The sequence below is a fragment of the Hypomesus transpacificus genome, chromosome 8 (assembly GCF_021917145.1).
Source record: "Hypomesus transpacificus isolate Combined female chromosome 8, fHypTra1, whole genome shotgun sequence".
Taxonomy (NCBI): Eukaryota; Metazoa; Chordata; class Actinopteri; order Osmeriformes; family Osmeridae; genus Hypomesus; species Hypomesus transpacificus.
In genome coordinates this window covers 10,141,681-10,285,859 of record NC_061067.1, presented here as the reverse complement: position 1 = coordinate 10,285,859, position 144,179 = coordinate 10,141,681, and positions in this window count along the sequence as shown.

Sequence of the window (144,179 nt, the reverse complement as noted above, 5' to 3'; positions counted from 1 at the left end):
AAGCGAGCGCGCAAGCCGAACATTTTTTGGCCTTTATTTGAGCGCAAAATAGTTGAGCTTCATGTAAAATAAACAGCCGTTTTTCAATTGGTAAAACCTTGTCTAGTGAAGGTGATTTCTTTGTCTCTTAATTTTTCAGCCCCACCCTACGTTTCTTACCCTGGTTTTCCATAGTTATTCTTTTCCCGGTGCTCCCGAATGCCAGTCCGCTACTGCGGAGCTGTGCCATGGTGATGGATTTTTAAGTCATATCATTTTAAATTCTCGTGCTGTCAGGGGGTGCTGCAGCACCCTCGAGCACCCCTAGTTCCCGCGGCCATGCACGGCTGTTTGCGCGTCAATGTTGCTTCACTCGGTTAACCTGCGGGTCGTCCGTTAATGTTTACAATGTTAGTGTGGCTACTTGTTTGGCGTTGCCTTTTCAGCGTGAGATATACAAGGTGTGGCGTGAGAGCGTGAGAAATGGGTGAAATGCGTGTGTTACACGGCGAAACCGTGAGAGTTGGCAGCTCTGCACTCAAACATACCTCATATACTTAAGCAACCACAGATTGACCTTAATATTGAACTTCAGTTTCTAGCTTGTTGAACCCAGTCAGCTGCTCGCTTTTTTTGCGAGTGTTGTTATTATCAGTGACCTATGCACTTTGTAAAGCTCTCTCTTGGAAGTCGCTTTGGATAAAAGCGTCTGCTAAATGAATAAATGTAAATGTAAACAGTTCATTAATGAGAGACGTTCCTGACACATCCTTCCAAACTCTGTGGTGATTGAACTTGGCTTTGGATTGCTCAGGGTTTCATGAGCACAGGTTAAGATGTACTGACAACCACTGCTACGTCCTCGCATACAGATCTAAACATCCATTTCTCATGTTGAGCATCTATAAATATATTTTATATATATACATGTGCATGTTCACACAGATACAAAATACATTTTATATAAATCTATGTTGGTGAGATACCAGCTCAGCCTCCTCAGCCTCCATAGTTACTCATTACTTTTCACCCCAGTCCAATTTTGTATCATGCCATACCGTTTTAAACAATTAAATTGTTCAATCAATCCATCCATATGGTGGAGCCAGTCTTACTGACTTCTGGATAAATTGCACGACCATAATCATAATTTTGCCTGGAGAGTTAGACAATACCCCAGTTTGTCAATGGTTCCTGATGGTCAACTGATCGTGAAGTGTTTCAGATCCGACAGTCAAATCACACATGGAAATGCACATGTGGATGCTCACACAGATAAAAACACATGCAGTGTGCAGACAGACCCCCCTCCCACACTGCTAACGCAATATTTAGCTCACCAATTACAATTATCTATGAAGAGAAACTAGGGCAGGAGAGTAATTAGATGGATGCATTTCTTTCCCAGAGGGCAAACAATTCCAAGTGGGAAAGGAGCTCCAATCCCGGGAGTATCCAGTTTATGGTCAGTTCTAGAGTCCGTGGCATGGGAATATTCTGTTCACCCCCATCCACCGCAGTCCAACCTGGACCTCATGCCATCGAAAATCTTCTCCGTGTGCGTGTCCTCCCAGTGGGATGAGATAATTGCACGCTTTCAGTAGCGTGGCTCTTGTAGGATTTGTACTTAGCACTTCTTCGATTTCCATTGCATGCATAAAGCAGGAGGCCCTAGGCGGACATGTTGGCATGTATATTTGGGGCTGCTGCGTGTCAACCTGCTACCCTCTTTTAGCCTGTGAGAGAAACCAGCATGGATCAAATGGCGGCCCGCAGCAACCCAAGACAAAGCCTGTCGTGGTATTTTCAGTGGTCACCTCCTAATCCCTTATACAACATACACTCTGGCTGAAGATTAAAGACTTGCCCACAGGGGAGTGTTGTTTTTGTCTCCTTGAGGCCTCTGTTTGCGTGTCTATCGAGAATATTGCCATTATGGAAGCTGGACACACTAACTGAGGTCATGTGTTGTCGCACTCTTTCTTTAACATCTGGGTGCATCCTCAGTAAACATTACAATCTGGGCAACATGTAAATTGTCATGCTATGTTAACATTACATTTAATGATGAAGACAATAACCGCACATACTGTATTAGGAAAAACATTTATTCAATGACTGTTGCCATATTTTAACCCAGCCATTGGAGACAGTCTTGGGTAACACACATGCCACATCAGATAGCAAATTAACAAAAAATAGAAAGCTGACTAATGTTGCATGTCAGATGAAGTTTTCATTGCACCGATGTCTGTCAAGGCAAGATATGGCCAGGGATACAGACAGCACACTGACACAGAAACATTTTCTAAAATATTTTCGAACAAAAGCGCCCCTCTGCCAAATCCAGCCAGTACAAAGGTGTTGGTGTCTGCCAAGATACTGTCTGCCAACATACTGGCTAACCATGACCTTGTGTTAATTTAGCAGACAGGACGTATTTATGAGTCATACTGTAGACATAAAGAGCAAAGGATTCCTGGCAGCCATATCCGTGCATTACTTTATCAGTAGGCAAATGTTTTACATTCATTTACACACACATTTGCTACACAGCTTATCTAATAAGTCAATCAGCTGTTGCTTCAGTAAAATTGTTTCATAAAAGCTTGTTTTTATTTTTAGCTATACATTTATGTCAGTTAACTTGAAATAGCATATAATTTGTTGCCAGGAAATTCATTTTCATGACGTTATTGCTGGCAGGTAGTATGGTGGACTGGTTTCTGAGAGGAAACACTGTGTTCAAAGCAGATTGTTTGGAGAAAAAGACATGAGGCAGAAGTTAGTCATTGCTAGTCTACTATTCACAGGGTAAAATTAGACATTGAAGGTCTGAATTTGGTTTAAAAGAACACAGGGTAAAGCTATAAAGTAAAATGGTGGTCATTCTGGAAGCCAGAACACACACACACTCAGTGAATAAGAAGGGGAATTGAAAAGTTAAATATCTAAAAAAGGCAAGGCTCTCTTAGGAATGACCAGCCCCGCGGGAATGTAAAGCCACAGTCTGGTTCACAAGGTCAACAGTGTACACACACGTACACACGGGCTGCAAGAGTCAGGCTCAAGATAAATCACAAGAATCTGTTCAATATAATCCTAAAGTTAACGCTGTGGTTCAAACAATCATTGACTCGGCAGATAATCCACTTACCGTAACCTGCTGTTGATGTTTCAAGTCAAAACAATATTAACCTAGCGCTAATTCTATCCAAATAAATAAGATACAAAAATAATAATAAAAATTAAGATGGAAAATGTTCCCATTGTGTAAGGCAGATTTTCTGTGTACATGTATAGCCTAAGTATCTGTAAGGTCAAGAGGTCCTGCAGCGAGGCCTCTCTCTGAGCAGGATATAGCACACCACCCAGACAGGGTGTTAGGAGACTGTGAGGCAAATCATGTACGAACTGGAACTTGAACGTAATTGACGACAACCTCAGCTGCTGAATGCTCTAGTGTATCAGTGTACTGACCACTGAAGACCCGTTAAGGAAGCAATTCTGTGCATTCTATATCTGTACTGTCCAACTCATGTATTAAAGCATGGGTGAGAGACAAGAGTTTGGACTCTTGCCATCAGTTTGTCTTGAACTGATTGTTTTATCCGAGCACTCGACTAATACACCAAAGAATCAAACTCCTTTACTTTGTTGTGACTCTTTCCGGCCTGCCTTCTTCAGATAACCTCGCTATCACATTGATATGTTTCATAGCAGTGAGATAATTATATTATTTTCCCTAAAGCTCATTTTCCTCGTTGTCCAATGCGGAATGTGATGGAAATGTTATTTGAAGTGCACAGATATGCCTTTACCCTTCTTTACTGTGGGTTTAATGGATCTCAGTGGCATCTCTCAGTGAACCACAGTTCTATACAGTATAATGTATCTTTTTCTTTACTGAATATTGTGAACATAAAACCGTGCCATAGAATGCAGCTGACAATTGTAAAAGATACAAACCCCAAAGTATAGCCATGGGTTCTTTACAAGACCATTTATATGTTTGGCTTTCTTAATGTAATGTAAGAGTCTAGAGTAAGGACATTGTAGCTCGTTTGCACTCTCTGCTTTGGTCAGCAGTGACCCTATCCAAAAATCACAGGCATATTTGTTGCATGAAATAGAAATGGGTGTGAGAACAAAATCTTCTTCCCATAGAACCACTTCAGTAGTGCCAAAGAAATGTCAACTGCCAACGTTTCAAAAGAAGGGCAGAGCCTTCATAGGGAACAAAACCGCAGGCTGATGGGAAGACCTGAATGAAAGTTCTTAAAACGTTTGAGTCATGGCGCCTGGTTGGTGACATAATTTCCTCTTTGCCTCAGTCGGTCTGGAATACCCCCTACAGTCGAGACTACTTGGTTTGGCTCGTTGAAAAATAAACCGATGATAAAAAGAAGCTGAGAAACAATGGAGTCGTTGTTACAGTGCATTTGTCATTCAGGCAGATCAATTACATAAATATTGCTATTGGTATTGCCCACAACTACAATCTCCCAATGCAAATCATGCCATTTTAAATAGGAATTGATTATTGGCAGATGAATGCAGTGACTAACACCCCTAAATTAATGATAGCCAGATCCACCAACTTCCTGTAAGTTGGTATGTGTCACGGATCCTCCTCTTGCACCCCTCAGACGGTCTAGTTCCCCAGAGTACTGAGGACGGCGGAGGAACACGGACCGACTCACACCTAATTATTGCACACACCTGCACATCATCATTAATTACACACAGTATATAAACCCTGTTCAGACCAGGCACTGTGGTGGGTAATTGTCTTCACACTAAACTATTCAATGCAACTAATCTATGCAACTTCACCTGCCTTTGTCTCCTCGTTCCTAACTGCCCCGGATCAAAGTGTCTTGTGACTGTATGATGCAAAGCAACCATTACTGAAACTGTAATGACATCCTACACATTTTGATATTTTATATTATTTCAACTTGTATTGGTAGGTTACATCTGGCCAGGACCATCAGAGTCCACAGGAAGCCTGTAAGGTGAATTAGAGTATTTCTAACGTGATATGAAACAATGTTCCATAAAAATACAAGAGATCTTGTCTGATGAAAAGCCTTTCTTTACATAGAGCATTGAAGGTAGCCTTAGGTATGGGTATGGATCTTAAATCTCAGCCAACAGAAATTCTTCTGGCCAGGTTAAATCCAGGTTTTAAAAGGAAGGTTGTTTGTTTCATTCGAGAGACCATGCCACAGTCACTGTATGGTAACGGTAAAAAGACGTTTCAATAACTCCCATCCATTCTCAGACATTACATGAAATTAAGCAGGCAAACATAAAATGGGAAGACAATTAAAAAATGTATATCTAATCAGAGGACATTGCCACAACAATCAAATGCGTACACTGTACATTGCAACCAATACAAATCTAGCAAAACAAAACTTCAATAATGTTACATCCCTGACGTCCACAACACCGTTGGAGCCTGGTCCTAAAACTCAACAAGAACCAGCGCAGTCAGAAGAACCCTAAAACAGCAGCTCTGAGCCCACTGACACTGTCATTAAAGTGGATGTGAGACACTGTGGCTTGTAGGCCTTTCTAGGTCTCAGTCTAACCATCATCCCTCTGGCAGTAAAGCCAGAATTGAACTCACTCTAACTTTTCTTTTACAGTTTTTTACAATCGCTATGACCGTTTTTTTCAATACCTTTAACAAGTTTCCTAAACTCTTCTTACTGTAACACAGTTAGCACAACATCTGTCTGTGTAGGCTGTTCAATTAACACATTCTTGTTGCTTTGACACAAAATGCATAGAGTAGACACAAATGGTAAATGCTTGAACTTCTTTTAAACACAAGCTCAACCAAAACAATCGGTTTTTACTGCCCAATTTACAAATTCTTTCACACTGTCAGCAAAACAGATAACATCATGTTCAAAAACGAGCGAAGTTGGTTCATGCAGAGGACGCGAGACCTAGTGTAACAGACGTGACCTTGTAAGTTCCATCAGAGGTATACGGCCACTATCCGCTCCGAACGGGAGTCGAACTCACCACCTCTGACTTCCCAAGCGCCACCACTTCCAACTACGCCAACGAAAAGCTAGCTATTCGTTGACACGGGTGGCCTGTTACATACTTGAGGAGTGAGTTTCACCACACACCGGCTACATTCACCCCTCAAACTCACTCCGGCCGGCTAGCTGATGCTAACCTAGTGATCCGGGTCACGGCACCAGTGTAACAGACGTGGTCTTGCAAGTTCCGTCAGAGGTATACGGGCCACTGTCGCTCCAAACGGGAGTCGAACTCACCACCACTGCCTTCCCAAGCGCCACCACTACCAACTACGCCAATGAAAAGTTAGCAATTCTTTGATGCGGGTGGCCTGTTACATACTTGAGGAGTGAGTTTCACCACACACCGGCTACACTAGCGCGACTAGCAAATCGTCATCACGCGTTAGGCACACCCTTCTAATAGGGCGGGGTATATAGCAGGGATTCCAGGTCCCGTATTGCTAGTACGACTCAAACTCTCTTGGCCTCCTGCGGGTTCTCGTGTCAAACGTTGTGTACGATCGATCCGGTTCCTAGGTGCCGTGAGCATACTGTGTCTGGTAAGAACGTTGGCCTACTTGGTGGATTCGGCAGTGTGGGATAGTGTTTGTCTGGGTTAGCGCGGCGTTGCCGCTGAGCTTCTGTACGTGGCTAAGGTGGACAAACCTGTTTGTCGTTTTCCTGGAATACGTTTTCATCGTTATTCTGGGGACTCATGTAAATAAATTCCATATTACCGATTCTAACGTGTGTGCAAAATAATATAAACGGTAGGCCTATTGCTACATGTAGCCGTTTTAGGGGTTTTTACTTTACTCGATTGAGCTGCTATATTTGGTCTTCGAGGGCTGGTCTGTGTTGGAGTCCCTTGGCGTGTTCTGCTGCGGTTGTTTCTCCCTTCCACAGGCTGTGCCTTCGAATTATGTCTTCAAGTGGGTGGTCCTCCGCACAATATGCACTGGTCTGGTGTATTGGAGCATCGCTCGTCAACGCTGGTGTCTACCGCGAGTCCACCAATATCGCATGGTATGTATTCTTTGGGGGGCGGGATGCGTGAATACACGTTCCTGTTTGTAGATTCAGTCACGTTTGCCGTTGGCGCTGCGTTGCATCATCCACGGTCGGCCTGCCCGCGTCGGGCAACCGGGGGGCGGGCCATGAATGTGTGCATGCTTCAACCCTTTGCGTTGGTCATCTTTAACCCGCGCTGACATCCCGAACGTGTTTAACCCGTTAAGGAGTGGCTTCGCACATGTGCGATAGTTCGGAAGCGGGCCCCACAGAGTAACGTCGCGTATGTGTGATTCTGAAGATTCCAACCGACTATTTTCCGATGGACAAACACTATATGACTATAGTGAGAAACTATATGAGACACGCTATAGTATGGCTTCGAAATGTACAATTAGGAGGCTCACACGTAACACTAGCAGGTACATTTACATTTAGTCATTTAGCAGACGCTCTTATCCAGAGCGACTAACAGTAAGTACAGGGACATTTCCCCCGAGGCAAGTAGGGTGAAGTGCCTTGCCCAAGGACACAACGTCATTTGGCACGGCCGGAAATCGATCCGGCAAACCTTCTGATTACTAGCCCGACTTCCTCACCGCGCAGCCATCTGACTCCCTAGGTAGTAGCATTGCTAAGAGTATTATGCTAGGTTGCTAGGTGACGGAAGCTAACTAAAGCTAGCTGCTTCCGTTTTGGAAAAATACATCCCTCTGGTGGAAGCGTTGGTAATATTTAGACCTCGCGCATCTAAAGGTTAACCTTAAGCATTAAGCCCCTAGAGGCCGTGTTTTGCGCGGATTTTAGAACAGGTAAGGGGAGTTGTTAGGCACGACTCGAAGTGGGGCTTGTTGCTTTTCTAAAACTGTTGCTACACATGTTTGATATGTTTTCCTAAATACATACAACACCAACACAACCAAGGTGGTTTGGTAATAAGCCGTTGTTCTTCCGCCACTACAAAGTGTGGTTCCTACATAAATCGTTGCCACGCAACAGCTAGATGGACACCTTGCCGTGTTTTTGTCTGAAATGTTCGATGCGCAGTGGCATGGAACGTTAAAGAGTGTTGTGAGGCCGACCTGTGGGGTTGTGCTAAATTTTACAGCGGCATGGAGCGCGATATGGCCAATCACATTCAAGGATGGGAACAACCCGTTTTAGACAACGTGATCTACCTCAATGAACGAGTGAGGTTAACCTGTTGTATTTGCTGTGACACGTTATTGTTCTTGCTTTCTTCTGGTAGGCATACGCCCTTGCACTTTGAGGCTCATGTTGTTCTATTGCTATTTGTGCAACATGCTGGGTCTCCCTTTGGACCTTCTTTGCTTTCACGATGAATGCTATGTGTCGGGGCTGTCTCGTGGTTATGGTTATTGATCACGCCTTGACATCTCTTGTAAGTCGCTTAGGTGGAGGCGTCTGCTGTATGGCTGAATGTCCATATAGCCCATGGATTCATGGCTGAGGTAGAATGCATGCTCAGTGTCACTCGTGTGTGTGCTGACTGCAATGTGCTCTCAGGGGCCCTACGTGTCGCTAGGCGGTAGCGGGTGTTTTGCTCTTGGCTTCGACGTTGTAGCTGGCGCGTATTTCGCATTCTGTCCGAGTTCCTGTGCGGATCGGCAGGTCGGGTGCTTTGTGCAATTTGTGATTTAATGGTCGATTCCGTCCTCATTGGTCAATTCCACCTTGCCCAATCTTGCATTGCGACTTGACCATAGCACATACGCATGTACACGGGTACTTAATCTTAGCAATGGCGGGAAAGCTGGTGTGGTACTCTTGTTACATGGCACATTAAATCCGCTTCTCTCCTCTCTTTTACATGGTGCACTAATTTCGCTGCATGCATTCATCGAACACAATGAGCGAGCCCCTGTTCGTCACCGATGCCGGGGAAGCGTGACTTCATATCGGTCACTGGGAGGCTTGGAATCCTGTGCCGGCGCTGTGGACCCTAAACAAAATTGGCGTCTTGGTTTTACCACTCAAGAATTGGGTCGTTGGTCATCTGCAGCGGTGCAATGTTACATTAGACGGAATGCAGTGATGTTCTGGAAGGCAGAGGAGGATGGCGCCTACCCTCCCTACCGCTTAACAACGTAGCGTTCAATTTTTCACGTGTTGGGTTTGCATGCTGATATTCTCTAATGTTCGTCAGGTCGTCGTGCAGCGCCAGGCGACTCAGTCTCCGTCACATAGGATGTCGAGGCCGTGCCTCAGTTGGGATGTTGAGGAAACGCCTCAGTTGGGAATCAGAGTAACGTCTCAGTGGGAATCAGAGCAACGCCTCAGTTGAGATGTCGAGGCTGTGCCTCAGATGGGAATCGAGGGCCTCAGTTGGTTAAGTAGAGGCAGTGCCTCAGTTGAGAATCAAAGTAACGCTTCAGTTGAGACGTCGAGGCCGTGCCTCAGATGGGAATCGAGGGCCTCAGTTGGTTAAGTAGAGGTAGTGCCTCAGTTGAGAATCGAAGTAATGCCTCAGTTGAGATGTCGAGGCCGTGCCTGAGTTGGAAATCGAGGGCCTCAGTTGGTTAAGTAGAGATAGTGCCTCAGTCGGGAGACGCAGTGCCTCATGTAACCCAGGTGAATTACATGAATAAAAATAGCGTACTTGAATAAGTAAAATAAAAATTAAGTAATAGGTTTAACAATAGGCTTGATAGTCTATATGTGTGATGTCTCTTTAAGAGTAGCCTATTGACGATCAGCCAATCAGGAAAAGTTGAGCGAAAACAGTTGAGACGTTGCTACTGCCAGAACGAGAGAGAAAAACGCTCAAGAGTTCTAGCAAGAAAAGAGAATACTGCATATAAAAAAGAACGAAAACAGAGTTAAAATTTTGTAATACTTTCCAACAAACATAGCTAAAGTTTGTAAAAACCGATTTACTGAAGAGAGAAATAAATAATCAAGATCAAACAAGAAAAAAGTACGCTAACCAGGGTGTTGGTTGTCCTAGTGAAACTTTTTGTTTTGGGAAATTCGTTGAACGGAATTGGTATGCTAAGTTTCTTTTGATAATAATGTTTGGTCAAAGCCAAACTACAATATAAAGAAAGTCAATGTATTGGTTGTATTATTTAATTGTTTTTGAAGACTATTTGGTCTCATGTTGTAAAGACCCTACGATGTAGTAGCTACGAGCTAGCATCCATTTTGTTTGATTCATTCTGAAATGCATGTCATTGTAAATGTATGCAGTGTCGGTTAAATTGTTTTCTTTGATAAATTACACTAATTTCATGTTTGTATGTATGACGCTGTTTTATAAACAGGTCAGGTTTTTTGGTTCTTTGAAATTGAATGGTCCACTGCACGTGGGAAAACCAAGATGGCGAGCCACCCATAGAATCCTCCCTAGTAAGAAGACGGCACAAGAAAGACCTGCAACGTTGGTATCAAAAGACTCTGCACAGTGAAGGGTTGCAAAACAGCGACTGGCTGGTTTTGAACTGATTTGAATTGATTTTACATTGTAGGTATTGATTTCATAATAGTTTTTTGTTGTGACTGAAATACAATTGAAAAGTGTTTTCAATTTATTAGCTAAACGGTTTCTGTTTAAAGCTAATTAGGAGAATACTTAAAATAACAAATATAATTTAGATCCAGCCCATGGGAAAAATAGAATTTAGAAGATATATTTCAAAAAAGATCAAAATGTTATATGGATTAATATAAATCCAGGTCAAAGTAAAAGGTTTACAGGATCCACCTTAATGATCACAAGTGAAAATCTAAGTTTCTTTTGAAGAGTACATGTCTGTTTTTATTTTGGTTTAAAGGATATCCATTGGTTAAATACAAGATAAAGCACGCCGGCAAATTTAAATCTATTCTATGGTCTGTGGTCTGTTTTATTTCTAAACCAAATCTTACTACTGCTCCCATCGAATCTAGAACTGGTCCACTGTTCAACCATCATAGGTGCTACACTCAGTTGGGAATCGGAGTAACGCCTCAGTTGAATGTCAAGGCAATGCCTCAGTCGGGAATCTGAGTAACGCCTCGGTTGGTAAAGCCTCATTCGAGATGTCGAGGCCGTGCCTCAGTCGGGAGAGGCAGTGCCTCAGTTGGTAAAGTAGAGGCTGTGCCTCAGTTGGGAATCGAGGGCCTCAGTTGAAACTCGAGGGCCTCAGTGAAGTAGAGGCAGTGCCTCAGTGGGGACGGCGAAAAGTGCCTCTGTGGTAAACACGACCCACGTACCATATCAATCGATAAAGCTTAGGGGCACTGTCTGCGCCGAGCTACACTCGTCTAGATATGCATGGCTGCAGACTCTATTTACATACAGGATTGCACCTCCATGCGGTGCGGTGGCACGGGGACACAGTGCAATGCAGCTCATGGTCACTCATTCACGATAGATAAGGCTTAGGAGCACTGTCTGCTCTGAGCTACACTTGTGAAGGTACTCATGGCTAGATAAAGCTTAGGGGCACTGTCTGCTCTGAGCCACACTTGAGTAGGTCAAGCATGAAGCTTAGGAGCACTGTTTGCTCTGAGCTACACTCGTAGATTAAGCATGGCTAGATAGAGCTTAGGGGCACTGTCTGCTCTTGAGCTACACTTTATTAGGTCAAACATGTTTAACACAAGCTCGTTCACAAGATAAAGTTTAGGAGCACTGTCTGCTCTGAGCTACACTTGTGCAGGATAAACATGGCTAGATAAAACTTTTGGGTACTGTCTGCTCTGAGCCACATTTACTTAGTTAGCATAGCACTCTCACTCACTCGCGTCTCACACACACACAGCTACGGCTTGGGACGCGTCTGCAGAGCACACCTGTGAGGGTAAGTATGGCGAACATCAGTCACTTCTTAGCACTTTCAGGGGTTTCACATACACGCAGCAGTCTCGTACGTTCATCTCGTCTGGCGTGTGGATGGTGTTGGGGAATGCTGTTGCTGCTCTCTGCCCGGATGTCGAGACGGTGTCTCCGTTTGGTGCGGCAGGGAGCCGCTGTGAGCACAACCATACGCCAAATCAAATATTACAATGATGTATTGTACTACCAGGTCCTCCTGCCTGAAACAAGCGAAGCTGGTTCATGCAGAGGACGCGAGACCTAGCGCGACTAGCAAATCGTCATCACGCTTCAGGCACACCCTTCTAATAGGGCGGGGTATATAGCAGGGATTCCAGGTCCCGTATTGCTAGTACGACTCAAACTCTCTCGGCCTCCTGCGGCCTCCACCTCCCGGGCCTCCACCCCTTTATCTGGTCTTTTTCTTCTTTCTCAGGGGGAATGCTGTTGCTGCTCTCTGCCCGGATGTCGAGACGGTGTCTCAGGAGACGGTGTCTCCGTTGGGTGCGGCAGGGAGCCGCTGCGAGCACAACCATACGCCAAATCAAATATTACAATGATGTATTGTATCATGTGGAATAAAGTATCTGTAACAAAACTACCCAGTCCTCCTGCCTGAACCCAAATTATTGGCTAGAGTTTAAGTGCGTCTGCTATTCGTAGTTACTATATATAGTTAAAGAGCGTCTGCTAAATGACTAAAAAAAATGACTAAATGTAAGTGAACAGCTGTTCATATTGTGAATTGAAACAAATGTATCCGCTGTATTTTATTCCATTGCTACTGAGAAACAGCTGAAGTTATGCAAATACTGTAAATCACAGCTGATTCCCAACCAGGAAACACTCTATGTTGAAGTTCTTTCAACTGCATGACCATATGGTATAGACAGTAAAGAGGACCTCTTTGGGCTGATCTTGTGTGGAAAAATAACAATATAGAGCAACACAAAGACAGTAAGAATACAGTAATGCCTGCACAAGGGAGAGGGAGACAAGTACCAGGACAAGGGAGAGGAGTGGGACAAGGGCAAGGGAGAGGAAGACACGTACCAGGACAAGGGAGAGGAAGACAAGTACCAGAACAAGAGAGAGGAGTGGGACACGGGAGAGGGAGAGAAGTTAGAATGTGTGGTGGCGCTCAGAGAAGGGCCAGAGCTAGGGTAATACTGTAAATGGAAGCTATATTGCATATTTCTTGCAGTAATGTTCTGTTGCAAATGAAGCCTTTACTGCAGCAATTATGTTTATGTCTTCTTTTGTTCAATAAAGTAACCGTACATTCTATAAAGCTACTCTGAGATGGGTCATTCATTTTTTGTTCTGAATTTATGCAGCAAAAAAAACTAAATGCATGCGTATTGGTTCGTTTGAATGCTCTAAACTAAGGATCCGGCATGGGGCTTCAGTGAACAACCGTTCATTTCACAAGTTATCAAAAAAGAGTAGTCAATGTATTATGACAATAAAACATACGGCAGGTATTCAAGGGCTAGTGCCACTGATAAATAGGATGCCTAGATAGCCCAGCTAACCACACTAACAGGCACTGCAAATATACACAAACCATCAACTAGATGCAATGAGTGAGCACATGTTACAGGTCCCAGGCAGAGGGCCCATAGACAGATAAGATTATCCTGAAAACAGGAAAATAATTGAGAATCTGGCGACAGTGCTTCTTCTTGCTTTCGCGCCGCTCAGCAAATTCTTTATTTGTCAATATGACAATGCAATACATACATACCTATTCATATGAAGTATCAACAATAAAACTAAATACATGTGTTTGAATATACTCCAACAAAACATTAACTTCCATTCCTCTAGCCAATTGGATTTTGGAGTTCAATACTTTAACCTCAATTGTGGTAGTACCAACAAAAGACGAACACACAATGGCTAGCTAGCTTACACTTGGTAGAAAGAACATGCTAGCAAAATCTACTTTAACTTCTGACAACATTGATACATCAAACCACCATACCAAAAACACATCTCCTCGATACAGATATCATAAAAGAGACAGTATCTTCCTAACCTGAAATGTAATTGAGCCAAAAGTAAAACAGGTTTCGGTCTTACTAAAAAAACAAGTTGCCCGCGCCATATTCGGCCGCATCCAACACAACCCAACGATTTCCGATAATACATATCAAACACACAAATTATTCTTGCCATACAACTGTAACATTTAACTTAATGCTAAACAACATGTCACCAATATTTAATCGATTTATTTAAAAGTTCAAAACTGAAAAAAGGAGAAGAATTGAGAATCTGGCGACAATGATTCTTCTTGCTTTCGCGCCGCTCCGCATATTGAGGAAGCATCGACACCTGCTTGCCAATAGAGTCCCCGATGGAAACACAGCGCCACATTGATTCCTACTGGCAACAACACTGAAATGTTCTGGTTCTTTTTTCCTTATAATTGGCCCCTATGTAGCCTGGCTGCCAGCCCAACTTCTCCCCGCCCCCAAAAAAATTTGGTCGGGAAGTTGGGTCTGGAGGGTCTCGTATTGTAGCCTGGCTGCCAGCCCAACTTCTCCCCGCCCAAAAGAAATTTGTTCGGGAAATTGGGTCTGGAGGGTCTCGTATTGGGGACCAACTACAGAAAACCAGAATCTGGGCGAACCAATGAAATTGCCAGGGCGGGCTTTATACGATGATGGACAGATGATCAACAGTAACGTAATCACCCACGTCACAAAAGAGCGCTTAAGTTGAATTCGTTTTGAACAAACATGGCTACCGCTGGAGATCTGGGATGTTGTGATTCTGCCATCCAGTCTGTTTTAGAAGACATCGACAGCGCATTAATTTTGAAAGAGGAACAGAGAGACGCAATCAAGGCATTTGTCGATGGAAAATATGTTTTTGCCGTCCTTCCTACGGGATTCGGTAAAAGTTTAATTTATCAGCTGGCCCCGATGGAGTTGTAATCCTAAACGGAGAACTTCATATATGTATTGCCCTTTATTGTTTCGCTCAAAAAGGTTGACCGTGTGAACAAGTACTCTCCCTACCCTTAAATTAATTTTACAACACCGGCAAAAATCGTTTGTATTCATTCTTCAAGCATACTTCAAGTCTGCTTGCAGTTTAGTTCTGTTGACAATAACTATGCGGTGCTTAACATATGTCACATACTCTGTTGCTCTGATTGGTTGTAGATCTATCCAATTGAGCGAAGAGGCATTTGTTTTCCAGGCTCGTTTGAAACACGCCCTGTAGTCAAAGCCCAACGGAAAGTTCTCAGACTCATATTCTGACTAGAATTATGAGTGTGACAACGTCAGGCTAGCCCCTATGACCCGTATTTCAAAACATTGCTCAAACATAAAACTAACAAAAATGTGATCACACATCTTGGGTGTCACACACGCACACAATATGGCAACATGATGCACAAGCAAGCACACGCACACTAATCAAAACAGCAGTGAGGTTTCACGGCAATCAATACTTATAGCCTAAACATAGCTGGGCATACATAAAACCATCTAGTCAGGGCCCTCACCGTACACCCGCAATTAGACCAAACAAATAATACATAGGTTAAAAAGATAAAATAAAACAGGGGATCGCAGTATAATCAGTTCGTATTACCCTACGTCACGCAGTTCGCACAGCTTTATGATACCACCAATGTTCCTCCCCTGCTGTGCCAACATGCCCCTTTTAAGGGGTTTGCCCTTCATTGGCGTCGATTGTCCATTGGAGAAGCAGTTCAGAAAGGCTGGTCACCCATTGGAAGGGCCGGGGGCTTGGCCGTAGGCGTGCGCGATGCTAGGTAGGTCGCGGTCCACCCACCTCCCCTGCCGGCAGCGACACTCCGAAGGAAGGACATCACACTATTACAGTTACATGTATTACATCCCTCCAGACTTTTTCAATGCCACGTCCTCGTGGCATGTATGGACCAGAATAGTTCACCTTAAATTAGGGCATGTAGCGGGCAGGCCTTTGCCCTTGTGTGGTGCGTTGCGAGCGTAGGAATGTGACCACTGGATTGGCTGCCTCCTGCTGGCCAGGATTGTAGAGCTCATGGTGTTGCGGTGGTCGGTTCTCCGGGACCCTGGGCACATTCGGGTTTCCTGGACCTGGAAAACACAGCATTCCCCACCAAGGCAACCCCCCACTTCCCACAACAGGTATGGTTCGGCCTCAACTATGGGTGTCTTATAGTTCATTGGACATGATCGCAAAAGATTACGATGCAACACCCTTTCTGTCCCCGTTTCTGGTTTAACTACATAAACCGGTATGTCTACAATAGGCTGTCGAACAACAATGTAAGGTGTCTTTTCCCAATTGTCTGCAAGCTTACCCCAGTCCCTCATTCCCCACTGTTTCAGCAGGACCCTTTCCCAAGGAAGGAGGGGGCAACTAAGAGGGGCTTGGTCATTCTTCCGCTTCTGCCGTTGTCGTGTGCTGTCCAGAGTTTTGTTTGCTGTCTGGTGAGCCTGGCACAGTCTCTCATGGCGTTGTACCCAGCTAGAAAGGGTCTCAGGAAGGTTTGCCACCGGTGTACCCAGTACCAGATCTAGGGGAAGACGGGGGTGCCAGCCAAACAGCAAATAGGAAGGGGTTTGGCCTGTGGAGCAGTGGACTGTGTGGACAGTGGACATCAGCAAAAGTTCTTGAATATAATGTGGCCAATGGAGCTTACGATCTTCTTCCAGGTAGCCTAAGAGCTGGAGTAGAGTGCAGTTAAAACGTTCTGAGCTTCCATTCCCCTGGGGATGGTATGGGGTGGTGTGGCTCTTTTTTAACCTATAAAGTTCACACAGCTCCTTGACAACAGCTGACTCGAAATTTGCACCTTGATCAGCATGAAACCTAGCCTGGCTGCCAGCCCAACTTCTCCCCGCCCACAAAAAAATTTGGTCGGGAAGTTGGGTCTGGAGGGTCTCGTATTGGGAACAACTACATAAAACCAGGATCTGGGCGGACCAATGAAATTGCCAGGGCGGGCTTTATACGATGATGGACAGATAATCAACAGTAACGTAATCAACAACGTCTCAAAAGAGCCCTTGGGTTGAATTAGTTTTCAACAAACAACATATTACGATGCTCTGATTGGTTGTAGTTCTATCCAATTGAGCGAAGAGGCATTTGTTTTACGAGTTCGGTTGAAACACGCCCCATAGTCACAGCCCAACAGAGAGTTTTCAGACTCATATTCTGACTAGAATTATGAGTATGACAACGTCAGGCTACATGAAACCTAGATGGACTTCCAAAGAACTGAATGATATTACTCCACATGGCTCGAGCTGTGGTGACTGCAGTTTGGTCTTTCGTGGGTACTGCCCATGAATACTTTGTAAAGTGGTCGGTCATCACTAAGACGTATTGGTGGCCATCTGTGGAGGGGTGCAGTTTCAGGAAATCTATAGTAACTACATTTACATTTAGTTATTTAGCAGACGCTCTTATCCAGAGCGACTTACAGTAAGTACAGGGACATTCCCCCGAGGCAAGTAGGGTGAAGTGCCTTGCCCAAGGACACAACGTCATTTGGCACGGCGGGGAATCGATCCGGCGCCCGTCTGACTTCTGATTACTAGCCCGACTCTTTCACCGCTCAGCCATCTGACTCCCTAGCTCAAATGGATAAGTAGTTTCAATGGACACAAGGGGTGCTTTGGTGTTGGTGGGGGGCATTTTAAGCAAGATGCAGCGTGGGCAGGCAGCACACCAGTTCAGAATGTCCTTAGTTTGGTAAGCCCAGAAAAATATTTTCCGTATGAAAGACAGTGTCTTGTCTCTGCCAAAGTGCCCCGCTTGTTCGTGGCATGTCCTCCATACCTGTTGCTTGTGGGCGTCTGGGAGCACCGGCTGGTGGCATACTTCTAGGGTTCTTGGATCTCTGCGGTGCCGAAAGAGGACACCATCCTGGAGGAACAATCTCCCTCTTTCCTTCAGAATGCGCAACGCTTCTGGTGGAGCGGCAGCCCGGTCACTGGTGGAGAGCTTAGACTTCTGTAAAAACAACAACACTTTACCAATAGCACCATCTTGTTGTCCAGGCTTCGGGTGTCATACCTGACCACTGATCCTGTTCTGGGGTATAGTGAGGGGGTTGTTTGGCTGCAGTAACACTACCAACAGTTCCAGAGCAGAAGGCAACCACTACCTCGACACCCACCTCTGTGTAAGGGGCTACTTCGATGTCATCCTCCTGCAACGGGCCTGATTCTCCCACTGGGACCCGGGAGAGAGCATACGCATTGAGTTTGTTCGGCCGGTCGGAACTGGATCTTAAAGTTGTAGCTGGACAGGCGGGCACACCAGCGTTGTTCCACACTTCCTAGATTTGCAGTTGGTAAATGTGCTAGGGGGTTGTTGTCTGTAAAGAAAGTGAATGTCGCCCCAAACAGATATTCCTTAAATATTTCTGTGATGGCCCATTTTAGGGCCAAAAACTCCAGCTTAAAGGAACTGTAGTTAGCGTCATTTTTCTCAGCGGGCTGCAGGCTACGGCTTGCATAAGCAATAACTTTGTCCATGCCTCCCTGAACTTGGCCGAGAACAGCACCCAAGCCTCGCTTACTAGCATCCGTATACAACACAAAAAGATAGTGAAAAGTCAGCGAATGCTAAAATTGGGGCCCTTACCAGAGTGTGCTTGAGCTGCTGAAAAGCCTCCTCACAGTCTGTTGTCCAGCTCTGAAGGGGAGGGCTTGTCCGGCGGGGGGACTTCTTTGGTTGCCCCACTAGTTGAGCATGGAGTGGCATAGCAATCTTGGAGAAATCCTTAATGAAACGTCGGTAATAACTGATAAGGCCAAGGAATGCCCGCAGCTCCCTTACTGTCTGGGGGCGTGGCCACTCCGTTATGGCCTGCACCCGCTCGCTGCTTGGGGTCACTCCATCTTCCTTTACCACATGTCCCAGGTACTGCACCTCAGCTTTAAAGAGATGACATTTGGAGGGCTTTAGCTTCAGGCCATGTTGGACCAGGCGCTGGAACACCCGCTCTAGGTTTTTCAGATGAGATGGAAAATCATGTGAAAAGACAATAATGTCATCAAGGTAGATCAAAAAGGACTGGAAATTCTGATCACCCAGACTTGACTCCATCAGCCTCTGGAACGTGGCCGGGGCATTGCACAACCCTAAGGGCATCCTACTGAACTCGTAGAGTCCCATGGGCGTAGTAAATGCAGTATTTTCTTGATCACTGGGGTGAACTGTTACCTGCCAGTATCCATTGGCAAGGTCGAGAGTGGAAAATAACTTTGCCTTTGAAAGCATTGTGAGAGACTCTTCCATGCAGGGCAGCGGGAAGGAGTCTTTCCGGGTTACACTATTAAGTTTGCGATAATCCTCACAAAACCTTAAAGTACCATCTTTCTTGCGCACCAGGACTACAGGTGATGCACAAGGGCTAATGCTCTTGCTGATCACTCCTGCCTCCAACATGCCCTGGATCAAAGTACACACCTCTTGATAGAGAGTCGGTGGAATTTGGCGGTGGCGCTCCCTCACAGGTGGTGCCTCTCCCGTAGGGATCTGATGGAACACTGCATCGGCCTTTCCATAGTCATGGTCAGACCTAGAGAATACATCTTTATGCTTGGCCAAGAAAAGATGTACCTGCTGGGTCTGTTCTGGGGTTAGAATTGCTCCACTTAGATCCACTGGAATACATGCATCACTGGGGGCTTCAGCTTCCGTCACCTGTTGTAGCTGGACCATCACGGTGTTAGGTGCTTCCAGGATCAGGTCCACCCCTTCTGAGAAAACATCAGCAGGCATAACTAGGGAAAAACAGGCAACTTTTTGGTTACGTTTCAGGTGGACTGGGACTGTACCCAGATTTTTCATCCTCACTGGCACCCTACCACAATCCGCATTGGCCACAGCCCTGGCCACCAGGCATTCCAAGTCGGCTTGATCAGACAATGGCTCCACCAAGCCTAGGTATGGGCATCCTCCAGGGCCCCCCGAACCCTGCCCATGAGTACCATTTCCTGTTTAGGTGGAACAGTAACATTGTACAGTGCATTGTCTCCTACAGACCTGGAGTCTGTAGGAGACAATAATCTTTCACTATAATAATGCCACATTTGGGAAGTACAGTGGTGCCAATACCAAGGCTTACTTCCATACAACCAACATAGGGAATCTGTTGCCCATTGGCTGCCTTCAGACTCAACCAGGCCGACGGGTCTTGGAGGCCAGCTCCTTCTTCCCCAAAAAGCTGATGGAAAGCGCTTTGCTTGAGCATGGTGACATGTGAGCCTGTATCGAGGATAAAGGGCACATCTTCTCCTGAGATCCTTACTGTGACAACGGGTGACTCTCCAATGAGGCCATCTCTACATATGGTTGCAGGAACCACACCACTCCCCCCCACTGCCTGGCCTCTGGCAGCAGGGCCTAGCAGTTTAAAGGCGGCTGGGTATGAGACTGATTCCTTTGTCTTGGACAAAAACGCTGGATGTGCCCAGAGGTTTGACGCATACAAAAGGGTCTTCCTTGCTCATCATATTGGAACATATTGCCTGAAGGGGGGAAGGAGTTTATAATACCCTGATTAGGCCCGCGATGGTGTGAAGATGGGGACCTGTGATTATACTGAGACTGGCCAACCACAGGAGGAGCACTTTGACATGTCAGAGGAGGGTATGGAGCTAGGGGCTGGCGCTGCCATGTGTTTTGACTATCTCTGGGGGCCTGTGGTCTAGGGGGTTGGCTTGCCAGGTTGTGTAACTCTGCCCTAAGCTCGCCGACAACATCCTTGGCTAGAGCAGCCATCTGAGATTTCAGTTCCTCTACCATCTCTGCTTTGAGCTCTTGGCGGAGCTGTTTCAAGTCCAGTGGTACAGGAGTTGGTACTTGGCTAGTCCCAAAGCAGCTTGATGACACTCCTCCTTGATCAGCAATGATCCGGAGCATGGCTTCTGTCTTAACCCTGGCAAAAGATAATTCTGGGTCTACCAGGACAAGTGTTCTAAGCTCCCGCCGAAGCATTCGGTCTCGGAGGCCCTCCAGGAACTGGTCTCTCATTAACTGATTAATGTTCCCATGATCATCCCGGTCTGAGTTCTTCAATTTCTGGAACAACTCTTGTAGCCGTAGGGTAAACTCAGAGACTGTTTCATTGGGCTCCTGCTTACAGTCGAAACAGAGGGGGCGAAGAACTGAGGCAGACATTTGATCACCATACAACTCTTTCAAGACAACAAATATTTGGTCAGGACTATTCCGTTCTCTGTCATCTAAAATCAATATTTGTCTCTTAGCTTCCCCCTCTAAGCAATTAATGATCAAGTCGAGCTGTACATTTTCGGGCACTCTACACATTTTAAACATGGCCTTCAAATGAGCTTGCCCCTCCCCCAACCCAAAATCTGAATTCCTACCGCGGAATTTCTGCCCCCACATGTTTGCCGAAAAGAACGGTGGTATAAAATAGGCATAAACCCCGGTTGTGCCTCATCTACAGAAATTTGTTTGGAGTACACAATTGTCACTGGAACCCAAACCAGATCCTGCCGACTACGCCAGTTGTAATGGTTCGTTTGAATGCTCTAAACTAAGGATCCGGCGTTGGACTTCAGTGAACAACCGGTAAACTTCACAAGTTATCAAAAAAGAGTAGTCAATTTATTATAACAATAAAACATACTGCAGCCCCTCCCTGAGTCACCACCTTACTGCGGTGGAGGGGTTTGCGTGTCCTAGTGATCCTGGAAGCTATGTTGGCTTTATGCCCCATGTAGGGTCACCCAAGGCAAACAGGTTCCAGGCGAAGGACCAGACAAAGCGTGGCTCAAAAACCTACCATGAATAAAAACAACATTGGTTCTCAGTTGCCCCTGCCCAGAAGCGGGTCACCGAAGCCCCCCCCTGGAGCCAGGGCCGGGGGTGGGGCTCGATGGCGAGCGCCTGGTGGCCGGGCCTTTTCCCATGGGGCCCGACCGGGCACAGCCCGAAGAGACTACCCTGGGACCCTCTTCCAGTGGGCTCACCATCCGCAGGAGGGGTCATGGGGGTCGGTTGCAGTGTGAGACGGGCGGCGGCCAAAGGCGGGGGCCTTGGCGGTCCGATCCTTGGCTGCAGAAGCTAGCTCTAGGGACGTGGAACGTCACCTCGCTGGCGGGAAATGAGCCTGAGTTGGTGCGCGAGGTAAAGAGATTCCGGCTAGATATAGTCGGCCTCGCCTTGACGCACAGCCTAGGCTCCGGAACCAGTCTCCTTGAGAGGGGCTGGACTCTCTTCCACTCTGGAGTTGCCCTTGGTGAGAGGCGTCGAGCTAGGGTGGGAATACTTGTTTCCCCTCGGTTCGGCGCCTGAACATTGGGGTTCACCCCGGTGGACGAGAGGGTAGCCTCCCTCCGCCTTCGGGTGGGGGGACGGGTCCTCACTGTTGTTTGTGCTTACGCACCAAATGGCAGCTCAGAGTACCCACCCTTTTTGGAGACTCTGGGGGGGGGTGCTGGAAAGCGCTCTTCCCGGGGATTCCCTCGTCCTCCTGGGGGATTTCATTGCTCATGTGGGCAATGACAGTGAGACCTGGAGGGGCGTGATTGGGAGGAATGGCCCCCCCGATTTGAACCCGAGCGGTGTTTTGTTGTTGGACTTCTGTGCTAGACACGGCTTGTCCATAACGAACACCATGTTCAAGCGTAAGGGTGTCCATATGTGCACCTGGCACCAGGACACTCGAGGTCTCAGTTCGATGATCAACTTTGTAGTCGTGTCGTCGGACTTGGGGCCGCATGTTTTGGACACGGGTGAGGAATGGGGCGGAGCTGTCAACTGATCACCACCTGGTGGTGAGTTGGCTTCGATGGTGGGGGAGGACGCCGGTCAGGCCTGGCAGGCCCAAACGTAATGTGAGGGTCTGCTGGGAACGGCTGGTAGAACCCTCTGTCAGAAGGAGCTTCAACTCCCACCTCCGGGAGAGCTTCGATCATGTCTCGGGTGGGGGGGGGGGGTGGGGGGGCGGGGACATTGAGTCCTAATGGGCCATGTTCCGGGCCTCCATTATTGAAGCGGCTGACCGGAGCTGTGGCCGCAAGGCGGTCGGTGCATGTCGAGGCAGCTGATGTGTACCAGCAGGCCAAGCGGAACGCGGCTTTGACGGTCGCGGAGGCAAAAACCCGGGCATGGGACGAGTTTGGCGAGGCCATGGAGAATGACTTCCGAACGGCTTCAAAAAGGTTCTGGACCACCATCCGGAGACTCAGGAGGGGGAAGCAGTGCTCTGTCAACACTATACGGTGGGGATGGTGCGCTGCTGACCTCGACGGGGGACGTCCTGGATCGGTGGAAGGAATACTTCGAAGACCTCCTTAATTCCACCAACACGCTTTCCGACGTGGGGGCAGAGTCTGGAGACATCGGGGGGGGGGGGGGGGGGGGGGGGGCCTTCTATCTCTGGGGCTGAGGTCGCCGAGGTGGTTGAAAAGCTCCGCGGTGGCAGGGCCCCTGGGGTGGATGAGGTCCGCCCGGAGTTCCTTAAGGCTCTGGATGTTGTAGGGCTGTCTTGGTTGACACGACTCTGCAACATCGCGTGGACATCAGGGACAGTGCCTCTGGACTGGCAGACCGGGGTGGCGGTTCCCCTCTTTAAAAAGGGGGACCGGAGGGTGTGCTCCAACTTTAGGGGGATCACACTCCTCAGCCTCCCTGGCTGCAGGGTTAGGGTTAGGGTTAGGGTCCTGGCTAATTACATACATTATTCAATCAATAAATACCACTGAATGTCTACACTCAGGTTCAGATTGGGTAAGATAGGTTTTGTCTATGCAGACTGTATTCAGAGGTGAAAACAACATGAAAACCAGAGCGCTGTCTTTGGGTGAAAAACAAGCAATTGTGAGTCTTAGAGAAGATGGAAAATCAATCAGAGCCATTGCAGAAACATTGGCCATAGCCAGTACAACCATTTGGAATGTCCTGAAGAAGAAGAAAACTACTGGTGTACTAAGTAACAGACGTCGAACAGGTAGACCAAGGAAAACATCAGCAGTTGATGACAGAAACATTGTGAGAGCTGTAAAGAAAGACCCTAAAACAACTGTTAGTGAGATCAGCAACAACCTCCAGATGGCAGGAGTGAAGGTATCACTATCTACTGTTCGCAGAAGACTTCATGAACAAAAGTACAAGGGCTACACCAGAAGATGCAAACCACTCATTAGCAAGAAGAATAGGAAGGCCAGGCTGGAATTTGCCAAAAAGTACAGAGATGAACCTCAAAAATTCTGGGACAAAGTTTTATGGACTGATGAGACAAAGATTAACTTTTACCAAAGTGATGGAAAGGCTAAAGTTTGGAGAAAGAAAGGAACTGCTCATGATCCCAAACACACAAGCTCATCTGTGAAACACGGTGGAGGTAATGTCATGGCTTGGGCTTGCATGGCTTCTTCTGGGACGGGCTCATTAATCTTCATTGAGGATGTAACACATGATGGCAGCAGCAAAATGAACTCGGAAGTCTACAGAAACATTTTGTCTGCCAATTTAAGGAAAGATGCAACCAAACTGATTGGCAGAGCCTTCATCATGCAGCAAGATAACGACCCAAAACACACTGCCAAAACAACAAAGGAGTTCATCAGGGGCAAGAAATGGAAGGTATTAGACTGGCCAAGTCAATCTCCAGACTTAAACCCTATAGAGCATGCATTTTACCTGCTTAAGAGGAGACTGAAGGGAGGAACCCCACAAAACAAACAACAACTGAAAGAGGCTGCAGTGAAAGCCTGGGAAAGCATCAAAAAGGAAGAATGCAAAAGTTTGGTGACGTCAATGGGTCACAGACTTGCTGCAGTTATTGAAAGCAAAGGATTTGCAACTAAATATTAAGTCTTATTCACTTAAATATGTTTTAAGTATATCTGTTCCAATACTTTTGATCACATGACAAATGGGTGGATTCAAACAAAATGTGATATTTTCTTAGTTGTGCATCAGATCCTGATGTAAATACCTGGAAATAAAAGCTGAAACGTTGATCTCTGGTCTCACGTTCATTATTTGATGTCAAGCCCAAATGTTTTCAGTCTACAGCAAAAATAAAGGAATTCGCCTCACTGTTCCAATACTTTTGGAGGGCACTGTATAAAAGTTTGTGAACAAACATGTAAAAGGACAAAGAACAGACACTCCAGTCACAATAGTTTTGTGTCCCAGCCTCAGTGTCCCAGTTAGTGGCATGACAGCACCAGATGCTAATGTACATATGATCCTCACAAAGGTATATAGACTTGGCTTTCCAGGCTACACATTTAAAAAGAAAGACAAGAAATTGAGCTGCCACCATTATGTTACCATATGCCACTATTATCATATGTTTCAGTTTGGCTCTTGATGAAACCATTTCATCCATCACAATGATGAAGATGGCAACTTTAAGCAACATTGTTTCAAGTGGGAGGCCTCGTACCTCTGATATCAAGTCAATCAATATCTGCCACAAACACCTACGACATGGAACATAATTTGTAAACCGAAACACACAGACACACAATGTTACTGACCAAGGGACTGATTTGCCTTAACCCCATGCCCAATTAGGGGCAAAATCGTCTCTTATGTCAGGATCAGACTACATTAATTCCAATATTTTGTAGTTACACATTTCCAGCTTTGAACGTCTTTGCCACTGTGACATAACCAAAGACCTGCAATGTTGCATCTGGGACACCCCATGACACCCTGAAGAAAAGTTTAGCATGTCAGAATTATGTTTTTCTAGTTTGACAACTTTCACACGTTTATTCAGCAAGATCAATCTACCCTCCAGGAAGAGGTGGGATGGGATAGCACAATGGTCCAAGGTGGTTAGTCTCTCTCTCTTACCTATGCTTGTCTGTGTTCAGTTCCTGGAGAACTTGGAACAGCAGGCTGAGTACTTCTCTGCTCCCTGGACTATGTTCAGCCTGTATAATAATAATAATACTTTGTTTATGTAGCAAATTTCATACGAGAATTGCAGCTCAATGTGCTTTACATAAAATCAATAGACAATAATAATAACAACTGTGCTTGGTCTTAAGAAAAGCCCAAAACAATAACTTAATACAGTATAATTCAAACCAAAATAAAGTCCCAATAAGATCTCTGTTCAAAAGAGAAAAACCCAAAACAAAACTTAAATACAGTTACAATTCAAACCAGTATAAGATCTCTGTTAAACTAAAGTTTTCAGCTGTAAACATGCATGTTTGGTTCAACCCTGGTCTGTATCTGTAAAACCATACACTCTCTTAACAGATCCTTTTCCACAGATCAAGAGTATGGGCCGTATTCTATGTTACAACAGATCCTTTGCCTCAGATCAAGAATACAGATTGTTTTACATACTCTGAGCTTTCATTCTCTCTAGTGTCCACATGGTGTCACTGTGAATTCCAATGTTCAATGTGCATGGGTTTGATAATCTCAGTTTCCACTAGTCGTCCACTATATAGAATCTGTCCATGATACAGTTTTTTACAATCGCTATGACAGTTTTTGAACACGTTTCATAAACTCTTGACACAGTTAGCACAACATCCGCCTGTGTTGGCTATACAATTAACACATTTCTTGTTGCTTTGAAACAAAATGCATAGAGTAAACAAATTTAAAATGCTTGAACTTCTTTTACACACAAGTTCAACCAAGACCAAAACAATCATTTTTAGGGACTAATTTACCAATGCTTTCACACTAAATGTCAGAACAGATAACATCATGTTCAAAACCTAACTTATTGGCTAAAGTCAAAGTGAACAGCTGTTCATATTGTGAATTGAAACACAAATATATCCCCTGTACTTTATTCTATTGCTACTGAGAACAAGTTGGTTGAAGTTATGCAAATACTGTAAATCACAGCTGATTCCCAACTTGGAAACACTCAGATGTTGAGGTTCTTTCAATCAAATGACCATATGGTACATACCATAAAGAGGACCTCTTTGGGCTGATCTTGTGTGGAAAAATTACAATATAGAGCAACACGAAGAAAGTAAGAATACAGTTATGCCTTAATGAGGAAGAGGAAGATAAGTACCAGGACAAGGTAGAGGAAGACAAGTACCAGGAAAAGGGAGGGGAGTGGGACATGGGAGAGGGAGAGGAAGAGAAGTACCAGGACAAGGGAGATGAAGACAAGTACCAGGAAAAGGGAGAGGAGTGGGACAAGGGCAAGGGAGAGGAAGACAAGTACCAGGACAAGGGAGAGGAGTCGGACAAGGGAGAGGGAGAAGAAGACAAGTACCAGGCCAAGGGAGAGGAGTGGGGCAAGGGAGAGGAGTTAGAATGTGTGGTGGCGCTCAGAGAAGGGCCAGAGCTAGGGTAATACTGTAAATGAAAGCTATATTACATATTTCTTGCAGTAATGTCCTGTTGCAAATGAAGCCTTTACTGCAGCAATTATGTTTGTCTTCTTTTTTTCAATAAAGTAACCGTACATTCTATAAAGCTACTCTGAGATGGGTCACAATTTTTTTTTTCTGAATTTATGCAGCAAAAGAAACAAAATGCATGCATTTACAAAACCCAACAAAACATAAATGTGAGAGGATTCAAAGGAAACTGCATTGCAAACACAATCTATAATCCATATACTGTGAGACCTGACACATACCTGCATAAATGAATGCAGTTTCTGTAATTCCATCTGATGTTTGTGTTTTTTATGACATTGTGCTATGGTTGATTAAATGTTCTTGTGAAAAGAGAACGTGTGTTAGTGTTTGGTAAACATGGTGTCATGTTTAGTGTATTTTTGCATTATGACAATTAGTGTTTGAGTTTAGTTTACAATGTTTGATTTTGAGCATGAATTTAACAGTTTTGCTAATTGTGTGTGGTAGATGTGTTGGTACGTTAAGAGTTTAGAAAACTTGTTTAAGGTATTGAAAAAACTGTCATAGTGATTGTAAAAAACTGTAATATGCAATAAAATTAGCCTATTTTTATTACAGTTTTTTACAATCGCTATGACACTTTTTTCAATACCTTTGACAAGTTTCCTAAACTCTTGACACAGTTAGCACAACATCCGCCTGTGTTGGCTATACAATTAACACATTTCTTGTTGCTTTGACACAAAATGCATTGAGTAAACACAAATTTTAAATGCTTGAAAAACGTAGAGGCTTCAAAAGAAAATACATTGCAAACACAATCTATACTCTATATAATGTGAGACCTGACATATATACGTAAAAGAATGTGTGTTAGTGTTTGGTAGACATGGTGTCATGTTTAGTGTATTTTTGTGTTATGACAATTCATGTTTGAGTTTAGTTTACAATGTGTGATTTTGAGCATGAAATTAACTGTTTTGCCAATTGTGTGTGGTAGGTGTGTTGGTGCGTTAAGAGTTTAGAAAACTTGTTTAAGGTATTGAAAAAACTGTCATAGCGATTGTAAAAAACTGTAACTTGAATTCAATATGCTGTAAAAGAGAACTTACAGTACAAAGAGTGTTCAACTTCCAAGCATAATCGCTGCTGTTTCTCTTCAAGCCACATGGTAGCGTCAGTGACCAGCAAATACATTTCTTTCTAAAAAGCAACCAGCCTTGAACACCCCAGTTAAACAACTCCACAACTATGGGTTGCTCTACTTGTAACTGTAATTGACTGTTTGGATTTAGTATTCCTGCGCCACTCATTGGGCCCCAAACTGGGTCATAATTCACAAACATCATTTAATAATAATGGCAATTCATTAGTGCAAGACCCAAGCAATTCCTTTCATCAGCTGGGTGGAAGAATGCCACTGGGGCTTCAAAGCGGGTCGAGCATGGGGGAAGATAAACATCGGAGCCCTCCCGAGCTTAATATGGCAGCATGCTGGATTTCCTGTGAATTTGTAATCACAAATGGGCTTCATCTGCAAAGTCAAAGGTTCTTCTCATCAGACATGATAAGAGATGCTGTCGTGATTGAAATCAAGGCTATAATTTCATGGAACTTCAAATAAAGAAAGTCCACATAAAATGATGATTAGTGTGGCCACTCTTTTTCAAGGCAAATTGACTGACCCACATCTCAGTTTGTTCTGAATCCCAATTGTGAATTCTCTTTTTTCCCCAAACTTTCAACAGCTTTGTGTCAATATATCCAGCGACAGCAGAAATAATTGAAGTTGATCCACAAAGAGAATTTTTAGCAAGTTTCTTCTGCTTTACCCAAGACAACAAGTGTTCACTAAAAGGAATAGATCAATGGTTACAGTGGATGCAAGGTTTACCTTCTTGTTGTTCTTGGAAAATGCTGTATCCTATGGTGTTTCAGTTAATGAAGGCCTCCTGTTAGTCCAATATTTTCCAGTAGCTTGCTTTTAAATGCTTATAAATACTTAGTGTGTTTTGTAATATATATCTTCCTAATAATTACATGAATCTGTCTGTGCGTGTACAAATTAGAATGGGTTTAGTTTCCCATGATCAGAAAAAGAACCAGGCACTCTGCAAAGTTCATATCTTGCAGGTGTCCTCTTTATAAGACAACAGAGTGCAGTGCCGCGATAGATGTTGTTTGGATAAGCATTATGCATTATTAGCATATGATGGATGTCAATGGAGAAAACAGTACCAGGTGTCCCCTGGTACAAGTATAATAGAACATGAAAAACTTCTCAAGGTAGGGACGGTATCACCCAAGAATATGTGGCCTAATCTCCCAATATAATAGCCCCCCAATATAATAGCATTCGTCTGTAAAGAGGTAAGGAATTGGTTCTCATCTCTGTGATTAATGTCACAGTGGCAAGCGTATCGTTCATAATGACTCAACGCTTGGAAACCTGGGGACCTCGTGTTGTCTGAGCTGTCCCTTATGCTGCCTGAGATCACTGATATGTGAATAGTCCATGACAGCCTAGGCCTTGAAACTGGAACTCCATACTTCCAGATAGTGTTTTTTCAATGCATCACAATATGTTTTTCTCCTCCCAGGCGCTTGGTAGTACAACCCTTTTACAGTAGCGTTATAATGACTGTAACACCAAGATAAAGTGAGAATATCACTGGTAAATAACACTTCAAACATTCACATACACTTCAACAAAGATAAATGAGGGACAAGAACTGTTTCTGTTTCTTGCAATATAGGTTACATTTACATTTAGTCATTTAGCAGACGCTCTTATCCAGAGCGACTTACAGTAAGTACAGGGACATTCCCCCCGAGGCAAGTAGGGTGAAGTGGACCCAAGGACACAACATAATTTGGCACAGCAGGGAATCAATCCGGCAACCTTCTGATTACAAGCCCGACGCCCTCACCGCTCAGCCATCTGACTCCCGTAGGTTGTCTCGATTGTGTATTATATTTTGTTTAGTTGCTTATTGGAATAGAGTGACTTTCCGATCAAAGCTAGACAACAACCATGTATGCATGACTATAAAATTTGAATAAAATATATCTACAGTATTATTACACATTTTCAAGTAACTAGAAGTTACTTTATTATCAAGTTGGCCAAATAAAATATGCCACACTAGGTGCATCAAGGGCCAAGGGCATACAATGACTTCAGAACTGTATGTTGAAGCCATTGTGTTGAGAACATCTTTATTGGTGTTGATAAATGTTATCAGGGTGTGCTGTTCCTTTTATGGTAACATGCACATACCCAACTAATATGGTGTTTTTTCTTACAACTCATGTTTTGAGTAAAACTATTTTTTTCACGGATTATGTTCCTTTATTTTTAGACAATAGAAAGAGATGCAGGCTGGTGCATTGAAACATGCTGTCAAGTCCTCATGCTGTCAATAAGGCCACAGAGTCTTGGCTTGTCTATTTTCAAGTCACCTGTTGACATATGGTTCAATACAAACACATTCAGTGGGGAGCTAACGCCAGTAGATTGACGTCAAAGCACATCACGTTGATTCCTCTTAGTCATTGGTTACTCTCCCACCTTTGTGTCTTTTGCTCATCCAGGTCTCTCCTTCTCTGACAATACCATGGGATGATTGATTACGTAGAGAAAGAAAAAAAACTATTCTCTTTGAAACATAGGTTTCATGTTAAGCTATGGACTGGAGTTGTTGAAGAAAGTAACAAATTATTAAACCATAAGTCTGAATCGGCTTATCTCTCATTGTGTCTATCAACCAAGGCCGTAGCCATGGAGTCAACATTGGGGGGGACAAATTCATTTTTGTCATGATAATTTCGGACAGCGTGCGTGGTTGACTTAGCCTGACGTTGTCATACTCATAATTCTAGTCAGAATATGATTCTGAGAACTCTCCGTAGGCTTTGACTACAGGGCGTGTTTCAAACGAGCCTTGAAAACAAATGCCTCTTCGCTCAATTGGATAGATCTACAACCAATCAGAGCAACAGAGTATGTGACGTATGTTAAGCACCGCATAGTTGTTGTCAACAGAACTAAACTACAAGCAGACTTGAAGTATGCTTGAAGAATGAATACAAACGATTTTTGCCGGTGTCAATTAATTTAAGGGTAGGGAGAGTACTTGTTCACACGGTCAACCTTTTTGAGCGAAACAATAAAGGGCAATGCATATACAAACAAGTTCTCCGTTTAGGATTACAACTCCATCGGGGCCAGCTGATAAATTAAACTTTTACCGAATCCCCAGAATCATAACATCCCAGATCTCCAGCGGTAGCCATGTTTGTTCAAAACGAATTCAACTTAAACGCTCTTTTGTGACGTGGGTGATTACGTTACTGTTGAGCATCTGTCCATCATCCTATAAAGCCCGCCCGGCAATTTAATTGGTTCGCCCAGATTCTGGTTTTCTGTAGTTGGTCCCCAATACGAGACCCTCCAGACTCAACTTCCCGACCAAATTTTTTTTTGGGCGGGGAGAAGTTGGGCTGGCAGCCAGGCTATGGTTGACTGTCATAGGGTAGCACATTTATATTTTTATATCAATATATTGGGGGGGACATTTTGACCAGATTTGAATATTGGGGAGGTGTCCCCCCCCTATATGCATTATGATTACGGCCTTGCTATCAACATTTGTATTCTGCCCAGACTGCACATGGGTTCAAGAGCAAAGTCAATGATGCATATCTACATCAGAGCTGCTAACTCTCACGGTTTTGCCGTGTGACACACGCATTTTAACCATTTCTCATGCTCTCGCGCCATACCTTGTGTATCTCACGCTGAAAAGGCAACGCCAAACAAGCAGCCAAGCTAATGTTGTAAACAGTTAAGGCCAATTTATACTTCTGCGTTTTTACGGACACGCACACAGGGAACGCCCTCTCCGATGAGTAATGCCCTCTCCGTGCTCTCTCCGAGCCCCTCGGAGAGCTCTACGGGCACCTACTGATTTTGCTGACTATCCGTCCGTCATTTTACAGAAACCCCTTGGCCATGATTGGTCCGTATTAAGAACCGCTTGCGTCAGGGGCGGGGGCGTTGTTGCCGTGACCAACAAAATAACAGAAGCCTTTGACCGCCATTGTTGTAAGTTTTTACCATTCATATTTCAGCTAAACAGTACAAGTAAATTGGCATCTGAATTAAAATGTGACGAGAAATGGGCAGTGTAGTTGCTGAAAATGTGCTTATTTTATAGATGAAACGTCTAATTTGTACATTTGCGCCGACTTTTTGATAACCTAGCTAGCATCGCAGTGCAGCGCTACCTACTGTTCTGGCAGTGAATTGCTTTAAGCACACAGAGCCGTCGGAGTAGTATTAATTCAACCAATCCATCCGACTCCGTGCGTGCGTCTGTCCGTAACGGAGTCGGAGAAGTATAAATTGGCCTTAAATCGGACTTAACGGACGACGCGCATTTTAGAACTTGAACAACATTGTTCAAGTTCAAGTCTTTTATTTGTCAGGTACACAGAACAATACAAGGTTAGACTGGGCACTGAAATTCTTAAGACAAGACAACGCAAGCACCTGGCATAACATAACATATAAGTACATGGAACATAATTGACATCTATGCTGAGCTTAAATAAGTGAAACTTCCTAAATATACAGATAGCAATAAATAATCGACTATACTAACCCTAATACTAAAACTTCCGAAATTACAGATAACAATAAATAGTACACTATACTAACCCTAAATGCACATAAAACCTGTTTCAACCCTATAACCTATTCTAACCTAAGTGGAGTACAGTACAATAGTGCAAATTTGCAGATCAGTGACTAAGTCAATGACATACAGGAGCCTGGTGGCGAGGTACAGTGAGGTAGAGTAGTGCAATGTTACTGAGTGCAACCAGTAGCTGAAAGTGACAGTGTATAAGTGACTAGTGTGCAGTAAATCAATGTCCATATCAGTGTCCATTCAGAAGCCTGATGGCCCTTGGGTAGAAACTGTTGTCCAGTCTGCATGTGCGCGACCGGATGCTGCGGTAACGCCTGACATAAGGCAACGGGGTAAAGAGACTGAAGGATGGGTGGGAACAGTCTCTTAGAAACCTGCCGGCTTTCCTTAGGCAGAGTGTGTGGTAGGTGTCCTGTAGGGCTGGGAGTTTCCTGCCAATGATGAACTCAGCAGAACGGACCACACTTCGTAGGGCCTTGCGGTCCCTGTCTGTGCAGCTCCCATACCACACTGTAATACAACCAGTCAGAATGCTCTCGATAGTGCATCTGTAAAAGTTAGTGAGGATGACTGAGTCCATACCAAACTTCTTCAGTCTCCTCAGGAAGAAGAGGCGCTTACGGGCCGCTTGACCACCTTGTCCGTGTGAACAGACCAGGTGAGGTCATTGCTGATGTTCACCCCGAGGAACTTGAAGCAGCTGACCTTCTCCACTTCCGACGCGAAATATTGAGGCGCAAACAGCCGTGTAAACTCGCCTTGTGGGGGGTTGAGTGAAGCTCGCGACACCTCGCCCTGGAGGTGGGGGGGGGGGGGGGGGGGGGGGTGAGTTACCAAATATCTCACGCAATGGTTTTTTGAAAAGTTGGCAGCCCTGCTATATGTAGGCTTCATAAGAGAAGAATATTCCCCCACACACCATTTCTATGAATGTTTCTACTTTTAAAAGGTACAATAGGTTAAAAAAAATCTGGAATACATATATATTTTTGTCCTCTAAACATTTTGTGTAAAGGCCCTGTTAGAGGAAACGTTGCTAATCGTCCGTGGTCGCTGGTATAGTGCTGGTATAGCACCAGAAGAGCGTTGTGTGGACGCTGGTGACGCTGGTAAACGTCGGTAAACGTTGTTGATCGTTGGAGAACTCTGGTCCAAAAAAAAAGTTTTGAACATGCACAAAAGTTTTCATGGAGACCAGCGTTTTTTTTACGCGCAATGTTAAACGCTGGACATGCTGAAGAACGTTTGTGGAACGTTTGACTAATGTTGCACGCGTTTGGCTATTGGTAGTCAGTCGTTACCCTAGCGTTACTTGGTTGTTATTCATCGTTTGCTTCGTTTTCATCGTTTGCTTTCGTCACACGTATTCGCGACCCAGTGACACGTCATCACAGTCATCACAGTCATAACACGCTAATAGTTTTCAGGGGTGTCTTACTTGGTCGCTGTTAAACGCTCCTCATAAGTCAGTCCCACGTTAGTCATGCGTTATAGTCACACGTTAGTCATACGCCAGATGTGTCCACCTCGCCCTAGACCGCTCTAAATTGACGATTAGAACTTTCAGAGAACGTTTACCAGAACGTTATGGTATGACGGGGCCTTAAGCTAATGACACCTTCTGAGCAGGGCCGGCTCTAGGACATTCGGCGCCCGGATTTCGTCCGGACAGTCCGGTTTTCCTAGCCTGGTCCTAACCAGACTCTCGTACATTTCATTTGTACAGAGAGTCTGGCCTCGCTCCATTTACAAGCGTTGACTTCCTTGTAGGCGGGTACTGTGTTGAAGTTTAAAACTATTGGATCTGCCCAGAGCCACTCTGATCTGCCATAACCAATCACTAACATTCGCCTTTACCAATTCCTTCACTACTACTGTAACAGAGCTAGCTGTCGTAGCTGGAAAATCAAACTGTTCCCGAACCCCGTGGGGAGGAGGGCCACAACATCATGGCCACCAACAAAACTCAGCAAAACTTGTTCTTGCTCCGGCTTTAGCTGTTGGATATTCGGCAGCATTGCCTTTCTCCGCCCCCATTACGGAACTACTACACAAACTAGCGCACAACATCAACGTCATTGTTCTCAGCCACTCCCTCTGTTCGCTGATTGGCCGGTTAAAAATTAACCTGCAAAATCTGACTTACATACTGAATGGCCAGACCGAGTACAGAAGCAAAATCAAAATTGAGCGGAAGTACGTAGGACGGCAGAGACAGGCTATTGAAGTATTGGATTTGTATTCAAATTACAAATGTTGACCTACTAAAATGACTAATGTTATTGTTTTAATTTCATCCTAATTTCACCCCCCCCCTCCTTTTTGATCCTTTGTCCTCCTTTTTGATCTTTTGTCCTCCTTGTTGGACCCAAGTGTCCTCCTTTTCAGGGTCATGCTTCTGGTCACCCTACTGATGCACTTTTTGCCACATTAACGTTGTAGCTCCTAAACCGTGCAATGGAACGTAAATAAAAATACAAGCAACAATCGCTAACAAGACAAACCTTTTGACACCGACGTTGTCTATGTAGTCCAAATATTAATAACAAACAAAAAATAGTAATAAATATGAGAGAACATATCTCTCAAGCTGAAGGCTTGAGCACAGCCAGTAATAATATAGAATACATATGAGAGAGAACAATGGTTGTGCTCGCTGAAGGCTTGAGCACACCCAATAACTTCACACTTGGCAATGCACATCTTTAGGTACTGAGCAATACAACTGCCAGACGTCAACTTCCTACAATGCCCACTTCACAGGATTATCAAGGCACAGACAGAAACACAGACCCACACAGAGGTTCCTGCCTTAACAGTTAATATATACTGTATAAAGGCTTATTTAGCTGGAGGTGAATTGGCCAAATTCTAATTGCATCTACAGTATTAATCGAAATTTGAAGTTATCATATTGAGATAATAAAGGACATTCTAATTTAATTTTTGGAATTTCATGAAGGGCGAGCAGGTGCAAATTATGTTCCTAGCGTATGGAAATCCATGGTTTTACCTCTTGCTGACTGTTGACTAGACTCAGGGGGAAAGGGCTGCATATTCTTTAGTTCAGACTTCGTCAACGCACCACTTCAGCATCCTGTATTTTGTTTTAGATGACAGATCTGGTATGTTTGAAAAGAAAAAAGAAATTGAATTTTCTGATCAGTGTAACACCTTTGTGTGTCATGGCAAAAAATGCATACTGTATGTGTCAATTTTCTGTTAAGGATTGTATACAGACGTGTAAATACAGAACCAAACAGCATGGTAGTAGATATTGGGTAACAGCCCACCAGTCTTTTATCATCTCAACACAACCTGATAGTGGTTTCATATCTGAAAAAAACACCCCCCTTCCCAGTAAACCAAGTCCCCCCTCACTGGCAGACAGCAGTGAAAGGGAAAATAAAAGAGGGAACAGAATACCTGTTAAAACGGCATTTCACTTCCCTATAGCCCTCCCACTCATAAACGCTGTTGTCAGCGGCAGGCACAGAAGCAATTAATCTCAGCCAGAAGATAGTGGAAAAAAGAGACGCGCAAGCACAAGCGCTATCAAGATGACACGATAGAGCAGTGCAATTGACTAGGTTTCCATAGCTCGTCAAGGATACAAAATGTTGTGATGAACTTGGTTGTTCAGCAAGAGCAGATTGCCAGGAAGACACTCGTATTTATTTAGCTGTAATTTTGCTTTTCAATCAAGCATCATGAGTCATACACACATTATTCAGGATATTTCTAGAATGTGCGTGAGTGCACATATAAACCATGATGCGCTTTCATCATTAGTAGCCTCTATAAATTATTTTTAAAAGGATGCATCCTTTGAGAGCAGCTGAGAGCAGCTGAATAATACAGAAGATATACCAGCACATTATGATTAATCTGTTAAATAAGAAAGCACACAGTGTGTTCTGTGGGACAGAAAACCAAGTAAATACAGCAATAGTGAAGTGCAAAGTATTGTCCGGTAGACCAATAAATGCCTCAAGTCAACTCTCGTTGTGTTTCTTTCATGAATTCCTTGATGAACTTGGGCCGTTCATCGTGATGCACATTAATAATTGTGTTATTGTGTTTTCATGGGTGTGTTGTGGTGTGTTTTGTGTTATGTATTATTGATATGTTATTTACGGTGGCCGACATGTGCAAACGCCCTGCAATTTAAGAAAACACATGCAAATTGACAAAACACAAGCAAATCAAGAAAACCTCTTCATTAATTTGACAACACATGCGCAGCATTCAGCAAACGCGCTGCAAATAAAGAAACACGTTGCAAATACACACAACACAACCAAATACATAAACGCGCCGCAAATATGGAAACGCGCTGCAAAAAGGAAAGCACGCAAATCCCGAAAACAAATGCAAACAGAAAAATGCTGCATCCAGATTACACAACGGAAGTGCTCCAGGCCTCTAGGGGGAGCGCTTTCCTTTTTGCAGCGTGCTTCTATATTTGCAGCGTGTTTGCTGAATGCTGCGCATATGTTGTCCTATTAAGATGTTTCTTCTTAATAGGGCATCTTCTTAATATCAGCATCGCAAGATACTGACATGGCGTGGACATCCTTTGCCTTCCATATTAACTTGATCTTTGAAGACAGCTTTAGAATAGACATTAAACAGGAAGTCTATTGGTCAGCGAGGAGTAGCCTGTGGTTTGGCTGAGCAGTAAAAACTGCCTATAATCAAAGCAGACAACTATAACCATGAACTATTACTTGGCACTTAATCATTGCGGTTTCTAGGAATCCTTATGTCAATAAGAGCATACTCTGCTGACTTGGATGCATTCACCGTATAAGATGCAAATGTCGGTCTCCTCAATTAGCAGTCATAGTTGTTTCAATATTCATAAAAAAAAATGAAGTTGACAATGTCAATATTTAATCTAACTCTGTTCTACAGAACCCTACGGCAGCAATTCCAGTTGCATAAAAAATGCAAAAGCATTCAAAGTGAGGGCAGACTTCTGTGCTCTGGGCAAGACAATCCCATGCTCTCTTCGCTCTATAGTAAGCTGCCTTATGCTGAGAACTATTAATATTTTAGAGTCTCGATGAGAGCCAGCCAGGTGTAGGCCTCTATGCTCTATTTTGAAGTTGCAAGACACATTTAAATTACCACCACCATTCGACAAGCCTGTGTTGAGACAATCTTAAAATTGTCCATAATCAGAGACATTAAAAGATGTGGTTCACTGTTCAAGCTACAACGAGAGTGAGGGAAGGGGAAAACAACGCAAATTATGATGGCGAATAGGATGTTTACTGTACACTGTGGCTGTTTGGAGTCCTAAATTCCTCAAAGGTGCTCAACTACTTTACATTACAAAGGAATTAAATGGTGAAAAGGAAATCTACTTATTCAACTGGTATATCCCACACTGCTAAACAGCCTAATGTAGCTGTTTTTCATATTTCCTGAAACTTTATTTGATAAGAAATCAAGTTCAGAACAGATATTTAATAAGGTACGAAAGCACAGCGCTTGCCTACCTAATAGGAAACCATTATTTCTGTCCTTCACAACTCAGAAAAGAAGGTGCTTGAGGCTTACTTTGGTAGCCGTAGAGTCGGAAAACATTGCATTTAAATTTAATCTTTCTCTCTTTTTGTTTGACTTAGAGGTTCTGTACAGTATACAATTGTACAGTTGCAGTCCCCCCCCCCCCCCCCTGTGTATTTTGGGAAATTAGATAGCACAGAAATGACCTCTGGAGGCAGTGAGGTCACCATGTTGTCAACCAAAATAAGAAAGAGTTGAGCTCCAGGTTAAAAACAAAACATGATCCTTTTGAAGTTAACACACAACAGTGAACTCTCATAATTATTTCATACTGTTTAATGCATATGTGGGCTTGCCTCCATATGGTGGTTGATTGTGACCAAATGTCGGTCTCTCATTGTTTTAGCCTTTAAGTGCCAAGATTCTACTCTCAGCTACCTGGATCTTGTGCAGAGAATAGGGAATCATGAGAGGGAGAGAGAGATGGAGGAGGATGGTGAGTGCGAGCAAGATATGCTGAGAGAGTAGAGATGTGGGGTGGTGAGGGAGAGAGAAAGGCCAGCAGGCAGAGTGACTGCAGTTGGAGGTCCGTCCTGGCAGGTCCTCTGATAATACCAGGGCTCACAAACAGATGGCCACTCTCTCAGACCTGGACTACAGGTCATCCCCATTTGCAAATCAAATCAGTCACCGAGCAAAATTATTCAGCACACGCCTTTCTCCATATGGAAATCTTTGAGATACTGTAGTGTGTGTGTTTGTGTGTGTGGATGTGCAATCTTGGAGAGGTTACACTATCATAGAATTAACAATGAACCAATTGTGTCTGGCATGGCATTTGTACAAGAACCAGTGGCCCAATTGGACTTTGCCTAGGCATACAACCCCCCCCATAGACTACTGCACCCTGGAAACTACATGTAAGACACAAATTATAAAGGGGCCCTGTCACATTACATCTATTCCCAAAGGTTATGGAAATTAAACTTGAGTAACAGATTTTGCTGAGAGCAAGAGCTTTTGGAACCATTTGTTATAGACTGTAAAATGCTTGTGGATGATTATAAATATTTCCACAGAAGTTAGGCCCTATACCCCACCCTGCTTCTATCAGCGCTTTCTGACAAGTTATTTCAATTACAAAAAAAGGAAGAGGCCATAATTTATCATGACTGCTTTTCAGTATGATGAAGGATACTTTCTCACAGGGGCCAGAGAGGGCAATCTATTTTCAGCATTTAAGGCTAACACTTCACTTCTGTCATGCTTGCAGACAATCAGGGTTGTTAGATACCCTTCCTGGTTATTATGAAGGATGCTATGCCAGAATCCTACCTCTTCTCCCTCGCAGTTCACTCCTTTCTGGTTGCTTTCATCCATTCGGTATACCCATTGCTTGTTTGAAGCTCACTCACCTTCATAAATTTAGTCAGCGGAAATGTGATTTAGCTATTTTCTCTGGTGGTACCTTTCAGCTGACTCTTTGAAATAACAGCAAACATAAATAGAAGGCATAAAAAGGCTCAGAGGAAGTGGATTAGGCCATGAATCAGCGCATTAACGGCTGGACTGCCATGCAACCATGTCTTCGCAGGCCGAATTTATTCATTCATAAAAGAGTGTTTACAGTGTTTATCTGTACCAAGGAGCAGGCCCCTAAAATGTAACAAAGCACCATGAAGTAAAGATACGGCATCAGGGACCTCCGTGGGCCCCCATGTCAAGGCCAATGGCTGCCATTTGACTTTGACAAACGGCTGGCATCTCCTAGGTGCTGGCTGTGCTCTCTGTGCTCTGGGTTCTCTGTGGTTCTGGGCTGCGTCTGTATGTTTTTAAGCTACATACAGAATCATCTCTGGTGTAAAACATCACATGCTTGAGGGTTTACTGTTTTACTTGCACAGCTGCCTTTGTTGTTGGTTCGCTAATTGGAATCACAGCTACTGCTGCATACCATAGATTCTACCATAGGGTGCCAGCCAATTCAACAGACATCAGTATAAAGAACAGAGGGAATACATAATGGCCTCAGGTGGGGTTTAAGCTGCATACTGTACCTATATCAAAACTCGTTATGAAGTAGCATCCAGAGGTGGAAATTAAAGATGCCTTCATGTACAGTTTGACAAGGCAGTGATATACTGTGCAGTACAAGTTAGTGGTTGCTAAAACTGAGACAGTATCATACAGGTTTGGAAGAAAGTTCCTGATAGACCTACACTAAGCACTCAGTGCACTCACACTCCAAAGTGTGCAAGCTCATAGCTATGATCAGAGTTCTAGTCCATATTTTCCTACGGCTTCTAAAGGACCTGTGATGTACATGAAACATCCTTTAACCACCATGACTGTTTGAACCAGACTTTGGTGGGCTACACCTTAATGAGTATGATACCCAAGGCTGCGGCTCCATGGATAAACACAATCATTAACTTTGATTCTGGGCCCAAAACCTGCTGCAGCACAACATAAAAAGTGATGTCTGTGCTATCATGCCCCCTTCCCCACAAAACACACCTCCACCCGATCTCCAAAAGGAAATAGTTAGCAGTTAACAGATGCCTTCTTTTAAGATAGCTTGATCGTTTTCTCAGTTTGTGATGGCTTTAATGGCAGAAACTCACTAGGGGGATGGGGGAGGGGGGGGGGGGGGTTGAAAGCAACAGCCCCAATCGTTTCAAAGGGGTAAATATGGTTAATGATAATAATACTAACAATAACAGATTTTATTTGTAACACACTTTACATTTGAAACAAATCTCAAAGTGCTACAGTTAGGATTGTAATCTTATATAGTGTCATGTGGCAAAAGTAACAAAATGAGAGACAAAGTCAAATATTTCCAAATATGGGGAGTTCATTATTTGTTGTTTACATGTTGTTTAGGGTGTGCTTGATAAGTGATTGATAAGTGCTTAAAGTCAGTTTACTCTTGGGGAAAATAAATGTTTACAACCTTATACAGTATGACCAATTTGGTGAAAACATTGATCATTAGAATATTTATAGTTTTAAATAATTTGTGTGCATAAGAGTGCATAGCAGTGAACATAACATGTACACTATTGTCATTTTACATATATACTAGCAGTCTATTCTTTCTTCTTATTATTATTACTAGTGCAGTGCCTGTGCCCGGGATATAGCCGTTGATTGAGATCTTAGCAACTTGATTCGATCACACACAGACACGCACACAGATTCCTGGAATTGTAGTATGACGATAGTGCAGTCCCGGTGTCTGTGATGCAGGTAGTGATTAAATCGTCAGTTAAAGTTGCTTCGGTGTTAGCTTCAATGGAGTTTGTGTGCGTTGACATAACGCAGGTAGAGTTTTTGCATCCATACACGCATTCATTCACAAACAGTCTTTACTTTATATTGTCTTGCTGTTTATTAGCAAGACAACATTTCATCCATAAGAAAACCCTTTGAAAGAAGCAGATTTAATATTGTGCATTGTTAGTCAGCACTTTTCATCAAGCCATATAATGTCAGCTTTTTTTAGGAACCTTATGAAACTGCAGAATTATAGCTACAGTTAGATATTCTAAGTATGGTTTGAGACAATTGTATCTTGTTTGTAGTGTGGAACATACACGATTTGTCCATCACAAATGTAGGTTGTCAATACAGTAGATGCACCTGATGAGCATAGTATGCCATCTCAAGACTATCCAAATTAAGTGCTGGTTTCCAACAACCATTACCTCCTCCTATCACAATACCTTGATGCCATAAAAAATATAAAAAAATCCATGAAAACCTTTGAGGTCCATATTTCAGCAGGCCAACTCTTATATCCCCTGGGGTGCTTATTTTCGCAGAAAATCCCCCAGAAGTCTCTACTGATCTGTCAGAGACAGCCAGGTTACTGTGAATTGAAATACACCACAGATGGTACACAGTAGGTGGCACTGGATATCTCTGTGATGGAGCTACCATGCTGGGTGAGACCCAGGCTAGGGCTGATTGCTGTCTATCTGACCCACTGGTAGGTTGATTACTGACACTCTGAACACCATTGGCAGGTCCACGTTTTTCTGATGGTGGTGACGAATTTTCTGTGTAGCAATTATAGTCACAAGCAGCAGAAGAAAAAATCTGTCAAAAACAGAACATTGAAATACTGTACCACATCCAAGTGAAATGTTTCATATATGTGCCATGTGTTCAGTATTTTAGTTCATTTCAATGAGGGAATCCCCCCCAAAAAGCTATTTGATCGCAACCAATAAAATATGAGGTTGTATACGGTTTAAAGCTGACAAACACTTACACTATCAAGAAAAATGTTAACTTTTCAACACCAAAGCAAAAATCTACAGAGCTATAATTTTTTAAAAGTATTTCATCCGTCAGACTGGCCCCCAAGCCCTGCCAATACTCCCTATGTCACATTACCAGATAAGCAAGTGGATATGATTGATTTCTATGGTCAAGAATGGAATTACATGTGAGAACAATCCCTGTGGATTTGATGACATTTTGATATGATTGTTCTCCTCTTGACAGTAATCACCCCTGGGTCAAATGATTCTGTTATATAAGCTTTCATCGATCACTGTGTCATGGTTCAGTGCCTGTTACAAGGATAACTATGCTTTGCTTTGCTCCACTCACCTCTATCCATGTTGATAAGACTAGCCTAGCCATTTTGCAACTCAAACAATTCAACTGACATTGAAACCTTTGGTGCAGGTTTAAATAAGGACTTGACAAAATTTGAATCCAGGTTTATCCAAGGCTTTCATTTTTGTTCTAGCCCACATCCCTGTTTCTGTAGCTTATTGGTACTGTATGTTGCCAGAGATTTAGTTGATGACAGAATTATAAAAATGTCCTAAATAGCATTCTGATTGAAGAGTCCTTCAGATTTGATGTGGTCTGGGTGGACTGATGACACATTTGCAGCCTATGTGTGTGATGCTCCCTGATGGAGTCGCAGTACCATTTTCCGTGTTCTCTTTTTATATCTGTTGATGAGATATCGAGGCGTTTAAGCCCAAACATTTAGCCCACCTCTCACATTGGTTTGTCAATGCTCCACAGAATAGCTTGAAGATAGACGTTATGGAGAAAGTATCCAGCAGGTTCTAAATCTCAAACTCTCTACCAATGTTTACCTCAGAACTGCAATACTGCTACCTTATTGATAAGATTGAGGAGGGACATTATCTGAACTATAAAAGGATCAGATCGGGTGTGAAGCAACGTGCCACCAACAATCCACTACATCCCCTGTACCCAATTGAGTATTTGCTCTCCTTTTTTAAAGTGGGAACTCTCTAAGCAGCTCATTCTTCCCCTTGGCCGAGAGCACTGCTCATTTCTGTGCTTCATTACCAGAGCGAGGAATATTGATGGGTGTCAGCATCTATTGCCATTCGTCAATATGAGGCGGCCAAGTGAGAAAATGAAACAGGAGGCACGCAGGAAATATCTCCTGACGCACCAATCTGGGGTAAGAGAGTGGTGAGCGGGAGAGAGAAACCACCAGTGCAGCAGCCAAATGCAAACAGTCAATTAATATCTCTTTGAGTAACTCACCTTTCGGTTGGCGCAACATGGATAATATCAACGTAGATATTCCGCCGGCCGTGCGGGTTAAATTATATATTTTGCCTGTCTTGTATGCTTGATTATGAGCAGAGCCAGTTTAATAAGAACTCAGTGGCAGGTGCTCTTTCCGTCTTCCACATCTGTCTGAACTGTTTCTGTAAAGAGGGCCGTGAAAGGGGCTGTTGACTATGATGAAAGCAGGAGGCTTCCAGCGTTTGCTAATAACTGCTAACCTTTTTGTTGGCTCTGAGGGCATTCATCAAAGGACCCAGCTGAGGCTGTCATTTAGATGAGGCTATAGAGAGGGAGCATCTGGAGAGAGATAGCATATATTTTTGTGTGTGAGTGAGAGAGAGAGAGTACAAGACAGGGTATTTCACGCATGGGCATCTTTGTGCACCTATGTGCATGGATTTGTGTGGTGTGTATGGCTACTTTACATTTGCGTATACATGCCATATGTATAAATGTCTGTGTTCCTGTTTATTAGTGTGTGTGTGTGTGTGTTTGTATGCATGCATTGGTGAACATCTGCACCTCTGTTGCTGTTTGTGTATGTGTGCAAGTGTTTGTGCGCATGAAGCACAGTTTTTAGGAGGCAACTGGGGCCAATAAGAGGGGAAAGATAGCTGTTGCTGGGAGACACACAAGACAGCTGCACAGAGTAGGGAGAAGGGTAGGCAGGTGATGAAGGAGGGAAGGAGTGTGGGCGTGGGCTGGAGCAAAACGGTGCCCGTCAGTGCCAAGGGGATGGGTATCTGGCAGTGGAGGTTTGGGGGAGAGGCAGGAAGGAAAGGCAGAGGGGGAAGACAGGGGATCCACCATGGGGAAAGATGGCTTGCTTGTGTGCTGTGACATGTGCAGACTTGAATCACAGTCCTGGGTCTGGCTATGGATGGAAGCCCTTTTGTCCAGGGCCTTGAGAAGAGTTCACAGCAATAGACACAATGGCGTGCTTGAATACCTCCTCAAAGACGGCCACAGAGAAATCCTCAGCAGTGTGTAATACACTTCCTAACAACCCTGACACACTGCACACACAAATGCAGAATTGAGTTCACATTTTTCTATAAACCAACAAATGCATGCACAAAAACACACACAGGCAGACAGTATTTTTTCTCCCTTATACATGTCTGTACAATACTGTACAATTTTCTCACTTTCTTTCATTGATTCATTCTTTCTTTCATGTTCTTTCTTTCTTTCATTTTCTTTCTTTTTATCACTCACATTCTCCTCTCACCCACTCGTTCCAACTCACACAGACACTTTCTCTCACATACAGTACACACACACTCCAACACACACAGTCACACACGTCTTAAAGACACACAAGTCCCAAAAAAGCACAACTGTGCAAGCAGCACACCGGCACACCAACGACTGGCACCGCCATGGCGCCGTCAGTGTAGGCCCTACAGCTCCACAGTGGACCTTATTAACGGCACAAGAAGTTATCCTACGCTCGGCCCCTATCCGCCAGGGAGCTGATTAGGCTAATAAAGCAGATCCGTGGTCTTGTACTGCACGTTCATTTGGCCAATTAGGAAGGTGACAAACCCGGAATGTGCCCTCGACACAACTCACACAAAGCCTGTGGTACAATAACGATGCTCAAAGGAACAGAGAGGGTCAGAGAAAGGAGCTGGTTGAGGACTGTCGTGCTGCGTGGCTAACGACACAACATGGACAATTACCTAAGTGGCACCTCAGTGCAAAACGGAAGAATTTGGATTAATTCGATCTGAGGTTTAAGGGACGGGTGACTATTTGAAAAGCATAAGTAGGATGACAGCAGAGGGATGACAGCACCACGTCTAAAGGCATGGGAGATGCTGAAGGTCTGTAGAAGGAGTGCTGGACATTTTGGATGGAAGTCTACGAATGCCTTTCCTGCAGGATTTGCACAGTGAAGCGCCATAGAGTGACTGATGTGGCCTGTTATCTGCCCCAGCATTCCTTGCTGGCGCTTACACCCATTCACACCGGTTTTCTGCAAATTCAAATCACCCCCCTCCCTCCCAACACACACATACTTTCGCACTTGAGTTCCCACTAAACCTACATTTGTAGACTTTTTATCCCAACAACCATCTGGCGGGAAAATTAAATTCCATTCAGTAAACATATACAAGTTTGATGTGTATGGTTACCAGTCAAAGCTAACCAGTCTGCTAGACTGCCTGCTGTAGGTGTACTTTGCTAAACTCCGACCGTGACACACAGGGCTGTTTGTATTTTTCTTCATCCACTAGGGGGCATTACTCCTCACAAATGACACAACAATCCTTCATATTCTGATAGGGCAAATAACACAAATTTCCTTATGCTCATAAACACAACGAGACTCACACCTGTTTTGATTTCCCTCCTTTGCCACGCAGAGATGGTATGTGTTTTTGTTTCATTGTACTGCAGCTGCATGTAAGGTAGGACTGTCACTAAAAGCTATTGTAGTTTATAGTTCAATTCTTGGAAAAAAAATGTTATAACATCATTGGCTGTAATATTTTTTAGTGACTACATTGGTCGTACTTGAAAGTAATGAATATAAAAATGGTCAGATACAATTAATGCAATTAGTGGACCCAAAACCACCTCTGCAACACCACCAGTCATTATAGACATCACAAGTGTCTTCCTGTAATGGGATATAGATGCACCCTTCAAGTCCAATACATACTTTATGAAGCATTGAATATGTGACACAGTATCTTTGCTGACACTTTCTATAGACTGAAACTTTATTATCAAATCCTTGATCAATATTTTTCTTTGGCTTCACCTTCCATGAAAAAGAGCACATGCTGGTGCAGTACATTCTATACATTCACTGAAACCTGTTCTTCTGCACTAGATTGATTAATAAAAAAACATATAATTGATTTAGTATTTAGTAGTCAACACAAGGAACAACTTAATGTTTGAATGCATTATTTTTGGTATTGCATTCTGAAGTGCTGGCTAGAGGGTGCTGGCCTCTCAAACTGATGATTCAGAGGGTGGGAGGGGTGTGTGAAATACAGTACAATACTGTACAATTCAGCTTAATCCGAGTGCCTATTGATGAATCCAAGTGACTGAATATTGAGTCTGGCTCTATCAGCCTGATAAATTACAAAGATATACTCTAGGACTGTAGATGTTTAGCTAAGCAACAGCTGCATTAAGTCATTTACATTTTGTCATTTTGGTCTTGGTCTTGATGGGCCGCAGCCTTCTGCCGGAGGGGAGTAGCTGGAACAGGGAGTGTCCAGGGTGGGAGGGGTCGGCCACAATCTTCCTTGCTCGCCTCAGGTACCTCGAGGTGTGCAGATCCTCGAGGGAAGGTAGATTGCAGCCGATCACCTTCTCAGCAGTGCGGATGATACGCTGCAGTCTGCTCTTGTCTTTGGCAGTGGCAGCAGTGTACCAGATGGTGATAGAAGAGGTGAGGATGGACTCAATGATGGCTGTGTAGAAGTCCACCATCATTGTCTTTGGCAGGTTGAATTTCTTCAGCTGCCGCAGGAAGTATATCCTCTGTTGTGCTTCTTTGGTGAGGGAGCTGATGTTCAGTTCCCACTTGAGGTCCTGGGAGAGGATGGTGCCCAGGAAGCGGAAGGACTCCACAGTGCTGACTGGGGAGTCACTCAGGGTGATGGGGGTGAGTGGGGCTGTGTTCTTCCTGAAGTATACAACCATCTTCACTGTCTTAAGAACATTGAGCTCTAAGTTGTTCTGGCTACACCAGATCGTCAGCTTCCCACCTGTAGTCAGACTCGTCAGAGATGAGCCCAATGAGGGTGGTGTCGTCCACAAACTTCAAGAGTTTGACAGACGGATGGCTTGAGGGAGAAGAGTAGAGGAGAAAGGCCGCAGCCCTGAGGAAATCCGGTGCTGAGGGACCGGGAGTCAGAGACTTGTGTTACATTTAGTCATTTAGCAGATGCTCTTATCCAGAGCGACTTACAGTAAGTACAGGGACATTCCCCCGAGGCAAGTAGGGTGAAGTGCCTTGCCCAAGGACACAACGTAATTTGGCACGGCGGGGAATCGATCCGGGAACCTTCTGATTACTAGCCCAACTCCATCACCGCTCAGCCATCTGACTCCCACTGTGTTCCCAGCTTAATGCACTGCTTCCTGTCAGACAAGAAATCTGTGATCCACCTGCAGGTGGAGTCGGGCACGTTCAGCTGGGAGAGCTTGTCCTGGAGCAGGAAGGGGATGATGGTGTTGAAGGCAGAGCTGAAGTCCACAAACAGGATCCTGGTGTAGGATGCTGGGGAGTCCAGATGATGTAAGTGGAGGGCCATGTTAACGGCATCATCTACCGACCTGTTGGCTCTGTAGGCAAACTGCAGTGGGTCCAGGAAGGGGTCTGTGATGGATTGGAGGTGGGCCAGCACAAGGCGATCAAAAGACTTCATTACCACAAAGGTCAGGGCGACGGGTCTGTAGTCATTAAGTCCTGTTGGCCTTGGCTTTTAGGGCACAGGGATGATGGTGGAGGACTTGAGAAAGGCTGGCACATGGCATGTCTCCAGGGAGGTGTTAAAGATGTTGGTAAACACAGGAGACAGCTAGTCAGCGCAGTGCTTGAGGGTGGCAGGAGAGACAGAGTCCGGCCCAGCTGCTTTGCGGGGGTTCTGCCTCTTGAAAAGTCTGTTAACTTCACCCTCCTGAATGGAGAGAGTCGTCACTGTAGAGGGGGGGAGGGGGGAGGCCTCATGGAAGGGAAGGGGTAGTTCAGGACTGTCCAATTGTCTTTCAAATCTGCAGTAGAACTTGTTCAGGTCGTTGGCCAGGCGGGAGTCGTTGGTGGAGTGGGGGGCTCTGGGCTTGTAGTTGGTGATCTGCCTGAGCCCTCTCCAGACAGAAGCTGAGACGTTAGAAGAGAACTGACGCTTCAGTTTCTCAAAGTACAGTCGTTTGGCCTCTCTCACCGCCTTGCTAAACCTGTTCTTCGACTCCTCAACCTTCTGAACTCTGTTAAGAACCAGGGCTTGTCGTTGTTGAAGCTCACCCTGGTGCGTGTTGGTATACAGCAGTCCTCACAGAAGCTGATGTATGATGTCACAGCCTCAGTGAGGTCATCCAGACTATTGGTAGCAGTCGGGAACATATCCCAGTCAGTACAGTCCAAGCACGCCCGTAGATCCTCCAAAGCCTCACTGGTCCACTGTTTTGATGTCTCACAACAGGTTTACAGAGCTTTAATTTCTGCCTGTATGCAGGATTCAGATGGACCATGGTATGGTCAGAGTGGCCCAGTGCTGCACGAGGGGCGGCGTGGTAGGCTCTACTGACTGTAGTGTAGCAGTGATCCAGAGTGTTCTCTTCTCTGGTAGGGCATTTGATGAATTGTCTGTATTTAGGGAGTTCGTGGCTGAGATTACCCTTGTCAAAGTCGCCGAGTACGACAAACAAGGGAATCCGGGTTTGTTCGCTCCACACTCAGAATCTGGTCGGCGAGCGTGCGTTGGGCCTCTTTAACCTGTGGACCCGGCGCCATGTAAACTCCGACCAAAATGAATTCTCGTGGTAAGTAAAAAGGTTTACAGATTATTAAAAAAAAATATATATACTGTAAGCAGCGGCAGGTTTGAAATCACCCTTCCTAAATTGTCAGAACCAGTGTTCATGAATGTATGATCATGTCATCAACACTGTGGGTTAGTGACCTCAGCATGGTTCAAAAAGTTGACATGGGTCAAAGTGGCAGCATTAGTTGTATGAAGACTGAAAGTTAATTTAGTCTTCAGTTAAACAGACATTTAGCTGACTCTCTGGTCCAAAGAAACTTATCTTCATCCAAACTCTGACAACCGTTAAAACAACTTGGAATAATATATCAGTCCTTTCGAAATTGTAATTGAAAAGATAGATCATGTTTGAAATGAGCAGTAGCATTTGGTAAATCGTGAATGGTTTTCTTCCTGGGATGTAGGCTGGTGCAGTGGATGGAACACTGGATGCTATAAAAGTTTCATCAAAGCTCTTTAGGAAAGCTAGTCGGAAATTGATCAGTCGGGAAACATTGTGGTCATACAACTGACAGCATTAAGATGCTAGCTTTGGAAACAAATTATAGACTCTTAAAAGGAAGGCTATATCGATGTGTGTGTGCATGCGTGTGTGAGGTGGGGTGTTGGTTATGCATGCGTTTGAGTGTGTGTGAAAATACTGTAGGTGCATTCACGTGTGTACCTGTGAGTGTGTGGTGAGTGCCATCTCTTTGAGCGTCCTAATAAATGTTTTTATTTAACCTCTGCTGAAGGTGACATCAATCATTTTCTTAGCAAGAACTCACATTCCACCTTGAGAGCACCTAGACCCTTTTTTTTTATCAATATTAATGGTTGTCCCCTTTACTTAGCCAAAGCTATTTCACACTTGGTTAGGTTGGGTATGAGAACGTCTCTAGGGCAGTATATTTAGCAATGGCTTCCTAAATATTTTCAAGCTCCCTAATCACTAAGCAAAAGCTGCCATGTGCGCTAACACACTATGAAATCACATAAAAGTCATTTCTTTTCTTTTCCCATATCGAGCATCACTCAACTAATGCGCCGCAAAGGCCTATATGAGGAGCTGGGAGAATTCTAATTGGTAAATGTTCAATAATATCCTCCGGTAATGCCTCTCTCTTTGAATCTCACGCACACAGCTGTCTCTGACAGATTTTTCACTTCATTCCCAGGGTAAACATTTTAACATTTTCCTTGTGCTTGTGAAGAAAACTGGGAGATATTGAACTGCAGTACACACTGAGTGATAAGGGAGTCAAATATTCTCTGGTGCTAAATGGATTTCAAAAGACCATGTTTTCTACTGGGCAGATATACATTGTTGACCTGACTACACATGGAACCTCTCAAAGCACTTTGCATACATGAATTGGAACTACAATCATTCAGAGACAGGAAATGACATGGTTCAGAGGTGCCATTTTGTGGAGAGCATCACCCCCTCCCCTCCCCCCCCCCCCCCATGTCCACAGTGCCTGTTTGATGTGAGTTAGCTAAAACGAAGATTTCACAGCAAAACCCTGAAAATGATACTTTTCAGACCAGAAGCTCAGCTGTGCTGTTAACGGCAGAGTTCCACAAAGCCAGTCTTTATCCCTCAACCCATGTGGCCCTAGCAGAGGCACTATTACAGTCTTACCCTTTCCCCTGTCTACTGCACACTTGTTGTGATGGGTCATTGTCCCCTCCCATCTTCCTACACAACACACACACCACACAAACACACAACACAGGCCCTGAGCCAGGACATGTACATTCTCTATTCCATCCCCATCTCTAAATTGGGTGTTCAGCCTGCCGTCTGGGTCTTAACCTTGAATGGGAAAGTCATATCAGTAAGAACATGAAAGCCATGGAATTTACATAGTATGTAAACTAAGGGCTGAAATGCTCCTTCCTCAGATAAAAACAGCAAAGCCACCAACCACTGATGGACAACAAAAATGGATGCTTGACACCATGGGACCAAACAAGGAAATAATAAAGAAATACTGAGCTGTGGCAGTGAGAAGTCTTCCTGAGAAGTCTTGAGGCCTTTGCACACTGAGTCCAAAATTTGTGTCAGAAATGTTTGCACGTAAAAAAATAAATATGACCTCACGTTATGTCCCCGGCACTTACACACTGCCTCCGAAACATTTGTCCTTCAACAAAAAGTTCGGATTGGGTTCGTTTTTCGCATCCATAGCCAGCATTTTGAGAGTTTTTTGGGCAATTCAGAGCCACCGAATTTTGAGGCTGATGATTGAGAAAAAACTCAGTGTGCAAGGGCTTTTACTGTTGAAGGTCATTTTTACTGCTCTGCAGTGCATCACAAAGTAACATCATCTAACCAGTGGACCAATGAGAGAGCCAGATAAGACCAGATAACTGCCATTATGACACCCCACTGTTTTGTGCAGCACAACCTGACCTCATTTACGTTCAAGATATATCATACAGGATTCCATGAATCCCCCTTTGGGTCCAACTGAGCATGAAATAGAGTTTGGTAGACTGCACACTGATACACGATTTGACCAAAAATTCAATTTGACTTCGACAATTTAAGGTGGTATGTATGCAGCATAAGGCTTGCGATTGCAGTGCAGCTATGTGTGAGAGAATAGTCTGTAGAGGAGGAGAAAAAGGGAAAGACGGCACATAATTACAAAGCCAAACCTACTTTGTGGCCATTTAAGCCTAAAGTATTTCTAATTTCACAGATGTGATCAACCTTGCCAAGCCTTCGCTTCTCTCTCTTTTTCACTGTCTTTCTCATACTCTCTCCATCTCTCTCACTCTCTCGCTCTGTCTCTCTCTCTTGCTTTCTTCCTATTCACCATCCATCTCGTCTATCTTCTCTCAACGCTCTAAATTTTCTCAGTCAGAGATGATGAGGTGTTAAACAGGTATAAGCTCCACATTCTCCTCTATATAATAATGAGGGCACTGCAGAACAGACAATGGACTAGTCACTCGCCAACCATGAACCACCAGGATTTGGCCTCAAAGCCAGCCCTACAGTGTGCATTTTCCACCATGTGGCTTCATCCCATGTAATCCATGCAACTAAATTCATGTAAATACAACATGTAACATAAAGATTGCAGGCTATCAGGTCTGAACAGATGCAGTGTTCTAACACAATATGTCTGTCACCTCTCTCGACTGAATTTTTATCACTGCTGGCGCAACAAGGTTAAATATAACCCTGGTCCTGGATCATTAGCTGTTCTTTTTTGCAATGGTTAAGTAGCTAGCGACATTACCTTTAAATGTGGCTGAAGGTGTAATATGTCAAACACGGGCTCCACATGGTGACTGGGGGGCAGTAAAAAAAAAAAAAAGAAGCCTGGACCCTTAAAAGGTCCATGATTAAATGGGAAGCACAACATAACTCCTGTTTAATGATGGAAAAACAGCGGCCAGTGCTCTGGCATACAGCCTGCCTCATGGAAGATAAATATTCTACCCCCCCACCCCTACAGATGCTGACTGTAAAAGGTCGCTGTGACTTTGAATAATTTTCACAACTGAAAATTAAAAAGGGAGGAATCCATTCTTTCTATTTGTTCACTTTCTCTCACATGGATAATTTATCTATCCTGCCCCTGGGTTGTCATAACATCGGAGTATAAAAAAACAAAACACAATCAATGGCTTCAGGGGGGTATTCCAGGTAGTGGGTTTAACAAAGTCTGAGCCTAACCCTCAACTCGGAGTAGAGTTACTCTAAAATGGGAATTTACAAAAACTTGGTTCCAGAAAAGTTGATTTGAATTTGTTAACTCAACTCGGAGTACGTTAACTCTTGAGTTAAGCGCGGGCATGGGAACTGTTAAAAGCCAACATCAATGGAGCTCCGAGATTTGGACCCACCATGGCACCCGGCGACACATTTTTTTGTCCTACTTCACCACACATCAGAAATAAGTTTTATTTTGTGTTTATGGTCAATCTGAGCACATATTCCGGAAAAAAGCAACACGCCTGTAGCAGCGTATACAATTGGCGTGGGAGACAAACTGCTCAATGCACACATTTGAAAGATTACAAAGTAAATATCAATTGGTGCCTATTTCAACTTGTAGTAGCGGTTTCCCCCAACAGAATACTTTCATCAAAGGATGATGATGATGATGATTAAGATGACGAAGAGACATTGACTGCTGCCGCAGAAATTGATTGTATGGTAGCTACTGGTAGTTCTCTCCCCATGGCTACTTTAATTTAGAGGCTTGTGCGGAATTGTCAGTTACATTGACATTATGAGAATAATGACTATAAAAAAAGATGTGCACATTCTGACAACAGAGCATGGATGCTGTATGTAGTAAGATGTTCATTTAATGGCAGGTGAATTATACATGTGGAACTGTGAAATGTAATGCAATCTCATGTATTCCCAGATACGAGTAAATGAGTTGTAAAAACTGCATCTCATGAAGAAAGTGTCAAAAACTGAACAAAAGATGGTGTAGGCCGATTTAGGGTAGAAGAATAAAGGCTAATCTTGAAAAAGATTTACTGGAACACCAGTTACAGGAGGATGCATGGTCACAGGTTATGTTAATAGTAGGAACAATAACCTAGGCCTATATTAATATTAATTGTAGAATTTTCTGAATTTCTATTTTGACCAAGAGATGGTGTACTTAGGGCAGAATAATAAAGTCTGATCTTGTAAGGCTATCAACCTGCCTCTACCTCTCACATGGTAAAATATGGAGTTACTGGATAGAGTCTCAACTTGATGGCTCTCACACATCATTGTGTAACTTACTGTAGCATAGATAGCTAGTCATGTTGATAAGTAAGGGTCAAGACTGTGGTGTGATTGTAGTTGTTCTTGGGTATAAAAGGAATTGTGAAGCATTGTTCTGGGGATTCTTGATCTCCTGAGACCTTTTCTTCAGCTCTGGCTTGTCCTACTCCTTCTTCCTCACCTGTTGCTTTCTATCTCTGGTTTACAATAATCATGGTAGAGTAGGAAGAGTTAACCTTCATTGATTTAATTCATTTGCAATATGATTAAATGATTATATTATTTAACCTTAATTTAATTTGAACATTCTTGCTATGATTTAACCCATAGAGTCAAATAACTGTAATTCCATTGGTATTGGCATTATTTGGTTAATGTTAATACAATGTTCAGTTTCCCATCTTCCTTCAAACCATAGGGGAAATAGTTTCAGTTGTTTGGCCAATATTGACCCCTATAATCTTGAAATAGATTTGCTGAAACACCAGTTACTATTTACATGGTGAATCATGTAAATTGTAGGAGGTTGGAACAATAGCCAATAAAATACTCATTAGATTTCTATTTGGAGCCAATGAAGATGACCAAATACAATTTCAATTATTTGTCTTTATTTCAATGCCAAAAATCATTTGGTCAGTTCTGAGTGTAACATTAGCGATGAAGGCCCATGGGCTTAGAATGTTGGTAAAATAAATTACAGATTGTGACAGGAAATGGTAACGTTAACTTAGGTATTCAATCAGGGAATTAAAGCACATCAAATCGCAGCCTTAAAATCGTCTCCCAGCGTATAACTAAGCAAATTAAATTTAGTTTGAGATCACTCGGCTGAACCAGGGAAGGATATCCCATGTCTGCCAACGCTAGCAAGCTCAGAAAGTGGGAGGGAATAGGTAGAAACGCATAATTTGGCATGGAAACCCTGCTAGCGAGCAGGTTAGTTTCACGGAGTAAGTTACCATGGAAACATTCCAAAAGGTTTCGTTACCTCTCTTTCTGGACCGGAAACCTTGGAGTTAGCCTCTTTGCAGGGTTAAACAACTCAAAGTTTTCACTAAACCCGCTACCTGGAATACCCCCCGATCTTCAGGGGAAGCCTCATTGTTTATCAATACGTTGCTTCACATATTCCAATGCATCATCACTTCACATTTGCTAATTAGTTATGTGCCCAAGGGAAGCACAGTTTTCATAAATGTGATGCAGTCATAATATGAAACCAGCACTACTATTTGAGGTACATGGGCTGGCAACACCCCGGCCCTCAATCCTGGTCCTTATGCCCACCTGTCCTTTATGTTTTAAATGTTTCCCTGCTACAACACACCTGATTCAAATGATCAGGCTTCTTCTTGATAATGACCCATTCATTTGAATTAGGTGTGTTGGGGCAGGGAAACGTCTAAAACATGCAGGGCAGGGAGGCCCGAGGACCAGGATTGAGAACCACTGCTCTGCACAAAGGGACAGAGCAAGCTCTTCTTCCTGAGATGGCTTCGGTCCTCGGGCGTGTGCCACTCACTACTGCACACATTCTACCAGTCTGTGGTCACAAGTGCCATCTTCTATGCTGTGGTGTTCTGAGGTGCTAGCATCAAGGCAAGTGATGCCAACAGAATGAATGAACTGATCAGGAAAGCAGCTCTGTTCTGCTGACTAATCTTGGCAGGATGTGGCAGAGCCAAGGACACTTTCCAAGTTGCAGGCCATTGTGGACAATGGCTCTCACCCTCTCCACAACATAGTAGCAGGGCTCTCAAGTCTCACTCATTCGCTGTGAGACTCAGGCATTCCAACCATTTCTCGCACTCTCACACAACACCTTGTATTTCTCACGCATTTCAATAATGTCAAACGCTGATAAGTAAGGGATAACTTGTCCAACTATATACAATTAATGGACCAGGTGCAGTTTTCTGCCGAGTTGATAGTTGTCTCAAGTTATACAGAGTTAAACCCCAGCCAATCAAAAACATCACCAGCACCCATGTCGACCGAACATTTTGGACCCAAACGTTGACATGTGGTGGTGAAGAAGGAGCTGAGTCGAAAGGCGAAGCTCTCTATTTACCAGTCGATCTACATTCCTACCCTCACCTATGGTCACGAACTATGGGTAGTGACCGAAAGAACGAGATCGCGAATACAAGCGGCCGAAATGAGCTTTCTCCGCAGGGTGTCCGGGCTCTCCCTTAGAGATAGGGTGAGAAGCTCGGTCATCCGGGAGGGGCTCAGAGTAGAACCGCTGCTCCTCCGCGGCGAGATCAGCTGAGGTGGCTCGGGCATCTGATTAGGATGCCTCCTGGACGCCTCCCTGGTGAGGTGTTCCGGGCACGTCCCACTGGGAAGAGGCCCCGGGGAAGACCCAGGACACGCTGGAGGGACTATGTCTCTCGGCTACCCTGGGAACGCCTCGGGGTCCCCCAGGAAGAGCTGGTGGAAGTGGCCGGGGGGAGGGAAGTCTGGGCCTCCCTGCTTAGGTTGCTGCCCCCGCGACCCGATCCCCGGATAAGCGGCAGATGACGGACGGACGTTGACATGTATGGTTATTTCATGCCAAACTTTTGATGAAGCTTGAGAAAGTAGTAGTGGTTAAACAGATTACCTTCAGCATGTGACAGATCACACTCTGTGGTCACAAGGAGGAGCGCTATGGGAAGTCTGACCTGCCAACGGTTATTACACTCTATCACCTTGAGCAAGAACGCTGGCAGTGTTGGGGCACCACTCAGGAATGACATTCTCATTCCCTATCTGTAAAAATATCGCAGTGTGTGCACCGCTCTGTATGGTTGTTTAGTACTAGGAACATTTTACAGTACTCGGTATGCCTCTATCTATATACAGTAAGGGCTTCAGTATTTATTAATATATCGACACTTATCTGTACAGTTTGCTGGTGCATGCTATTCTCTTGTACATGTTATTAACCGATTCCTGCTTTTCAACGCTATTCACTGTTAAGTAGTATTACCTGCATGACCTGTGAGTCTCCATGTGTGTTATCTGCATTAAACAGTTTTGTAAAAAACTGTGTGTAATGAGTGAATTACCGTGATTCAACTGTGTTTTTTCCCCTTGTGCAGCCGCATGTATATTTCGGTATTAGGTATTTTGCATGTTTGTATGTATAATTATTCCTCTTGTATTTGTATATTGCATGTTTACTATTTTGTACTGTTTTTATTTTATTTCTATTTTATCTTCTTGCCTGCTGAAACACCGTCATTTCCCCTTGGGAATCAATAAAGTACCTTCATTTACTGCTACCACTATTTAGGAGTGACTATAAATCTAGTTTAAATAAAGAATCTGAAGGATGTCATTGTTCATTGATGTCCCATAGTCCCATCGTCTTCTCAGGCAATTGTTGGTCTTTCTTAGTACAGTGCTCACCCTATAGTGAAAGGTCTAGTTGTTGTGCTTACCCAGTGTCTTCCTCTGCCTAGGATAAAAAGAGAGACTGGGTGACTTATTGGAAACGATTGACTTTTCCCTCCAGGGATGTGATGAATAATTCTCCTTTCTCATGGAAAAAGTCCTCCCTCAGGGTATTGAACCAAATTTTCTTTTCTCTCTTCATTAGAAAAAAGGAGTCTACAAAGGCTTATCAGCATTCAGCACCATTTGAGTTCAGATAATTGATTATGTTTAGGAGGTCTTTGGTATTGGACGCACATCGTACTAGCGGAAAGAGATATAACGCTAAATTAAGTTTACTTTTCCCAAGGCAAAGGCACATGCTGCAGGTTGACAAAGATTCAGTGACCTCTGAAAAGAACAAGAGTGAAATGGAGATTATGGTGGAGAGAAGGGTTTTCTCCTTTTGTTCAATATAGCATGTTCTTATTTCCCTAAAATGGCAGGGGTTTCAAATAAGATGTCACAATACAGGCACTCGCTTCTTTCTGTCAGTACAATTGCTACTATCCATATTTTAGATTCAGTGGGCCTCAGCACATGAACCATTAAACAGCAAGTGCTTTTTCCATTTTCAATCACATTGATATTGTTGTATAAGACGAGGAGCTTTTTTAAGCTTTGAGTCCTTTTACCTGTAAACAAGTTAATCGTCTTACAAATTGCTCCCCCTACTGTGACCATGACAGAATGAGCAGCCATTTAAATTAGCAGGTGCATTTTGTTCAGCTTCAATTGGTCAGCCAATTGCACCAATGAATGTATCTTCATTACAGAGATCAAACAGTTTACTTCTGAAAATGGGTCTCACTGTAACAGAACCAATACCCGAGAGTTCAAAAACACATCCATGGTATCCCCTGACTCATTTCAAAGAACGAAAACATAGGGTTATGGTTTAACACAACATTAGCTATCCTTTGTTTCTCTATTTACCATCACAGTTTCTGCTCCAAAGAAGTCTTGTACATAGTTCCAAGTGTGCCTTTTTTTTGCCACTTACCAACAGGAAGCACACACGGGAAAGACTCGAACTAAACTAAGCTTGTGACAGGATACACTGACAGGATGCAGCCAGATTCTACTTGGTGGGTGAAATCGCTTCTTTGGAGTTGACCCAGCTTCCCCTTTCTTATATTTAAGATCTAAAGCTTAATTTTCCTCTGTCAGTTTCTCTCTTGACTACACACAGTGGGGATCCTGATCTGCTGTACCCGGAAGCAGTGTAACCAACTCCTGATCCCTTTATCTCCCTGGAAGGAACACAAACAAGCACACTGCATTACACAAAAACACACACACACATGCAAATAGTACATGAATACACAATGATGAAAGCACAAAACCAAATTGATCCACCCACACACATACACCACCAAAACAGCAAGCAACAGCAGGCACAGGAGGGGAGCATACAGATGACTTCATATGCTACAAAATAAAGTGCATCGGGAAAGAGTACTACCTATGATTATTGTTCCCTGTTACATTCGGGTGTCTGAGGCCTACAGGCATTGGGAACTTGCTCTGTGTATTACAGGAGGATCACTTCCCTCCTCTTCCTCGTACAGTCTCCCACCATCTTTGGTCATCTGTGGACTCACGACCAATGATGGTGGGAGACTGCACAAGGAAGAGGAAAGTAGTAATCATCCAGTAGTGCGGTTATAAGTGCACAACTAGGGACCTTGGGAGATGAAGGGGCTATTAAGGATACAAATTCAGGGTCTGCAGACACTTAGCCTGATCAAGACCAATAATTAAATAATTACAGTGATTTGCTTAAGTTTATTTTAAGCTGTGTAACGATTTTTCTATCTCTCTCTCTCTTTCTCCTTCCTGCAATTTATCTGAAAAAATGGACTAAATAAATGACCTCTGAATTAATTGCGATCCTTCCTGACCTAAAGTGCTGCATCTATCTTTGTGAATGCAGGAAGATAATGTGGGATTGTAGAAAATGGGGGGAAAAAACAGACACTGAAAGGATATTTGTGCCTTTGCTCTGCTTTTACACAGCAGTCATGTTTTTAGAGAAAGGGCACCTTGACATGAAGCATGGCTTGGATAGGACACAGTTACTCTTACTCAATACTTTTTACATGTATAGTGTGTGTCTGTGTGTAAGAGTACAGAGTCAGAGTCAAAAAGACCTTGAACAGAGTCACAAAGACCCCAAAGAAGCTCAGTCAACTTTAACATTGATCAGATACTTTCGGAAAATGGGAATGGACAAAAGAAAGAAAGAGAGAAGAGACTTTGGAGAAACTTCCGATGGATGTGACAGCACATGCCACAAAGTTAATCTATACAGTTAGGGGCCTTGCGAGTTCGCGGGGCCACCGATTCCTGAAGGAAACCGATCACATTATCTTTCCAAAGTGCCAGACAATGGCCATCCATCTTGCGGAGACGGTTCCTGAGGCAGGGGCGAAGCCGTGAAGTGAGCTGTAATCACGGTGTGACGCTCTTCGGCGCTCATATCCTCCTCCATACTCCCGACGCCTGGATCAAAGAGCCGATGCTCTCTTTGAAGTCGGTGGAGGCCGCTCGCTTTGGGAGAAAGGTACGTGTATTCCTACAGGCTAATGAATCAAGCCTCCTGCTCATTATCTCACCATGCCACGTCGAAATTGAAAGTCATCAACGTGGCTTTTTACAGCACTGCCAGTGAGCACAGTGCCAGACAAGCTGATCTAACTGTAGGCATTTTAATTTATTTATTTTGAAACCCCTAAAGTATGTGCACACTAATGGGCAGACAGGGCACTATATGCCCAGATGACAATAACCCTGGAGGATGAAACGATGGGACTGACAGTGCACCACCCCCGCGCATAATCATTATTATAGCTAGAATAATACATTTACACATCTTGAAAATTAAACAAGATTTTCCAAACGATGCAGTCATTAATTAACCAGATAACTTTGCATAATGATAGGCCATTGTGTGGGCCAGTGCTGATGTTGGTAATGGAGCAATTAAAGAGGTAATTTTAAGATGCGCCTTACTAATAAACAGAGTGTTATTGAAAGTAATTACAAGATGGAAGGTGGAGGGATGTTGCTTTCCTTCTACACAGGACGGGAATCCCTTTGTGGACTGCAGACCTGAGTCAACACAAAGTCACCTGGTTAAATCTGCATAGCTCCACAGAAATGTTTTTTGCAATACTGTTTCACGCTATGGTAGCACTTGATTTCATCTTGCTAAGGCTTATTCCAAACTCTGCCCCAGTCTAAATACACCTCAAATACTTGATTTGTACATTTGACTCAGGTTGGATTCTGGATGATTTCAAGATTTATAACCAGCGAACCGTGTCACTCCTGATGTCCCCAATTTGTGACCTACCAGACCGTCAATCTATTTGATAAGATCATATTACTATAATGAAATCGCTGGCTCTAGAAAAGAGCCAACCCTCTCATACACAGCTGCCAGTGTAAATCTAGACTTTAGGTGTATGAATAAAGTTTGTCCTCTACAAAATGTGTGTGTGTGTGTGACTGACTGTCTGACTGGCTTGATTCATGACCATCCTTCCTAAGTCACAGGTGAGAGCAGTCACCTCTCTCTGGATCCCTACTAAGCACTTTATCATGACACTAGGGCTAGCCTGTTTTCTCGCTGTCGTCTTTTCCTTTAGCCTCCTCTATTCATTTCCTCATCCCAAGCCTAGTGTATTGTACTGGAGTCCTATTCAGTAGGAGGGAAAAGACTTCCAAAAGAATGATTGTGTATCGTGACACCTGCTATGGAATCATATTCCTCCTATTCCAAGATCTAACCCCCAAAAGACCATAGCTTGGAACTGGAATGAGGTGATAAAGAAGAGAGGAAGAAAATCATTGTGGACAGAGATCTCTGTTGTTATGACTGCAATTGGGTACAGATATACAGTGTTGCTGTGGAGATAGCGGATGTTCTTGGCAGCTTCAGTAAGGTCTCGTGCACGCAAGCCTGCTCGATGATTTGTTTGAACAATAATATTTGTTGTCCTAGACAGGGCCTTTTGAGAGGCCGCGGCAGATAGCATTAATTTATAAACTTGCTACCTTGTCTCGGCTGGGAGTGTGCCTCTTACTCATATCCCCAAAGAGAGGTCATGATCTACTCTGCATGGAGGACAGCGCCAGTCAGCTGGGTTATCTATACCCTGGTTAAAAGAGTTTGATAGCATAGAGACCTTCTTGTTCCTCCATTGACTTAAGGCTATCCATGTTCTGTTCTTTGAAATCACTCTCTAATCAGTAACAGTGCTGTGATCGTTTCATACTTATCTTTTAAATCTGGTTTAATGCTCAATGTGTATACAAAGGTACAAGAAAACAAGCATCTCCTTTTCCTGATTCTAGTTTGAAAAAATTAAGACAGAATTGCTTTACTCTGTAACATGCTTTTAATTCACCATAATCTAAGGCAGACATCAAATTGCATTGATTGATGACGCATTTAATACATACCAACCCGAGGAAAGGACAGGTTTACTGACTGGGCACATATGAAGGATGGCTCATCTCCTGGATCAGTAACTGCAATGCTACCACATGGCCGGCGTCATGGTACGTTGAACAATTTATATTTTCTGCCTAATTGGTTGTTTGATATGGGATTGAGCACAATCTATCCTGCTTCCTTCATTTTTATAGGATTATTTACTGACCCCGGGGCTGTGGAGCAAATAGTTTATGCACAGAACTACAGAGCTTTTATTGCACTTGATGTTCAGACCACTATTCCCAACAGTGATGTATAATTAAGTAAAGCCGTTTTAAAAAAGGGGACAAGATTAGGAAGATGATGAATAAATGGATCGACGACAAGCAGAATATGACTTAAGCCATAGCCACATCTTATATTATCTTTAACATATTTCCCATACTAACCTCACATGCATAAGCACCAAGAAACAGCATACAAGGTGCAACATAAACCTTTTCTGGATAAGGAAGTTAGGGGCAAAGGCATTATTTTTCCCTTTGGTACTCTGCTAGAGTAAACAGAGTGTGAGCTTTAACAGATGGACTCAGAATGTCAGAGGGAATTAGCCGTCTGACTTGTGATTGACAGGCAACAGGGTTCAGCCTTCGCCAACATTGTCTCCATTTGCTTCCAGTGACGAGCCAGACGAGTACGGAGGTTCAATATGGCCTTGAGCGACGAAGACGGACCTTTCAGATGCACTTGGTTTGTTTATTTTTCAATCCTCTCCAATCTCCCGCCCCGATGGGGCCCAGATTTGAAGCGACATGCACTGCCATGTGCACTGCTGCTTTGTATTTTGTTACAGCAAAATAAGCTACTGGAATAAAGTGTGTCCCCTTTTCTGGACAAACACAAAACGACTGGGCTTTGATTGTTTTTTCCAGTTATATAGGATGCTTTCATCCTTGATCTGCTACTGAGTTTACCACTGATAAAAGCAACAACAAAAAATCCCAGGTTACGGCTAAGAGAGACAGTGAGACTTCAACAAGACCAGATTGTTTTCCAATTTGTGGTTGTTCCTGGCCCAGTGTTGCCTGAAACCCGACTTTCCTGTCTGTAGAAGAGAGAGCGCGACGAGGCAAAAAAAGTAGCCACAGTCTCTTTCTCCGTCACTTCCAGCCCACTCCTCCCTCAAGTGGCCTCTTCTCCACAGGGGACATTGCTTTCCATGGATGGACAGCAGGCTTAATCAACAGGAATTGCACGAAAATGCTGAAGTGACTTCTTGGCATCAATTACCGCCAGAGCCCCAACCCAAACACATCATGGTGACAACCTCAGTTGTCAAGGAAACTGAAGCAACTGTGTGCACTGATGTAAGAGAATTGCCATACAGTTAATACCAGCATTTAGTCCAAGGTTTAGAAGGCTTTGGTGGGTTCTCAAAAGCCAGTTCCATAAGCCTGTAAGGTCCAATGATATTTACTTTTTTTGTGCATTGTAGTTTCCAGACCATGAATTGTATACATCTGCATTACCTTTCTACTGGAATGTAGGTATTCTTGCAATTTGTGCATTCTCACAGCGTTCTCTCACAAGTGGATGGTTAGGATGTCTGTCTATTACAGGCTTGAATGATACCAGGTGTTGTCTCTGCTTGCTTCCGTAATGTTGAGTGTGCCGTTGGATGTTTTCCTCTGAATGGCGTCGGAAAAATTGCCGTCAACAAAAGAAGGGTAATACTTTCGACTTGCGTGATGACTTCATAGTGGACATGATTACACAACACTGTCTTTCTATCTTTCTTTCTCAGATGAAAGCATGGAAAATAACCAGCATCCTGCAAATACACTGGTTAATTCAGACGTGACCTAGTTTCATAAGACTGTGATTCCTTACTCAGAATCATGGTTCATTTCAAAGTAGATTTTAGAACTATTTAAACACAAAATTCAATCAATTAATTGAATCAATGAGTACATCACAAATTGAAATAATAAGTTCATTATCCACCCAGGCAGGAGACTAGATATGGTGACTGTTTAGCGGATCCCTGTCAGGAGCCTAAATAGCAGAAAGAAGATAATTGGAAAACGGAATACCGTAGGGATGGAGTGGGGCACAAAAACACAAACTACAGGTAGATGTGTGTAATTTTTACAGTAATCTACAGACTGATATCAGCTGTATGTTGTGATTGGCATATGGGAGAAGTTGTGGTGAGATCTCTTCCTGAACTTCAAATGAATCTAACTTCATTCAGTAAATGACCTTGTATTTTTTTTTTTTATGTTTCACTTTGATTTGAATGCACACAAAGGGATAATATACAGTTCATAATGTGTCTTATTGGTAAGAATCTATGACTTACCTTCAAAAAGCCAAATCGAATGATCAACACCTACAGTATGTAGAGTCTCCTTGAAATGTCATAAGACATCTTATATCCCACAGGAGAAAATATGTCATCTTGAGCACACTACTGTGGCATATTGCAATGAATCACTCCATCAATTTCCAACCTTCGCTCCCCCATATTTTCTGTTGCTGCACCTCTGCCAAGGTTTCAACCCACACATGCTGCATCTAGCTTCTTCCCCCTGAGACATTAATTGTCAACAACTCCTGAATATTTCTGTTGCATGCTCACACACACAAAAAACACCTTTCTTTCCGCCAAAATTAAACTCCTAATCCTGTTGGATGGTGTTATTTCTTCGGACATCTGGCTGAGCAGAGAGAACTGTTTTGTGTTCTGTCTAAAAGCAGTATGCATGAGGACTATGAACATGTTTCTCAATGGGGTACAATGGAAAATGAAGGTGGAAGAGTGAGGAGGCACACATAGCATCTGGAGAACAAGGTAGGGGGTCGAGATTGTGGGCCAGAGCGCTTCCTTGAAATTACCTCTGGTTTGTACACTTGTATTACTCTGTCAAAATGCACTGGCCAAATTGCTGTTGTGTATGTATTCGTACACAGCAACAGTCCCAGATTAAGGGTAATTGAGCCCATCATGGAGTCCCTGTCACTTCAGAAATGAATGCAGATGGTACAAGCTGGGCAAATCAATGGTGTGTGAGCCTTCAAGTGTGTCCACATGCCCGTTTGTGGGTACAGAAAACAATTGGCTACCACTTAAAAAATATTGAGAAAACTTCTTTGACTTTTGATTTTGTAATATATGTAATGTAGTAGTGCAATGCCCATGGTATGTTTCAGTATGTGACTGGTTGCTAGTTCCTTCTCGTTAAACAAACAGGACTTTGCCTATGGTGATGTGAGAAATAAAATGTTCAGTGACAATGTCCATGCTGAGGGAAGATGTCTGCCAAGATAATAGTTGTCTCAATGTATAGACAGTTAAATGTCAATCGTAAAACATCACTCCCCCCCCCCCCCCCCCCCCATGATGCACAATGACAATTCCGAAAGACCATTTTTATAAAGCAGACTTGATTGATAAATAGGTGAAAAGGAAGTGAATGAATACGACCAAATTGTTTTACAAACACTAAACACTAAATGACAAGAGTTACAATAATCTTGGAGGAGGGATGGAACAGACTGTGGTAGCATTGAATTCAGTAAGCCAACTAGGGCAAAAAATTTCGGATGACTCTGCCCTAGTTGGCTATATAACTAAAGATGCCAATACGGCTTACCAAAGAGAAGTTAATAGCTTTGTCAGTTGGTGTGAGGATGCCCACCTGATTCTTAATATTGATAAGACGAAGGAGCTCATTATTGATTTTAGAAAGAAAAAAGCACAGGCAACCCCCATCCTCATTAGGGGACAGTCAGTTGAGGTGGTCCCCTCGTACAAATATCTTGGTGTACATCTGGACAGTACACTTGACTGGAAATTGAACACCAGTGTCATTTTTAAAAAGGCCCAGTCCAGATTGTTTTTTTTAAGGAAACTCAGGTCATTTGAAATCAGCAGATCACTTCTTAATGTTTTTTATCACGGTATTGTTGCAAGTGTCCTTTTTTATGCTGTTGTTTGTTGGGGTGGCAGCTTGACAGTAGAGGACAGGAACAGGGTCAACGAACTGATAAAAAAGGCAGGATCCATTATTGGTATGAGCCCTGATTCTCTGGAGATCATCACGGAGCAGAGAACCAGGAGGAAGCTTAGGACTGTCCTGTCACATGACGACCACCCCCTGCACTGCACTTTTGTTAGAAGTGGAAGGAGCAAACGTCTCCTGTTACCAAAGTGCTCTACAGAGAGATTCAGGAGGTCTTTTGTTCCTGCAGCAGCTAGGCTTTTTAATCATGACTGCTGATTTGATTTGATTTGATTTGATTGTATTACTGCACATTGCTCATTTGCACATCATAGTATTGTTATATTGTTATGTATTCCCTGTTTTAACCTTCTATTTTTACTGTGGTAGTGGACCACACTCCCCTGACTAACAAGTGACTATGCTTGTTTTATGTTGTTACTGTATTCCTGTTTTGTATGTTGTACAGACTATGGTGGCAAACCAGTTTCCCCATTGGGGATCAATAAAGTAAATCATCATCAGTAACTGATGAAAAATTGATAATTTTGAGGACACTTTCTTAGAATGTTATCAACCCTGATACAAAACAAGAAGAGGGCATATTTTCATATTCCAGTCTTTGCACAACCCTGAGGGAAGAGCTCCACATATTGTAAGGACAGGATGAGTTGGCTGGTTCACAAACCCTCATCGTGTAATCCAGCATTCATACAACGAACGGCAGGTTTTGCCCACCCTAAAGAGACACCATCATAAAAATTCTAAGTGATGTCTCTTTCACTTGTACCTGAAAAGTAATCCAGGAGACTCACTTCACTGATTCCGATGAAGTGAGTGTTCCTCTGTGATTGGAATGACCCTGATGCCCCTCAGCAACTCTGGCCCTTTGTTTAAAAACTCTTTGTGATTCCAATGAGATATGAAGCCTGCTCGAGATAACCTGGAGGCCCACTATTTTTAGACAACTCTATTTTCTAATTTGTTAGTGCTTTAGGCTTCCATGCTCATATGAGACGGACCTGCTGTATTTCAACCTGGGCTGGCTGAATTGTTTGTATGACTAGATGGTGAGTGCTTCTTACCAGCAAGGAGCCCAGTAATAAATCAACGAAAGGAAATGGCCCACACTGGGCCAAGACTGTGGCACTTCTAAACATTCATATCAAAAACATGTACAGATGGACATGCACCTACCGTATTTTCCGGACTATAAGTCACACTTTTTTTCATAGTTTGGCCGGTCCTGCGACTTATAGTCAGATGCGACTTATATATCAAAATATTTAAAATTGTAAAGTTTTTAAATGTTAATTCATACTGACTACCCCTTACAAAAAAAGTATATTAAAGTATACCATAAGTGCAACAAAAAATAGTACACTTTTAGTTCACTTTTGATATACTTTTAAGAAGTATACTTAGAAAATAGTTCACTTTTGATATACTTTTAAGAAGGATGCTTAGAAACAGAAAATTATATTTAAAAAAATCTGGAGTAGGATGTACGTTCTCTATTATTATACAACAAAAACAGTCAAAATACTTTTAAAGTACATTACAAGTTACATTTTTTTGATCCATCTTGTATATTCTAATTATTCATTCTTTTTTGGTACTGAAGCTGTAACCTTAATTACTGCCAAAACTTTGAAGCACTATACTCTTATACTAACAATTATCAATTGGAGTATTAATTAATGGAAAAAACGAAAAAGCTATTTGAGAGAAGCAGACAGAAGGGTTGCATTATGCATTTGAAGGTTATACTGTCAAACTGACTGAAGAACGAATTAACGACGTGAAAAAATGAAGATAGCATGGCTCATTGGCCTGTCATTCTCATGATGCAAGGCAGTAAATAGTCTTTGTAATTAATTGCTTAATTGCTGATAAGTTTGCCGTTTGTTCGAAATACAAATGTAACTTCATGAATTTAGTTTTTTAAATGTGCCTGCTTAGAATGTAATGTTTGGTTGCATGGTAATGTCATGGTTGTGCTGGTTTACCACCGTAACCATGAGTTAAATGACTTACGTTTGATAGGAAGAGATGGATTATAACAACGTCAGAGCATATGCAGTATATATATTCTTCTTTAAGCTAAGAATCTGCAGTGTCACTTGACGAGGGCCCCTTTTCTCGTCAAGTGACGCAAGATCGGCGGCGTATAGACGTTTATTTCTTGAAATACTTACATTAATTGAATATGCACTTGAAAGTATTCCATACTCTATAAGTGTACTTTAAAGTGTACTAAATTACCTACAAAGTGGGCCAATTTAGTTTACTTAGTAAAAAATTGTATATAAATAAGTACACTGCTAGTATACTCTCTCTTGGAAGTCTCTTTGGATAAAAGCATCTGCTACATGAATAAATGTATACTTTAAGTACCATGATAATGATGATAATATATTTTTAATACTTAAGAAGGCCTATACTTACAAATTAAACTTGAAGTATACTTCTTTTTCGTAAGGGACATGAATCAACAAGTTCAACTGATTCAGTGATGTGGAATGAGATTAGCCTGGCTCTGCCCTCCTACATAGGCCTACTACCGCTAAATTGTCATTGTGCTTCTGATACTTCGTCTGGGCTTGAGGTATATTGGCCAGATGTCTCCGGTAAACTTTTTACCTGTCCAATCAGCGAACAGAGGGCATGGCTGAGAATGACGTTGATGTTGTGCACTAGTTTGAGTTGTAGGTACGTAATGGCGGAGAAAGATGCGAGCGAGGCCTTTGAGTCCATTGTGGCAACGCTGCCAAATGTCCAGAAGTTAAAGCCGGAGCAAGAACAATCTTTGATCACCACGGGGTTCGCTTGATTTTCCAGCTAGCTCCGTTAGTGGTGAAAGAGTTGGCTAAGGCTGTAGCCATTGGTTATGCCAGATCCAGAGTGGCTCTGGGCAGATCCAATAGTTTTAAACTTCAACAGAGTATCTACCTTCAAGGAAGTTAACGCTTGTCAATGGATCGAGCCCTGAATAACTGTTAATGTGTTATGTTAAAAAGCCAATCATTAAATCTCTTCTCAGTCTCGCTTCGACGCTCACCTAACCATTGTTAAGGACGATTTATACTACTCCAACTCCGTTACGGACAGACAGAGTTGGATGGATTAGTTGAATTTATAATACTCCGAAGGCTGTGGTGGCTGAAAACAATTTGCCGCCAGAAGAGTAGGTGGCGCTGCACTGCGATGCTAGCTAGGTTGTCGAAAAGTCGGAGCAACTTTACAAATTAGACGTTTCATCAATAAATAAGCACATTTTCAGCAACTACATGGCCCATTTCTCGTCACATTTTAATTTCAGATGCTGATTTACATGTACTGTTTAGCTGAAATATGAATTGTAAAAACTTCCAGCAATGGCGGTCAAAGCATTCTGTTCGTCTTGTTGGTCATGGCAACCCCGCCCCTGCCCCTGACATAAGCGGTTCTCACAGTTTTTCTCAATTGCTAAAACACTCAAACCCATTGGCTGAACAAAGTTCTCAATTGCCTGAACTCATGTAGCTAATTGTGCCTCATTACCTTAGTAAACCATTTCACATGGTAAAACACAATTTGCAGATCTAACTTAGAATTTTCAGCAAAACTCATTCTTATTTTTCTTAACACGTTCTGCACTCTAATGCACATGTCATCCATACTGGTAAACACAAATGGCAACAATCAAATACAAATAGAGAAAACATCTCATTGACTAAACACAACCACTCAAAATTGATTTCACTTGTTTCAAATGATGTTACATGACCAATATAAGCCAGTTCAGAGAGCAAACAGGTTGTTGAAGGTGGTAAAATATTGTTTGTGATGTCGACAAAGTGCTCTGGCCTAACCCAGCCCAAAGACAAGAAGAAGCACATTGATCACGTTTCCTCCTTTGATTTTTGTCCTTTTTACTGTAGTATTGTATACTGCAGTATAGTGCATTGTAGGCTGTATACTGTACAATGAACAAATTGTATGGCCCTGAACATTGTGCTTTCCACTTGTTACAGTAACAGTACTGACTGCTCAATAGATTTCGACTGGTTGCAGGTTCATATCAACAAAGAACAAGAGTGAGTTGTGAGTAGTGAGATGCAGGGTACAGTACTGTATAGGGGTAAAAGGAGGAGAAAGAGCAAAACAATTGCAAAGAGCAAAGCAGAGTAGCAATTTCTGATAAATTTTGAGCTACTATGATAGAACATGTTTTTGTTAATCAAAAGACAATGATGGATAAATATGAAATTTGTTTTGAGATTACGTCAAAAGGTACTTCTCCCTGAGAACTATATGTTTTGAACAATGTGGTTTTTATGTTTTGGTGTATTGTTTACTGACTGCTTGATAGTGTATATCATTTTGATCACTTTTTTTATGATTTGAGAACAGTGTTTTATTTTGAGTACAGGTAAATCTGTTTTGAGGCAAAAGTTTCATTTTGCAAGATGATTCAGAGTTTTAGTAAATAGTGCTTGAAGATGAGGTATTGCGTTTACAGTTTTGAGACATTGGGTGACTGTTTCAAGAAATGTGTTTTGGCAATTGTGGAAAACTGTAATACGGACCAATCACAGCGGGGTATCCGTAAGATGACGGACTATCTGACGGATAGTCAGGAAAATCAGGAGGTGCTCGTAGAGCTGTCCGAGGGGCTCGGAGAGGGCGTTCTACATCGGAGAGGGTGTTCCCTGTGTCTGTCTCCGTGAAAATGGAGTAGTATATTTCAACCTTTAGTTGACAGGCTGCTACACATTGTGATCAGCGTTCCTGCCAATCAGGAGTAACGCTGACCTTGTGAGAGTTAACCAACTGTGGAGCAGAACATTTTAAAAGAATGAAACAAATATGTTTAGACTCGCAATTATTGGTGGGGACAATTACATGTTTCCTAACATTGGTGAGGACATTGGGTCCCTACCGTCCCACCCTCAATTTACGCCTATGCCGGTCAACTATTCAACCTATTGTGCTGTGTGCTATTATGTTGTTGAATAACTTGCCTTTCCAGATTAAATGTCTGTTCTTCGTCTTGGATTTTGTGAAATATGTTTTAAAATAAATGCCACGTTTTCCCTTTTGTCAACGTCAGTGACTGCACGAAAGAGTCAATTAAGATAATGTCCTGCTCTTGTGTGTGGTTTAGATCAATGGCTCTAATCAAGCTTTCACAGAATTGCTGGTGCTGAAAGTTGTTGCATCCAAGTTTTTTTTTTCTTCTGGGAAGTGATTGCTATGGGTTCACTCTTTCTCTCGTTTTCATTTCATCTACACTCTTACACTCACATACATTTCCATCTCCCTCTTCTTAACCATTTTCTTTTTCTCCATTCTTTCCCTACTTCTGTCTTCCTCTCTTTCATAGAAATCACGGCATATTGTAGTTAACTTGAGGAGCTTAGTGACTCTTTGAGGTTATTAAGTTCCCTGTCAAAGAGTAATTACGATGTCTCCTATGTGCGTGTCATTTTTCACCCCTAGTGTTGGTGCTAATCTCTCTGGAGCAAGAAACCACCATCACTCCTCCACGGCCCGCTTGGCTCTTGGCTGTTCATCGGACTATACAAAACCTTACAGTATGTGTCTACACAGTTCACCATGGCAACCTCAGTCACTCCAGATGAGCATAGTGGGGGCTTTCATCAGGGTGTTATGATCATGTGGTGTCAGGAACGGAAGCTAGGGACTTTGGAGAGAATGTACTCAATGTTTTTTGGCACTCCACTTTTGTACAAATCATCAAGGCTAATCTGTTTTCTCATGTGAATTGCTCTTGTCAGTCTGTGCAGAGTGTATTGTCCATGGTAGAACCGCTTCAACCTGGCTCTGACCCATTTCCCTTAACCTTTCTCACTAGATTAATTGACTGAACAAGTGGTTTAATTTACGTAAAGCAATGACATGATGAAAAGATGGCGAGGACCAGAGAGTATAAATGTGATCTGTAATGCACAGTTATGTGTAACCCACCAGAGCCACCTCAACACAAGCTAAGCTAAGTATAGGTGCTCTTGTGTATAGTTGCTCTTGTGTCACAAGTTGTCCGAATATGGGTATCATGCATTTCCCTGCAAGCTCCAGTTTTCTATTATTTGTCTCCGTTTGCCATCATGTCCTTTTATCTCACCAAAACTAACTGTTCCATCGGGGGCACTACTGCTTTCACTATTGCACCCTTTTGCACCCCCTTCCCCCCCACATACAGACACACACTCCCAATGGGTGTGGTAACCATGCTAAACAGTAACCATCTGTAGCCCTGGTAATGATCATGGTACAGAGGGGCCTCTACGAAGCTTTGAAAGACTCAGCTCTTTGACTTTGGTGGGCCCAGATTAACAGCCAGGATACGGTAGCTGCCCCCAGAGAACCACAGGAGCTTTGAAATCTCAAATGAGGAGTAAGAAGCCGCTCTGTCTGTAATCCTCTTATCTGTAATACATCTGGCTCTTCTCGTCTCCCCCCTCTGATTGCACAATGACTTCATAGATGCTCTCTGTCCTGGGGGCATCTGACTGTTTTCCCTGTGTTGGTGTATTGTTTGTGTGTGTATGTGTGTGTGCTACAGTATGGTTGTGTATTTGACTGATCACCTTAAGCGGTGTAAGCAGAGTGCTTGAGCAGTTTCTGTTCATAACATGCATGTCTGTTTAAGGGATAGGAAAAGTCAATGCAGATGGAGAAACAAGCTAGGAAAAAAAGGTAGCTTGTTTGAAATAAAGAGTGTAAATTGAAGGGTGCGTGTCCACTACAGTGACATGAATCGCTTGCCTTTTCACAGTGTACCACGCTTGAGGGCGTGTCAGACAGATGAATGCAGAGTTGTAGTTCTCTAAAGTCACTGTTGTAGTTCATATAACATAATGGCAAAGTATGCAGATTTGGGTTTACATACTCGCAATATCGATCAAAATACAACTTTTACACATAATAAGCAAAAATCTGATACGCTGGCAGTATCATGATGTTATCTACTGCACACACTAGTCACTAATAGTGTGACAAGCAGTCTCATAATATCGATGAAACAACTTTTACACACATGATGCAAGAAATCCAATACACTAGAAATACACACATTTTTTTGGTCTCGAAAAGAGGAGAAAGAGGTAAAAGAGGACGTTTGGTCACCCTACAGTATGCCACCGAGCACTCAGGGTAACCAGTCGTGTACCGTCGAAGGGGCTAGGTAGCACAGTTACGTTTTGTTAGGAGACAAAATTACGGTACAAAAACCCCAGTAGGAGCACCAACAACACTGCTCCATGCCTAATCAACACGCAAGAGATTCGACTAGCTCCATTGAAAATGAATGGAAAGCAACGCGTCGCTCGCATCGTGTCGCTCGCATTGCGTCGCTGTAGTGGACACGCACCGTTACTCTGCTTTCGCTGGACGGCTTGTGCAGTCGTGTGGCCAACTGTTGGAATGCGTGTATGTGTGCAAATGTGTGAGTGGAGGAGAAGAGAAGAGAGAGTAAACACTAAGAAATGTGTTCTTTGCCCTTGGGTGTGCTCTGCCACTGCCCAATGTTGTTGTCCACTCACATCAATTATTGTGATTCTGCTGCAGTACTTGTCCCAGGGGCCTGGACTATTGTGGTCAACTCCTATTTGTGTGACCCATCTGTAGCTTTACATACCTGACTCATTCACAGTGAGATCTATGACCAGTAATCAGAAAGGATCACATAAACAACAGTACATTTAATCTGTCATTTTTAATTAAGAGTTACAATGAACAATAAAGCCTTTGCCAAGTTTATGGTGTATAACAAATGTTAAGACCAATTTTTTTTTTCATTGTCTGTATTTGCCACTTAATTGAACTGGTTGCTTCATAGGCAAGTCAGTTTTTAATAGAAATAGTATTTTACTTTTGGCAGATGATATTATGGTGCCTGCATTCCTGTAGACTGGATGATGACGTAAAATGATAAGAGTTGATGAAGTTCTGCGTGGGGAAAAATGTACCCGTTAATTAGTAGCGTCACATATATGTGATCGTTCGAAAGCGGGCCCCACAGAGTACATGAACATACCAACCGATTATTTTCCAATAGACAAAGACTATATGAAACGCTATAGTATGGCTTCAAAATTTACAATTAGGAGGCTAACAAGTAACACTAGCAGGTAGTAGCATTGCTACGAGTATTATGCTAGGTTGCTAGGTAACGGAAGCTAACTAAAGCTAGCTAGCTTTCGTTTTGAAAAGATAACTCACTCTGGTGGAAGCGTCGGTAATATTTAGAACTCACTCATCTAAAGGTTAATGGAAGGAATTTTTGTATAAACTGCACGCAAAACAGGGATTTGGCGTATAGACCAATTATTTGATTGTAAACATTCGGGATGCGCGCGCAATGTGGTTGCAGAAAACCGGGAAAGGACAGCATTTAAAACGGCAAAAGGACCACACGGATCATACAAATAGTTAGATTTAATAAGGCCAAAAAGGTTGAGTAGGACAGCCTTTAAGAGAGAAAGGGATTCCCCAGTGATCTGTCACATCAGAATTTTGATTTGGACCCGAAAGTCTTGAAATTTGAGTGAGAATGTCGCCCGGTAGACCGCATAGTCGGGCGGCAGCAATGTCTTCACGTCATGTCAAAGTTCATAATTTTACAGTTTTACAGTCAATTCTACATCTGAAATGTCGAGCAGGGCAGCTTTCAAGAGATATGCGAATTCTGCTTTTAGTCAGCTGGTCCGATTACTTATTTTTTAACTGGCAATCTGAGTGAGACTGCGTCCCCGTTTTGACGTTAGCATCAGTCAGACTCGGGTCGCTCACTGGCAGTGTGCACAATGTTGTATTTCACTCCATTCTACACCAGAAACGTCAGGGATGACTGCCTGTTGTAGAAACAAGCCTGCTGAAAATAGCCAGCATCTCGGATTTCTTTAACCGAGCCTGTTTCATTCGTCATTTGCCTGAGAAAGCGACCTCCGTTAGCCAGGCTAGTTTTGCCCGATCACTTGGTCAGGCTATTTAAAGGTATCGGGGTCAAGTGACTTTTGTGCATAGACAAGTGAAACGTAAATGTACTTGTCCAAAGGACAAGTGCCTCAAAAAGTTAATGTCAAGCCCTGCAATCCAGTGGCCAGAGATATATGATGACCTGATCGACACTCCACGACACTTCGGGGGATGTTTGTGTTTTGCAACAGACGTGCGCAGTTGAGCCTGCTTGACAGTCGTGTGACGTAGGGTGATAATTGGTCTATATATGGCACGCGAAATAGTAGTGTAAACCAGGGTCATAGATACGCAGAAGTATGAGACTGGGTTGGTGAGCAGCATTCTGATTGGCTACTCAACAAGCATTGTGCTTATAGGCCAACATTTTGGCCCGATTTTGACACAGTCTTAATGGACATGGACTGACTTCATGCGCGCTGCAGCCGGCTGCAGGCGATTGACTTGAAACAGTGAATTCTGGTTAGACTTTTTGTCCGACTTGAGACGGCGCCGAGGCTAGGTCACTGTGACGTAGCCATCAAAGTACCGTGAGATCGATTCGAGAACTGCCGGCTGTGTAGCCGAGCGCATTTTATCAAGAGCAACAGCACGGGTTCTGATAGGTGCGTTCGACTTCAGGAAGCCGGCTACCTTGAAGATGAGAATGCCATTGGCTGCTTCAAGTCAGCTGGGCTGCAGGCGGCTGCAGGCGGCGCCGGCCCTGCATGAAATCGAACGCACCTAATGACAACACAGCTATTTCATGATTGCCTACACACACGAGAACTTTGACTGGTGTTTTTTGATTATTCTGACACCTTCGGTTTCGCCAAAGCTCAAAAACAGTTTAATTGAATAAAAATGTGTTGAAGAAAGGGTTTAGTCCGCCTCTTCACTAGCGGAAAGATGTTTAATTATAAATAAATTAAAGTAAGCAATCAACGCTTAATCGGCCGTGAGTGACGTCAACGCAGCAAACCACGAGAAGCTGGAATGTCCGTTTTTAACTCCTCCCCGACTGCAAGCGGCTACTCTCGCCGGTCGTTTCATGCAGCCGCAGTCCATGTCGAACGCAGCTATAGTTTCGCACTCGTAGACATAGTTTGGCATCCGTAGAGAAAGTTTTGCATCCGCAGAGAAAGTTTTGTATCCGCAGAGAAAGTTTTTCATCCATTGAGAAAGTTTTGCATCCGTTGAGAAAGTTTTGCTTTTGTAAAAAGGTTTTGCATCCTTAGAAATTGATTAGCATCCGTAAAAAAGTGTGGTATTATGCAAAATATTTTTGATCCCCAAAAAATTACGGATGCATAACTATTTCTATGGATGCAAACGATTTGTATGGATGCAAAATATTATTGGCCCTAATTTGACTCCATAACTGCCATTCACTGCTTTTAGTCTTAGTTTTAATGAATGTGTTTTGTGGTGAGGTATTTAAAATAAGGTGCCAAAGGTGCCAAAGGTTGCAGTAACTTGTAAAAGGCCAGCTAAAGTTGGATATGGGAATTTTTTATGGAAGGGCTGAGCAGTTACGTGTCCTTTGTATAAGTAAGTAAGTAAGTAACTTACTTACTTGTATAAAGTATGGAGTATTATGTTTGGGAACATAATTGTATCCTTCTAATGAGTCAGGGAGTCAGGTGGCTGAGCGGTTAGGGAATCGGGCTAGTAATCTGAAGGTCGCTAGTTTGATTCCCGTCCGAGCCAAATGACATTGTGTCCTTGGGCAAGGCACTTCACCCTACTTGCCTCGGGGGACTGTCCCTGTACTTACTGTAAGTCGCTCTGGATAAGAGCGTCTGCTAAATGACTAAAATTTAAATGTAATGTCAATTAAAAATGTGTGTAAAAAATAAGTTGTGTTTCAAGAAGATAACAGTTCAATTGAATATTTCCAGTGTCTCCATTTCAAAGGCTAAGAGGATGAATTTGTCATTTGGGACAGTAATTTGGCCACAACTTTCTTTGTGGAAACTGAATAAAGTATTAATGTCTCCCTCCAATATACCGAAGAACATAAACAGATATATAGATCATCCCCGAAGCATTATTTCTTCCAAAAGAGAGAAATGTTTCATTTTGCTGCAAAGCAACTTTAAAGAGATGCATTGTCCATTTGATAATATTGGGTCTTTAAATCAATTGGCATTTTTAAGCCCTGTAGCCTGCACTGTCTTGCCATGACCTTTGCTCTTTCTATTTATCTGTGTGTTCACAACTGAGTAAACATATTTTTCCTCTATAACACCTCTAATAGATATTCAACAACATTGAGAAACAACATTTCTCAGTAACATTGCACTTCTGTGTATTATTGCTTACAGTACACAATACATAATCTGTGACAAAACATGAATACAAATAGAATGTTTATGGTGCAATGTGCAGTTAACGGTGCCACAACGGGTTGTAGAAAGTGTGCACTTTCCAAGATATGTCAGAGCCTGAATGGAGAGTTCAAGCAGCAGAGCTTGACACCAGCTGCAGAGGTCTGGGAGCCCCTGAAATCATCCCCTACCCACCCCCCAACCACCCCACCTCCGTCCTCCAACGCACATACACTCGAGGAGAGGGCAGCTGTGCGGAATCACATCAGCTTTAGAGCTGAAGGGCAACAGACAATCTCTGTTTATTATTGAACAGACAGATGAGGGCAGAGGTGTACAGTGTTGGAGGAGGAGCACTAACAAGACAGTGTTAGCCAGACCCGGCCCTCACTGCCTCAGGGGTAAATGCAGCTGGAGAACTGGAGAACTCAGGAACAACACAAAGGCAGCACGTGTCCTCACCGAATGCTCAGCTTGGTCAAGGCTATGGATGATCCTGCAGAGGTGATTGAAAACTATGCCTTGAACAGCCACTGATGAGACAAAGGCTACAGGAGTAGCGCCCATGTACATGCAACATGAATTGAGGAGTGAAGGACATACACTCCCTAACATCCTGTGAAGGCCAGCCTAGGTAGCAAATCAGACAAGATTTAGAGTTGTGTGCCATTGTCCATTTCAGAAAGATTTTTGATGAAATAAATAATGCAATGCTTTGCTGTACATTCGACCACAGTGACCACAGCAGTGCAATTAAAACAATAAAAACCTGCACAGTCCATCTCACCGCAGTCTATATGCCAGTTGTAAGAGCAATCATAAGTCTAAAAGTATCATGACATTACACTCACTCTTCTGGTGGCAAAAAGGAAGGAGAGCAATGTGTAGCAGGGTATATAAAAACAACTATGAACTACAAAGGACACATTTTCCCAGAATTCAGTAAATGATGGTGTTGCGGGGTGTATGGGTTATATATACTCCCCGCTACACTGTCATCATTTACTGGATTCTGGGATAATGTGTACAAACGTTTGGTACTGTATATATACATATATATGTGTGTGTTATTGGGTGTGCCTGCCATTGTTTAGGTAAGCATAAATAATAGTACACTACAGTATGCCTGTTAGCATTTATGCAGTGCTACTGTAGCTGCTATCCTGTTAGTGTTATAGCTAGTTGTTCAAAGCATTCATCACTTACGGATCTACTAGTGTAGCTATCAGCAAGTTAGCTAGGCTAATTTTATTCTACTATAATCTATTGAGGTTTTTACATTTAGTATAATTTTGTGAAACAATATGGCCTTCACCAGTAGTCTTCAACTGGTCTAACCTCAGAACCCACATTTTGTCCTTGGTCATTAAGTCACCGGCCAAAAATATTTTCATTTCCGAACCACTATAATTTATTTCACAAAACATTTTGTGTCTTTTAGGTTGAAATTTAGGTTGTGATATTCGGCTAATAAAACAATATGAGTCCAACATTATATTACATAAAGCTCCCAAAACTATTTTGCACTCAAATTAATGCAATAAATGGGCAGCACTGGGGCAGCCGCAAGCACACCCTCACAATTTCCCTAGAAATTGTAAACTCTCTAATTATTTATTATTCCCCCCCTCCCTTACAAAACGGGTAATTTTTGCACTACATAGACAAGGTCAGTGTCAAAATGTTCGTCTTTCTCCCGATTGTGTTGCTTGCTTTTGCGAGAACGTTATGTTTGACGGTTTAGGCATCATTTAATTTTTTGTCGAGAAAAGTGAAGCTAACGGTGGCTAACCAGCTAGCCACAGTCAGAAACGTGAATGTCAAACCAACGCGCGATTAATGAGCGAAGCGGGTTCAGGCATGGCACTCGGGCAGCGCGGTCATACCACCCAGCGTCGTGTTCTTAGCCCATAGGCTTAGCTTGATAGGTGGCTCTATAAAGTCGTCACATGCACGCACACGCATCCTCGTTTACCTTTGTGTTCTGCGCTGCTAACATTGCTGGTCGCTTCCCGTTCTGAGTCTTGTGTCGGCCTGTCTGTCGTTCGCGTTCCCTGTCCGTCTCTTCGGACCCGGACGGCGTGTGCGTGTTTTCAGGGTCTGGAAGGAGGTTTCGAGTTGCTTCCTGATGGTTCTCCGTCCGAGGAGCCCTGCACCTATGTGGCCTGTGAAAACTCGGGACGCCGAGTCAGGCGCAGTTCACGTTTGGCCTTGATCGGCCAACATTAACTGTCCGTTGTAAAGGATGGGATTCGATCTCGAGGAACTGTGACTGTTTGCTCCTCGAAGTCCAGCATGGCCATTCCGTCCGCACTCCAGCGTACTCCCCGAGGAGGCTCCGGCGAAAACGCGGCTCCGTTTCCCGCGCTGCGTTGTGCTGCTGAAGGGGGTCTGCGTCCAGGAGGCGACCACGAGCACCCGCGGCAATCTGGCACATATTTTCTCGGTCCGGGGAGTACAGTTGGACATGTCGTGCAAGGACAAATACAATGTTCACGCCATCTCAGGTTAATAGTATAGTAGTCAACAAAAATAGAAGCATTACGAGATGCATGCTGATTCGAGCTGTTGTTTAATCGGTTGTCGCTAGTGATTGGGTCTTACCACGGAATCGTGGAGTGTCAGCTCCGTTGTTACGTCCCAACCATAGAGGGTTTTCACCGGCGTCACGTTCTGGGTGGTAACCCGGATGCGCGGCCATATTGGAGGCACTCGGTGTAAACAACTGAACGGAGTACAACCAAAGAACGTGTATTTTATACTCTTTGGTACAACTATAGCCATGTCTAAACGACCGAAATGGTTATCAAAACGCGTCTAAGATCCAAAGGCATATAGGGAAGGACTTGGACCACAAGAGAAGGGTCGATATTTTGAGAAATTAGGATTTATTGGCGGTGCAGATCCCTACCAGTTAGCTCCCTCTGCTTGGATCCGTGACGACCTGGTGATTCTGCCTTCAGTTAGATATCCCGATATTGTTAACTACCTGGTTTCTTCGCCGAACCTATACACATGCAGTAGTTTGATATGATTTATATTTTGTCAATGTCAGCTTTACAGTCAAATAAGCGCACAGTAAAAACAATAAAAGCAGTAATTGTTTTTACTATATACTATTACAAATATTATCATTACAATAGAACATTTGTTATGAGCCGCTGAAATAAACATTTCACAATACCTGACAAGAAATGTGCCGAACAAATCCATATGTTGTCCAGATTTTTCCCTCGTAGATCTTAGTTGAGCTTTGCCAACCACAAGCGCCTCCTTTCCTCTGACAATCTCTAGCATTCCTTTTCCTCGTTTTTAATAACTTTTGGAAGTTGATAATATACCAAATGTTTTTCACGATCTGTCCTATTTGTACAACCTGAAACACGGCAATAATTCACAATTTTCCTTGACGACTTTCGGGATATATTTCAGTGCCAGTGCTTTGTTGTGATGCGGAGTGCCTCCAAGATGGCGACTTCCGGTCTGATGACGCGCCAGTGAAAACCCTCTATAGAGTTAATATAACTAGAGTAAGCTACTTTTGTCTTCCAAGATGGCGTCCCCATTCATTTCTATGAAAAGTGCTCAGTGGCGCAGTGAGGCAAGCGAGAACGCGAGACTGGACGCAGCCAACTTTCCACTTCCGTGTCTTCCTGTCTAGCTTTAAACAGTGGCTCTTTTTTTCCCTATCTCCGAGAGCTCATGTAAATCGGCTATCGGCCAATGTGACAACTTTTGTGCTCGTGCCCTGTTAGTATCCGCCAGCACATTTGCAGGCAACTTTTATTGACTAAGCAAATAAATGGGTTGCTAGTTTACCCATTTCGGATTGGTTTCAAACCTAGCAAAAATCGGGAAAAATTCTTTGATGAAAAAGCTAGTAGTATGAGCCAGGTTCGAGAATCAAACAAAAAATATTGGGGGAGATAGTTTTGTAAATGTTGAATGGAGTTAATACAATAAAAACGACCAGAAGAGTCGGAAACCTAACCGTACATGCAATACCACCTACATCCACCGGGGCCGTTGCTTCAAGCCAAGGGGCGAGGGGTGGGGGCTTGGTCCCAACTGGTTTCCAATATAACTAGTTCCCCAGCTGTGCGTGCACCTATCAGTCCGCCTTTATCACCAGATTCGTCACAAATTCACAAACATATTATTGCGATTTTCAAGTCAGATCTCATATTTGCTGCGGCAAATATGAAAGTAGGCCTATGGGCTACGTGCACACTACATTAGACAACCATTAGCGACAAAATAAATGGAGACAAAATAAAACATTTGCAGGCTCGCATGAGGTGGGATTCAATCCCACTAGAGCAGAAATACTAGCCTGGCGTTGTCATACTCGTAATTCTAGTCAGAATATGAGTCTGAAAACTCTCCGTTGGGCTGTGACTACGGGGCGTGTTTCAACCGAACTCGTAAAACAAATGCCTCTTCGCTCAATTGGATAGACCTACAACCAATCAGAGCAGCGTAATATGTTGTTTGTTGAAAACAAATTCAACCCAAGCGCTCTTTCGTGACATTGTTGCTTTCGTTACTGTTGATCATCTGTCCATCATCGTATAAAGCCTGCCCTGGCAATTTCATTGGTCCGTCCCGATTCTGGTTTTCTGTAGTTGTCCCCAATACGAGACCCTCCAGACCCAATTTCCCGAACAATTTTTTTTGTGGGCGGGGAGAAGTTGGGCTGGCAGCCTATGGCGTGAAATTAGGGCCAGGAGAGCGAGCTCTGTAAAAACGATTTGTAATTTGCAAAAAAGATTTGTGTCTCTGTAGAAAATGATTTGTGTACTTGCAAAAAAAAATGGTGTCTCTGTAGAAGAAAAAAAAGATTTGTGTACTTGTAAAAAAAAGTTTTGTGTCTCCGTAGAAGAAGAAAAAGATTTGTGTACTTGTAAAAAAAAGTTTTGTGTCTCCGTAGAAGAAGGCGGGAACACTGCTCCGAAAACCATCTAAGCCAATCAAATATAGCCATTTCTGTGTCTATTATCATTGGACATTTTCGTCTGTCTATCACACATGACCTAGGTCGTAGTAAGTTTAATAGTTTTTTAATGTAAATATGTATATGGGTATTTAATTAGACAACCAGTCATTAAACCTACCATTAGTTGGACAATGTGCAGCTAAATGGCAGGGAACTGGCGCGAAGTATAGTGGTTTTCATTCGAAATGTATTATTTACTGCCAGTGTAACATAGTTATCTGGGTTCACATTAAATTCCACTAAATTGGCAGAACTACGCCACCTTCTGTTCAAATGTGTACCTGCTCAGTAGCTGAAGCGCAGCATTTAATTCCTCATAGCAACGTAGGATTTTCTGAAAAGTAACATGTAGTGAATGCTTGTGGAGGACAATATAATGTAAATAACGTGAAAGGTATTTAAGGTTGACCCAGTTGTTAGGTCAAAAATTTTAAAATTGTTCAATGGACACACAATTCTGCCTGCTGAATTTGTGAATAAAACCTTGTACAATAACAAAACGTTCAATGAAATGGTACATTTGTCTAGACAATATATAATGCAAATTGAACAAGCCTGGTGTATTCCTGGCCTTAGACGAGACCAAAACCTGTGTCACAAGTTGATATGCAGGACTCTAGTGACAAGCTGAACATGGCATAATTGTCATAGTTTCCAGGCATCTTCAGGGACTAACACAACATGATCTGGTTGTCTAATTAAATATCCGTATACATATTTTCATAAAAAAACTATTCAACTTACTACATCCCTTATCCATTAGTTTATACTATTATGAGTGTGTTAACTGAATAATGTTTAAATGTTGCATTAAAGATACATGCCCATGGATATTTTGAACTACTAAACGTTACCAATAACTCGCCATTGAAATCATCAGCATTCTAGTTTTGTTCTTATAGACCAATTATCACCCTACGTCACACAACTGTCCAGCAGTCTCAACTGCGCATGTGGGTTGCAAAAGACGAACTTCTCCCCGTTCTATTACTCTTGAAGTGTCGTTCAGGTCATCATATATCTCTGGCCATTGGATTGCAGGGCTGGATATTTACTTTTTGAGGCTCTTGGTCTTTGGACAAATACATTTACGTTCACTTGTCTATGCACAAAAGTCACTTGACCCCGATACCCTTAAATAGCCTGTCCAAGTGATCGGGCAAAACTAGCCTGGCTAACGGAGGTCGCTTTCTCAGGCAAATGACGAATGAAACAGACTGGTTAAAGAAATCCGAGATTCTGGCTATCTTTACCAGACTCGTATCTACATTAGGCAGTCCTCCCTGACGTTTCTGGTGTAGAATGGAGTGAAATACAACATTGTGCACACTGCCAGTGAGCGAGTCTGACTGAGGCTAACGTCAAAACAGCGTAACTGGGATGTAGTCTCACTCAGATTGCCAGTTTAAACAAATCAGAAAAATAATCGGACCAGCTGACTAAAAGCAGAATTCCCATATCTCTTGAAATACTTTTTAAATGTAGAATTGACTGTAAAAGTGTAAAATTATGAACTTTGTGACATGACGTGAAGACATGGTTGCCGCTCGACTATGCGGTCTGTACCGGGCGACATTCTCACTCAAATTTCAAGATTTTCGTGACCCAAATAAAAATTCTGATGCGACAGATCATTGGGTAATCGCTTTCTCTCCTAGAGGCATGTCATCCTCAACGCTTTTGGTCTTTTTAAATCTAACTATTTGTATTATCCGTGTGGTCCTTTTGCCATTTAAAATGCTATCCTTTCCCGGTTTTCTGCAGCCACGTTGCGCGCGCATCCCGATTGTTTACAAACAAATAATTGGTCTATTTGCTGACGTTCTTTGTGTGATAGACAGACGAAAATATCCAATGATGTTAGACACAGAAATGGCTATATTTGATTGGCTTAGATGGTTTTGGGAGCAATGTTCCCGCCTTCTTCTACGGAGACACAACTTTTTTTTACAAGTACACAAATCTTTTTCTTCTACGGAGACACAAAACTTTTTTTTACAAGTACACAAATCTTTTTCTTCTACACACAAAACTTTTTTTTTTTTTTTACAAGTACACAAATCTTTTTATTCTACGGAGACACAAAACTTTTTTTTGCAAGTACACATCATTTTCTACAGAGACACAAATCTTTTTTGCAAGTTACAAATCGTTTTTACAAAGCTTGCTCTCCTGGCACTAATTTCACGCCATAGCAGCCAGGCTACAAAAATACGTGCATACGAAAGTCAATTGACTTACACCGCGTGCCATAACAGCTCTGAAATGTCAGCAATATGATTACGTACTTGTTAACTACGTTGGCCTTCAGGTAACATTTTGATTTGGCTTCTTCTGAATGAACTGGTTCCCATAGACACTACCCGAATGTAGGCTACTACTAATCACGTATTTGGGGTTGTTCCAAGGCAATAGCCATATTTACCACGACATCAAAGCTCCTTCTGACACCACATATAAAAAATTCATACTAAGAACGTCGCTGCTAACCCAGACAATACGATCAAAATACGCGTAACACAACATGGAAACATTCGTTTCCTATATGATTTGTGTAGGCCCCTAGCCTATGGCTGAGTGTTTCTTCGCTATATCTTTTGAAATCAATTCATTTCATAGTTGAATACTCTGAACAAATGTAGTGAGCGCTACGTTACAGCCAAGCACACCATAATAAATGGAAACTACGAAAATTAAAGATTCGAGTTGGATTAGATCCCACGAGCAAAAACACCTGCATTATTACAAACCATTGCATTATACCTTTCTCAGGCAAATGACGATTGAAACAGGCTTGGTTAAAGAAATCCGACATGCTGGCTATCTTCATCAGGCTCGTATCTACATTAGGCAGTCCTCCCTGACATTTCTGGTGTATAATGAAGTGAAATACAACATTGTGCACACTGCCAGTGAGCGAGTCTGACTGAGGTCAATGTCAAAAGTGTAACGGGGACGCAGTCTCACTCAGATTGCCAGTTTAAACAAATCAGAAAAATAATCGGACCAGCTGGCTAAAAGCAGAATTCGCATATCTCTTGAAAGCTGCCCTGCTCGACTTTTAGATGTAAAATTGACTCTAAAACTGTAAAAATTATGAACTTGTGACATTACGTGAAGACATGGCTGCCGCTCGACTATGCGGTCTGTACCGGGCGACATTCTCACTCAAATTTGTGTACCTGCTACACATTCCCGGGAGACACCTGATGAGCCCCTGTTTACCTGTGACTCAGCCGGCAAGGCCACGACCAGATCGCGGCTCACGCAATACCATGGAGGTCTGTGCAAGCGCTGTGGCCTGTCCCAGGAGCCGCAATTCGGCGCATTCCTTCTGGATCGGGGCGGCTGTTTCTGGTGTCCACGTCTGCGCTGGACGTCGTGGAGCGCAGAACTCATGAGCGCTTGAGAACAGAGACTGTCGGGCAATGTGGCAGCTGATACACAAAGAGGCTTGCAGTGAATAACGCTCAGCGACTGTCTTTACTCTAAGCATGGCGCTCAAGCTGAGCAGCGGGCGCTCAAGCTGAGCAGCGGGCGCTCAAGCTGAGCAGCGGGCGCTCAAGCTGAGCAGCGGGCGCTCAAGCTGAGCGGGTCTGAGACCTCCGGCGACCAATGTGGTCTGCATGTATCCTGTGGTGGGTGGGTTTGTACATTGCTAATGCTAGAATGTCTCTTCGGATCTCCATGTAGCAGTGGTGATCCGCAGACGTGCTCTGCGAATCAGACGCGCCAGTGGCCATCAGAATCCACGGTGCTGGCATGGAGATATCCGTCGAGATGCCCTGGACTCCCAGGGAATGGCGGATGCGCCGCAGACACATTTTTCTCACATCCTCATGTAACTCCCATATCTGGTGCACGTACACAGGCGCCTTTGCGTACATCCTTGGGGGTCGCCGACGGGCGCTAGAGGACGGGTCTTTAGAGGTAGCATAAATCTGGAGTGATGGGCGGCGCGGGGGCGGTAGCAAGCGCATGTCGCGTCGAGCGCTGGGTCTTGACGGGACGTGCGCCGGCTCCGCCAACCGCACATCGGATGGTATGCAACGTTAAGGATCTACATAGCCGTAGTCACTGTAATGGTAGCAGGATCGGGCATCCAGAATTTTATCACTAGTAAATGGTGGGATGTCATGCGGTCTCAAGAGGAGCGACGCTCCGCTCTACACATAGTATAGACTGGCGGAGTGTCGGTGTTTGGGGGATTTAACTTGTTGCTCCCTGCCTCATGTCATGCATGCTGCAGTGAAGGCAGGTAGCGCTTCCCCATGTACATCCATTCCGCCAATGTTAAACCATTTGTCATGCGTACGAATAAATGGTGAAATCAATCACGTGAGTGTCTTGACTGAACCTATAGTAGAACATTAGTTTAGGAGCTTGTTAACTTCTGGGAGAGCTGGCTACCTAAAACGGCAAGACAGCTTCAGAAACGCCACAGGCAAAGGCCAGGGTGAACATGTAGCTATTTTCCAGGCTGTGATATCAACACCCTATACAAAAATGATAATGAGTCCTGTAGAGCACTTGATGCCATTCAATATCCAAACTATTGGACTGTAGTGATGTGTCGTTCGCGAACAATTCGTTCATTTTGAACAAATCATTAGTATGACTCGGGAGTAACGAGTAGTCTCAGAGAGTGATTCGTTCATTTTCTCGTGGCCGAGAAAATACAAATAAAAAGTTTAAATAACAAAACCTGTAATTATCATTTGGGAACAAATCTCATTCATGTCTCATACTAAACCTAGCAGTCACACAAAAGCGAATGAGGTAAACAAATCCTTTCTGTTTCCTCTCCTGATCCTATACAGGTCACGTGAAAAATGATCCAAAGACTCGAACACATGGTCGGCAGATGAACGAATCATTGACCCAAAGATTCGGTTGTCAGAAGAACGAAACAATAGGTGCGTTCGACATGGATTGCGGCTGCATGAAACGACCGGCGAGAGTGGCCGCTTGCAGTCGGGGAGGAGTTGAAAACGGCTCTGTGAAGTCGGACATTTCAGCTTCTCGTGGTTTAATGCGTTGACGTCAGTCACTGCTGATTACGTAAGTGCTGTTTGCTTACTTTACTCTATTTATAATTAAACGGAGTCTTTCCGTTAGTGAAGAGGCGGAGTTAAACCCTTTCTTCCATAATTTTTTTATTCAATTCAATAGTTTGGTCCGGATTTGAGCATTGCCGAAACTGAAGGTGTCCGAATATTACAAAACACGCGTCACGCGTTGTTGTGTGTGAGTCTGGCCAATCATGAAATAGCTGTGTCGTCACTTGAACCCGTGCAGTTGCTCTTGAGAAAATGCGCTCGGCTACACAGCCGGCAGTTCTCGAATCGATCTCACGGTACTTTGATGGCGACGTCACAGTGACGTGTCCTCGGCGACGTCACAGTGCCGTGTCCTCTGCGCCGTCTCAAGTTGGACAAAAAGTCTAACCAGAATTCACTGTTTCAAGTCAGCTGCCTGCAGCCGGCTGCAGCACTGCATGAAGTCGGGTCATGTCGAACACACCTAATAGGTGCTTCATGCAGCACCGGCGGCGCCGACAGCCAAGTGCCTTGAAGCTGAGAATGCCTTTGGCTGCTTCAAGTCAGCCGGGCTGCAGGCGACGCATGAAGTCGAACGCACCTATCGTTCTGAAGACACGGGTCGGGATGTGAACAATTCGTTCTTTCTGTCGGATAGGCCTACCTATCTTTGGATCATTTTTCATATGACATGCATAGGTTCAGTACCGGTAGCTAGAGGAAACAGATATGATTTGTTCATTTCCCGACTGGGTCTTCGGGAACGAGTCTTTGGATAATTTTTCATGTGACCTGCGTTGGCTCAGCAGAGGAAACGGAAAGGATAAGAGGTAAGAGGCCACCCGCGTCAACGAAGAGCTAGCTTTTCTTTGGCTTATTACTAGTGCTGTCAAACGATACAAATATTTATTCGCAGTTAATCACATTAATGTCATAGTTGATGCTCTTATCAACATGGAAAAGTGGATCGGAATTTTTAGTGCAAAGGTTGTTTTTTTTTTTTTTACAACATTTTGTTGGCTTTGACGAGGGGGCGGAGAATTCGCATAAGCTGTGTGCTTGGCCATCAAGTGGTATTTCAGACTGGACTCGCTGCAATGATAGCTCAGTTCACAACGACCAAACAAACAGATTACTTTGGTCTTGTTAATGGAACCATTTGGCAACTTTTAAGTTCAAGTACATTTTCCATTCATAAACTTTTTGGCATCCATTTCGGCGTCTCGCGTCTGCCATCAACTCAAAACGTAACGTTAGCCTACTACTCTTTAGCCGTCTCGCAAGCCCAAACAAGTGTGTGCGGTGTGCCTGTTGTTTTGTTTCCGGTCTAGCTAGATCCGGTGGGGTGTTGTAATTTTTCTAACGTCAGTAGTTGCTGCAAAAGTAGATGAAAAAAACGACAACGTTTGTTGGCCAAAAAGAACGATGATCGCGCGAGAAAAAAAAAATGCCGTTATAATGGGTTTGCGTTAAAGCCGTTAATAACGCGTTAAACTGACAGCACTACTTATTACATGGCTGTTCTTAGAGTGTTCAACGTCTATGAAGTTCAACGTCTTTGGCAAACTATTTCTCTGCTGATCAACAGTACGAATGGTAACAAATAAATTGTAAAAAGACACACTGTTTTAAGTTATTTTTTCAGCAAGTAGCCGTGTAATAAGCGGGTTATTTACGTCTGGGTGCTGTTCGCCCTGTCGGGGCTTATTTTCCCGATAATGACTGGCGTTATATACATTATCCCTTATGTAGTTGGTAGTGGTCGCCCTTGGCAAGTCGGAGGTCTAGCGTTCAATGATCAATCAACGATATGCAAGACTGTATCAAAACTACATTTTACATAGTGGTTCCTGTTGCGACTAAACAAGCAAAACATATAACATATATAAATAATCATATTAATAAATTAATCAATTGAAGCAGTTCCCAACACAATCTCAGCATCCCAGTTGGATATTAGAACATCATCAATGCTTTCACATATGCCCATGGAAGGGCTTCTCCATCTCCCAGAATGGAACCTCAGGTGGGCTGTCTTCTCATGCATCATAATTGCTATTTGTCTTTGGTGTTGTGTGATAGTGAGTGTGTGCAGCATTTGTGTGTGTATACATGTCAGTGTGGGTGTCTATATTGTGTTGGTGTGTTTGTGTGTGACAGAAAGACAGACACCATAAAAGAGAGTAAGAGAGAGATGGAGATAGAGGGAAAGAGATGAACAGAGAGATGGAGAGAGAAAGAGAGCAAGAGAAATGGAGAGAGATGGAGAAAGAGCAAGAGATGAAAAAGAGCAAGAGAGAAAGATGGAGGAAGAAAGCAAGAGAGCGAGCGAGCAAAAAAGCACGCTCAGTCACACTACTGTGACTAATCTGACATGCTATCTGTGGCACAGGTGCTGTGTCTCAGAGAATGAAGATAAACCCAGGGTTTCCGCCCAATAGCCACCTTAATTACCGATTTTTTTTTATCCAATCTGTCACACCTATATTTTCCGCTTCAGTATTAGCTGCACATTTAAACCACATCCATTTGTTACAGATTCAACTTTCCCTACACTTTTGCTGTTATTGAAGACATTTTAATAATTTGTCTACATATGAAGAAGCAGTTGGAATGTTTAAGATGAGAGATTCCCAGGGGATAAAACTGCTTCTGCGATAATTGGTGCATTTCATCGGAGATGAGGTATAGGACAATTCCCTTTGGAGACTTCTCGTAGCGAAGCATAAAAGCAATCAGTGAAAAAATACTGCCGGCTCTCCCCTGATTTGGAAAGCACTTCAGAACAATTTGCCAAAGAGAGTAAGAAATGAACTAAAAACTGCTCAATTGCTACAAATATGACCTGTCAATATGATGTCACTATAACTAAATATCTTAGTAACTGTTTTCTGAGTCTTCAGTGCTCTGTGGGGTGGAGTCCCCACCATAGGTGACCATCTAAAACACTTCAATTCAACGTGATCGGTTAGTTGCTGGAATCTTGAAGCGTTCTGAGTTCTGTGGGTCTACATAATGGGACCTGTTTACAAGTGGCTATTTTCGGTGCTGTGGCCATGGTGCATTAAGCCTGTTAAATGGTCTGTGCACACTGGGTTCCAGTGTAAGCTTCCAGCTTTTTCCCGCAGTGTTGTGGAGTAGTCGAATTGAGTTGTAGGAAGGCAGGCAGGCTCTTCAGAGATGGACTGGAGCCATTTTGTGCCTCGGTCTCTCCTACCAATGTGGAAGCTGGAGCAATCTTAATGGATGCAGTTGGTCCACGTTTGCTGGTCAACGTTCATCATAACTTCAAAGCAGAGCAATCATCACATATGTAAATGCAGAAGGAACCTGTATGAAAAGAAAGTGCTCGCTATCTGAAAACATGTAAATGTGTGCACCAATTTAGCTCCTAAGTATGTTCCTTTCCTTAATAAGAGCCGTCCCTTCATCTCTTAAAGGGGCACTTTGGTCATTATTTTCCTCTCAGTAATGGGATGGATAATCATTGTCTCTATACAACATATCTTTTATATATTATATCATACAACAAGGCTTTGTAATTCTAAGTTAATCAGTATTTGGCTTATATCATGCTATCATTCTCACTCTCATCTATGTTGTTCCATTACATTTTAATTTATGATCAGACTAGGCAGTATTCTATTTATTGTTATTTTACATTAGTCTATGATTTTATATTCAATCTCATTCTCTTCTCTTTTTGTCTCCTTTACTATATTCTACTATATTCTACTCTGTCAATAGAGGACTAGTGCTCTGTGCCTAGGTCTCCAGCAGGTCTACACGGATTTAGGCATTTAGCAGACGCTTTTATCCACAGAAACGTCATTAGCAAGGCCGGAAATCAAACCGGCAACCTCCTGATTAAGGATTCTGCTTTTAGCCAGCTGGTCCGATAATTTTTTGGATTTGTTTAAACTGGCAATCTGAGTGAGACTGCGTCCCCGTTACACTGTTTTGACTTTCACCTCAGTCAGACTCGCACACTGGCAGTGTGCACAATGTTTTATTTCACTCCATTATACACCAGAAACGTCAGGGAGGACTGCCTAATGTAGATACGAGCCTGATGAAGATAGCCAGTGTAAAACATGTGTTACTGTGTTGGTAGGGCGGGCCATACTCAGGTGCTAACATGAATCTTAAGGAAATTCTAATATGAGGGGTGTCTAAAGTATGTATTTTTCGATGGGGAATTCAAATATGAGCTTATTTTTTTGATAGGATGACTTTAAGCTTCATCATTTTTTATTTTTTTTATTGACAAACTTACCCTTCAGAATCACTTTTAGAAGATATTGAAAGATATAAGGGAAACCATTCAGATTTACAGAGCCAAATCAAATGTACATATTTATTAGTTAGTGAACTGCATGAATATTACTGGATATCATTACAAGGAACAATCTCCTGACTTCCTGAACTTTGCCAAGTTACACAAGTCCTTCTCTGATTCATTCTTGGACATCAGCCTCCTGCTGGTCTCCTGAGCCCTGAACGCTCCATCCCTCTTTTCTTGTGAAAAGTACTTAACAGAAGCCTCAGTCACCATTTTAACAACCCTCTCAATACTTTGCGTGTGGCAAGGCCAGTTGAGCACCTCCATTGGGGTGTTGATGACGTTTTTCACCAGCGAGGTGCTTAGGGAGCAGGTAAGAGGTGGCTCTGACACACCTTCTGACCAGCTGATCAAGTCACCAATACTTGAAGCATAACAATGGATGTCAGGTGTCCTTCTGGTTCTGACAGAGGAGTCCCCTAGCTGAGAGTCTGGGTCCCCCTCTCCCCTCATGGCCAGGATTCTCTCCACCGCCTCAATCTTCTCCCTCTGATCCTCTGAGCACAGCATTGTTTGGAGTACGGCTTCACTATGGGCATACCAAGCAGATCTTCTCACTGTTGGCATAACGAGATCCAGCAAGCACCTCCTTCCTCTGAGGCAGTCCAGTTGAAACTGGATGTGCCTAGGTCCTTCAATCCAGGAGTTCTTGACCTTTACATTGAACCAACATGGATGGTACACTCCAATGATGAATTCAACAATTAATTGCAGATTCTTTAAGTTATTTCCATTCAGCCTGTGCTTTGACACCCAGAGCCTAAGAAGTCTGTTTGCTGTGGTGAGCCAGCGGCTGTGGTTCACTGGTCCAATCTCCAACAGAGCCAACTTGGCAGGTAGCACTCCATCTCTGACTGCACAGACAATCTTATAGCCATAGTGTTGATCAGTTGAAAGATCTTGAATGACCTTGTCTGGCAACTTGATCAGTGGAGGGCCAACAGAGATGTGGGTGAAGTTTGGATTCATTTCCAAGTCTGTAGCAGAATCAAGGAGCTTTCCTATGGGCCCGGAAAATTTGTTGTCAGACATAGTAGGGCCTTCAAGATCAATAATGAGACGGCGCAGGGGTAGTTCACCAGTGTGGAGGTTGCACACTGCATTTCCCCTTCCCAAGGGAGAACTTCACTGCCTGATTCCAGACCTCCTTCAGCTTGGACATGATGGTCACCTTTTCATTAATAACAGGTGGTTTGAAAACAGCATTATCTTTGCTCCACTGCAAAATCAGACCAGGGTAGATGTCCGCCACCAGCTGGTCTACCGGGTAGTTCCTCCTGTCAGCTTCACTTTGCTCCCTCAAGTGGATGCCATACTTCAGCACATCTCTTACAGTTGGCAGTTCAGACACCAACAGCTCCCGTCCTTTGCCAACAAGAGTACTCAAATGAGAACTTGATGTCTTCCTTGTTCTGACTTTAGCCATTTCTTTCACTAGTTTTTAACTCAACACTGTAGTCTTAATCAATGAAATTCTCACTCCCTTCCCTAACAGAACAAAACGACAGACTGAAATCTCCAGCACAAAAGATGCTGGTATTGCTGTTGCTATTTTGTGACCCAATTGGGTTTTAACTTTTGATTGCTTAGAAGATGATCACTTTGTTGTGTCTGGACAAATTGACCAGACACAACAATGCGCGTGTGACGTGAAATATCAACACATTTCCTGGATCCCCATTTCACATGAGAAAATTCAACTTTTTCTAAATCATAGGTCAGATTTTCAAAATGTAAAGGGCTAAATCAAATACAATTAGTTAATTTATCACTTAATAAACCTTTTCAAACTACCATATTCTTACTATTTCTGGTAGCTAGATGGTACACAAATGAAAAATCGGTCATTCTGGAATATTAGCAGAAAAATGCAATATTCCGCTGCAAATTGATGTAGGTTAGGGTTTTCAGAATTGTAAAAAACATTCAGATTTGTGTTATATACACCTAAATACATTATTTGAACACCCCTCTTAATTAATAAAAAAAAAAACTGAGTATGGCCCACCCTAGTGTGTTGGTATGAGTCAAGGATCACACCGGCTGTAAGCGACTTAATCCAGACAACTGGTAACTGAACTGTGACGCAGAGATAGCGAGGGAACCTGAACTTGACCACCGAGCATCCTGATTGGCTAATACAAATACAGTACGGTGGCTCATGACAAACAATTGCTTAATCATTTAACCAAATGATCTACATCCTTTCTTTTTAGTTTATAGCACCATCAAACAGAACACTACTGGCAAACATTAACATAAACATTGTAATGAAATTACACAAAGAACAAATTAAAAAATATATATTTTCTTTTTTTTCACATGTATTTGGGATTTGGTCTGCAGATGCGACCTGAACGTGTGGTGTATTGTGTGTCGTGATTTTCAATGGGTGGGTGTGCTGTGGGCTTGGGCTGGGGAGAGAATGGGTGTTGTGGTTGCGCAGTGTTTGGTGTTGGCACTTGTGTTGGGGGAGGACTGTCCACTGTAGGGGGGCTGATGTCCTCAGGGTCTGGGTCACCAAAGAGCTGTGGTGGTGGCGGCTCTGCGACAGGAAGGATGTGGCGGCGATTTCTCCTGTAGGTTTTCCCATCCGCTTGGACTATGTAGGAGCGTGGCTCCCTGCTCATCTCCTTCACAGTTCCAAGTTTATCATAGCCTTTCAATGTCTGCATGCGGATCACTTGTCCCTCTGTCAGCGGCTGTAGTGGGTGACTCGACTTGTCGTAGTGGCGCTTTTGGGTGAGCCGTTTGTGAGTTGGGCAGTCACCTGCTTGACATTTCTTGTGGTAGGCTCCAGTAGTTTGGTGCTCACTGGAATGGCAGCAAGAGTTTGTCGAGACATAAGGCGCTCGGCAGGAGAGCCTAATGTTGGGTCGCGGGGAATGTTTCTGAGGTTCAGGAGACTGAGAAACACATCAGATCCATCCCTGTGCGACTTCTCCATGAGTTGCTTGGCACTGCGGACTGCTCTTTCCGCGAGTCCGTTTGACTGGGGAAACTCAGGGATGTCTGCGGCCACCGTGGACCACGGTACAGGGCGGAGTTGGAGGGGCTCTTTCCGCTGATGCGACTTTGTGCTATTGCATACTGCACATGAGAGCAGCTCTCCACTGATGTTGTTTGACATTGTAGGCCAAAAGATTACACTCCTAGCTCTACGTTTGGTTGCCTCTATACCTGGATGGCCTTTGTGCACAATGTTGATGTACTCTTTGTGCAGGGACTGAGGGATCACTGCTTTATGGCCCTTCATGACGACCCCGTCCTCCATCGTCAGTTTGTCTCTGTATGGAAAGAAATGGCCAATAGCCTGCTGGAGCTGGCTTTCTCTGGTAGGCCTTCCACGTTTAATGACTGTGGTGAGGGCCTGTAGCACCTCATCTTCTGCTGTGTGTTTCCGGAGGTCCTCCAGGCGGGCTGAGGAGATGTAGCTCACACTCATGACTTTGTAGTCACTGTTGTCAACAGGGCTCTGTGGTGCTCGTGAGCTGGGAGCTCTGGAAAGAGTGTCTGCCAGGTACATGTACTTGCCCTTTTTGTAGACCAGGCTGATGTCGTAGCTTTGCAGGCGGAGCAACATTCTCTGGAGACGGGCAGGAGCGACATGAATGGGCTTTTTCATGATGGTCACTAAAGGCTGGTGGTCAGTTTCCACGACTGTGGGCTTTCCGTAGACGTAGTCTTTGAACTTTGTGCAGGCAAACACGACAGCCAGGAGCTCTTTTTCTATTTGTGCGTATCGTGTCTCAGTGTCTGTGAGAGCACGTGAAGCAAAGGCCGTTTTGCAGGCATGCTGCTCCTAGTCCATAACCTGACGCGTCACAGGTCAGTGTCACTGGGTCTTTAACATTGTAGTATGCCAGCACTGGTGGGCTGGACAAGCATGACCGGAGGCGGTCGAAAGCCTCTTGATGCTGTTGGAACCAGCACCATGCAGTCTCTTTGTGTGTGAGTTTTCTCAGGGGTGCTGCAATGTCGCTGAGATTTGGAATGTATTTGCTGAGGTAATTCACCATTCCTAGGAAACGCTGTAGTGAAGTCACGTCTGTGGGGATTGGCATGGTGTTGATCGCTGTCGTTTTAAACGGGTCTGCTTTAAGGCCTTCACTTGTGAAGATGTGGCCTACGTATGTTACCTGGTCCAAACGAAATTTGCACTTGTCTGGGTTTAGCTTGAGATTAACTTCACGTACCCTGTCGAGCACTTTTCTTAAATTGGCGTCGTGTTCAGCCACTCCACGGCCTCCAATGATGATGTCATCGACGATGACTGAGCAGGGGTAGATTGCAAACAACTGTTCCATGGAGCGCTGAAATACCTCGCTTGAATTTATTCCGAAGGGCATCCTCAGGAATCTGTAGCGCCCGAATGGCGTGCTGACTGTGGTCAGCAATGATGATTTCTTGTCAAGACGTATCTGCCAGAAAGAATTATTTGCGTCCAAGACAGAGAACACTGTTGCCCCAGACATTTGCGCTGCCACCTCTTCAACGCTGCGCATTGGGTGGTGGGGTCTCTTCAGTGCTGTGTTGAGGTCTTTTGGGTTGATGCATAATCTGATTTCTTGCTTGTCCTTCTTATGTGCTGCTACCATGGACGACACCCAGTCAGTTGGTTCTGTGACTGGTGTTATGACACCTATGCTGTGCATGCGTTCCAGTTCAGCTTTAACTCTTTCTTGCATTGCGACAGGGATACGGTGAGCTGGGCGGACCACGGGCTGTATGCTGGGATCCAAGGTCATGGAGTATCTGACTGGAAGTTCTCTGACACACCTTCTGACCAGGAATATCAACACATTTCCTGGATCCCCATTTCACATGAGAAAATTCAACTTTTTCTAAATCATAGGTCAGATTTTCAAAATGTAAAGGGCTAAATCAAATACAATTAGTTAATTTATCACTTAATAAACCTTTTCAAACTACCATATTCTTACTATTTCTGGTAGCTAGATGGTACACAAATGAAAAATCGGTCATTCTGGAATATTAGCAGAAAAATGCAATATTCCGCTGCAAATTGATGTAGGTTAGGGTTTTCAGAATTGTAAAAAACATTCAGATTTGTGTTATATACACCTAAATACATTATTTGAACACCCCTCTTAATTAATAAAAAAAAAAACTGAGTATGGCCCACCCTAGTGTGTTGGTATGAGTCAAGGATCACACCGGCTGTAAGCGACTTAATCCAGACAACTGGTAACTGAACTGTGACGCAGAGATAGCGAGGGAACCTGAACTTGACCACCGAGCATCCTGATTGGCTAATACAAATACAGTACGGTGGCTCATGACAAACAATTGCTTAATCATTTAACCAAATGATCTACATCCTTTCTTTTTAGTTTATAGCACCATCAAACAGAACACTACTGGCAAACATTAACATAAACATTGTAATGAAATTACACAAAGAACAAATTAAAAAATATATATTTTCTTTTTTTTCACATGTATTTGGGATTTGGTCTGCAGATGCGACCTGAACGTGTGGTGTATTGTGTGTCGTGATTTTCAATGGGTGGGTGTGCTGTGGGCTTGGGCTGGGGAGAGAATGGGTGTTGTGGTTGCGCAGTGTTTGGTGTTGGCACTTGTGTTGGGGGAGGACTGTCCACTGTAGGGGGGCTGATGTCCTCAGGGTCTGGGTCACCAAAGAGCTGTGGTGGTGGCGGCTCTGCGACAGGAAGGATGTGGCGGCGATTTCTCCTGTAGGTTTTCCCATCCGCTTGGACTATGTAGGAGCGTGGCTCCCTGCTCATCTCCTTCACAGTTCCAAGTTTATCATAGCCTTTCAATGTCTGCATGCGGATCACTTGTCCCTCTGTCAGCGGCTGTAGTGGGTGACTCGACTTGTCGTAGTGGCGCTTTTGGGTGAGCCGTTTGTGAGTTGGGCAGTCACCTGCTTGACATTTCTTGTGGTAGGCTCCAGTAGTTTGGTGCTCACTGGAATGGCAGCAAGAGTTTGTCGAGACATAAGGCGCTCGGCAGGAGAGCCTAGTGTTGGGTCGCGGGGAATGTTTCTGAGGTTCAGGAGACTGAGAAACACATCAGATCCATCCCTGTGCGACTTCTCCATGAGTTGCTTGGCACTGCGGACTGCTCTTTCCGCGAGTCCGTTTGACTGGGGAAACTCAGGGATGTCTGCGGCCACCGTGGACCACGGTACAGGGCGGAGTTGGAGGGGCTCTTTCCGCTGATGCGACTTTGTGCTATTGCATACTGCACATGAGAGCAGCTCTCCACTGATGTTGTTTGACATTGTAGGCCAAAAGATTACACTCCTAGCTCTACGTTTGGTTGCCTCTATACCTGGATGGCCTTTGTGCACAATGTTGATGTACTCTTTGTGCAGGGACTGAGGGATCACTGCTTTATGGCCCTTCATGACGACCCCGTCCTCCATCGTCAGTTTGTCTCTGTATGGAAAGAAATGGCCAATAGCCTGCTGGAGCTGGCTTTCTCTGGTAGGCCTTCCACGTTTAATGACTGTGGTGAGGGCCTGTAGCACCTCATCTTCTGCTGTGTGTTTCCGGAGGTCCTCCAGGCGGGCTGAGGAGATGTAGCTCACACTCATGACTTTGTAGTCACTGTTGTCAACAGGGCTCTGTGGTGCTCGTGAGCTGGGAGCTCTGGAAAGAGTGTCTGCCAGGTACATGTACTTGCCCTTTTTGTAGACCAGGCTGATGTCGTAGCTTTGCAGGCGGAGCAACATTCTCTGGAGACGGGCAGGAGCGACATGAATGGGCTTTTTCATGATGGTCACTAAAGGCTGGTGGTCAGTTTCCACGACTGTGGGCTTTCCGTAGACGTAGTCTTTGAACTTTGTGCAGGCAAACACGACAGCCAGGAGCTCTTTTTCTATTTGTGCGTATCGTGTCTCAGTGTCTGTGAGAGCACGTGAAGCAAAGGCCGTTTTGCAGGCATGCTGCTCCTAGTCCATAACCTGACGCGTCACAGGTCAGTGTCACTGGTTCTTTAACATTGTAGTATGCCAGCACTGGTGGGCTGGACAAGCATGACCGGAGGCGGTCGAAAGCCTCTTGATGCTGTTGGAACCAGCACCATGCAGTCTCTTTGTGTGTGAGTTTTCTCAGGGGTGCTGCAATGTCGCTGAGATTTGGAATGTATTTGCTGAGGTAATTCACCATTCCTAGGAAACGCTGTAGTGAAGTCACGTCTGTGGGGATTGGCATGGTGTTGATCGCTGTCGTTTTAAACGGGTCTGCTTTAAGGCCTTCACTTGTGAAGATGTGGCCTACGTATGTTACCTGGTCCAAACGAAATTTGCACTTGTCTGGGTTTAGCTTGAGATTAACTTCACGTACCCTGTCGAGCACTTTTCTTAAATTGGCGTCGTGTTCAGCCACTCCACGGCCTCCAATGATGATGTCATCGACGATGACTGAGCAGGGGTAGATTGCAAACAACTGTTCCATGGAGCGCTGAAATACCTCGCTTGAATTTATTCCGAAGGGCATCCTCAGGAATCTGTAGCGCCCGAATGGCGTGCTGACTGTGGTCAGCAATGATGATTTCTTGTCAAGACGTATCTGCCAGAAAGAATTATTTGCGTCCAAGACAGAGAACACTGTTGCCCCAGACATTTGCGCTGCCACCTCTTCAACGCTGCGCATTGGGTGGTGGGGTCTCTTCAGTGCTGTGTTGAGGTCTTTTGGGTTGATGCATAATCTGATTTCTTGCTTGTCCTTCTTATGTGCTGCTACCATGGACAACACCCAGTCAGTTGGTTCTGTGACTGGTGTTATGACACCTATGCTGTGCATGCGTTCCAGTTCAGCTTTAACTCTTTCTTGCATTGCGACAGGGATACGGTGAGCTGGGCGGACCACGGGCTGTATGCTGGGATCCAAGGTCATGGAGTATCTGACTGGAAGTTCTCTGACACACCTTCTGACCAGGAATATCAACACATTTCCTGGATCCCCATTTCACATGAGAAAATTCAACTTTTTCTAAATCATAGGTCAGATTTTCAAAATGTAAAGGGCTAAATCAAATACAATTAGTTAATTTATCACTTAATAAACCTTTTCAAACTACCATATTCTTACTATTTCTGGTAGCTAGATGGTACACAAATGAAAAATCGGTCATTCTGGAATATTAGCAGAAAAATGCAATATTCCGCTGCAAATTGATGTAGGTTAGGGTTTTCAGAATTGTAAAAAACATTCAGATTTGTGTTATATACACCTAAATACATTATTTGAACACCCCTCTTAATTAATAAAAAAAAAAACTGAGTATGGCCCACCCTAGTGTGTTGGTATGAGTCAAGGATCACACCGGCTGTAAGCGACTTAATCCAGACAACTGGTAACTGAACTGTGACGCAGAGATAGCGAGGGAACCTGAACTTGACCACCGAGCATCCTGATTGGCTAATACAAATACAGTACGGTGGCTCATGACAAACAATTGCTTAATCATTTAACCAAATGATCTACATCCTTTCTTTTTAGTTTATAGCACCATCAAACAGAACACTACTGGCAAACATTAACATAAACATTGTAATGAAATTACACAAAGAACAAATTAAAAAATATATATTTTCTTTTTTTTCACATGTATTTGGGATTTGGTCTGCAGATGCGACCTGAACGTGTGGTGTATTGTGTGTCGTGATTTTCAATGGGTGGGTGTGCTGTGGGCTTGGGCTGGGGAGAGAATGGGTGTTGTGGTTGCGCAGTGTTTGGTGTTGGCACTTGTGTTGGGGGAGGACTGTCCACTGTAGGGGGGCTGATGTCCTCAGGGTCTGGGTCACCAAAGAGCTGTGGTGGTGGCGGCTCTGCGACAGGAAGGATGTGGCGGCGATTTCTCCTGTAGGTTTTCCCATCCGCTTGGACTATGTAGGAGCGTGGCTCCCTGCTCATCTCCTTCACAGTTCCAAGTTTATCATAGCCTTTCAATGTCTGCATGCGGATCACTTGTCCCTCTGTCAGCGGCTGTAGTGGGTGACTCGACTTGTCGTAGTGGCGCTTTTGGGTGAGCCGTTTGTGAGTTGGGCAGTCACCTGCTTGACATTTCTTGTGGTAGGCTCCAGTAGTTTGGTGCTCACTGGAATGGCAGCAAGAGTTTGTCGAGACATAAGGCGCTCGGCAGGAGAGCCTAGTGTTGGGTCGCGGGGAATGTTTCTGAGGTTCAGGAGACTGAGAAACACATCAGATCCATCCCTGTGCGACTTCTCCATGAGTTGCTTGGCACTGCGGACTGCTCTTTCCGCGAGTCCGTTTGACTGGGGAAACTCAGGGATGTCTGCGGCCACCGTGGACCACGGTACAGGGCGGAGTTGGAGGGGCTCTTTCCGCTGATGCGACTTTGTGCTATTGCATACTGCACATGAGAGCAGCTCTCCACTGATGTTGTTTGACATTGTAGGCCAAAAGATTACACTCCTAGCTCTACGTTTGGTTGCCTCTATACCTGGATGGCCTTTGTGCACAATGTTGATGTACTCTTTGTGCAGGGACTGAGGGATCACTGCTTTATGGCCCTTCATGATGACCCCGTCCTCCATCGTCAGTTTGTCTCTGTATGGAAAGAAATGGCCAATAGCCTGCTGGAGCTGGCTTTCTCTGGTAGGCCTTCCACGTTTAATGACTGTGGTGAGGGCCTGTAGCACCTCATCTTCTGCTGTGTGTTTCCGGAGGTCCTCCAGGCGGGCTGAGGAGATGTAGCTCACACTCATGACTTTGTAGTCACTGTTGTCAACAGGGCTCTGTGGTGCTCGTGAGCTGGGAGCTCTGGAAAGAGTGTCTGCCAGGTACATGTACTTGCCCTTTTTGTAGACCAGGCTGATGTCGTAGCTTTGCAGGCGGAGCAACATTCTCTGGAGACGGGCAGGAGCGACATGAATGGGCTTTTTCATGATGGTCACTAAAGGCTGGTGGTCAGTTTCCACGACTGTGGGCTTTCCGTAGACGTAGTCTTTGAACTTTGTGCAGGCAAACACGACAGCCAGGAGCTCTTTTTCTATTTGTGCGTATCGTGTCTCAGTGTCTGTGAGAGCACGTGAAGCAAAGGCCGTTTTGCAGGCATGCTGCTCCTAGTCCATAACCTGACGCGTCACAGGTCAGTGTCACTGGGTCTTTAACATTGTAGTATGCCAGCACTGGTGGGCTGGACAAGCATGACCGGAGGCGGTCGAAAGCCTCTTGATGCTGTTGGAACCAGCACCATGCAGTCTCTTTGTGTGTGAGTTTTCTCAGGGGTGCTGCAATGTCGCTGAGATTTGGAATGTATTTGCTGAGGTAATTCACCATTCCTAGGAAACGCTGTAGTGAAGTCACGTCTGTGGGGATTGGCATGGTGTTGATCGCTGTCGTTTTAAACGGGTCTGCTTTAAGGCCTTCACTTGTGAAGATGTGGCCTACGTATGTTACCTGGTCCAAACGAAATTTGCACTTGTCTGGGTTTAGCTTGAGATTAACTTCACGTACCCTGTCGAGCACTTTTCTTAAATTGGCGTCGTGTTCAGCCACTCCACGGCCTCCAATGATGATGTCATCGACGATGACTGAGCAGGGGTAGATTGCAAACAACTGTTCCATGGAGCGCTGAAATACCTCGCTTGAATTTATTCCGAAGGGCATCCTCAGGAATCTGTAGCGCCCGAATGGCGTGCTGACTGTGGTCAGCAATGATGATTTCTTGTCAAGACGTATCTGCCAGAAAGAATTATTTGCGTCCAAGACAGAGAACACTGTTGCCCCAGACATTTGCGCTGCCACCTCTTCAACGCTGCGCATTGGGTGGTGGGGTCTCTTCAGTGCTGTGTTGAGGTCTTTTGGGTTGATGCATAATCTGATTTCTTGCTTGTCCTTCTTATGTGCTGCTACCATGGACGACACCCAGTCAGTTGGTTCTGTGACTGGTGTTATGACACCTATGCTGTGCATGCGTTCCAGTTCAGCTTTAACTCTTTCTTGCATTGCGACAGGGATACGGTGAGCTGGGCGGACCACGGGCTGTATGCTGGGATCCAAGGTCATGGAGTATCTGACTGGAAGTTTTCCTAATTCCATGCTGAACAGGTCTTTGAACTGTGTGAATACCTATGAGCTGAAATCTGTGTTGCTCTCCAAGCTGACCTGGTGAATGTCAGGACACATCTTCACAACGCCCATGTCCATACATGCAGTGGTTGTACTGCTCTGTTCACAATGAAAAAAGCCAACGAGAGGTGCTGCTCCTTTAAGAGGCACGGCAGTGTGACAATGCCACTAGTCTCAATTCTAGTGCCTCCATAAGCATCAAGGCTGGCAACCCTCTTCTGCTTTACAAGTTGTTCGCCACTGTTCAGTCTTTTGAATGTGTCAAGTGACATCACATTGCATTTTGCTCCCGTGTCAACTTTCATCTCAGTGGGCTTGCCATGTATGTGCACAGGGACATATGCTTCATCCTTTCCATTGGCTTTTAGGTTCACACAGTCGACACGACTTTCTACCTCAACGCCATCCACATAGAATGTGCCAACTTCAAATGACTCTTCATCTATTTCCACCTGATGTACAGTATGTCTGGCCGTGTTCTTACTGGGATTTTGCCAATTCTGGCTGCGCGGTTTAGACCTGCAGCAGCTTTTATAGTGATTGAACTTTTGGCATATGTGACACTGTTGTCCGAATGCCGGACACTTTTCCGCCTAGCTGCGTGGCTGCCCCCACAATTGCTACAGTTCATGACAGTCTGTGAGGTTAACTTGGGCTTTCTATTTAAAGCTAACTTAACTGCATCCACACTAGGCAGCACTAGTTTGTGGTGCTAACGTCTTGCTACTTTCCTCGGTCATCTCGTGTATCCGGCTGATTGAAATAGCTTTGGCAAGCTTCCCATTCTGATTCTGAAGTGTTAGCTCTCTATTCCTTAACAGAGCTTTTCTCACAGTGTCACTAGCAACGCCACACACAATGCGGTCATTAGCTTGTCTGTCAGATCTCCAAAGTGGCAACATTTTAGCCTGGCTGCCAGCCCAACTTCTCCCCGCCCCCAGAAAAATTTGGTCGGGAAGTTGGGTCTGGAGGGTCTCGTATTGGGGACCAACTACAGAAAACCAGAATCTGGGCGAACCAATTAAATTGCCAGGGCGGGCTTTATACGATGATGGACAGATGATCAACAGTAACGTAATCACCCACGTCACAAAAGAGCGCTTAAGTTGAATTCGTTTTGAACAAACATGGCTACCGCTGAAGATCTGGGATGTTATGATACTGCCATCGAGTCTGTTTTAGAAGACATCGACAGCGCATTAATTTTGAAAGAGGAACAGAGAGACGCAATCAAGGCATTTGTCGATGGAAAATATGTTTTTGCCGTCCTTCCTACGGGATTCGGTAAAAGTTTAATTTATCAGCTGGCCCTGATGGTCGCGAAGAAGATGGGACACAATGAAAACCTAGTGGCCATTGTGGTTTCTCCTTTTCTTTTGTGGAGTTGTAATCCAAAACGGATAACTTGTTCGTATATGCTTTGCCCTTTATTGTTTTGCTCAAAAAGGTTGACCGTGTGAACAAGTACTCCCCTTACCCTTAAATTAATTTTACAACAAAAAGCAAAAATCGTTTGTATTCATTCTTCAAGCATACTTCAAGTCTACTTGTAGTTTAGTTCTGTTGACAACAACTATGCGGTGCTTAACATACGTCACATACTCTGTTGCTCTGATTGGTTGTAGATCTATCCAATTGAGCAAAGAGGCATTTGTTTTCCAGGCTCGTTTGAAACACGCCCTGTAGTCAAAGCCCAACGGAGAGTTCTCAGACTCATATTCTGACTAGAATTATGAGTATGACAACGTCAGGCTAGCAACATTTAGCCTTAATTCTCAAATCACTGATGAATGATTTGATACTCTCACCTTGTTTCTGATTCTGGTGTGAAATTTGTGTCTTTCCATCGTCCTGTTGTTTTGGGGACTGCAGATTTCGCAAAACCTTTTCTTTAGACATTCCGGGTCCTCTCAAGATTCAGCTGGGGTGGCGATTCCTCCCTCAGCTCCAGGCGCGCGCACCTCAGCAGCATAGACAAAGGAACGCTCTCTTTGGATGGCCTCTGGTCCAGCAATGTTGAGAAGGATATATGCCTTGGTCTTTGCTGATTTGTCGGAATGTGCAGCGGCAATAAACATGTCGTACTCCCGCTCAAAAATACGCCAATTCTCTGCGATATTCTCATCGAAAGTGAGGGGGTCGGGTCTGCGAAATCCATCCATCTCGTTAAAAGAATCCCCAACTGCCAATTGCTATGCTAACACCGTTCGATGCAACAGGTTGTCCAAAGATGGAAAAAAAATACTCACTGGCGAGAAGTTCGTATCCGCTTCTGACACCATGTAAAAAATGTGTTACTGTGTTGGTATGAGTCAACGATCACACCGGCTGTAAGCGACTGTATTTAATCCAGACAACTGGTAACTGAACTGTGATGCAGAGATAGCGAGGGAACCTGAACTTGACCACGGAGCATCCTGATACATAGCATACGAGCATACAAATACAGTAAGGTGGCTCATGACAAACAATTGCTTAATCATTTAACCCAATGATCAACAGCCAGCTTCTCGGATTTCTTTAACCGAGCCTGTTTCATTCGTGATTTGCCTGAGAAAGCGACCTCCGTTAGCCAGGGTAGTTTTGCCTGATCACTTGGTCAGGCTATTTGGGTATCGGGGTCAAGTGACTTTTTTGCATAGACAAGTGAAACGTAAATGTATTTGTCCAAAGGCCAAGAGCCTCAAAAAGTTTATATCAAGCCCTGCAATCCAGTGGCCAGAGATATATGATGACCTGATCAACACTCCGAGTGTAGCTAATAGACCGTGAAGAAGTTCGTCTTTTGCAACTGACATGCGCAGTTGAGCCTGCTTGACAGTTGTGTGACGTAGGGTGATCATTGGTCTATACATGTAAATAAAACTCGGTGTGACATCATTTTGTATTTTGTCATTATCAACATCGTGTTTAATAATACTACAGTTTAACTATTTTATTCTTGCTCCTTTGCACTCCAGTATCTCTACCTGCACTTTTATCCTCAGTGTTTAACTGTTTTATTGTAATTACTGTGATTATTATGTTTGCTTATTCCACGTTGAAACTGTGTCGTATTTGCTATGCTGCATCTTGGCCAGGTCGCAGTTGCAAATGAGAACTTCATTATCTAGCCTACCCGGCTAAATAAAGGTGAAATAAAAATAAATAAAAAATAGATTAGTAATAATTTCATAATGCATTTTTATGAACTTTTTTTCTATCTTTCTGAACTTTTTTTTTCATTGTGAACAGAGCAGTACAACCACTGCATGTATGGACATGGGCGTTGTGAAGATGTGTCCTGACATTCACCAGGTCAGCGTGGAGAGCAACACAGATTTCAGCTCATAGGTATTCACGCAGTTCAAAGACCTGTTCAGCATGGAATTAGGAAAACTTCCAGTCAGATACTCCATGACCTTGGATCCCAGCATACAGCCCGTGGTCCGCCCAGCTCACCGTATCCCTGTCGCAATGCAAGAAAGAGTTAAAGCTGAACTGGAACGCATGCACAGCATAGGTGTCAAAACACCAGTCACAGAACCAACTGACTGGGTGTCGTCCATGGTAGCAGCATGAACTAATTATTAGATAACACTTAAACACATAACACGTAAATGGCCCCCCAGTGGTGGAATCAACTCCCCACCTCCGTCAGACACAGACTGTCTCCACTTTCAAGAGAAGGCTCAAGACACACTTGTCCCGGGAGTACAACGATACTTGCATCAGGAATGGTTTGCTGAACCCAATGCTAGTTTCATTAAGGATCACAATGACTCTGGCTTAGAGACTTGTTGCTCTTGTTGGTTAGTGGTAACTGATTTAAACTGTTGTATTTGCTGCGAAATATTCTATTTTAGTTAATCTTATTTTTATTTTGACTGTTGCTTGCTTTTTTAGGTACACTTGCACTTAGAGATTCATGTTGTTTAATTGTAACTTGCTTAACTACATGCTCTTGTGGTTCTTCCCTTTGGCACTTATTTTTTGGTTGTTCACAATATGTGCTTCTTGTTTTGGCTACCCGCAATGCTTTGGGGCTATCTTGTTGTTATTATCAGTGACCTATGCACTTTGTAAAGCTCTCTCTTGGAAGCCGCTTTGGATAAAAGCGTCTGCTAAATTAATACATGTAAATGCCAAAAAGTGTATGACTTACTGTAAGTGTTACCATATCTGCATTGTATGGCACTGTAGATATTGTTAAACATTTGGGAGACGTGTCTAAGTTTCCTTTAAGCTCCACTGTATTGAAAGTCTGCAATGACAACATATCCGAAATAAATCACAGTCTTGACCCACTCGCCATGTAAATGTGGCAATGGTACCGAACATGTTGATTTGATCCTTCAGCCAAAAGAACAGGCAGCAGCCCTACAGCTTATTAAGTTTAAAGTTATATAATGCCAAAGGCTGTTATTTTTATAGTTGTATTCATTCTACTCTGATTAGATGATTCACCTCTGAAGAGATATCCTATTACTTGAATATGGCTTCTCAGTTCTGAATAAGAGCAAAAGTAAGATCAGCCCTGTCTGTTTTTGCCATGGATATACATTGGACAAGCCCCTGGGAGCATCCATCCTCTCTGGCACAGGAAATGTAATCTGTTTTCCACTATGGACAAAAGTATAACGTGGACCCCTCTATCATCCCTCATGCACCATATTTAAGGGTTACTCAAAAGTCAGAGATAGATAAAGCATGGTGATGTGCTGCAAGACTACCTCTTTCTTTCTTCATTTATAAAACCTTTAAGGCCTAAGCACACTGACTGAAATGAAACTAGGGTGTAACTGTCCACAGATTGGTGTAAAGCACATTTTTCTCGAGAATATGGCAATGGTTTGTTTGACAAGAGAGGCAGCTCGGCATTCTGTGGAGTGTACCTCCCTCAAGATATCCGTACAGTCAAAAAGCCCCAGAAAAATTTCTGGGGTCTAATCTCTTCCTTTAGTACAAAATAACCATCTTGTTGACTTGCAAAGCAGCAGCTATCTAAACATATTGATTATAGTGGGGTTTTTTTTTACATGCTTTTTGATGTTTACAGGCACCTACAGAGTCGACTGGCATTATATCCAGATTTATCCTCCTTATGGTGTCATGCAATCCTTTTGTGATGCATTATTCTGTTAGAACGGGTTTTGGTATATGTTACATTCAGATGGAGTAATATCATATACTGTATTACAGCATGTGTGAACTGAACAACTAACGGTCGAAACTGAAATAGTTTCTTATCAAGTTCCCAACCCTTTTTTTTTCCCTTCATTGCAAACGGTGACTGTCATCAAAAAAACATTGGATGTCCTCCATTTGGTAGCATCAGCTGTCAATATTTAGTAACAGGACTGTGATAAGGTGCACCATCATTCTGTAACCCCAAATGACTGGGAGATGTGTCTTGGAGAATTCTGCTGTTTTGATAGCTGTATCTTAATCCGTAGCACATTATTAGGGCAGCCAACAACAGTTAAGTGAAGTGAGTTATCCTCTCCTTTTGGTGTGCTGCCATCACCATAGTGATGCTGAGAGAAGATTCGGCCTGGCAGTTTGATTGGGTAAGGATTTTTCTGTCAGCCAGGAGGAAAGGTAAGGGCTCGTGCTGACGTAAGCACATCCCTCCTCTTTGTTCCTCTCTATGCTGATTAATGGCAGAGTCCCACAGTCCTCTGACAGGGCGCTGAAGCCCAAGAAAACGTCCAGAGATGAGACCGCCTGCCAATTACCTTCCTCAATAACATCTACTCAATGCCCGAGTGACAGGGATCCGCCCCCAGGGCTCCAAGAGGCCTACAGTTAAAGGCAAGAGTTCCATGCTAGGAGAGATTTACGGCCTTCCACAAGACCAAAGTGGCTGCAAATGTAAAGTAGGGTAAGCAAAGGGGAGGGGGAGGGGGAGAGAACATGCCCAAACTTTGACTTTGAAGAGGAATGGCGTTCTCAAAAAACAAAAACAGCAAGAGCAAACTTTTACAGACATTACATGTCGGGGGGAAACGGGTGCCAAACTAATTCCTGATCTGAAGGTCTTGCGATAGAAACTTTCATTGGTTACATCCTTTAATTTGTGTCACATTCAGTGAGCCTCCCTTTTAGATATTGAAGATAAGTGAGACTGAAAGGGAAGCTTAGGAGACAGAAGTAGAGTCTGTCTCTCCCTACTGATTTGGACATCCATTTTAATGGGCTGCTTAACACTTCTATTCAGATGCCGGAGCCCTGAGAATCCAAGAATTCTTTCTGACATAGTCACCCTCCTGCTCTGGGAGCAAGGAAATGCTAGCCATCGACTGCATTAAAAATGCATTACTTATGCTTCACTGTCTGCTCAGCATTCCTACTAATGGCAAGGGTAACACCTGCTCTCAAAATACCCCCATGTTGACAAGTAAGCAGGTAGAATGTGAGCTTCAAAATCTGTTTAGAATGAAGGTTACCAAAATGTTACGAGACACACTAATCTATGAGTAAGCCTACCTTTACTCTGGATAAGAGCACCTGCTAAATGACTAAATGTACTCAGTACTTGGCACATCATAAACAGTCTATTTTCATACTCAAGGAAAGCTCTTCTAATTGCCACAGTTTTATTGTTTCATTTTTTACTTATCGAGGGGAAAATGTGTTTGACCTGTTTCACGCAGAACTAATTTTAGGTCACCTTGTGTCTTTAGTCTTTGCAAAAGTTATTCTTAGCTTCTTGTTTTTTACAGCTATACAATTTGCCTCCCAAAACCTTGGATGAACAGTCATCTCAGTGCCATTATATGCACACAAATATGCAGCCAATTAGAATGACTGAAGGGCCGCAAAAATTGCAGCTGTCAAATTATTTTTCCTATTTCCCTTTCTTCCCCTGCCGACAAACACAGATATGTCAGCCCATTACGAGCACACCTCGGTGTGCACCCCATGAACGCTCATGTCAGGTGTCTCATCCTATAAGGCAACAACGGCGGGATAGGTCTGATTATTGTTACTGTGTTTTCTCTGACATGAGGCCCGACTGACATGAACACAAACAATGAACACGCAAACCTAACACAATAAAATAAGAATAAATAAAAGAGGAAAAAAAGATAAATATTCTGACTGTAAGAAGTATGGGAGCTGATCTAAGGAAACACAATAATACTGAAGCACTTTCAATGTGGCCCCAGAACATTATGTGCAATTGCATTCTAGTCCTTCCTATTCACTATGACAACCAATCCTTCCCTTTGTATTTGTGCCCAGATGTATCAGGGGCATTTATTTTCAAATAACTGAGCCCTGGCTTTGGATAGGGAAATAATGATCCATGTAAGTAGGCTGTAGTACATTTTCATTAGCATACATAGAAGGGCTGTACGGTTGAATACTAATGTCTGTGAGAAGCTATGTGACAAGCTCCCATATTGTCATCCGATGGGCTTAACTGCAGCACAAAAAGAATGGGAGAAAGAAAGTATTTAATGGTGTTTTGGCAGAGAGGGCTATGAGGTGAAAAGAAAATTACTACATCTATTATGTTGTAACAAGAAAAAGAGGAACACCCAAATGGTGTATTTCCAAGCTCGCAGAGCACAAAGTAAAACAACTCAAAGGAATGGTCGGACAAGTCTTTAACATTTAGAGAGGGGGCTGGTTCACCTTCAAACAGGCTGTACAGTTTAATCTCAGTACAGCTTTAATTTGTTTTGATAACGGATTACACTATGGATTTAGTCTGTTTAAGGATATTGCAAACATCTAAAACATCCCTGTAATAGACACATATAACTCATATCACGCTATCCATATAGTTGCTTATAAAATCCCAGGAGCAATGTACATGTATATTCATCTGTAAAATAATAGCATGTACACCGGATCTGTAATTCTTCCTACTGGGATTGTCACTGTTACCAGCCCTATCGTTCATGTCCTTTAATGCCGCATGAAATCACAAAGTGAACACATGAAGTCGCCAAAAGTGCCAAAGGCAAAACGTACAATACAAACGAAAACCAAATCGTATCTTTCTTTTCATCTTTCATAAAGTCAAGCCCTTTCATTCTTTCCCCCTACCATTTCTCAATATACCCTGTGTCAGGCTGCTCTCCCTGCAATCTGTATTCCCCATGGCCCAGCACAGCACTATGATCATAATAAGAAGGAAGAGAGGATCAGTGTCTACGTTTACTTTCCTTGCCAATTGAATTGTCTGCTTCATCTCGACTCAATAGCAATCGACCTTCTGTCTCCTGTCTCCGGGAGACTGGCAAAGGTGGGGCCTAGATCCAACTGTCTCAGCCTGAACAGACGGTTCGGATAGATCAAGTCTGAGAACTGATCAATTGTTCCAAGGGCTCCACTCAATCAAAAGTGTTGACCGGTAGCATCTGGTAGCATCCTCTTTCTCTGCGGGTGCGGAACATAAATGAGACACACTAAACATTTATGATGTTCTTTTTTTTAATACCTCAATTAATTGTGATCATAAGCATTACCTGTGATAAATGATGTTGGTGTATTGGAGCTTTAAAAGATAATTAAAAATGACTATAAAAACACTGACATCGACGTGTGCGCTGGCGGTCTGTAAAAATACAATGCTGTAAATTCTTCAGTTCCTACTAACACACCAGCCCTGACTTAGTGAATGCATTTGCTGCAGTCCCATCCATTTAAACGATGACTAAGTTTAGCATGAAGTTGAGGAGGATTATGCTCTCCCCCCTCTTGTCTAAGGTTGGTTAAGTGAGAGGTGTCTACCTCCCCAATCACTGACCCATAGGTCATATGTACTGTAGATTTCTGGGATAGGGCCCTAATAGAAAATGGCGCAAATCGCATTAAAGTGACAAACATCATTGACTGCTCTGAGTAATAGGGGCCAGTCAGTGTTAAATAGTTCAGGGAGGCTAATAGGTTCTGAGTCATGTATTGATTGGCAGTCTGGTGGGATGGGTAAACAAAAGATTTCCCAACAGAGCTTTTTGTTCCTCAGAAAAGCTTGCCACAGCAGTTTCAGAGTGTGTTGTCGACTTGTTTTGTCCACTGTGGCAAAAATAAATAAATGGAACTGGATCCAGATGGGTTATACAGAATGCAGTGTTCATTTTGCATTTGTCCATTGGTGTACTGAAAAAACAAGCATGGGAATGTAATATTCCCAATACATCATCACTCCATCATTTCTTCTTCCCTTCCCCTGACTGATGTAGGACCTCCTCGAATGCGCAGTGGGATGAAAATAAAATGGGGTTGTTTCACTGCACCTCACGTTCCTCCAAAACACTGTAGTCTTTCCAGGGGTTAAATAACCACAATCATTTGTGCTCAGTCCCTCTTCAAAGCAATATAAATACTGCCAATCCGGCTTCTGCTGGCTTCTCCTCAGCTCTAAGACAGAGGCCAGGAAGAAAAAAATTGTCTGCCCTCTCCCAGTAGGCTTCAGTCAATTGAGCACGGCTGAGCTTTGCACACGTACCGGATGTTGTAGATATTAAATTGTGCTTTCTCCCCAAATAGAACACAACTTATCTTGCCCAACCATGCCACCTGATTGGTGGAGATGGCTCTCTTTGTGCAAATGTCAGGTGTGACATTCTAGACATGCCAGCTAGAATGGAATGTTTGGTGGTGGGCTGTGTGATATCTCCAATGCTGACATCAGGGTATATGCCAGGACGATGCACACATCCCTCAACTGCAACAGTTTGGGAGATTGGATCCAATGCATGCCAGATGGTACAAGATTATGATGTACTGTCAGGGCTGCCGGCAGCTGGCCTTACATCAGTCATCATCTCATGCTCAGAAACATCTGTACTTTTCATTTCAACAGTTTCACATGTAGGTCTTTCTTTACATGAAAGCCTGCATTTAACTATAGATAAACATACTGAACACAGTGGAAGAGCTGCACCACATAGTAGGTGAATGCCTGGCCAATCCTATGGTGAAAAATACATTCAATATAAAAAAAAAAGAAGCAATGTTAGATATGATGAGTCAAAGATAAGGAAATTTATATGACCTTTCAAATCCAGCACACAGCTATTATACCTGTTACAGCATTGTACAGTGGCTAGCCACATTGGTCTACTGTCCGTTTGAAATCTTGTACTCTCCACTGAGCAGGTGGTCTATCAATATATTGCTTCTATGCAATAGTGAACCAATATTCACTATTGACGTGTACATTTTATTGTTTCTATTGTTATTGTTTCATGTTCGAAATAAAGCTTTAATTCAAATAATAATCGACTAAATATGGGGGTATTGACGGTTCTACAAATAGTTGAAGATTATATTTATATACATAGAAGGTATGGCTAACAGTAATACAATTACATAGGATGTGCCCTTGAGTGCTCTGTGAACTATTTGTATAGTTCTCACAGACATATAGTTTCTGCTACTGTAGTTCAAGTAAACTACAAACCAACACATCTTGTATAAATAGGCAAAGCTAATTCAGGCATGAGACCACAAGTGGTGCATGCGTCAGTCGATATTACAACATCATATTACAAACATCCAATTAACCTCACTAACATTAACAGGCTGGTCTATTTAAGACCAAAAACGTACATGCTCGTCCAACATTGCCAGTAAGTTTGTAACAAGTGATATTTGGTTGTTGCCTCCACCACCCCAGCCTCCAAAATTGGCTCTGCTCAATATGTCAGGGGGGATGATGGATATCTAAAATCTCTGCCTTCTGAAAACAGTTTTATGAGTACTATAGGACGATGTTTTCAATTAAAGGAAAAAAGTGATATGTGAATGTTATGCACAAGGACATGATGAATTAGAGGCATATGATTACAAAGCCTGCCCAGTGGAGAGTGCATGTTACTTGAAGTACAAGTACCACCATAACAACCATGTGGTAACACGCGCTGGAAAACCTTTTCTGTTCATCGGTTTAGATGGCGATAGGGTTGTGGTAGGTATTTTTTATTCCTTTTTCCATTTTCACAAACCCTCATTTGGAACTCACCCCCACAAAAAAACATGGTGCTGTGTTCTAAACTCGAGTTTGCACAGTGCAATGTCATAAAACCGTTTTAATGGTTTATTTCATTGTGATTGCATGGTATACTGTCTGAATGTACTTTTCTGTGCTACACAGTAGCTTGTGGAGCAGGGGGTTGTAGTGGGATCTCCTCTCTTATTGACAGCCTCACTCTTTCACTATTGTAATTAGCCCCTTGGAGACAACAACAACTCACCATGGAAGAAGATATCATTACTTTCTCATGCTCCTGACAGGAGTCATGCATCCCTGTAGTAATCACCAACTCAATCACCAAGTCATAAAAAAAATAAAAAACTCAATATCACTTAGGGGAAAAACAATCTCTTCCTGATTCTTTAGGAATGATGTTCTATCAAAAAATGTATTTATTGTGTCCATTTTCCAAGCACCGTATTTTGCCACAAAATACAATCTAAAAATGTATTATTTAATATTTCATGAGATTGGCCATATTATTCCCGAGTTGAGATTGATAATTTGGTCAGATCTTACTGGAACAATATGAAACAAAGCTACTGATAATAAGATAATAAATTAAATAATTCCAGTGAGAGATGGTGAAAAGAAACAACAAAGAAAAAAAGAGGCATTTATTCACTCTGAGACCTCAAACAGATAACAGGCTCAAAGGAACCAGCAAACACTGTACAAAATAATACAGACCCCAGAAAAGATTGACAGGAGCAAATTGATCCAAACAACAACAGTTAGAAAGAAAATAAAGTCAAGGAAAAAACCCTGCACAGCTGGAGATTTTGAGATTGTTTGACAGGAAAAAGGTTTTGGTATGTTTTACTGCTATGTGTGAATGAGACATTGGCCTCCATTTGGAAATGATTAATGTGTCAGTGACAGATCATGACAGGCTGTGAGTGTACCAATCTGCCTATCCTGTTTGGATAATTAAGGACACATTGGAAGTGTTCACACCATAGTTGATGTTAATCACTGATAATATCAGATGGAAAGTATTATTTATTTTCCTCTCCTTGTAGTTGGTGTTTGTAGAAAGGAATAAAGTCAAGCTTTTGGAGTGTGATGGACATGATTTTACACCAGAATAAACTTTATATCTCTTCAATGGCTAATATAACATTTACATTTATGCATTAAGCAGACGCTTTTATCCAAAGCGACTTCCAAGAGAGAGCTTTACAAAAGAGCATAGGTCACTGATCATAACAACGAGGTAGTCCTAAACATTGCAAGCGGCTAAAACATGAGGTATACATTGTGAAAAAACTTAAGTGCCAAAAAGGGAAGACCCATAAGAGCATGCAGTTAAACAAGTTACAAATTAAAACAACATGAACCACAAAAAGTGCAAGACTGTACCTGTACAAGAACAATCAACAGTAAAATATTTCACAGCGAGTACATATATACTATATATATAGTATATATATAGTTAACCAGTATATATAATATACTGGTTAACTCCACTAAATCAAATTTAACCTTATGACTTCCGGTATTTTTGCACTTAAGGGCCAAGCTCAATATTTTTCTGTTCTAACTTTCCAGATGGTTTGTTACACATTTCCATCTGGCAAGTCTTCCCCAAGGCACTTACCCAAAAATATTGGCAGGTGATTGGAAGAACCATTTGTCTATCACTGTCTATCAGGGGCTTACTTCAACCACTACTTCAACGACTTCATGCAGCACCGGCTGCGCCTATAGACCAATTATCACCGAACTAGTGATGGGATGGGATAGGTTGCTTTCTCAGGCAAATGACAAATGAAACAGGCTCGGTTAAAGACATTCTGAGAGGTTGCTTTCTCAGGCAAATGACAAATGAAACAGGCTCGGTTAAAGAAATTCTGATCTTCAGAAGGCTTGTATCTACAAAAGGGAGTCTTCCCTGACATTTTTGTTGTAGAATGGAGTGAAATACAACATTGTGAACACACTGCCAGGAAGCGACCTGAGTCTGACTCTGAGGCTCTGATTACAGTGTAATGGGGGACCCAGTCTCACTCACGGCTAGCTGTCATTAATCTGGACAATGTTCTTTAATGTCAGATGCAGCTGGGCTTCACTTTTTGAGGTTCCATGCACAAAAGTCACTTATCAGAGACCTTTAAATAGTCTGACCTAGCGAAATGGGCAAAACTAGCCTGGCTAGTGGGAGGTCACTTTCTCAGGCAAATGACGAATGAAACAGGCTAAAGAAATATAAGATTCTGGCTATCTTCGGCAGGCTCATATCTACTAAAAGCAGTCCTCCTTTTTTGGTGTAGAATTGAGTGAAATACAACATTGTGAACACTGTCAGTGAGCGTCCAAATCTGACTCTGAGGCCAATGCCAAAACAGTGTAATGGGGGACCAAGACATGGCTGCCGCCTACTATGCGGGCGATGCATTCTCACTCAAATTTCAAGACTGTCGTGACCCAAATTAAAATTCTGATTTGAGAGATCAACGGGGAATTGCGTTCTCTCTTAAAGGCTGTCCACCTCAACCTTTTTGGTGCAGAATTCACTGAGTTGAAATTATCAACTGCACCAAAACACAGAGGAAAAACGCTAGTAACTAGCATCGATTGGTTAAATATATGTAATGAGTAGCACTGCACATAACGTTAAGTAACATGGCATTTTATTTATGTTTGAGGTATAACTTGTCCAGTGGGGCAAGTACATTTCTCTTCCACTTACCCTACAAAAACCCCCACTAGTGGGGTCGAGCCCTGAGATGTGTTTATACTCATTGGAAGAACATGAAGGGAAATGAGGCCTACAGAGGTTTACACAAGATCTATGACTCCAACTATTATTATGCTATCCATTATAACAATAGTAGGAGAATTAGCCTTTAGTCTTTTCGTACAGAATGAACGACATATTGCAGGCATGACTGAGACCGAGTCGGTCGGTAAGATGGCTTCGCAAAGCTACGGTGACGTCACGTGAATCAAATGGATAGGCGGCTGACTTGAAGCAGTGCATGCCGGTTAGAATTTGTCCGACTAGAGGCGGCAGGCTGGGTCAGACAGCGCAAATTATCCAAAGCAACTGTATAAGCTATAATGACGATACAGCTATTTCATGATTATCCAGACTCACACACGAAAACCATGACCATGTCCAAAAAGTAGCCCTACAATTTAATTACATATTTTGATTTCATGCAAAAAGATAAATGAAAATCTATCGCGTCCAGTTCGTCAGCGATTAAGTGAAGAAACAGTGCTTGATTGGGCGTGATGTAAATGCAGCAAACCTCGGGAGGCCGAAAACGTCCGACTTGACGGCTGCGTTCTCAATTCCTGCCCCGACTACAAGCGGCAACTCTTGCCAATCGGTCCATCATACCCATCCAGTCACAGCCGATGTCAAACACACCTTTCCCAGCTAGCACATGACGTTGCGGCAACATTGCCAGTAAGTGCTCATTTGGTAACCCGCGACGTTACCTTATGGCAGAGCTGCCAACTCTCACGGTTTCGCCCTGCTTATGGCAGGGCTGCCAACGACGACACGGCAACGTGATGTCGTTGCAACGTTATAAAGTGAATGCTGCCAGTTGATGCAGTGGACAACGTTGCCGTGACGTCGTAGCAACATTATAAAGTGAATGTTGCCAGTGGGTGCCATGGACAACGTTGCCGCAAAATCACCTTGTTCACCTGGATATGTATATTTCAAGATGCTTTTCAGAAGGTTAAAGAGCTCATCACACGTGAACCGGGTCCTGTCCTAGCATATTTTGACCCCAGCAAAGACCTCACACAACAAGTCGATGCCAGTAAATATGGACTGGGTGCAGTTTTATTACAAGAAGGCAGACCAATTGGATATGCATCAAAAGCACTAACAGACTGTGAAGTCAATTATGCGCAGATTGTAAAAGAGCTTTATGCCATTCTGTTTGGATGCAAACGGACATCATGTCATAGTTGAAAGTGACCACAAACCACTTGGGTCTATCATCCGCAAGCCTCTTGCAGCAGCACCCCCCAGGCTGCATCGCATTTTCCTTCAGCTGCAGAGGTATGACTTTACCATCGTCCACAGACCAGGCAAGGACACCCCTGTGGCAGATCCAACAGCAAAGAGCCCATGATCAGCCACAAGATCCCTGATCGAATATGGCAGACTGTTGGTACGGATTTGTTCACCTGGATCAATGAACAGTACATCATCACAACGGACTATTACAGCAGGTATTTTGAGCTTGACAAACTGCACAGCACAACAGCCTCCGCTGTGATTCACAAGCTTAAACAGCCTTCGCCAGACATGACATACCTGAGATTGTTATATCAGATAACAGTCCTCAATACAAATGCAGAGAATTCGAAGCCTTTGCTGACAAATGGGAGTTTACCCACATAACTTCGAGTCCTTCGAGTCCATTATCCTCAAAGCAATGGCCTCGCAGAGAAATCCGTGCAGATTGCAAAATTACTGATGGAAAAGGCCAAAATTTACAAAAGAGATCCTTACCTTAGTCTCTTTGAGTATCGTAACACTCCTGTTGACAGCTTCAGATCCCCTGCTCAGCTGCTCATGAGTCGACGGTTGAGCTCTATCTTACCCAATACCCACCAGCAACTTCAGCCAAAGGTCGTCAGTCAGAGAGAAGTTCATGCTAGGCGAGACCACCAGCTGCAACAGCAGAGAAGATACTACGACAGGTCAGCGAGACCTCTGCCACCACTGCAGGAAGGTCAACATATTCGCTTTCAAGAGCAAGGTCAGTGGAAACCTGCAGTAGTCATCAGACCAGCTGAAACTGACTGTTCCTACCACATACGTTCAGCAGAATGACTGGAATACAGGAGAAACGGATGCCACCTGCTTTCCACCAACGAGGGGCATCACACATACATTGACAAAGGTCCTGAGGACAATACACCACAGACTCCACACAACAGCACACTAACTACTTCACAGATAGCAGATGAAGTCCTCCCTCATACCAACCTACGCACGACAATATCTGGAAGAGAAGTCAAGCCTAGAGCTGTTCTGGAATTGTAATACCATGTAAAAGGGTGTAGGCGGATCGCTGCCCTTACGAAAAATGTTGTGAAGTATGGTGCCACCGTATCATAATACTGAGTTCAGTTTGTAATTTAGCAATTACGGATATCATGATATAGCGTATGTGTTAATTCACCTAAGTGTAAATCTTAAGCCCAATGAAGATTTAAGAGTTACTTGACTGTAAGTACAACTTTACTGTATTAACCTAGAAAATTACCTTCTGTTTCAGTTATTCACCCATATAGACCACATACACTTATTTTAATTGGAAGCTAATACTTTATAAGAAGGGAGATGTAACATTCACACTGAATATTATTTGATATGTTCCTGTTGGCCAATCAGTGCGTTTCGTGATATATATGTTGCATTCCTACTGCGCATCCTCAGTGTGTTCTGTAGAGTGAGACCTGACAAAGCAAGGTCACATACGATGTACTCCCGCATCAGTTCTAATAAAAATACAATTTATAGCACGTCGGTGTGCTCCCGAATTCTGTACATACATTACGAAACAAGACACGTACAACATTAAATGTTGCATCATAGCACGTATACATCTAGACAATGCATGTAATTCATGTGCAACTCAGCCCCATTGTATGGGGCGCCGTTTGTAAAAGGTTGCACGTCCGTTAATCCTGCTCATTTTTCGCACATTTAACACAAATAAATGCAGCACAATTTTTAACTGTCACTTTTTTAAACATTTAGAGGGAAATTCATCTAAATACATGTCATAACTTATCCAGAGCAATGTTCTGCAAATAATAAAATAATATTTTATAGAACTGTTAAATCTAAATGTTAAATCTAAATGTAAATCTAAATGTTAAATCTAAATCTTAAATGTTAGGCTAAATATCTAAATAGTTGAATATTTAGCAAATATTTAGCTAAATATTTAACTATTTAACTAAATATTTAACTATTTACATAAATATTTAGATAAATATTTAAATATTTAGATAAATATTTAAATAAATATTTAAATATTTAGATAAATATTTAGATAAATATTGAACCATTTAGATAAATATTTAGAGAAGAGCCAATAGCCGACCTGCTGGCAGAAGCAGTGCACACAGCCCCTGCCCATACCCGGATTAGTGGGTGCAACGTGGGTGACAGGACTCAAACATGGCAGTTCTTTCCAGTTAGGAGAGATCGAACGCCCCGTTATGGCAGGTGTAAGGGCAGCCTCCAAGGTGCAGGTCCACCGGCGGTGCCGTCCACATCATTAATGGTAAGGTGTTTTAATTTGAACTTCTTAATACACCTTGGAGGAAGTTACATTACCTAGCTAGCTCGCTAAAGTTAGCTAACATTTGTCAGGGTGACTCGGATGCTAAAGACTCGGATGCTTAGTTAGTGCGATCGCTCATTACAGTACCTTAAAACCCTTCAAAGTCAATTGACGCTAGAGAAAGACAGAGCGTTTTAGCTCCCGAACCGTACATGCCAGAAACTAATGGCTGTGTTGTATCCCCTTATTTGTATGTTCAATGTTAAAATCGGTACTAACAATAAGTTCATGAATTCTAATTGCAGAAGCTGTGATGAAGTGGAAGACGGAACTGGGAGAGAAGGCTGTGGAGCTCATAGCGGCGACACTCAAACACGCCTCGGCAGTCCTTGTTTTGAATGCAAAAAACGCCAGGTGAATGAAACATAATTGCAGCTCCATATCCAACCTTTTACATGGCTATGTGACAAAAAAGTAGAATCACAAAAAAAAAAAAAATGATGTATATTATTTTAGATGTGATTTTTTATGACTTGTGAATCAGAATCAGAAGGGATTTTATTCGCCATGAATGTTTGCACAGACAAGGAATTTACTTTGGCAGGAAGGTGCATACATTAAACATATAGGAATATTGAAACTTATATGTGTACTAACTAGGGATGGGCATTCGACTAAATTGGCTTAATCGATCGTTGGGAGAATTAACGATCGATTTTCGATTAATCATTAACATTTTTATATTAAAATTAACTATTTATACGCTATATTAAAATGCAGTGAAAATAGAAGAAACACAGCGTGTTTCCACATTGAGATCTGTCGCTATTACAAGAAAAACAACTATTTCTGTAACTCCTAGAAGCGGAGACAACAGCTAGAAGCCTGTGCTCAAACACAACTGACCCTCGTTTTTTTCCGGCTAATTAACAAAACTTCATAAAAACTTTCGCCCTCAATAATACTTAAGGGTAGCATATCCATCTCGATGGACTTGCAGATCCGTTGGGTAATTGTCTCTGCTCGTTGTGCATCGCAGCTCCTCCGTGCTAACACAGAGAGAAGGATGCACCGCCGCTAACCAGGGTCGGATGTAGCTACGTTCTTCAAGTGGTAGCTACATCATTTGAGTCGTGGAGGAGTTGTATTTATACTTAGCTTTGCAGTGTTGGCAATGAACAAAGTAATTTTTAAGTCAAAATGGTCTCACGCCACACTTCGCCGTGACCTCTTCATGTTTACTTTTGAAATACATGGAAACTCGTAACTGAGTAGGCTTGTGGCGTTTTTTTTCTCTAAACATTGGCTTCGTTTGGTAAAATGTTTAAATCCTGCCACATAGCGAAATCCATTGCATTCCTTCAAGACTCAACTATGCAACGGAACACTCATTAGTTTTATTGATGAACAAATAATGTCATCGACGAAATTCTTAATGATCGATAATCGATCGTCGATTAATTATGCCCATCCCTAGTACTAACTATACAAAAGGAGCAAAGTCTAGCTAATACTAAGGGGGGTCTAGCTAATACTAAGGGAAATAAAAAAACAATATCAAATATAATTAGCCATAATTTACAATCTAACCAAAAAATACAGATAGTGCAAGAGAACGATACAATAGTGCTAATTGCAATGTGCAGGGTGTCATTGTGCAGATTGTGATTTAAAGTTAGTGTGAGTCCTTGGCCTTGTTAAAGTGGCCAACAGCGGATGGGAAGAAACTGCTCTTGTGGCGTGAGGTTTTGGTCTTGATGGACCGCAGGCTTCTGCCGGAGGGGAGTATCTGGAACATGGAGTGTCCAGGGTGGGAGGGGTTGGCCACAATCTTCCTTGCTCGCATCAGGGACCTCGAGGGAAGGCAGATTGCAGCCGATGACCTTCTCAGCAGTGCGGATGATACGCTGCAGTCTGCTCTTGTCCTTGGCAGTGGCAGCAGCGTACCAGATGGTGATAGAAGAAGTGAGGATGGACTCAATGATGGCTGTGTAGAAGTGCACCATTATTGTCTCTGGTAGGTTGAATGTTTTCAACTGCCGTAGGAAGTACATCCTCTGTTGTGCTTTTTTGGTGAGTGAGCTGATGTTCAGTTCCCACTTGAGGTCCTGGGAGAGGATGGCGCCCAGGAAGCGGAAGGACTCCACAGTGCTGACTGGGGAGTCACTCAGGGTGATGGGGGTGAGTGGGGCTGTGTTCTTCCTGAAGTCCACAACCATGTCCACTGTCTTAAGAGCATTGAGCTCTAAGTTGTTCTGGCTACACCAGGTCACCAGGTTGTCAGCTTCCCACCTGTAGTCAGACTCGTCCCCGTCAGATATGAGCCCAATGAGGGTGGTGTTGTCTGCAAACTTCAACAGTTTGACTGACGGATGACTCGAGGTGCAGCTGTTGGTGTACAGGGAGAAGAGCAGAGAAGAAAGGACGCAGCCCTGAGGAGATCCGGTGCTGATGGACCGGGAGTCAGAGACTTGTGTTCCCAGCTTAACGCACTGCTTCCTGTCAGACAGGAAGTCTGTGATCCACCTGCAGTGGAAGGAGGCCCCCCCCCCTCCCCTCCCCCTTATCTAAACAAAATGTAACAAAATCTATAGAGGGTAGAGTGTGCTTGCTTGCGTCGGTTGCAAATGGGTCCTTTATATCCTCCGTGTCCAATCTAAAGCTCCAATCAGGAGCTGTAATAACTGTAATCACCATGACAACTCACTCACTCAACGTTGGCCGCAACCTCTATGGGTAACGCAGGTTGTGTGTGTCATTTGCAACAACGCAGGCTAATCGATTTGCTAACGGTAGCTAGCCTACCTGTTTCTTCTTTCCGCATATGTGTTGCCGGTGGGGAGCACAAAACCGATGTGTTTAATCTGCAATGAGATGGTTGCCCTTGTCAAAAGTGGTAGAGACAACGAGAAATGTCACTATGACAAAAAGCATAGACACTTTGAAGAAAATTACCCCCAGAACTCTGGTCTATGGGAGAAAGTTGCCCAGGGGCACGGGCACTGTGCCCTCCTTAAACCTAAGTCATTTTTTAATGGGAGTCAATGGGAGAGGTAAGGGCCAGAAAAATAAACCATGGTCCATTCCGGACCCTGGACTGAAAAGAAATTTGGTGAGTGGACCTTTTGAGTTTCTAATTGAGTACCCCTGTTTTAGGAGAAGCCGAGCTGCCCTTGCAGTCTTAAAGAAATCTCCTACTGTCATGGATTTTATTAGGAAGGTGACACAGCTTGTGGCAAGTAGAACAAACTACCTCTCAAAAGTAAGAACCTACAGGCCTTGTCCTCCATTGATCTTGTGGTGAGGGGCCTTGTGGTGAGACTGTTATTCAGCTGAAGGAGTTGGCTAGGATCATCAACATTTTGTGCCCTTAAAGGTGGCCAGGAAGAAGAGGAAGAAGGAATAAAACCAGAAGAAGTGCTAGATAATTTAATAAGAGTTTATGTCTCGGAACAAAAAATGAAATTGAATATTACAAATTAGTGTCGGTGTATTTTGATCTTCAGAATGTAATTTAACTATGTGCATATAGGGGTGGGCCAGGGATGTCAGGGGGTTGGTGGAAATGTAAGTATATGCATATTTGCCACGGGGCGAGGGCTTCAATTATCTCTCTCTTTTTTTACCATACATGTGTTTGCATCCCTGTTATTTAATGTGACATTACTTACTGTAAATGCAAGTCTTGAATTGCTTAAAACTTAGTCACACAATTTGTCTTGAACGCTATCTTCTTTTTCACGTCGTTATTTCATTCTTCAGTTAGTTTGACAGTATAACCTTCAAATGCAAAATGCAACCCTTCTGTCTGCTTCTTTATCAAGTAGCTTTTTTGTTTTTTCCATGAATACTCCAATTGATAATTATTAGTATAGGGCTTCACAATGTTTTGGCAGTAATTAAGGTTCAGTACCAAAAAAGATTCAATGTACAATGCATAATAGATTTGAATAATTAGAATATACAAGATAGATCTAAAAAGTGTTAACCTGTAATGTACTTTAAAAGTTTTTTGACTTTGCTTTATAATAATAGAATATGTTTCTATAAGACATTCTACTCCAGAAGAAATGTATACAATTTTCTGTTTCTAAGCATACTTCTTAAAAGTATATCAAAAGTGAACTATTTTCAAAGCATACTTAAAAGTATCAAAAGTGAACTATTTTTACAATGAAACAATTAAATACAATTAAACAACACAAATTGCTATAAGTGCAAGTGTACCTGTAGAAAAGCAAGCAACTGTAAAATAAAAAATCACAGCGAGTACAACAATCAGTTACCACTAACCAACAAGAGCAACAAGTCTCTAAGCAAGAGTCATTGTAATCCTTGAGGAAACTAACATTGGGACATTTGAGGTGGCTTGTCATGCCCCTGGTTGTGACACTGGTTCTGTTTCTCTTTTCCTTTGTGTTCTCCTCCCTCCCTTCTCTTGTGTGAGTGTGTGTGTGTGGATGGGTGGAGTCTCCCGGGACAGACAACAATCCTCACCTGTGGCAGATCAGCAACCAACGATCTATTTAAACCCTGCTCACCATCCAGACTCTGCCAGATTGTTACCTCAGCTACGACATTAAACACTTACATTTTGAACCTTCGTCTCACAAGTCTGTTTTAAGGTCGGAACATTGTTGTTACAGTAACATGGCTCATGGAAAAAGAAAATCTAGTAAACAGGTCAATAGCAAGACCCCATGGCAGGTCTCTTGCTTACGCTTACATAATATCATCAAACAACACACACACATTGTCAATTTCTACAAATTAATTTACCCTATGTAGCTTTGTTCATCAAGAATTTCCCCCAAAAACATATGAAGCAAACTTACCAAGTGCTCTTGTGGATCGTAAATTAAATGGTTGAATAAAAACCAAAAAAATTAATGCCCCAGTGTTGAAACAAGCAGTTGAACATAATGTGTAGGACCCCAACCATCCAATACGGCCTGTGAAATGATAATGCACAACTCAGAAAAACGATATTTAGGCAACAGACCTATTCAATCAGTCTCATTTCATTATTATACGATCAAGGCCACATGCTTGAAAACAACATTCTGTAATTCCCATCCTCCGGTCATGATGGGCACCTATTCCCTTTCTCAAAGTTGTGTGTGTGTGGGGTTCTTATCCAATGTTACATTGGGTAAATGCTGGCCTTGATTTAAATTAATTAGTTTAATGTAAAAAGAAATACTTTGTTAGTCATATTTGCAGCAGAAGAGACAGTCACATAATTATTGTAGTTTGTTAAACAATAAAGTAGGCAAAGTGTAGATATGAAATACAGCGTGTGAACATACAGTACTCAGCAATCAATCTAGATCCCTTGTAGACTGTTTTACCAACTGATAGGCAAGAAAAAGGCATTACTTTTGGCTATTGAAATGTGATAGACAGTGTGTAATACAAACAACTAAAACTTGACTGAAAACACTGGAGACATTTGAAGGTTAGATGTTTAGAAATTCGTCTGTAGCCATGTGATAAAGTGAAGATAGGGACATAGTAACTGTTGTACACTAAAATGAAAAGCAATCACACTCAATAGCATCAAAGGACACGTAAAAAAACACAAGGGAGCCACAGAAAAATCTGCCAACGTTCATTTTCCTCTGGGACAAAACACCATGGGTATAAGTATTTTAAGAACTTTATTTAAAAGTAAACTGTTAAACAGGATTTATTTTTGCAAGACAGTTGAAAAGTCAATTACAAGAAGTGAGAAAATAGCAAACAAAGCAGTGCAAAACAAGAAATATTTGATACATTGCTAGACCTGCGTATCATTTGGTTCTCTAGCACAAAGAAATGGATCTTGGCATGAAATATAAATTGATTTTCAAATAATTATAAAACATTGCTTACATTATTAAGTAACTGTAAATAATTTAACAGAGAGGAGAGAGTCTTAGGAGATAGGAAACACATACAGTATGCTGGATTACAGTTGCACTGACCATACTTGAAGGAGAAAATGTTACAGAATATTCTAAACATTTTATACAGGTGCATCAACCCCAGAGCAATATATATCCTTCTGTCAGTCCAGTGACACATGACATGCAGTAATGAATGCATGTCGGGTAAAGACATGGCATAACAGAATTGATCAAATATGTAGGACATTTTGGGAAAGGAAGATTACATAAAATCAACTATGTAAGAACATGCAACCTACTTGCAATAACTATTCTTCGTACACTTAATCCTATTACACCACCACAAGGGAATGAGCTGATGAGATGAATATGTCATAGTTATGGCAATGATGTAGCCTATATGTGATGTATACATCAAATATACATGCCACTGTATTTTGATAGACTTAAGTCAAGTCGTAAGCTGTTCCAGAAAATACATTGGTAACTAAATGAAAATCAGTAAAATAATTATTACAAAACGGTCCAATGTACCCATTTATCATAATTTGTGTTGCTAAACATAACTTCTCACACAGACTGTGCTCCTGCCAACCGTAGAAACTGGTGCATGAGCAGTTGCTGGAGACTAAGTTTCCTTTTTCTTAACGCAATACACTTATCCAAGCTTTCCTGGGGCGATTTTGGCTATCAGCGTTATAAATCGTAGCGTTCGAAGCCGTGTAGTGCCCTGTAGAGCAGGGGTCGGCAAGTAACTTGGGCCACGGGCCAGTATTTTTCCTCGCCACTAGACGGCGGGCCAGAGTCTGGGTTACTGCCTATTTAGACGCTGCGATAGGTGCCCTTGCGATACGTGCACTCGCAACAACTAGGCCTATATGGAGAATGGGTAGGTCTACTACAAATAGCTAACGATAATAAACCATGTGCATGAGCCCATTGGTGGTCTGTTAACGAACTGTATCAACATGGTCGTCACTGTCATCCCAACGTGGTGGGTCGTCATCGTTGGTGCACATAAATACTGTCATCAAGTGAGAATAGGATTACTAGGACCTAGTCAAGGTTTTAATGTGAGGTGAAATCGGAACTTCACATTAATGCGAGCAAAAATTTAATTTTTTACCTGGCTTTTTCAGTTCCTCCTGGGATCTTATCCCTTCCAATTTATTTTTTTCGCTTCAGCTTAATCTAGCTAACTCCCTCCACAACAATAAATTATGGTTTGTGTTTGAGAAACATGCGCGACAACTGAACTGCACTTTTTAATGCACGGTCTGATCATGCGCTTAATTAGATTAAAACATAATGTAGCCTATTAGCTTACTTTTCAGTCACACAGTAACTTAACAAACTTAAGGCATATCCTGTTATTCGGTGTGTGAAAAAAACAAAGAGAAAGCAGGCGATCTTCTGGCCCAATTTATAAGCGGGCAAAGCGGCCCACCGTGAATTCTCCCTATTCTCCCGATGGCCATTCCGGGCCTGAAACTATAAATTAATAAGCAATGTCGTGGGGGGTGCTATCGGGGTGCTTTGGTCTTTCTTGGGGGTGCTGAAGCACCTGCTAGCCCCTTCCTAGCGCTGCCATAGAGAGCGCTGCCCATGATTACTAACCATAACTGTGCTTTCACCTCAGGCGATCTGTCAGCCGTGAGGTGTAGCGATCATATGGTAGCGATGACATGGCGAAAAAATACTTCAGAAAAGTCAATAAGTGTATTCGACTTCATGCAGCGACGGCAGCGCCGACAGCCGGCTGCCTTGAAGCTGAGAATGCCATTGGTTACTTCAAGTCAACCGGGCTGCAGGCGACGCCGGCGCTGCATGAAGTCGACAACATCTAATGACACCATACCCAGTTTCCGGTTTCAAAATAAAAGTCGACGGGGAAAAAAAACGTTATAAAAAATATATCATTGGAAATATTTTGACGGGCCAAATAAAATCGCTGGCGGGCCACAATTGGCCCGCGGGCCGCCTGTTGCCGACCCCTGCTGTAGAGCAACGCAAGGCTTTGAATGGTTCAATCAAAAGGGTTGCATCAACCTGCGGAACACCGTTTTTATTTTTTGGTGTGTGTGTTCATGTAGCAGGGTGTGCATTGAAAATGTCAGGCTTTGTTCACATTTTTAACACAGCCTGAATAAAAGCTGTCAACAAAAACAATTCTTATAAGAACAGGATTCACGTTTGGTAAAATGTAGAGAGGAGAAAAATGTCTGGAGTTTTTTTAGTTAGTGATTGGTTTTTGCATTCTCCACTCATGAGGAAACATTGCATCATTAGGGATAGGCTATCTGTGATGTTTGATTTAAGTGATTACAGTGTACAGCATTAAACAGGGCTGTAATATTTCCCCCAAACATTGTCAGAAGCATAATTTAGGATGGAGACTGGCTTTATTGAGGATAAATAATCAGAAGAGCCCTCACTGTGGTAACTTTTAAAGGTGAGGATTTGGACAGGAATATTTCGTCATTAACAATAACTAACCAACAATTTAGCTACAGTTTACTCAACATTCTACAGAACTCAACTCATAGCTCTTCTTTTTGTATTACAAAGTCTAAATCAATCTTAAGAGTAAGTGAGCCTAACCCTAAAAGAGCAACCGCCCAATTAAATTGCTGACATCAACATCAAAAACAAAGTCATCAAACTCTGTTGTGATACAGTTGACCTTTAAAGCAGCATTTCGATGTTAGTTAGCAATACCTCAGCATTTGCCACTGAAGGTCTTGGCTGTGAGTCATTCCCACAACAAGCAGTCAACAAGGTCGAGCAGTAGAGAACAATAATCATCTTTAGTCACCAATCTGCCCTTTAACAACACATTAGTTTACCCTTCTGGCCTTCTGAAATGAATAATTTTCTTATTCATTTGTGATACATGAAGCCTATATAAGAAGTTGAATTTATTCACCCTTTAGCCTGCTTTTGAATCTTAGCATTTGTACTCCGAAATTGTGGTACTACCATTATTGCAATGTCAAGACCCATTTGTGTTGCTATCTGAGCAACTTAATATCAAGACAAATATGAAGTTACTTATTAACTTGACATTTCAGTCTCAAATGATTTGCAGAATATGACCTTTTTTTTCAACTCACCACCTGGTGGTGAGTTGGCTTCGATGGTGGGGGAGGACGCCGGTCAGGCCTGGCAGGCCCAAACGTAATGTGAGGGTCTGCTGGGAACGTCTGGCGGAACCCTCTGTCAGAAGGAGCTTCAACTCCCACCTCCGGGAGAGCTTCGATCATGTCTCGGGGGGGGCCGGGGACATTGAGTCCGAATGGGCCATGTTCCGGGCCTCCATTGTTGAAGCGGCTGACCGGAGCTGCGGCCGCAGGGCGGTCGGTGCATGTCGCGGCGGTAACCCTCGGACCCGGTGGTGGACTCCGGAGGTGAGGGATGCCGTCAAGCTGAAGAAGGAGGCCTATCGGACTTTATTGGCTGGTAGGACTCCAGAGGCAGCTGATGTGTACCGGCAGGCCAAGCGGAACGCGGCTTTGGCGGTCGCGGAGGCAAAAACCCGGGCATGGGAGGAGTTCGGCGAGGCCATGGAGAATGACTTCCGAACGGCTTCAAAAAGGTTCTGGACCACCATCCGGCGGCTCAGGAGGGGGAAGCAGTGCTCTGTCAACACTGTATACGGTGGGGATGGTGCGCTGCTGACCTCGACGGGGGACGTCCTGGATCGGTGGAAGGAATACTTCGAAGACCTCCTTAATTCCACCAACACGCTTTCCGACGTGGAGGCAGAGTCTGGGGACATCGGGGGGGGCCCTTCTATCTCTGGGGCTGAGGTCGCCGAGGTGGTTGAAAAGCTCCGCGGTGGCAGGGCCCCTGGGGTGGATGAGGTCCGCCCGGAGTTCCTTAAGGCTCTGGATGTTGTAGGGCTGTCTTGGTTGACACGACTCTGCAACATCGCGTGGACATCGGGGACAGTGCCTCTGGACTGGCAGACCGGGGTGGTGGTTCCCCTCTTTAAAAAGGGGGACCGGAGGGTGTGCTCCAACTTTAGGGGGATCACACTCCTCAGCCTCCCTGGGAAAGTCTATTCAGGGGTCCTGGAGAGGAGGGTCCGTCGGATTGTCGAACCTCGGATTCAGGAGGAGCAATGTGGTTTTCGTCCTGGCCGTGGAACAGTGGACCAGCTTTATACCCTCCGCGGAGTCCTGGAGGGTACATGGGAGTTCGCCCAACCAGTCTACACATGTTTTGTGGATTTGGAAAAGGCGTTCGACCGTGTCCCTCGGGGGCTCATGTGGGGGGTGCTCCGAGAGTACGGGGTACCGGATTTCCTGATCGGGGCTGTCCGGTCCCTGTACGACCGGTGCCAGAGTTTGGTCCGCATTGCCGGTAGTAAGTCGAACTTGTTTCCGGTGAGGGTTGGACTCCGCCAGGGCTGCCCTATGTCACCGATTCTGTTCATTACCTATATGGACAGAATTTCTAGGCGCAGCCAGGGTGTTGAGGGGGTCCGGTTTGGTGACCTCAGGATCGGGTCGCTGCTTTTTGCGGATGATGTGGTCCTGTTGGCTTCATCGGGCCGTGACCTTCAGCTCTCACTGGAGCGGTTCGCAACCGAATGTGAAGCGGCTGGGATGCGAATCAGCACCTCCAAATCTGAGGCCATGGTAATCGACCGGAAAAGGGTGGAGTGCCATCTCCGGGTCGGGGAGGAGATCCTGAACCAAGCGGAGGAGTTCAAGTATCTCGGGGTCTTGTTCACGAGCGAGGGAAGAATGGAGCGCGAGGTCGACAGGCGGATCGGTGCGGCGTCCGCAGTGATGCGGGCTCTGCATCGGTCCGTCGTGGTGAAGAAGGAGCTGAGTCAAAAGGCGAAGCTCTCTATTTACCAGTCGATCTACGTTCCTACCCTCACCTATGGTCACGAACTATGGGTAGTGACCGAAAGAACGAGATCGCGAATACAAGCGGCCGAAATGAGCTTTCTCCGTAGGGTGTCCGGGCTCTCCCTTAGAGATAGGGTGAGAAGCTCGGTCATCCGGGAGGGGCTCAGAGTAGAACCGCTGCTCCTCCGCGTCGAGAGGAGCCAGCTGAGGTGGCTCGGGCATCTGATTAGGATGCCTCCTGGACGCCTCCCTGGTGAGGTGTTCCGGGCACGTCCCACTGGGAAGAGGCCCCGGGGAAGACCCAGGACACGCTGGAGGGACTATGTCTCTCAGCTGGCCTGGGAACGCCTTGGGGTCCCCCAGGAAGAGCTGGCGGAAGTGGCCGGGGGGAGGGAAGTCTGGGCCTCCCTGCTTAGGTCGCTGCCCCCGCGACCCGATCCCCGGACAAGCGGCAGATGACGACGACGATGACGACCTTTTATGTAAAAGTAGTATCCATTGCATGCAAAGTCTGAATGAAACGCCTACAGAATGCTGTTCTGTCAAGAAATCATCCTTCCTCTACCCTAGAGTTACAGTGTGCCTCATCTAAATTATGTTTAAATCCCAGTGATAAATCAGATGCATAAATGTCGCATGGTGAACACTAATCACTTAATTGGAGGAGGAAGCGTGTAGAAGCAGGCAAAAGCACAACAAGGCAGCACACTCCAAAACACTAACCGATTTAGCTGTGTGTCAGGCTTCCTTCAGACTACGCCTCCGCTAAGCTACTAAAACCGAAACAGGAGGCACTCGTCCCCCAGACCACTCGGCAATGTAAGAGCAAAAATGGCGCAATGGCCAACGAAGTACAACTTATTTTTCCTCGGAACTGCCAGTTGTAATTTGGTGCACTTGGTTGTGATTGTCCATGGCTTGTCCACAATGGCTGACTGCTAGAGTGGGCTCTCTTCTGCTCTTTATGACAAAACGAAGTGATGCTCCTGGTTCACAGTTCATTACCCCCAGTAATGCCTCAGCAGAGTGATATATAGAACTATTCTGACTCCCAGACTTGCTCGTGTCAAGAGTGGTTCTAAAAATGTTGGAGAGGATTGTAATGAAACTGTCAGCGTGAAAAACCTAACTTTTTGAATAATTATTATTTTGAAAGGGGTTTATAGGACAATGACGAAGTTCTGTATGGCTTTGTTTTAAGGTTCAGCCATTTATGATATGCAGTAGATTATTACAAATGTAGATGGGGTATCATATAGTCCCTATTTATTGCCCTATTGTTCAGACTAAGTAGAAACAATAAATAAGTGATTGTCCAGTGATGCCAGCAAACACTGGCTGGGTCATCATGAAAACCTGTAATTTAATTTCAAACAAAGTGAAGAAAATGTGTTAAGTCATCTATCTAATGTATAATTTTTTTTGTTGAATTGGTAAAATACACATTTCTAAAAAGAGTGTGGGTAGGGGTGTGACAAAAGAAAGTTTCTGAGGAATGATTCATTAATAATCTTATTTTGACTCAAACATAATAACAACATGAGCACTAAAATATTCAGATTTAAAAAACTGTGAGCACACACATCCCATTACGGTATCATATAAATCATGACACTGGAAATTAAGCGCACGTGTGCGAGCGTCTTGGCCCACCCAAGTAACACCCATAATTACCTACATGGTCATTGAAACGCCCAAATTAATATGGATCAATACTGACTCCATGACTGCAATCCCAAAAGACAACCTACAAAAAGGAATTTCACTGGGTGTGAAATTTGAAAATCTTGTAGGGTATGCACAAGACTAATGTTTGGTGGACACAGTGTGGGCATTATCACATTGACAGTTATGTGCAACATATGACAGGCTAACATGACACTGTGCATTTCGTATCTATCCGACTGAGGAAACAGCATCAGATTAAACGTAATGAGTCCTCATGTCCACCTTATTTATGAGAATACATTTCATAACATGCGAGAATGATTGAATGATTACAGATCCAATCAAATAGGATTCACTATTAAACTGTTCAAATATTTGAGGGGTTATTTTGTTGAAACAGATATCTCCGTTTGTATTGATCGGGAAATGTGTTTTTTGTGTGTGCACTCCAGTGAACTACTACAGGGATATTTCCATTTCTCCTTCACAATTTTGCAATTTGTAGGCATTTATTGAGTTTCATCTTTCTACCATCGGAGTCGCAGTTTCCCATTTCACCAAGCATTGTGCGTACGCATGGTGAACACAATGTGTGGGTGGAAGACCGCATATTCTCATGTGGAGTGTGTTTTTTTAATAAATCCCAAAGTTTGAATGGGAACGTTTAAAAATGAGGGCTCAAGGTTTTGCAGAATGGGAATCTGCTAATAGTTTTTTGTTCCATGAACCCATGTCCAAACCTTAACTATCTTGTACCTACAAATCACTTTTAAAGGGGTCATTGACTACAAACCCGAGTTTACCTTGTCATAGTTGAATAACGACAGTTTGGTGGGCTAAATGGACACACAGTGAAAATGTAGCTATAAAACGGTCAGTTTCCAAAAAGCCACCTAACAGTCGCTAACAGTTATTAGCAATGCTAACGTATCCTGTATCTAGCATAAGTAGAATGTGTGATGATTTAGTTTATTGGCAATGGGGCTAACGCGTTATTTCATGTTCCTGACTGTTGTTAATTCGAATAAATAACCTGTGTTGTCATGTAAATCTACAATTCACGATGCATGTTTGTCCAGATCTTTGTCAGATTATTTTTCATTTTATCTTTCAGCAAGATAGCTAACTGAAGCTGAGTTGAATCACGATAGTTTGGTTGGTAAGCTGTAACGTTTACCCACTTAAGTCGATCCTGTTTGCTTCGACACCAGAAGTGGAAACAGCTAATGTTATCATTTCAAATGATATCTAGTCAATATGTTGAAAACAGTGTTGTGTAAATACAATAGATTTATTTGCACGTTTTTATTTCAAGTCTCCACTTTCGTTGTTTCAGTGAGTGCTGTTGGCCGTGTTGCGTATTTGCGCCGCAGCTTCACTCGTTGTAAACCAACCAATCGCAACCAATGCAGCTCGTCTAAATATTCATAAGCATACCTTAAAAGGAGAAAACAGCTTGTTTTATTCTAGGGCTATTTCACAGGGTGCATTAGGACGCATGGAACAATACCCGGGCCATTTCGAGCGCAATCAATATTACATATCCTTTTCGGAGACCTTAAGTAACAGTGTGAAATACCCTATAAAATCAGTCAATGACCCCTTTAAAGGGTTATTACAGTGGAATATCTATAGTTTAAATAATCTTAATAGTTCAAATTAGAGACTTCAACAAAACAAATCATGAGATCCTCTGCAGATATTCTGTCTTCACAAGTGAACACAATTTACAAAACCTTTTTTGCAACAGGCCTTTTCAATACCCTGTAAATACTTTGTATACTAAGATTCAATTTACGAAACACTTCAAACTGAACATATTTGAGCTTCATCTCTGGAATCTTCGACTCTCCATTCCAAGGTCCTGAGTACTGTCAAATGGGCCTTACACACAGAAAAGTCTGAATGGACTGGGTGAATTGATCTGCGTTGAGAGAATATCTTTCTCCAAAATAATTAATACCTGAGGTAAATAGGAATGTGTATCAACAAGCACACATTTCAAACATTCCTCTTCAGTTATGATGATGAAGATGTCAGGGCCACGGCCATGTCCCGATGTTCCCATTCCTTCTTTTGGTGAGCAGTCTCACAAGCCCAATTTACTCGGTGTCATGGAGCCAACCAGCTAAATAGTTATTTAAGACTAGCATGTACAGGCCTACGTAATCTCACATTAAATAACGTATTGAACTCAAGCTTGTGTGATGTGTTGCTGTATCGTTCAGTGATTTACGTTTAAGATTATATTACAGTAAGTGAACACCATTTTGCTATTATATACCTAACAGCTTAGCTTTGTTTTGCTCCTAGATTCAAACCTATTCCTGGTAAATTGTAGAGCTAGCTAACTACTAGATTTCTGCCTGGCATTTTACAACATTATTTATTGATTAAAGAGTTTCTTGATTCAAGACCTTCATGCAAATATCGCTTTTCATTATGGTGGATTATTACCTTGATCCGTCTTGCTCTACAATGAGGATTGATTGTTATATGCAAGTGACACTGAATATTCAGTACAATATGTGTTATTGCTGAGGTCAACCCATTAAATGTGCCTTCTTAGTATAAGAGGGACCAAGGTGAATTGTCTTAGAAATAAAAGACTTTTCCTAATGTAACGCAAAAGTAACTGCTACTCTCTACAGCAAGTAACTAAGTAACGTAATTAGTTACTTTAAAAAGTTATCCAACACTGGTCCCAATACATAGTATGTCAAACACTGAGGCCTGTTCCATAAAGGCCGCTCAAAAAAGCTGGACTTAAAGACGCAAACCAGACTTGAAATAGTTTAATTAGTCAAGCGGGGCTAAAGCGGTTCCATAAAGGCCAATTTCAGCTCACGCAATCCTACTAATTCAAGTTAGATTTAAGTAATCAAGCTAATTGCGCATGCACCCTATTCTTAAGCAGCCCGAAAGGTAAAACATGGATCATGCAATCCACCACGGCAAAAGCAATGCACACGACCACGTGACTTCTTCCAGAAAGAACGTTCCTTTTAAGCCGTGTACTATGACAGCTCCTTCATCCACCGCTTCATCAAACTAAAATGACACGTCATGATTGATATGAACGATAGGCTACGTAGGTCGAGGTCCTTTTTGAGACCTTTACTTCGTTGATTAAAAAACAAACAACCTCTAAACACATCTAAATGATCTTTTTTGACAATGTTTTAAATAAATAGCCTACTATTATTATTCAATTCATTACCCAGCAGTCTAACTTTTGAACATGGTTGTTGTGTCGGGAAAATGGAGGATAGATGTAGCCTATAGATTTAGGTTTGTTTTGCAATTATGGGCTACTGTTAACAATTAAATCGCAATGATAATTATACTCGGATAATTAGATTGAGATAGGCCTATACCTGATGCCTAAACATTTGAAATCACAAACTACCATACAGTAGCCATACGTTTAACGTGGCTATATTGTGTAGGCTATCAAATCATTGTTTATCATTGTTTAATAAATTAGACTACATTTTGTAGCCTATAGGCTATTTAAGTTGATTTTCTATAAATGTAGCCTACATATTGAACTGATGAGAATTAGAAAATGAGAATGTCCGTGGTAAATCATCGTTTTCCCGTTGGGTCAGTGTTACAGGAGCGTCTGGTTAAGCAAGAACACGGTCTAGCCTGACAATTAGCCTGACCCGGACCAGGCTAGTTTCGAAGCATAAGTTAATATAGTAACTGAGTTCGAACTACGTTGATCTAGCTTTATGGAACCAAATGAACTAAAAATGAGTCAGACTAACTGACATAAGTCTGGCTTATTTGGTAAACTCGCTTTATGGAACAGGCCTCAGTAGTCTGGCAACACTACAAGTTTAACCCCAACCAAATCATCGAATGCTGCCTATCACAAGCTTGCGCAGGTTCGTAGATCCTTGGGGGAGGGTCAAGGAATTGTCAATCATGAGAACTTGTTTGCGATGTTTATCTATGGAGCTTCTGTGATGTGAGTAACAGAGTGGGTGTACACAAATGCAGGAGACAGAAGGCAAATGTATTGACTAACAATTGTTGGCATGGGGGGTGACACACAACCACTCTCTTAACACGGCAAGCACAAGGACCCCTGGGTCATTGCAAGGACACGTCAGGCTTAGGCTTATGAGGCACACCTTACCCCAACCACCCTTGATCAGCCCTCCTATAAAGGAGCCAGCCAGAGTTCCACAAGGAGATCTGATAAGAGGACATCCCACACACTAAACTGAGATTGTGATCTAATGCAGATTCTACAGAAGAGACACCCACTGCCCATGTACCTCAGACCCTTTTCTTACAGCATCTGAGCTCTTCTGCACACTTCCAATACATTTGGCTCTCTCAGGCCAGTGTTCAGCCAGTGTTGTGTCCTTCAAAACAGTTATTATACAGGCTCATTGTGAGTATTCAGTAGACGAAAAACTCCACACCCCACCCGACACACTCGCTCCAGAGTAAGAAAACAACCCAAATGTAACACAAGATAACAAAGCACAAAACACCCAGACATGCATACCATACATATACATGCTGTAAATAAATATACATACATGCTGCCCATAATACTACACATAAATAAACATACCAGACTTGTGTATGCCCAACAAATATTGCAATGATGCAAAGTTACTTTGCTATTCTATTATGATTTTTTTGCAATCTATTACTTTCATCAATCTTAAACAATCATATATCATTCTGTCTTGCTTCCTATTCATCTGTGATCACACTTTTTTTAATGAACAAATCACTTTGCACCCCCTTATCTCTCGAATTTCCTCGCACCCTATCACCTGAAAAGGACACTATGATTCTTAAACACTGAATATCTGGTGGTTCCAAACACCAATAAGAAAACTGAGAGGGGCAGGCGCGTAGTGCAGGGCGCTCTTCTCCTCTGGAACAGACTTCCTGTTTCCTGCAAAGATGGCGGCGACGTCAAAACATGCAACACGGCGTGACGTATTGTTAACCTACAGTGACGTAACTTTACATTCTCTATCAGGGAGGCTGACATCATCTTGACATTTGAGGCAACATTTTAAACCTTTCTTTCTAGTCATACTTACAGCTGTTGAAATGTGTGACTGTAGGCTTGTGTAGCACCAAGTGCTTTTGACAACATTTGACTACACTGTATGTCTGTATTACAAGCAAACTTGAAATTGTGTGTGACGGTAGATTCTTTCACCCTTACTGTTAATGTAATTTGCTACTACACATTCTCTGATCTTACTTTCTTCTGTCTTTCTCTCCCTCCCTTCTCCCTGGTTTGGGGGGTTAAGCTGACAACATCTGCTGGTCTGCCAACGTTGGACCTAATCACCAACAAACCTCTGGTCCTTTCCTTATAATCCTGTGGGCTTAAACAACAACTCAGACTTTGGCCTCTACTACCTGACCATCCTGTGGTGTATGGTGATTCCTTTACTTTCCGGCCTTGTAGCTGACCACTGCCCAAACTAACTCTATAGAGCGTTGCAAATGTTCTACTTTTTCAGAACTTTTCAGAATTCCTTTAAGTTTATTCTTACACCATAATTGTAATCAGTTTATGGTCTGCACCTGTCTTTATCACCAACCGTCTATGGAGGTGGGGATCCCTTATTGAATCGCTCCTCCCAATTGTTTTTCAATTTTTCGCTCTTAGTTGTCCTGAATGTTTTTCCTAGTCTTTGAGGATTTTAGGCTGTTTTAGGTGCAGTTCTATTGGCATTTGTGAAGATACAAGATACAAACACAAATACATTGGTTTGAGGGAATTTCTTAATTTGGGCTGGATTAAACAGACATTTAGACTTTTAATGAGCAATGATGTCAGAAAAACAACTTCAAGATGTCCTCAGGGGAGTGAAAAAGAGAGGAGAGAGAATTCCCTGAACAAGGGACAAAGTGCGTTCCTGTCAATATTGTTACATTGTATGTCAAGAAGTCAAATGAACATGGGAAAATATGTCCAAACTTTTGACTGGTACTGTATGTAAAGGTCATAACACTAAAACTGTATATGTATTTTCATGTTGTTTGTAAAGTGTTTAAGTTCCCACTTGATTTCAAGCTTTGTCAACTCTAGTCATTCTCATACATGTTACCGGTCTCAGATGAGGATGCCTGAGCTGGACTATAACTGAGAATGAAAGACAACCGGATACGGATTAGTGTGTAAAATGTGGAGATCGCTTCTGCTATAATCTCCCCCCCCCCCTCCCTCCCTCACCTAACCTCACCTCACACACTCACACATCTTCCAAAAAGCCACTCATGGTGAGTTGTTTTTTTCTGAAATGAGACACTATGTGTTTGCACAATATCACATTTTAAATGAAGCTTAATACATGCCTTTTTGTTTTAGTTAATAAATGATTATGAAAAGGCCAGTAACCAAAACGCCAATTACAGACAAGACACTATAATAGATATGCACCAACTGATGCACTTGGTCAAAGCTCATTCCTTACATACAGTCACTCCAATCTAATTTCAGCAATTTAACACTTTTAAATTGCATAATCATTAAATTGCTATATTGTATTAAATGATTAGCTACCTAGTAGTGTTAATTGGCTTGCTAGACTAACATTTGCTATTTCGCCTCTGCTCTTCCACTGATGTTACCCAACTAGTTATGTATGCTTCTAATGCAATATTGAAGTAAATTGACTTAATAGACCATTCAAGATTGATTACGAGCAAACACCGGCTATTATGAGTAAGACTACCTGCTCGGCTAGTGAGACAAACAATTCCTCACTTATAAATGCAACACACTGTATGTCATGGGTCTGTCATGGGTTGTCAACTCATTTCATTAAGATTTTTCGGTAACTTACCCTTAAAGTACCCATCATCCATGGCATGATGGCTATATTTGTTTCAGGTCTTCTCTCATTATTGTGGTGCTCCCATGCCATGCAATATTGGTTTTGCATAGTTTGCAGCTTACAAACATTGACTTTAATTTAACGTGAAGGGCTCCAAAACTATAGATGATTTTGGTTGAGCAGTTTTTTCGGCCATTGGTTTACTGCTTTAATGAATTTCCGGTGCATTATCAATAACCTGATGAGTTTCTTCGTCCTACAACATCCAGAGCCTTAAGGAACTCCGGGCGGACCTCATCCACCCCAGGGGCCCTGCCACCGAGGAGCTTTTCAACCACCTCGGCGACCTCAGCCCCAGAGATATAAGGGCCACCCCGATGTCCCCAGACTCTGCCTCCACGTCGGAAAGCGTGTTGGTGGAATTAAGGAGGTCTTCGAAGTATTCCTTCCACCGATCCAGGACATCCCCCGTCGAGGTCAGCAGCGCACCATCCCCACCGTATACAGTGTTGACAGAGCACTGCTTCCCCTTCCTGAGTCGCCGGATGGTGGTCCAGAACCTTTTCGAAGCCGTTCGGAAGTCATTCTCCATGGCCTCGCCGAACTCCTCCCATGCCCGGGTTTTTTTTCCAAAGCCGCGTTCCGCTTGGCCTGTCGGTACACATCAGCTGCCTCTGGAGTCCTACCGGCCAATAAAGTCCGATAGGCCTCCTTCTTCAGCTTGACGGCATCCCTCACCTCCGGAGTCCACCACCGGGTCCGAGGGTCACCGCCGCGACATGCACCGACCGCCTTGCGGCCGCAGCTCCGGTCAGTCGCTTCAACAATGGAGGCCCGGAACATGGCCCATTCGGACTCAATGTCCCCGGCTCCCCTGGAAACATGATCGAAGCTCTCCCGGAGGTGGGAGTTGAAGCTCCTTCTGACAGAGGGTTCCGCCAGCCGTTCCCAGCAGACCCTCACATTACGTTTGGGCCTGACCGGCGTCCTCCCCCACCATCGAAGCCAACTCACCACCAGGTGGTGATCAGTTGACAGCTCCGCCCCTCTCCTCACCCGAGTGTCCAAGACATGTGGCCCCAAGTTCGTCGACACGACTACAAAGTCGATCATCAAACTGAGACCTCGGGTGTCCTGGTGCCATGTGCACATATGGACACCTTTATGCTTGAACATGGTGTTCGTTATGGACAAGCCGTGTCTAGCACAGAAGTCCAACAACAAAACACCCCTCGGGTTCAGATCGGGGGGGGGGCGTCCCTCCCAATCACGCCCCTCCAGGTCTCACTGTCACCATGTTGCATCTAACAAAAACTATTTTCAGTAGGGGAAATAACATATAATTTCAACCTTTTATATGAGACAGGCCATCAATCAAATAACAATTTTGAGATTGATGACTGGACTCAATTATAACTTGACTTGAAGAAGCTACATTTATCACTGCCAAAAAACACAATTATGTTCTACCTGCTCTTAATTGCACAGCACCAATTTGCCATAGTTTGACTGTCTTTCCCCATACATTTTTCTGTCCTGAAGCATTCAGTTTTTGAGGGAGAGAAACTGTAACTGTGAAGCAAGTGCTCATTGTGTGATATACAAAACATTCCTTTTCAACCATATGAATACATTTCTACTTAATCAGTTTGAGCCTTGATTAGATGCAAATGTATAGTGGTTCCTTTGTATGATGTTGATTCTGAATGCCTTACCATTGGATCTTGCACTTCAGTGAAAACAAGCAGGGTCCATTTAACCTTGTATGCATGTAGGCTATAGTTTTTTCATCACCGTAAATATGTCTTGGTACAGTACATGTGTGCCTTCCTGTGCTGAATTATTAATAATATTTCCATGGCCAGTGCACTGTTCTCCACAACCTTAACAAGCAGCACTATTTAAATGTAATTGCAACATTGTGTCTTTGTTCAGCTAAGTAGCAAACTGTTTTGTTTGAGCAAAGACTTTCTCTGAACAAATCCTTAATAACTCAGTCTTGGCGCATTATATGGGTGTACTCTGTGTATAACTATAATCTGTGTGTTTTATTACTGTATATTTGGGATTTCAAAAACATCAACTCCAAGATTTCCTCCTGCTTACAATACCTACAGCAGTAGATTTCTACCACTTGTCCATATGAGACACTGAGAAATCCTCAACAAAGACGCTCTGTTTGCTTAGCTGACACAGAGCTACAGTGGGCTCACTACAACTTTGTCTCTTCAGAGTCTTTCAGATCAGTTCCATGCTCAGCACTCATTCTTTATCCAGAAGAGTCCGGCATTATTGTTAGTGCATGTCACATTAGCATCCTACTGATTAACATACCCAAAGGTGGTGCTGCGGATCAAAGACAAGGATGTACTGTTTAATATTTCTGCCTCATTACAGGAGCAGGCCTTTTGATTACTGGCCTTTGTGTGCCTCTGTCAATTTGAAACAGTCATGTCCTTTGCTCGCGAGCAGGAAGTACAATATTAATAGCCAGCTAGCTTCTCTCCTGTGTCCCATAAGGCTCAGAGGTGCCAGAGTGCGTTATGTGCAGACTCTGCCCTGTAATTGGTCTTCGTACTGTCACCTGGTCGGGTTCATGTCATGCCCGTCTCCGTACAGAAATATCTGTGGAAACATTAGACTAGTCTTCTGATTTGTATTCACATAATCTGTCTGTATCCAATTTTTTGTGTATAGTAATCTTATCAAATCAAATCAAATTTATTTGTATAGCCCTTTTTACACGCAAGCATGTCACAGAGGGCTTCACATGCGCCCATAGAACTGCCCCTCAACCAACCTAAACCCTCAAGGAAGACAAGGAAAAACTCCCAGAAAAACTCCCACTGGGAGAAAAAATGGAAGAAACCTTGGGAGGAGCAATTCAGAGAGGGATCCCCTCCTACAGAGACGGTTGGTAAGAGAGAGGAGCAGAACACAAGCTAAACATAGTCATACAGTGTCAATGGGTTTTGGAACACCAAAATCCATTGTTCGGCTTTATAGACGTTGGATGGGACCGGGAAACTCGCTGTTGGCCGTCATGGAGACTGGATTCCGGGTGACGACCTGGTTCAGCGTAGGCAGACCGACGACCAAGCAGGTCCTGACAGCTCAAACCCCCCACACCACAGGGAATGTGTGGGGGGGGGACAGAGAGGAGAGCAGGGATTAGAGAATGCCAGGAGCAGCTAACAGTTACAGTCATAATAGAATGAGATCCCCACCGGTCAAGTGTGGACTAGACACTCCACAAAGACATCCCTCCAACCAATGCAAAATCTCACTCCACGCTGCTTTTAAATTTCACCATCAAATGATTTATATAAAAACATTGAATATATCTAATGACTACAGTTTGTAAGGATGTGTGCCTTGAGAAACAGCCAATATTTTGCCAAAATGCTCATTATTTTAAGTGGTGATCATAATTCATGTTTTTGCAACTGAAAGTGCAATGGAGAGTGTCCATCACCTTTGCCACAGTACAGCCAACAAACTCTTGTTGTCACAACGTGAGGTGGGGTTGGACCCAAATGCAGGGGAGTACCGAGGCATAGCGAGGAACACAGGTTTAATTCTCAAAACAGGAAACAGACAGGGTACACGCAGTGACAAAGGGTAATGCTAAGACAAAGACTGGACACAAAGCAGGAACCTAAATACACAGAAACAAACAAGACACAGGTGAACACAATGAAACTAACGACAACTGAACGAGACAGGTGACGACAATGACAGGAAAACACTAGGGCAAAACCAAAAACAATAGGGGGGCACGGCTGTGGCCGTGACAGTACCCCCCTCTCAAGGGACGTCACCCGACGACCCACAAGGCAGGGCAGGGGGTCAGGGCAGGTCCGGGGGACGACCTGGAGGCAGGGCAGAGGGTCGGGGCAGGTCCGGGGGGCGGCCCGGAGGCAGGGCAGAGGGTCGGGGCAGGTCCGGGGGGCGGCCCGGACGCCGGAGCACGGGCACGGGGGCACCTGGGAGCGTGGACGAGGAGGCGCCTGGGAGCGCGGACGAGGAGGCGCCTAGGAGCGCGGACGAGGAGGCGCCTGGGAGCGCGGACGAGGAGGCGCCTGGGAGCGCGGACGAGGGGGCGCCTGGGAGCGCGGACGAGGGGGCGCCTGGGAGCGCGGACGAGGGGGCGCCTGGGAGCGCGGACGAGGGGGCGCCTGGGAGCGCGGGCACCGGGGCGCATGGGAGCGCGGGCACCGGGGCGCATGGGAGCGCGGGCACCGGGGCGCATGGGAGCGCGGGCACCGGGGCGCATGGGAGCGCGGGCACCGGGGCGCATGGGAGCGCGGGCACCGCGGCAGGCAGCAGCCAGAAGTCCTCGGGCGGAGGAGGAGGCCAGAAGTCCTCGGGCGGAGGAGGCGGCGACCAGGAGTCCTCGGGCGGAGGAGGAGGCGGCCAGGAGTCCTCGGGCGGAGGAGGAGGCGGCCAGGAGTCCTCGGGCGGAGGAGGAGGCGGCCAGGAGTCCTCGGGCGGAGGAGGAGGCGGCCAGGAGTCCTCGGGCGGAGGAGGAGGCGGCCAGGAGTCCTCGGGCGGAGGAGGAGGCGACCAGGAGTCCTCGGATGGCCTGGCACTTGGCGGCACAACCTCGGGGCGAGGCAGGGGCTCAGGGCAGGAACGAGGCTGGGGCACAGGGCAGGAACGAGGCTGGGGCACAGGGCAGGAACGAGGCTGGGGCACAGGGCAGGAACGAGGCTGGGGCACCGGGCAGGAACGAGGCTGGGGTACAGGGCAGGAACGAGGCTGGGGTACTGGGCAGGAACAAGGCTGGGGTACTGGGCAGGAACGAGGCT